Here is a 144,179-nt window from a genome sequence, read left to right as displayed (position 1 = left end):
TTTTCAATCAGGAATATTGCCAATCGAAAGAGCGTCCCAAAATATTTAGTTGGGACACATTTTTGTTAGAAATTGGTGACCTAACCAAACGTAAACTTTTTTGGTGGGGCTACCTTCGCCCCCTTAGGGGCAGTTCTATGCGTCTGCTCCTAAGGGAGGCCCAAAATCTACTCCATAGTAGGTTTTCTTGCATGCTGATTCCATTTTCAATGTTTTTACGTGACTCTGACGAAGAGAAAGTCAAATACTCACCTCTAAATGGACGGGAAAGCAAAGTGACGATTTTGGAAGGTCGCCATTTTTCATCAGAAATGTTGCCAATCGAAAAAGCGTCCAAAAAAACGTAGTTGGGACACATTTTTGTTAGAAATTGGCGACCTAACCAAAAGTGCACTTTTTTGGGGGGCCTACCCAACCCCCCTTAGGGGCAGTTCTATGCGTCTGCTCCCAAGGGAGGCACAAAACCTACTCCATAGTAGGTTTTCTTGCATGCTGATTCCATTTTCAATGTTTTCACGTGACTCTAAAGAAGGCAAAGTCAAATACTCACCCCTATATGGACGGGGAAGCAAAGTGACGATTTTCATAGGTCGTCATTTTCAATAAGGAATGTTGCCAATTGAAAGAGCGTCGAAAAAAACGTAGTTGGGACACATTTTTGTTAGAAATTGGTGACCTAACCAAAAGTACACTTTTTTGGTGGGCCTACCTTACCCCGCTTAGGGGCGGTTCTATGCGTCTGCTCCCAAGGTAGGCATACAACCTTTTCCATAGTAGGTTTTCTTGCATGCTGATTCCATTTGCAATGTTATTACGTGACTCTGACGATGGCAAAGTCAAATATTCACCCTCATATGGAGGGCGAAGAGAAGTGACGATTTTGGTAGGTCGCCATTTTCAACCAGGAATATTGCCAATCCAAAGAGCGTCCAAAAAAACGTCGTTGGCACACATTTTTGTTAGAAATTGGCAACCTTACGAACAGTGCATTTTTTTGGTGGGCCTACCCTACCCCCCTTAGGGGCAGGTCTATGCGTCTGCTCCCAAGGGAGGGACAAAACCTACTCCATAGTAGGTTTTCTTTCATGCTGGTTCCATTATTAATGTTTTCACGTGACTCTGACAAACGGCAAAGTCAAATACTTACCCCTATATGGACGGACAAGCAAAGTGACGATGTTGGTAGGTCGCCATTTTCAATCAGGAATGTTGCCAATGGAAAGAGCGTCCAAAAAAACGTAGTTTAGACACATTTTTGTTACAAAATTAGCGACCTAACCAAAAGTGCACTTTTTTGGTAGGCCTACCCTACCTCTCCTAAGGGCAGTTCTATGCGTCTGCTCCCAAGGGAGGCATTAAACCTACTCCATAAGAGGTTTTCTTGCATGCTAATTCCATTTTCAATTTTTTCACGTGACTCTGACGAAGGCAAAGTCAAATACTCACCCCTATATGGACAGGGAAGCAAATTGACGATTTTGGTCGGTCGCCATTTTCAATCAGGAATGTTGCCAATCGAAAGAGCGTCCAAAAAAACGTAGTTGGGACACATTTTTGTTAGAAATTGTTTACCTAACCAAACGTGCACTTTTTTGGTGGGCCTACCCTACCCCTCTTAGGAGCAGTTCTATACCTACCAACTTTTTCTGAGTGAAACGCGTGAGATTTTTGTCACGTCATGACCTGGATTTCCGGAAACGTCCGAGCCACTTCCGAATATTTCCGACGATTTTCCGAAGACTTCCGAACGTTGCCGAAAATGGACGTCGATATTACGACGACCTTTGTACACTTACGATTCAAACGAATTGTAGACATTTGAAAGCTTTTCTGATTGTTATAAGGAGCAAAGAAATAATACATAACAAATCTGAAATGGAATGAAGTTTTTTTAGAACAACTGGTCCGGATTTGTAAGTCAGGCGTGAGAAATTGTCCTTGATGCGTGAGATCAATGTCTCCAGTCCCCAGGCGTGAGACTCACGCATAATGCGTGAGAGTTGGCAGGTATACAGTTCAATGCGTCTGCTTCTAAGGGAGGCAAAAAACGTACTCCATAGTAGTTTTTCTTGCATACTGCTTCCATTTTCAATGTTTTCACGTGACTTTTACAAACGCAAAGTCAAATAGTCACCCTTATATGGACGTGGAAGCAAAGTGACGAGTTTGGTAGGTCGCCATTTTCAATCAGGAATGTTGCCAATCGAAAGAGCGTCTGAAAAAACGTAGTTGAGACACATTTTTGTTAGAAATTGGCGACCTAACCAAAAGTGCACTTTTTTGGTAGGCCTACCCTACCTCCCTTAGGGGCAGTTCTATACGTCTGTTCCCAAGGGAGGCACTAAACCTACTCCATAGTAGGTTTTCTTGCATGCTGATTCCATTTTCAATGTTTTGACGTGACTTTGACGAAGGCAAAGTCAAATGCTCACCCCTATATGGACGGGCAAGCAAAGTGACGATTTTGGTAGGTCGTTATTTTCAATCAGGAATGTTACCAATCGAAAGAGTGTCCAAAAAAGCGTAGTTGGGACACATTTTTGTTACAAATTGGCGACCTAACCAAAAGTGCACTTTTTTGGTGGGCCTACCCTACCCCCCTTAGGGGCAGTTCTATGCGTCTGCTCCCAAGGGAGGCGCAAAACCTACTTCATAGTAGGTTTTCTTGCATGCTGATTCCGTTTTCAATGTTTTTACGTGACTCTCACGAAGGCAAAGTCAAATACTTACTCCTATATGGACGGGGAAGAAAAGTGACGATTTTGGTAGGTCGCCATTTTCAATCAGGAATATTGCCAATCGAAAGAGCGTCCAAAATTATTTAGTTGGGACACATTTTTGTTAGAAATTGGCGACCTAACCAAACGTGCACTTTTTTGGTGGGCCTAACCTACCCCCTTTAGGGGCAGTTTTATGCGTCTGCTCCCAAGGGAGGCACAAAACCTACTCCATAGTAGGTTTTTCTGCATGATGATCCCAATTTAGATGTTTTCAGGTGACTCTGACAAAGGCAAAGTCAAATACTCACCCCTATATGGACGGGGAAGCAAAGTGACGATTTTGGTAGCTTGCCATTTTTAATTAGGAATGTTGCCAATCAAAAGAGCGTCCAAAAATACCTACTTGGGACATTTTTGTTAGAAATTGGCGACCTAACCAAAAGTGCACTTTTTTGGTGGGCTTACCCTACCCTTCTTGGAGGCAATTCTATTCGTCTGCTCCCAGGGGAGGCACAAATCTTACTCCATAGTAAGTTTTCTTACATGATGATTCCATTTTCAATGTTTTTACGTGACTCTGACGACGGCAAAGTCAAATACTCACCGCTATATGGACGGGGAAGCAAAGTGACGATTTTGGTAGGTCGCCATTTTCAATCAGGAATGTTGCCAATCGAAAGAGCGTCCAAAAAAACGTAGTTGGGACACATTTTTGTTAGAAATTGGGGACCTAACCAAAAGTGCACTTTTTTGGTGGGCCTACCCTACCCCCCTTAGGGGCAGTTCTATGCGTCTGCTCCCAAGGGAGGCGCAAAACCTACTTCATAGTAGGTTTTCTTGCATGCTGATTCCGTTTTCAATGTTATAACGTGACTCTGACGAAGGCAAAGTCAAATGCTCACCCCTATATGGACGGGCAAGCAAAGTGACGATTTTGGTAGGTCGCCATTTTCAACCAGGAATCTTGCCAATCGAAAGAGCGTCGAAAAAAACGTAGTTGGGACACATTTTTGTTAGAACTTGGCGACCTAACCAAAAGTGCTTTTTTTTGGTGGGCCCACCCTACCCCCCTTAGGGGCAGTTCTACGCGTCCGCTCCCAAGGGAGGCAGAAAACCTACTCCATAGTAGGTTTTCTTGCATGTTAATTCCATTTTCAATGTTTTCACGTGACTCTGACGAACGCAAAGTCAAATACTCACCCGTTTATGGACGGGGAAGCAGAGGGACGAATTTAGTAGGTCGCCATTATCAATCAGGAATGTTGCCAATTGAAAGAGCGTCCAAAAAAACGTAGTTAGGACACATTTTTGTTAGAAATGGGCGACCTAACCAAAAGTGCACTTTTTTGGTGGGACTACCCTACCCCTCTTAGGGGCAGTTCTATGACTCTGCTCCCAAGGGAGGCACAAAACCTACTCCATGGTAGGTTTTCTTGCATGCTGATTCCATTTTCAATGTTCTCACGTGATTCTGACGAAGGCAAAGTCAAATACTCACCCCTATATGGACCTGGAAGCAAAGTGACGAGTTTGGTAGGTCGCCATTTTCAATCAGGAATGTTGCCAATCGAAAGAGCGTCCAAAAAAACGTAGTTGGGACACATTTTTGTTAGCAATTGGCGACCTAACCAAAAGTGCACTTTTTTGGTGGATCTACCTCACCCTCCTTAGGGGCAGTTCTATGCGTCTGCTCCCAAGGGAGGCACAAAACCTACTCCATAGTAGCTTTTCTTTCATGCTTGTTCCATTATTAATGTTTTCACGTGACTCTGACGAAGGCAAAGTCAAATACTTACCACTATATGGACGGACAAGCAAAGTGACGAAATTGGTAGGTCGCCATTTTAAATCAGGGATGTTGCCAATGGACGAGCGTCCAAAAAAACGTACTTTAGACACATTTTGTTAGAAATTGGCGACCTAACCAGAAGTGCACTTTTTTGGTAGGCCTACCCTACCTCCCTTAGGAGCAGTTCTATGCGTTTTCTCCCAAGGGACAAACTAAACCTACTCCATAGTAGGTTTTCTTGCATGCTAATTCCATTTTCAATGTTTTTACGTGACTCTCACGAAGGCAAAGTCAAATACTTACTCCTATATGGACGGGGAAGAAAAGTGACGATTTTGGTAGGTCGCCATTTTCAATCAGGAATATTGCCAATCGAAAGAGCGTCCAAAATTATTTAGTTGGGACACATTTTTGTTAGAAATTGGCGACCTAACCAAACGTGCACTTTTTTGGTGGGCCTAACCTACCCCCTTTAGGGGCAGTTTTATGCGTCTGCTCCCAAGGGAGGCACAAAACCTACTCCATAGTAGGTTTTTCTGCATGATGATCCCAATTTAGATGTTTTCAGGTGACTCTGACAAAGGCAAAGTCAAATACTCACCCCTATATGGACGGGGAAGCAAAGTGACGATTTTGGTAGCTTGCCATTTTTAATTAGGAATGTTGCCAATCAAAAGAGCGTCCAAAAATACCTACTTGGGACACATTTTTGTTAGAAATTGGCGACCTAACCAAACGTGCACTTTTTTGGTGGGCCTAACCTACCCCCTTTAGGGGCAGTTTTATGCGTCTGCTCCCAAGGGAGGCACAAAACCTACTCCATAGTAGGTTTTTCTGCATGATGATTCCAATTTAGATGTTTTCAGGTGACTCTGACAAAGGCAAAGTCAAATACTCACCCCTATATGGACGGGGAAGCAAAGTGACGATTTTGGTAGCTTGCCATTTTTAATTAGGAATGTTGCCAATCAAAAGAGCGTCCAAAAATACCTACTTGGGACACATTTTTGTTAGAAATTGGCGACCTAACCAAAAGTGCACTTTTTTGGTGGGCTTACCCTACCCTTCTTGGAGGCAATTCTATTCGTCTGCTCCCAGGGGAGGCACAAATCTTACTCCATAGTAAGTTTTCTTACATGATGATTCCATTTTCAATGTTTTTACGTGACTCTGACGACGGCAAAGTCAAATACTCACCGCTATATGGACGGGGAAGCAAAGTGACGATTTTGGTAGGTCGCCATTTTCAATCAGGAATGTTGCCAATCGAAAGAGCGTCCAAAAAAACGTAGTTGGGACACATTTTTGTTAGAAATTGGGGACCTAACCAAAAGTGCACTTTTTTGGTGGGCCTACCCTACCCCCCTTAGGGGCAGTTCTATGCGTCTGCTCCCAAGGGAGGCGCAAAACCTACTTCATAGTAGGTTTTCTTGCATGCTGATTCCGTTTTCAATGTTATAACGTGACTCTGACGAAGGCAAAGTCAAATGCTCACCCCTATATGGACGGGCAAGCAAAGTGACGATTTTGGTAGGTCGCCATTTTCAACCAGGAATCTTGCCAATCGAAAGAGCGTCGAAAAAAACGTAGTTGGGACACATTTTTGTTAGAACTTGGCGACCTAACCAAAAGTGCTTTTTTTCGGTGGGCCCACCCTACCCCCCTTAGGGGCAGTTCTACGCGTCCGCTCCCAAGGGAGGCAGAAAACCTACTCCATAGTAGGTTTTCTTGCATGTTAATTCCATTTTCAATGTTTTCACGTGACTCTGACGAACGCAAAGTCAAATACTCACCCGTTTATGGACGGGGAAGCAGAGGGACGAATTTAGTAGGTCGCCATTATCAATCAGGAATGTTGCCAATTGAAAGAGCGTCCAAAAAAACGTAGTTAGGACACATTTTTGTTAGAAATGGGCGACCTAACCAAAAGTGCACTTTTTTGGTGGGACTACCCTACCCCTCTTAGGGGCAGTTCTATGACTCTGCTCCCAAGGGAGGCACAAAACCTACTCCATGGTAGGTTTTCTTGCATGCTGATTCCATTTTCAATGTTCTCACGTGATTCTGACGAAGGCAAAGTCAAATACTCAGCCCTATATGGACCTGGAAGCAAAGTGACGAGTTTGGTAGGTCGCCATTTTCAATCAGGAATGTTGCCAATCGAAAGAGCGTCCAAAAAAACGTAGTTGGGACACATTTTTGTTAGCAATTGGCGACCTAACCAAAAGTGCACTATTTTGGTGGATCTACCTCACCCTCCCTAGGGGCAGTTCTATGCGTCTGCTCCCAAGGGAGGCACAAAACCTACTCCATAGTAGCTTTTCTTTCATGCTTGTTCCATTATTAATGTTTTCACGTGACTCTGACGAAGGCAAAGTCAAATACTTACCACTATATGGACGGACAAGCAAAGTGACGAAATTGGTAGGTCGCCATTTTAAATCAGGGATGTTGCCAATGGACGAGCGTCCAAAAAAACGTACTTTAGACACATTTTGTTAGAAATTGGCGACCTAACCAGAAGTGCACTTTTTTGGTAGGCCTACCCTACCTCCCTTAGGAGCAGTTCTATGCGTTTTCTCCCAAGGGACGAACTAAACCTACTCCATAGTAGGTTTTCTTGCATGCTAATTCCATTTTCAATGTTTTTACGTGACTCTCACGAAGGCAAAGTCAAATACTTACTCCTATATGGACGGGGAAGCAAAGTGACGATTTTGGTAGGTCGCCATTTTCAATCAGGAATATTGCCAATCGAAAGAGCGTCCAAAATTATTTAGTTGGGACACATTTTTGTTAGAAATAGGCGACCTAACCAAACGTGCACTTTTTTGGTGGGCCTAACCTACCCCCTTTAGGGGCAGTTCCATGCGTCTGCTCCCAAGGGAGGCACGAAACCTACTCCATAGTAGGTTTTCTTGCATGCTAATTCCACTTTCAATGTTTTCACGTGACTCTGACGAAGGCAAAGTTAAATACTCATCCCTATCTGGACGGGGAAGCAAAGTGACAATTTTAGTAGGTCGCCATTTTTAATCAGGAATGTTGCCAATCGAAAGAGCGTCCAAAAAAACGTAGTTGGGTCACACTTTTGTTAGAAATTGGCGACTGAAGCAAAAGTGCGCTTTTTTGGTTGGCCTACCCTACCCCCCTTAAAGGCATTTCTATGCGTCTACTCCCAAGGGAGGCACAAAACCTACTCCATAGTAGGTTTTCTTGCATGCTGATTCCATTTTCAATGTTTTCACGTGACTCTGACGAACGCAAAGTCGAATACTTACCTCTATATGGACGGGGAAGCAAAGTGACGATTTTGGTAGGTCGCCATTTTTTCAATCAGGAATGTTGCCAATCGAAAGAGCGTCCAAAAAAACGTACTTGGGACACATTTTTGTTAGAAATTTGCGACTTAACCAAAAGTCCACTTTTTTTGTGGGCCTACCCTACACCCCTTAGGGGGAGTTCTATGCGTCTGCTCCCAAGGGAGGCACCAAACATACTCTATAGTAGGTTTTCTTGTATGCTGACTCAATTTTTAATGTTTTCACGTGACTCTAACTTAGGCAAAGTCAAATACTCACCCTATATGGACCAGGAAGCAAAGTGACGATGTTAGTAGGTCGTCATTTTTAATCAGGATTGTCGCCAGTCGAAAGAGCGTCCAAAAAAACGTAGTTGGGACAAATTTTTGTTAGAAATTGGCGACCTAACCAAAAGTGCACTTTTTTGGTGGGCCTAACCTACCCCCCATAGGGGTAGTTCTATGGGTCTGTTCCCAAGGGAGGCACAAAACCTACTCCATAGTAGGTTTTCTTGCATGCTGATTTCCATTTTCAATGTTTTCACGTGACTCTGACGAAGACAAAGTCAAATACTCACCCCTATATGGACGGGGAAGCAAAGTGACGATTTTGGTAGGTCGCCATTTTATATCAGAAATGTTGCCAATCGAAAGAGCGTCCAAAAAAACGAAGTTAAGACACATTTTTGTTAGAAATTGGCGACCTAACCAAAAGTGCACTTTTTTGGTGGGTCTACCCTACCCCTTTAGAGGCTGTTCTATGGGTCTGCTTTCAAGAGAGGCACAAAACCTACTCCATAGTAGGTTTTCTTGCATGCTGATTCTTTATTCAATGTTTTCACGTGACTCTGACGAAGGCAAAGTCAAATACTTACCCCTATATGGACGGGGAAGCAAAGTGACGATTTTGTTAGGTCGCCTTTTTTAATAAGGAATGTTGCCAATCGAAAGAGCGTCCAAAAAAACGTAGTGAAGACACATTTTTGTTAGAAATTGGCGACCTAACCAAAAGTGCACTTTTTTGGTGGGCCTACCCTACCCCCCTTAGGGGTAGTTCTATGCGTCCGCTCTCAAGGGAGGCACAAAACCTATTCCATAGTAGGTTTTTCTGCATGCTGCTTCCATTTTCAATGTTTTCACGTGACTCTGACAAAGGCAAAGTTAAATACTTACCCTTATATGGACGGGGAAGCAAAGTGACGATTTATGTAGGTCGCCATTTTCAATCAGGAATGTTGCCAATGGAAAGAGCGTCCAAAAATACGTAGTTGGGACACATTTTTGTTTGAAATTGGCGACCTAACCAAAAGTGCACTTTTTTGGTGGGCCTACCCTACCCCCCTTAAAAGCAATTCTATGTGTCTGCTCCCAGGGGAGGCACAAAACCTACTCCTTGATAGGTTTTTTAGCATGCTGATTCCATTTTTAATCTTTTTACGTGACTCTGACGAGAGCAAAGTCAAATACTCACCCATATATGAACGGGGAAGCAAAGTGACGATTTTCGTAGGTCGCCATTTTCAATCAGGAATGTTGCCAATCAAAAGAGCGTCCAAAAAAACGTAGTTGGGACACATTTTTGTTAGAAATTGGGGACCTAATCAAAAGTGCACTTTTTTAGGGGGGCTTACCCTACCCCCCTAAGGGGCAGTTCTATGCGTCTGCTCCCGATGGAGGCACAAAAGTTAATACATAGTAGGTTTTCTTGCATGCTGATTCCATTTTCAATGTTTTCACGTGACTCTGACAAAGGCAAAGTCAAATACTCACCGCTATATGGACGGGGAAGCAAAGTGACGATTTTGGTAGGTCGCCATTTTCAATCAGGAATGTTGCCAATCGAAAGAGCGTCCAAAAAAACGTAGTTGGGACACATTTTTGTTAGAAATTGGCGACCTAACCAAAAGTGCACGTCTTTGGTGGGCCTAACATGTCTACCATATGGGCTTACCATAGGGGCAGTTCTATGCGTCTGCTCCAAAGGGAGGCACAAAACCTACTCCATAGTAGGTTTTCTTGCATGCTGATTCTATTTTCAGTGTTTTTACGTGACTCTGACGAACGCAAAGTCAATTACTCACAACTATATAAACGGGGAAGAAAAGTGACGATTTTTGTAGGTCGCCATTTTCTATCAGGAATGTTGCCAATCGAAAGAGCGTCCAAAAAAACGTGGTTTGGTCACATGTTTGTTAGAAATTGGCGACCTAACTAAAAGTGCACTTCTTTGGTGGGCTTACCCTACCCCCTTTAGGGGCAGTTCCATGCGTCTGCTCCCAAGGGAGGCACGAAACCTACTCCATAGTAGGTTTTCTTGCATGCTAATTCCACTTTCAATGTTTTCACGTGACTCTGACGAAGGCAAAGTTAAATACTCATCCCTATCTGGACGGGGAAGCAAAGTGACAATTTTAGTAGGTCGCCATTTTTAATCAGGAATGTTGCCAATCGAAAGAGCGTCCAAAAAAACGTAGTTGGGTCACACTTTTGTTAGAAATTGGCGACTGAAGCAAAAGTGCGCTTTTTTGGTTGGCCTACCCTACCCCCCTTAAAGGCATTTCTATGCGTCTACTCCCAAGGGAGGCACAAAACCTACTCCATAGTAGGTTTTCTTGCATGCTGATTCCATTTTCAATGTTTTCACGTGACTCTGACGAACGCAAAGTCGAATACTTACCTCTATATGGACGGGGAAGCAAAGTGACGATTTTTGTAGGTCGCCATTTTCTATCAGGAATGTTGCCAATCGAAAGAGCGTCCAAAAAAACGTGGTTTGGTCACATGTTTGTTAGAAATTGGCGACCTAACTAAAAGTGCACTTCTTTGGTGGGCTTACCCTACCCCCTTTAGGGGCAGTTCCATGCGTCTGCTCCCAAGGGAGGCACGAAACCTACTCCATAGTAGGTTTTCTTGCATGCTAATTCCACTTTCAATGTTTTCACGTGACTCTGACGAAGGCAAAGTTAAATACTCATCCCTATCTGGACGGGGAAGCAAAGTGACAATTTTAGTAGGTCGCCATTTTTAATCAGGAATGTTGCCAATCGAAAGAGCGTCCAAAAAAACGTAGTTGGGTCACACTTTTGTTAGAAATTGGCGACTGAAGCAAAAGTGCGCTTTTTTGGTTGGCCTACCCTACCCCCCTTAAAGGCATTTCTATGCGTCTACTCCCAAGGGAGGCACAAAACCTACTCCATAGTAGGTTTTCTTGCATGCTGATTCCATTTTCAATGTTTTCACGTGACTCTGACGAACGCAAAGTCGAATACTTACCTCTATATGGACGGGGAAGCAAAGTGACGATTTTGGTAGGTCGCCATTTTTTCAATCAGGAATGTTGCCAATCGAAAGAGCGTCCAAAAAAACGTACTTGGGACACATTTTTGTTAGAAATTTGCGACTTAACCAAAAGTCCACTTTTTTTGTGGGCCTACCCTACACCCCTTAGGGGGAGTTCTATGCGTCTGCTCCCAAGGGAGGCACCAAACATACTCTATAGTAGGTTTTCTTGTATGCTGACTCAATTTTTAATGTTTTCACGTGACTCTAACTTAGGCAAAGTCAAATACTCACCCTATATGGACCAGGAAGCAAAGTGACGATGTTAGTAGGTCGTCATTTTTAATCAGGATTGTCGCCAGTCGAAAGAGCGTCCAAAAAAACGTAGTTGGGACAAATTTTTGTTAGAAATTGGCGACCTAACCAAAAGTGCACTTTTTTGGTGGGCCTAACCTACCCCCCATAGGGGTAGTTCTATGGGTCTGTTCCCAAGGGAGGCACAAAACCTACTCCATAGTAGGTTTTCTTGCATGCTGATTTCCATTTTCAATGTTTTCACGTGACTCTGACGAAGACAAAGTCAAATACTCACCCCTATATGGACGGGGAAGCAAAGTGACGATTTTGGTAGGTCGCCATTTTATATCAGAAATGTTGCCAATCGAAAGAGCGTCCAAAAAAACGAAGTTAAGACACATTTTTGTTAGAAATTGGCGACCTAACCAAAAGTGCACTTTTTTGGTGGGCCTACCCTACCCCTTTAGAGGCTGTTCTATGGGTCTGCTTTCAAGAGAGGCACAAAACCTACTCCATAGTAGGTTTTCTTGCATGCTGATTCTTTATTCAATGTTTTCACGTGACTCTGACGAAGGCAAAGTCAAATACTTACCCCTATATGGACGGGGAAGCAAAGTGACGATTTTGTTAGGTCGCCTTTTTTAATAAGGAATGTTGCCAATCGAAAGAGCGTCCAAAAAAACGTAGTGAAGACACATTTTTGTTAGAAATTGGCGACCTAACCAAAAGTGCACTTTTTTGGTGGGCCTACCCTACCCCCCTTAGGGGTAGTTCTATGCATCCGCTCTCAAGGGAGGCACAAAACCTATTCCATAGTAGGTTTTTCTGCATGCTGCTTCCATTTTCAATGTTTTCACGTGACTCTGACAAAGGCAAAGTTAAATACTTACCCTTATATGGACGGGGAAGCAAAGTGACGATTTATGTAGGTCGCCATTTTCAATCAGGAATGTTGCCAATCGAAAGAGCGTCCAAAAATACGTAGTTGGGACACATTTTTGTTTGAAATTGGCGACCTAACCAAAAGTGCACTTTTTTGGTGGGCCTACCCTACCCCCCTTAAAAGCAATTCTATGTGTCTGCTCCCAGGGGAGGCACAAAACCTACTCCTTGATAGGTTTTTTAGCATGCTGATTCCATTTTTAATCTTTTTACGTGACTCTGACGAGAGCAAAGTCAAATACTCACCCATATATGAACGGGGAAGCAAAGTGACGATTTTCGTAGGTCGCCATTTTCAATCAGGAATGTTGCCAATCAAAAGAGCGTCCAAAAAAACGTAGTTGGGACACATTTTTGTTAGAAATTGGGGACCTAATCAAAAGTGCACTTTTTTAGGGGGGCTTACCCTACCCCCCTAAGGGGCAGTTCTATGCGTCTGCTCCCGATGGAGGCACAAAAGTTAATACATAGTAGGTTTTCTTGCATGCTGATTCCATTTTCAATGTTTTCACGTGACTCTGACAAAGGCAAAGTCAAATACTCACCCCTATATGGACGAGAAAGCAAAGTGACGATTTTGGTAGGTCGCCATTTTCAATCAAGAATGTGGCCATTAGTAAGAGCGTCCAAACATACGTAGTTGGGACACATTTTTGTTAGAAATTGGCGACCTAATCAAAAGTGCACTTCTTTGGTGGGCCTACCATGCCTACCATATGGGCCTACCATAGGGGAAGTTCTATGCGTCTGCTCCAAAGGGAGGCACAAAAGCTACTCCATAGTAGGTTTTCTTGCATGCTGATTCCTTTTTCAATGTTTTTACGTGACTATGACGAAGGCAAAGTCAATTACTCACCCCTATAAAAACGGGGAAGAAAAGTGACGATCTTGGTAGTTCGCCTTTTTAAATCAGGAATGTTGCCAATCGAAAGAGCGTCCAAAAATACGTAGTTGGGACACATTTTTGTTAGAAACTGGCGTCCTAACCAAAAGTGCTTTTTTTTGGTTGGCCTACCCTACCCGCCATAGGGGAAGTTCTATTCGTCTGCTCTCAAGGGAGGCACAAAACCTACTCCATAGTAGGTTTTCTTGAATTCTGATTCCATTTTTAATCTTTTCACGTGACTCTGACGAAGACAAAGTGAAATACTCACCCCTATCTGGACGGGGAAGCAAAGTGACGATTTTGGTAGGTCGCCATTTTCAATCAGGAATGTTGCCAATCGAAAGAGCGTCCAAACAAACGTAGTTGGGCCACATTTTTGTTAGAAATTGGCGACCTAACCAAAAGTGCACTTTTTTGGTGGGCTTACCCTACCCCCCTTAGCGGCAGTTCTATGCGTCTGCTCCCAAGGGAGGCACAAAACCTTCTCCATACTAGGTTTTCTTGCATGCTGATTCCATTATCAATGTTTTCACGTGACTCTGACGAAGGCAAAGTCAAATACCCACCCCTATATGGACGGGGAAGCACAGTGACGATTTTGGTAGGTCGCCATTTACAATCACAAATGTTGCCAATCGAAAGAGCGTCCAAAAAAACGTAGTTGGGTCAAATTTTTGTTAGAAATTGGCGACCTAACCAAAAGTGCACTTTTTTGGTGGGCCTACCCTTCCCTCCTTAGGGGCAGTTCCATGCGTCTGCTCCCAAGGGAGGCACGAAACCTACTCCATAGTAGGTTTTCTTGCATGCTAATTCCATTTTCAATGTTTTCACGTGACTCTGACGAAGGCAAAGTTAAATACTCATCCCTATCTGGACGGGGAAGCAAAGTGACAATTTTAGTAGGTCGCCATTTTTAATCAGGAATGTTGCCAATCGAAAGAGCGTCCAAAAAAACGTAGTTTGGTCACACTTTTGTTAGAAATTGGCGACTGAAGCAAAAGTGCGCTTTTTTGGTTGGCCTACCCTACCCCCCTTAAAGGCATTTCTATGCGTCTACTCCCAAGGGAGGCACAAAACCGACTCCATAGTAGGTTTTCTTGCATGCTGATTCCATTTTCAATGTTTTTACATGACTCTGACGAAGGCAAAGTCAAATACTCACCGCTATATGGACGGGGAAGCAAAGTGACGATTTTGGTAGGTCGCCATTTTCAATCAGGAATGTTGCCAATCGAAAGAGCGTCCAAAAAAACGTAGTTGGGACACATTTTTGTTAGAAATATGCGACCTAACCAAAAGTGCACGTCTTTGGTGGGCCTAACATGTCTACCATATGGGCTTACCATAGGGGCAGTTCTATGCGTCTGCTCCAAAGGGAGGCACAAAACCTACTCCATAGTAGGTTTTCTTGCATGCTGATTCTATTTTCAGTGTTTTTACGTGACTCTGACGAACGCAAAGTCAATTACTCACAACTATATAAACGGGGAAGAAAAGTGACGATTTTTGTAGGTCGCCATTTTCTATCAGGAATGTTGCCAATCGAAAGAGCGTCCAAAAAAACGTGGTTTGGTCACATGTTTGTTAGAAATTGGCGACCTAACTAAAAGTGCACTTCTTTGGTGGGCTTACCCTACCCCCTTTAGGGGCAGTTCTATGCGTCTACTCCCAAGGGAGGCACAAAACCGACTCCATAGTAAGATTTCTCTCATGCTGATTCCATAATCAATATTTTTACGTGACTCTGACGAAGGCAAAGTCAAATACTCACCCCTATATGGACGGGGATGCAAAGTGACGATTTTGGTAGGTCGCCATTTTCAATCAGAAATGTTGCCAATTGAAAGAGCGTCCAAAAAAACGTCGTTGGGACACACTTTTGTTAGAAATTGGCGACTTAACTAAAAATGCACGTTTTTGGTGGGCCTACCCTACCCCCCTTAGGGACAGTTCTATGCGTCTGCTCTCAAGGGAGGCACAAAACCTACTCCATAGTAGGTTTTCTTGCATGCTGATTCCATTTTCAATGATTTCACGTGACTCTGATGAAAGCAAAGTCAAATACTCACCGCTATATGGACGGGAAAGCAAAGTGACAATTTTGGTAGGTCGCCATTTTCAATCAGGAATGTTGCCAATCGAAAGAGCGTCCAAAAATACGTAGTTGGGACACATTTTTGTTAGAAAGTGGCGACGTAACCAAAAATGCACTTTTTTGGTTTGCCTACCCTACCCCCCTTTGGGGCAGTTCTATGCATCTACTCCCAAGGGAGGCACAAAACCTACTTCATAGTAGGTTTTCTTGCATGCTGATTCCATTTTCAATGTTTTTACGTGACTCTGACAAATTCAAAAACAATAACTCACCCCTTTATGGACGGGGAAACAAAGTGACGATTTTGGCAGGTCACCATTTTCAATCAGGAATGTTGCCAATCGAAAGAGCGTCCAAGATAACGTAGTTGGGACACATTTTTGTTAGAAATTTTGCGACCTAACCAAAAGTGCACTTTTCTGGTGGGCCTACCCTACCTCCCTTAGGGGCAGTTCTATGCGTGTGCTTTCAAGGGAGGCACAAAACCTACTCCATAGTAGGTTTTCTTGCATGCTGATTCCATTTTTAATGTTTTTACGTGACTCTGAGGAAGGCAAAGTGAAATACTCACCTCTATATGGACGGGGAGGCAAACTGACGATTTTGATAGGTCGCCATTTTCAATCAGAAATGTTGCCAATCGAAGGAGCGTCCAAAAAAGCCTAGTTGGGACACATTTTTGTGAGAGATTGGCGACCTAACCAAAAGTGCATTTTTTTGGTGGGCTTACCCTACCCCTCTTAGGGGCAGTTGTATGCGTGTGCTTTCAAGGGAGGCAAAAAACCTACTCCATAGTAAGATTTCTTGTATGCTGATTCCATTTTCAATGTTTTCACTTGACTCTGACGAAGGCAAAGTCAAATACTCACCCCTTTATGGACGTGGAAGCAAAGTGACGATTTTGGTAGGTTGCAAGTTTTAATCAGGAATGATGCCAATTGAAAAAGCGTCGAAAAAAACGTAGTTGGGACACATTTTTGTTAGAAGTTGGTGACCTAAATAAAAGTGCACTTTTTTGGTGGGCTTAGCCTACCCCCCTTAGGGGCAGTTCTATGCGTCTGCTCCCAAGGGAGGCACAAAACCTACTCCATAGTAGGTTTTCTTGCATGCTGATTCTATTTTCAATGCTTTTACGTGACTCTGACGAAGGCAAAGTCAAATACTCACCCTTAGATGGACGGGGAAGCAAAGTGACGATTTTGGTAGGTCGCCATTTTCAATCAGGAATGTTGCCAATCGAAAGAGCGTCCAAAAAAAGCTAGGTTGGACACATTTTTATTAGAAATTGGCGACCTAACCAAAAGTGAACTTTTTTGGTGGGCCTACCCTACCCCCCTTAGGGGCAGTTCTATGCGTCTGCTCCCAAGGGAGGCACAAAACGTACTCCATAGCAGGTTTTCTTGCATGCTGACTCCATTTTCAATGTTTTTACGTGACTCTGACGAAGGCAAAGTCAAATACTCACCCCTATATGGACGGGCAAGGAAAGTGACGATTTTGGTAGGTCTCCATTTTCAATCAGGAATGTTGCCAAGCGAATGAGCGTCCAAAAAAACCTAGTTGGGACACATTTTTGTTAGAAATTGGCGACCTAACCAAAAGTGCACTTTTTTGGTGGGCCTACCCTACCCCCCTTAGGGGCAGTTCTATGCGTCTGCTCCCAAGGGAGGCACAGAACCTACTCCATAAGGTTTTCTTGCATGCTGAGTCCATTTTCAATGTTTTCACGTGACTCTGACGAAGGCAAAGTCAAATACTCACGCCTATATGCCATATAGGCGTGAGTATTAACGTCTTTTGTATTTTTATTGCAAATAAATCTCTTTTCTACAAGAAGATCAAAATGTTTAACTCAGTATATTTACAACATTAAAACTGCGTTTGAAACAAGCTGAAGCGGATGAATGCCATTAAAAACCATTATTAATTTTTCTTCTGGAGGAAATCCTTTCCTCTTTTATCTTTTGAACTTAATTAGTTTTTGTTTTATTTTATCAGGTGTACGTCAGGTCTCTGACTGCAAATTTACGAAATGTGAAAAACGAAAAACGTGGCCTTTTCCGCGTGGTTCCAGTAGCCGCCATTGTGTCACCCCAAAAGTCCTTACACGAGTAGTTATTTCGATTTGCCCCGCCCCCGACCCCCGGGCAAGACCGCTTGAGGAATTTGCCGACCCCCGGGCCAGATGGGCTGGGTTTTCCCGGGGGGGGGGGGGATGGTAACAGGTAGAATTGAACCATGCATAATGCTAATTAATACAAGTGTGCCAAGAAAGTAACATAATTGTTGCGACACCACTGCACTTTAGAACCGATGAGGTGATGGCTCATTTTTCGGTCCGCGTTTTGCCTGTTTTCTCTTATTTAGTGAAACAAACACTTTTCTGTAATTTGAAATAAATGAACCTATAGTTCTTGGAGTTTGAGGCTTGTCGCAAACGTTAATTAGCTGCGATAAAAAGTGACAAAGGTAAACATCAATTTTTATTTGTTGTTTTTTTTTAAAAAAACGAAAGTCAAGCCATATTAGTTTACAGTTTTAACTGTAAACAAAAAAGTTACAAAGTTTTCTAGTCCGGGAGACTCGTGGCTGGACTCTCCGAATAGGGCTATTTTTTTTTTTTTTTTTACGCCCACTTCAAGATGGCGAACAGTTACCGTGACAGACTGGTAACTAGCAAGTCAACTAGAGTAACACAACATTACTTCCGGTAAATTCGCAATCGCTTTCGCGTGTTTCCACGGCTGCTCAAGACGTTGGTTTTACCTGTTTTTACACTGAGACACGAGACATCATTAGCGAAATGTAACTTTAATGAGCTGAGATCAATTAAAGTGCGGATAACCTTGTGAAGAATACTTCTCAAATCGCCTCCGAACATTATTATAGTCTGTGTAGTGTATCGAGCCCCTTTCGACAGCTAACCCAACTTCTACTACCTTTAAAAAATATGTCTCGTACTTTTATAGTGTCACCATTCCTTGAGTACAGTTCAAAGCTCAGAAGACATTTTTCTGGTGGGCGTAACACGAAATCGATTTTCATTTTACGCCCACTTTTTGGGCCCGCGGAAACTAACGATGAAAGATTACCAGAAAAGGGACTGGAAATGAATTAAGACATAAATGTTGAACTATGAAGAGTACAAGTTTGTGCGGCTCGTTTCAATACGGACAGCTGTTTGTACAGAGGGTAATCAAGTGCAATCAAGGTACGCAAAAAGGAACCAATCACAAAACTTGTAAATAGAGAATTGTGCATGTGTTTACATAGACTGATGCAGACACTTGAGGGAGTTTGGGTACCCCTTTGCCTTGCATAAACTTTCAAATTCTCCCAAACTCCCTCAAATGCTGTTTGTAATACACATGATTTTAACACATCTTTATACTAGGTGAATGTGTGTTCCTTTAACCTTGTTAATCACAGTCACATCCTCTTGTGATTCTTTAAGCTCAACCGCTTGTCTAAATTGTTAACACTTTCCAGAATTTTGCTGATTTTTTGCAATGTTACTTGCAAGATCATGCTTTCTTTTCTGTACCTTTGGTCGTTTCCTGACACGAAATCTAAACCGATCAAAATCATCACTGTCATTGCCCTCATCCTCAGCCTTTCTTGCAAATGGTTTTGGAGGTCGGTCTGCTCGAGTTTTCTTCATCCTTCAGGAAATCCCCTTTCTTCTCCTGCCTGCTACTGTAGATTGCACCTTTTATTCTTTTTCCAATCCTTTTTTTTTTGGTTGTAGTCTGGAATCTGTTAAGGTGACGGCTTGCAAAAGTATGTATTGCAGACGCAATTTGAGGTATCACGCTACAGGTGCTCCCTTCTTTGAATTTTTCATACCTTGAAACAAACTAGCTGACTCCCATAATAAAATTTTCATCCCCACTCTTTAATTTTGAAACAATGTCATTGCACACTCCATAGACCTTTGTCTAAAGACCTTCTGCTATGGGATGGATTGGATGCATTTCATCAATACTGTCAACTTGACTGCTGTTTTCTGTAATGTCTGTTGGGTCTAGTAATGGTGTGGTTAAATCTAGTGAACATTGGGGTCAAGCAGATTGTCCATTGAAGCAGACTACATTTTGAGTTGCTTCCTCTTCCACATTTTTCTGGTGTACACCGTCTGCCTGCTAATAACTAACAAAGTAATTCAGTCATGCTGGCTGTTATTCTGATCTTGTTTCTAACTTGTCACCCCTGCTTGGAATCCACAATAACTATATAACTGTATAATTTGGAATTTTATTGCATCGCTTGCAAGATGAAGTGAATCCTGTGCTCTGATTGGATACTCGTGTGATCAAGATGGAGCCATCTTGCCCACTTAGGATTACCTGTTACCCATGCACCCATGCATGCAGAATCAATAGTAAAGCCATATAATAATAAATCTTTTATTGGCCAAGCTTGGGTCAAGATGGCAGGATATTGGCCTTGTTCTATTGTTGGCAAAATTATTGATTGTCCTGTCCCTAAATTGTACCGATGCCCCCCCCCCCCCCCAACCCCTCACGCCCTACACACACGCACATCTTTTTAGGCTGGGATCCCTCCTTTTAAATAAAGGCTAACCTCTTTTGTATCATGATTATTTTGAAGGACGTAAAAAAGAAGATAAGCCTCTTGCCCAAGCCAAGAGCTTCATTATCTGATACACAAGAAACCTGCAAAAAAAATGTTAAAGTACATCAAGGTTTGATACTGTACTTGTATTAACCTTGTGGAGGATTAAAGAATTCGAAACTGTATGTATTTATCTGGCTTTGACATACCGCTTCATCATTCATACAGAACCACCTCTGGTCCACCTTGCAGTAGCTATAATGGTGGCCACATTTGCACTTAGTACCACTATGTACTACAACACTTTGCAACTCGTACATATTGCTGTTCTATGTAAGCAAAAAATTATAGTATAAACAATTAGAGAAGGCATAATCTTAACTATTTCTATAGTTGTATTCCCTTTCTTAGATAAGCATTTAAATGGTAATACAGTGGAACCTCTCAAATACTGGTATGGGCAACCTCCTATTTAATGTCAGGAAAAGTGGTTGGTTAAAAGAGGTGGTCACTGTCAGGGAGCCTGCAGACTGTAATGTTGTTAATTCTAACCTGAATCAATTTCCATAAATGGGGATGGATATGGCAAGTGGAAGTTGTGGGAAACATGAGCAGAAGGCAAGTGTTTCATCAGCTAGTGGCCTGTTTCAGGTTATCCCAAAACTTTCACAAATGTTACCATGGAAACAAGGAAAGTATGACTTTATACATCTTTTCTATAGAGTTACAGTTAAACAACCAACCAAAATAAATACAAGAGAGTATTTCTTTCAAGCTAAGTGGACTATTTCATCACTTTTCCTTTTTGTTTGTAGAGATCAAAATAACTACAATCAAACTTCCCATAAGTGAACACTTCCCATAAGCAGACACCTTTGGGACCAAGCATAGGTGTCTGCTTTTGAGAGGTGTCCACTTACTGGAGCTCACTAGTGCATTGGCGGAGGTTCAACTTTAATAATACTAATATTCTAAAAATAAAGCTATATACAGGTAATAATAGTACAGACAATAATTAGGGTATGTCTCTGCTTACAACTTTTCTAGCAAAATTATATTTTACTTTCTTATTGTATCAAAAATAATTATACCTTTGATGGCTCATTCAGTAGTAAGCAGTCAAACCATGCAGGGTATATCAATTTCTTCCTCAATTTGTTATTTCCTGTTCTCTCAAATCTGCAATATATTATTGCAAATATTAGGGAAAAAAGGATCCCTTGTCTTTAGAGTTCAGGTATTAAATACAAGAAGCTAAGACAAAAATCTCCACCAAATTATGTAACTTTCAAAATCAATTCCTCGAAATAAACCTACCTTTTTAAATGGAATGTGAGGACTTTAGGCCATTTACTAACAAATTGGTCTTTCTCAGCCCTGGTCAGCTCATTACACTGTGTACAACACCAAGCACAATAGGTATTGTGGGCACATGCAAACACAATCCAATATGATCTCTGAGACATATTGCAAATTCATGACTACCTAACCTTTCGCAGAAGCATCGATTGTCCCCATCAAGAATTTCTGTCTGTGTATTATCGAGTGCTTCAACCAGTGATTGGGAGGACCCCTATTTTATAATAAGGAAAGATAATTCCATTTGACTATGTTTGGTGATGGTTAAGAGGCCATGATAGGAAACGGGGAACTGTAAATAAGAAAATTGAATAAATTGTTAATATTAAAATGTAGTAACTGTTTGCATATATATGACCAAAATTCTTGATGATTGACACAAATCCTTTATGCATAGCCCATCATTGTTGATTACTGTGCTTTGCTATAACATGCAAAATCTGAAATTGAAATCACTGCCGACAGTTGCATTTTTCGCTACCGTCAATGACCGCACTGGAAGCTCTAGAAACAAAGTAACAGGATCAAAAGGTCACGTTCGTGCACGGTGATTGGTGGATTTTGATCCACTTTGTTTGATTGATGGCAGGAAAAAACGCAACCATCTGCTCATGCGGTGTTTTGTATTTCAGATTCCACCTGTTATTGAAAATTGCAAGTTAACTGTTACATGTACCTGTATGTCAATACTGTGATTGCTCTGCTGCTGACATGTCGGCACATTGTACACTTTATTGAAGCGGAGAATAAAATAGCATATTTGTAGATATTGACTTTGTTTTTCTGTGCAAAATTACTACTGTCACATACCTCATGCAAACATGGGCACTATTATTTTTGTTTGTTATAGTAACTAGAATACTTTTCAATGGGAAGCCCACTAATCACTAGGCGTGGCCCATTAGTTAGGCCGCTAGGGGTCAAATCCTCCACCCTGCCACTCTGACTGGATTTTTCTTCCATAGTCTCAAATTCAACTACTCTACAGTTTGTAACTAGCCTTCATTGGTCAGCATCCTGCCAGTTGGTTATAACATGGTGCTGGAAAGTCATTAGGGGCAGCCATGATTCACATTTGTGACATTAATTTATTCATTTGTTATTTTTTTTTTTTATTATTTGTTATTTTTGTATTATTTTAATAATTGCATGTATGCAAACCTGTACTGGTTAGCTCTCCTCCAATTTCTTCATGGAAATGAGAGGCACCACTAAAAACAGACCACCAGCCTTTAGTGGAAGTGTATCATTACTCTATGAAGTATTGGTTTAATCATGTTTTATGTCTAGCTGTATAAGGTATAGCTTTAACTGACACTCACTTGTCAACTGAGTTGACAAGTTTTTGTTAACTGAGTTAACAAAACAGGTGTTTCCAATGTTTATGAGTCCTGATGACGCCATGTCCAATCGATCGCACAGAAAACTAGTGTAAACAGAGAAATAGACGAATTTTCCACGAGTGTGACAAATTACCGCGTATAAAAACAATTTTGCCGCCAAAACTTACATATCTCTTAGTTACCAGCTTCCCAACGAACCAGCGCACTTTTTTCATGCCCAGTTTCCTCATTAGTTTCCGTGGGCCCAAAAAGTGGGCGTAAAATGAAAATCGATTTCGTGTTACGCCCACCAGAAAAATGTCTTCTGAGCTTTGAACTGTACTCAAGGAATGGTGACACTATAAAAGTACGAGACATATTTTTTAAAGGTAGTAGAGGTTGGGTTAGCCGTCGAAAGGGGCTCGATACGCTACAGACTATAAAAATGTTTGGAGGCGATTTGAGAAGTATTCTTCACAAGGTTATCCGCACTTTAATTGATCTCAGCTCATTAAAGTTACATTTCGCTAATGATGTCTCGTGTCTCAGTGTAAAAACAGGTAAAAACAACGTCTTGAGAAGCCGTGGAAACGCGCGAAAGCGATTGCGAATTTACCGGAAGTAATGTTGTGTTACTCTAGTTGACTTGCTAGTTACCAGTCTGTCACGGTAACTGTTCGCCATCTTGAAGTGGGCGTAAAAAAAAAAATTGCCCGAATAGGGACCATAGTCATCATTTGAAGAGTCGAAATCCTGGTGGAAAGCTTTAGCAGACTCACCACACTCAACATCACTATCATCACTGTCGTCTTCCGGTTCTCTTCGTCTACGTCCCCACTTTATCTGACCGCCTCATCCATACCAAGAAAACTGCCCAGTCCTTGGCGTCGCTACCTAGTGCTGCATGGGTGGTTTTTTTTAAACAAGCAGACGGCCTATTTCCTTTCTCTCTTCCTTAACTTGGAAATGTTTTCCTGTTTGAGGTCGCTTTCGTTAGTCGGAGAGCCTTCTTTCCATTTAGCCTGAACAGTGGGGTGATTTTTCGCAGCAATTCTTCTGTTCTTTCCAGAGTGCGCTTATTTTTTCCTTTTCTGAGTTGAGGTTTGCTTCTTGCTTCTTGAGTTCCTTGTGGTAGCAGAAAACTGGTCATTTACTTGATGTTTAACCTGAACCGGCTTCTATTTTTCCTGTGGCATGGATGGTTGCCTGAAAATACTTTTTCAAATCGTTTATAACTGAAATCTGGTCTTTCCAGGTTCATTCTTATCCCGCTGGAGTCGTGTCGCCTCAGGGCACGTTGTTCTCGTAATAAGTATCCAGCTGCAGAGGGGTCTTTTTACGCTTTCAATATTTTCAATCTTTTTCTTGACCTTTCTCGTTGTCCCGTTTTGCGCAATACCCTTTGGACCACTCATTTTGCTTCTTGTATTTCTGTTTTGTTTACCCTTGTATTTGTCTAAGGTGTCCAATAAAGCTGCTAAAATAAAATAAAATAAAATAAAATAAAAATAAAAATATTGTCGACTACCATCCGAGTGGAATGCTTAAAGCGCAAAAGGGCGCGCTTAAACAGCACAAGATTGCCGTCGTTGTAGCTCACATGGTCAGATATTTAATAGGGATAAATGCTTTGGACGAAGGTGGCAAAACAGATGAGATTGACGAGGAGTATGACTGAGGATGCAGATGATGACGATGCTGTGTTAGAGGAGATTGGTGATGGTAGTGAGGAAGAAGGTTAATTATGTATCAGATAATGAAGGTGACTGCACATTATTTGTCGATGATGGAGCAAATGAAACGGGCGATGATGGCGATGATAGCGAAAATGGCTACGATGAAACGAAGGACGATAATTGTTAAGAGGACGCAGTTGATATCAGTGACCGTTGACGTCCTATGTACCACAACATCTGGTAAAACGTATAGGACTTGGAGTGCTGTGGTTTACCGGCTGTCACATTAAAAACAATGAAACCTCTAACGTTTAGCTAATTTCTCGCCGACGCCATTGAATGACAGCTAAGAAGCGAGTACTCGGTATTATAAGAGAGACAACCTTACGCGTGAAAGGGTCCTTTGTTGTACATCTCGATGCTGAATCTCTTCATTAACTTGAAGTAGGACACGGCGTGCCCAAAACGGCTTTCAAAACAACATTTGACATTATAATGCACATAAATCTGTTATTTACCAGCAATAGCTGTCTTTTTCCGATGGGGAGGGTCACATTTTTTGTGGCCCCAGTTTAGTGTGGGGCTAAAATTTGAAAGCTTAATAAACGAGATGGACCGAAATTTTTGATGCCCACTTACCCTAAACTAGGAGCACCCTCCCTCCCCCCCACAATTCTACACAATAAATAATGACCGGTAAATAAAGGTAAATTAAGGAATTATTAACATTAAGGCAGAGTCAGTTTCAAACATACCCTGAAGAAGAAAGGCCGTGCCTTTCGAAATGTTGGAAAATATACTTCCCTGACCGTGAAATCAGCCTTGCTCTTTTTTTTTTTTAGATTATTTGGGACTTTACCTGAATTTGCTGAAAAAATTGTTTTTCGTTTTTTCTCAAAATCGGCCTTTAACTATTTAAAATAACCTTGGTAAGTGTTTTTGGTCGATTTTTTTGATGCGTCGCTTTAAATTAACGGTTTGTTTACAAGAGGTATTTACCTGGGTTGTGTTACCATGGCAATGATAATAGCATGTTTTATTTTTCATGGTAGTTTACGGTCTTTTTCTGGGTCATTTCCCATGCAAACACGAATGTGATAGTTGGTGATACATATATGAATACACGAATTGCACCCTGGGATAGATTTGCCATCGAAACCGAAGGTCGAGAATTAGCCCACTTTGAAAAAGAGTGATGGTCTGGGTCGAGAGTAGATGCCCAAGCGATTGTGGGAAGGTTTGGGGGACGTTGGCTATTATTATCGTCCCCCCAAACAATCCCACAATCACTTGGGCAGTTTCTCTCGACCCAGGCCATCACTCATTTTTAAAGTGGGCTATAGCACAGGTACCCCAAGCTCTATAAGAGATATAGACCTTTGTGTGAGTGTTATAATTTGAGCGTTACGGCGAGCATTGCGTAACGGCGAAATTATAAGGATTTGTATGGGAAAAAAACTATTCCTACTTCAATTTAAAAATACCAACGAATTTTCAATAAAAATCTCCCTACCTGAACTCCCTTGTCTTTTGCCCTTTCTCCTGTGTGGTTTTTGAAGCGATTGAGCGCGATTTCAGTGAGTTTTAGTTCCATTGCTTTCTTTGGGGTATATAGAGAGAAAAACAAAAAGAGAAAAAAGCAAAGAAGCCGCTACAGGCAAAAACGGAAATGATAAAGGACTTGATAGATCTAAAAGAAAGGGAAAAGTTGTGGAAAAACCCCGTCGGAGGAACGAGAAATCGATCGAGCAAAACCAAGCACCTCCCATGAGGAAGGTTACGTGTCAGACTTTGAGGACTGTGATCAACCACTCTGTTCATCAGCGAAGGGGATAAACTGAAGCTGTGCCATTCAACAGATGAATCATCGAATAGTTCGGATAGGGAATCAACTGGGCAATGGAAACTAAATCTGGATAGTTTTCCACCCATTGATGTTATTGTTCAAGAGCATCATAATGCTTGTCTGATAAATAATGATATATGATCTGTTACAAGCTTTGAGTCTGTTTTCTTAGAACAAGCGATGTTCACCTTTGAGAAAAGATATTTCAAGAAGGATTTAAGCTATTGACCTGAAATTTTCAGGACAGTCAATGCTCATTACTTGGGCGGAGCGCCAAGTTATAAAGTAGGATTTCTTCGTACGTGCCAAAACGCAGTGATCTACTGCGCGTACGCTACATGTTGGCCGAGTCTGCGAGTCTGCATGTATTCATCATAAGCCGCCATTACGGGACAAAAAACAAGGACGTAAAATTAACCCAACGAATATCGTATTCTTAAAAGAATACAGCTAGTATGTGTGTTGTCAGTGCTATTAAACTCCTTCCATTGAACGAAACTAAGGGGCAACTTTCCTTTCAGGACGGATATTTTCCAAAATTTCGACTTCAATTAACCTCAGACGCTCTTTTAGCTCTTCTCGATAAATCCCCATTCGGTGTCAAACGTAATCGACAAGATCAGGCCGTAAACACTGAATTTTAATACATACAGCCGAGCAAAACATTTCATTTCTCTGACCGCAATATAAAAAAGAAAACGTTCAATTAACTTTAAGGATTTAAGACCATTCCGTGGGTGAAAGGCTTAGGGTAAAGTAGGAAACTAAAACTAAAGCTTCGAAAATAAATTTCATTCGGGGTCCAGTGTGAGCGATAAGATCTGTTCACCAGAACAAATGTAAACACTGAAAGTTTGCTAATGCACAGTGACAATCAACGCTTGATGAATTAATTTCTTTATTTACGTTCACTTGGATAAAACCAAAATGTGATCCTCACGGGAAAACAGGGAAAAAGGTGAACGCACGGGCACGCCATATTGACAAGCTAAACGAAGAATCTGAAAAAAAATCTTTCCCTCGGAGTCGAGTGTTAGCGATAAGATCGATTCATTGGTACAAACGTAAACGCCGAAAAGTTGCATATTCATACCAACAACAACTGAGTACCGCAACGCTAAACGCATTTTTACTTTTACGTTGGATAAAGCCAAAATAGCAACTTTAGCACCCGGGCTTTAGCAAAACTGAAAGCCCCTTCCGATGTTACAAAAAGTTGAAAGAAGCCGTCGTTTGGATGTAGAAAGGAATTGCCACGCTGAAAACACCGGGAAGAAATCGATCACGTGTTAGGCAACCAAAATCGTTCACGTGTATCAAGTTTCATCCGGCGACGCGGCATTCAGAAAGAAAATATTTTCGGCGGTTCTTGGAAGGAAAACTGGACGGTTTCTGCTTGTTATTCAATCGCCACGGGAGCTGCAGTATCTTTCCACTTTATAAACCCAGCTTCTTTCATTTAAAGCCCTTTTAAATCCTGGAAACACTCTCTTTTGTGTCATGATATTTTGTCCATTGGCAATCACGCAAAACCACTAAAAGAATGAACGTACACTTCGACCTCCAGTGCGAGTGAAGTTTATTTTCTTTTTTGCGTGTTTAATAAACAAATAACTGTAGACATAATTTGAAATAGTTCATTCTTTGGTCACTCAAAGAGCGCTTTGATTTTGTCATTAAAGTTCTGTCCTATTCCAGTGATCATGAAATAGGTTCGTTGAGTTAACTTTCTGTAAATCGGATGTTCTGTGAGGTTTGTCTTATCCGCACGCGTCCCATATAGAACGCATGTCTTTTCGCACGCGTGTCACTTTGCACGTTCTGCGTGACATTTTGCGATCGTGCGCTGTTACCAGTGAAAAAGCTGGAACGTCTCTCATAGAAAGCCCAGAAAAAAAGGGTATCAGGGTGGAAAGGTATTCGCACAAATACCCCTCTGTCGCCAAAGTTCATCATTACCACTGGAACCGCAAATACTCCTTTGTCGCCAAAATCCATCACTATCTTAGATGCACCTCATGGTTACAAAATCCGACGTGTTTAGTATTAAAGAGAGTAATGTTTTATTTTGTTTGCGTGACATTTTCGGTCGAACTACATCACGTTTATCGCAAATATGATGCCTTAGACTCTCAGCGAATCTTTTATCGTTCACCTGTCACCAAAGACTGAACTAACGTGCATGCTCAGATACTCCTAATACAACGGCGCCCAAGTAAACGCTCCCACAGCGTCTTGTTTAGTTATTATAAATAATATGAATGAAGGAATTTGCCAAAGGCTTGCTGGGGAAAAAATGACCAATAAATATTCACCTAGGTTTTCAACGCGTAACTTGAGATGGTTCCTTTGACAAGTGATTTTACAATTTTGCAAAATCCTTCATTCATATCAACAATTACGTCTTATTCTTTGAAATAACGTAAAAAGTTCATTTTTTCTGTTAAGCCGGTTTGCAAAGAGAAACCTTTTCTCAAGTAGCCATGGGTTTTGCACTGTGGGTTGTATCTTTGACAGCCTGGTGTCAAGTTACTCTTGCTGACACTGCACAAAAACAGTCGTTGTTAGAATCTTTGGCTTATAAGCTTTCCGTTGATATATAGTTTGCTATGGTTTAGATTAAAACTGTCACTGCTATAGGTGATACAAAAAGTGTGCTTTTTTCAGGTAAAGCCCCGCCTTAACTTGAACAGCCCTGCATATATAGAAATGTGTATCTTTGACCTTTCTAAGACCTTAATGTATGATTTTTCTATAGCAAGAGGCTATGTATAGCCTATACTTGTGGCTAACAAATATTGGTGATTAGTTATAATTATAAACTCTGCACAGTTCCGAAAATTTAAATCAACGCATTGACTCCCGCGTGCATTTCAGTGATTCACATCCCCATGTACAGTAAAATGCATAACTTACGGGGTACAAAAAAAAAAAACAACAACAACAACAACAGAAAACACTCCTATGGTCTAAAATACAGTCCAACCTCCATGTGCGACCACCTCTCATAAGTGACCGCGACTGCTTTTTGAGGTGACGGCATTATAATATTCATTGTTTTTAACCTCTTGTAAGCGACCACTTGACACATAAGTGATCTGATCTCCATGTTGGATACAGTACTACGCTGTAGAACGTACGAGGAACATTTTAATGACAACCTAGCACTGCTCGTATTGTAACTAGGAAAATGTATGCAATAAATTCTCCTTGAATAAGATGTGCCAGACCTGTTCCTATAAGAGAACCCCTCTGCTCCGAGGCAAGATGACAAAGTTACTGCGCTTCATCTTTGATAATATAAGGAAAAATAGACAATAAGCTTTCCTAAATGAATTTTTTTTCCTTTGTTAACGCCTATGAAGCGAACACGTAAAATTTTTGCTTCGAGACGAGCAACACGCTTGCGAGCGATTCAATGGAATTACGAGTCAAATTTTGAAGGGAAATTATCGGCCCAAGTGGAGCGAAATCTCAGTCAGGAATACGAGGAATTGGTCAATTAGAACATTATTTCAGTGCAAATAGTTATTTTTTATACCAATCAAATCATCATCTTTATTCAAACATGGTATCACAATCATTTACATGTACAAGAAAAAAATATACATCAAAAGTAATTCAAATGTCACCTTGTGAACGGAGCTTTCTTAATCGTTCAACGTAAATGTATGAAAAACCTATCTAAAGAAATATTTAGTTTCTTACTACCAAATCTTCTCAAAGCCATGGTTGAATTAATTCACAGGTGTAACTGCACCCTTGAACATGTCTACTGTGTTATATTTTTTCAACAATTATCACCAACGTTAACAGGACGCCCTTTTTTTCTCTCTGGTAGATAGTCCAAAACTTCATTTCACTCTCCCACAAGTACAGCCACTCCCATGTCGCAACGACTCGTTGCCATGGAGCTGATCAAAGTCCACTCTTGTAACAATGGATCGTATTTCTCAAATGAGTTCAACAGCGATAAACCATCATAACCACCCACTGCAAACAGTTTGCCGCACATCACTGCGGTGCCCACATAACACCGGTTTGACTGCATTGCTGCAATGCTCATCCATTGGTTGTTACATACACTGTAGCATTCCACAGATGACAAGTGTTGGGTACCGTCATAACCTCCAACAGCAAAGACTTGGCCATCTAGAACCACTATACCAGCTCCTAAGTGGAAACAATAACACCACATACATGAAACATGCGGTACATCTAGGGCACTAACTCAGGCCACACTTGCATTTTTTTTTTTTTTTTTACAAAACAGTTAACTTTACCACAGGATAATGTAAATGAGACTGTGGCTGGAAGTTCGACTCTTGAGCGACTTGGGAGCTCTAAATTTTAAATCTTGTGTCAGGATGAAAACAACAGGTAAAACAGATTTATGCCAAAGCAATTCCCTCCAAATGAACCACAAAGCCTAATGTATTGAAAGCCAAAAGAGGAGATTGGCGAGGATCAACGATAGTCTTGTCTGGCCTTTATTTCACGGTTAAAACTTCAGGCATGACTTTCACACTCTGGGGATTTGAGCCAATCACAAACACCGTAAAAAAATGAGTATTTACGCATTTGCTTCCGCACATGAGAGAAGCGGTGCATGAATCAGGTGCCGCTCCAGTGTCGCATACTCAATAAAAGAAATTTGACTGGAGTAAAGCAACCAACAAAAGAACAGAAAAACACGTCACAAATGCATATTGAAGAAAATATTGAAAGGTATTTTTGACGACAGTAACAGTATTATTTTCAATAGCTATTTCTTTTTGAAAGTCCAGTTTTTCGCGCAGAAGTGTGGGAAAACTGCCAAAAGAGGGTTTTATGTGGTGTTAAAGCACCTGCAGTATACTGAGAATTTTGTGATTAGAAATGCATAGTTTAATGAATATCTGTGTTCCATATTGTCAAAAACCCCATATAGATTCATGCTATTTGATAATGTAAGGGATTGTTCCATTTTGTTGGCCCACTGACCAGCATTGGAAAGTCTCCCAAAAGGCTATAGCAGAGGAGCAGCGTAAGAACATGTGATCTAAGGAGTTTATATCAGTTAAGCATTGAAGGCATACATTGCTGTCACAAATTTTGGTTCTAAACAGATTTACTTTGATTGCAAGAGTGCTGTGTATAATCTTATATTATTTTGAACATTGTTATTACAACGTCGTTTTTGATCTGAAGAGGTAATTCGTACAGTTAATGAATGGTTTCGTGAAAAAACCCATATCTTAAGATCTTATCTTGGTACCAAAATTTCCTTCAACAGAACACTGTGCACATTTTTTTGTGGAAATATTTTCTTTTGTTTTCTCACTTTCTGAAAATTGCCAAGGAGACTTTTTAATTGCAAATTTCCAAGAGATTGGTACAGTGTTTATGAAACCGGAGAAGAAAGTGAAAGGGATTTTTGGCTTCAATGTTATAAAAGTTTTTAAACGATAGGAATTTTGCCTGCCTGATCTTTTTGAAGGAGGTCATCAACTTGTATGATGTTTTGTACAATCTCAAGTGTAACCCGGTCGTTTCTTCGCCCAGGTCAGATGCCATTCCAATCATGAAACAAGTATAAAAGATATTTGAAGTTCACCTCTGAAAAAAGTAGCAACTCAGGAGCAATGGCTAGTTAAATTCACTAAATCATGTCAAAACAGTACAAAGCAACTCTCAATGTCCAAATACAATAACCCCGCACAAATGGAGAGAATCCACATTTTGTTATTTTTCTCCTCATTTTTCTTTGCTTTTTATCTTTTCTCAAACAGATCAGAATATAAAAACACGAAGGAGATGTTCAGAGCTTTGCAAGGATTTAAAAGAGCTGGTTACATAGAGAAAATGCAAGAAAATTAAAAAACAAGGGTTCCCGTTGAAAGATTAGTTATATAAATTAGGAAAACTGCCCAATTCTCCATGCCTGACACATGAAGCCATGCACTGAACACTCGACTACTGGATTGAATTTCAGCTTAAAGTTTGCATTCAACATAATCAAAAATAAGTCAAATTTTACTCTTGGTAGGAATGCTTGATCAACCTTCACTATAACAATAAAATATTATTATTTTAAATACCGTCGTTTGATATGGTATAGATGGTAATGCATTTATATACTGCATTTTCTATTCATATATAAATATATGTTCAAATGCGGTTTACATCAGCGTATGTCGATTAGTGACCTCATCCTACCCAGCCAACCCATGAAATCATGAAACAGCACAAAGACCAGACCAGCACACCAGGAACTCCATGCCCTACTCTTTGCGATTAGTGTCTGGGTTCTTTAACGTCCCACAGGGTATAGCTTAACTTGTAACAACAATTTGTCCTTTGATGCTAGTAGAAACCTTTGATGTATACATTTTCATGAACGATTTTGTCTGTTGATAGTTATAGAACGTACCTGATCTCCTGCTGATCATGGGAGCCAAGCCAGTCCACTGTCCAATCCTGGGGTCATACCGTTCAATGCTATTTAGAACATGGTTTCCATCATAACCACCAACACAGTAAAGTATACCATCAAGGTTAGTAAGCCCTGCACCTTCTCTTGGTGCTTGCATTTCACCGACAAGCGTCCATCTGTCAATTGTTGGGTCATAGCACTCAACACTGGTGTGCCTTGTTGTACCATCAAATCCACCAGCTACATAAATTTTCCCTGCAATTTAAATGCAGCAGTCTACTGAGTGTTTGTGTTGGCTCAGTTTATTTTACACCCTCTGAGAAAAACATGCACCCTAATTTCCTAATTAATAACAAATAGAACTATGCTTCCATACGTTTTTGTGTAGAGGCTTATTTACTTTGCAATTCAGATCTTATTTGTTTATTGGGTTGTTTGCATCTCTAGTGAGTGTAGTTACTTTTGCTTTGGCTTCAGGATACTCAGGTAAAAACTGTTCTAAAGCATGTTAAATAGCCATAGAAATCTTCGTGTTGAGCTACATTTGGTGTATGATGCAAGATATGATTTAGTGAGTTGCAGTGCGGATAAAAGTTTTATCATTTATTTGGTTACCAAAAAATGTGTTGCGTCATCATCATTAGGTCCAGCTGACAGTATCAGAGGTCCACTTTATTCTTGAACATTAATAAAGGAGAAAAACTCTAACCGTAATTCTACAATGCCCTTCCACAATACTTAAAGAACAAGCTGCTACTCCTTGAGAAAAGGGCCTTGTCTATAATCAGTATAATAACTTCAGGGGGGCGCAAAGTTACACAGCAGTTGGGCATGCATAAGACCTATGTTAGATCATTACGAGTTTTTGTGCCAAAAGCTTTTCAACAAGGACGAGACGACCTAAGCCACAAGCTTAGGGGAATCCTTCCACCATTGCATGATGATTCAAGTTATAACCTTAGAAAACAGCACCATTTTAATATGCCATGGCTTCGTACTAATAGAACTAAGAATACGTTTATATTTGCTATGTTGAGGAAATTTAACTAGAAATTTAGCTAAACTTTACCTGTGCTGTGGTCTCTTTGATACGACATATTTATTTTGATCCTTTGTATCATATTGCTGTAATTAGGTTTAATTTTTAATATTTGCGTTTGTAAATAATTATGTAATTCAGCCTTTAGGCTGCGAGGTAATTTTTTTAAAAAATTTAAATTAAATTAAAATTAATTTCAGCGGTTTTCCTACAAAGCCACTGTTTTAAGTCTCATAAAGCTAGACAAATGGGTTTTATCATTTTGACTTTCTCTTTACAAGGCCATTAATGTCCACTACATGTCTGGGAACGCTTTACAACATACACGTAACACTACACATTTCACTCCTAATCACTTGTTAAACATCAACAATAAAAGCTTCTCACCAAACTGCCCCAACTTATGGTCTTGTTTAGAGTCATTAATCAGGTTCGTCAGAAAGTTACATGTGAACACTGACATTCATTTGACATAGAAGACGGAATTCAGCTTAACGGTAAATTAAATCAAAATAAATAAAAGAATGTTGATTTGTTGTTTGTAAATTTGACATGCAACTGTGTGTGTGCTGTTAATTAAATAGGCTCTATTTATCACAAAGTGCCAGAAATAATGTTTACTTATAAACTTCTGTTTGGAGGTAAGGGAAGTTCCATTGACTGTTTATTAGCTCAGATCACACTGTTGTAATAAAGGCAATTTTCACCTGCTAAGGTAGTTGCCCCAGCCAAGCCACGCCTTTGTAACATAGGAGTCATGACTGTCCACTGCGATGTTGAGGAATCAAAACACTCTACAGTATTAAGACGACTGGAAGCATCATAGCCTCCAATGGCATACAGTCTGTTGTTTACAGCTACTGCACTAAGGTATCGCCGCTTTCTCTTCATTGGCTGTAAAAAAGACAACCTTGCTTAAGACACTGTTTATGATCACACAAAGAATGTCTGAAGCTTACTGCGGTGGAACAAATAAATAATTATCAATTAAGTAACTACTAGACATTATGGTTTCCAAAATTTTAGACAGTGTTGAAAGCAATGTCACATTTTCTCAAAGAGCTTGTGTATCATTGCTCCAGAAAGCTCTTGCACAAGCTTTCCTTGAAGTAACACAGATCTTGTTTAAGAAATATTACATGATGAAGTGTAATACTTAGAGACAGTTTTGACTCCCAAAATTTGACCACGAAAAAGGATAATGTCCAACCAATCCCATCTCCTCTCCCCATTATCAATATATCTTTGCATCATAAGGCATACAAGAAGAAGTTATAGGAACCCTTGTTTAAAAAGGAGAGGTCTGAGATTATTTTTAAAAATTTAAGACATGAAAGGGGCTGTTTGTAATTTCTAGTGGTAGTTTGTGGGCAGTCACAGACAAAGATCTTGTGCTACACATTTTTAAATTAAAAGGTGGAATAAAGAGAAGATTTTTTAAGGATGAGCATGACCTCCAACATGGAGTGTATGAAACGAGTTTCTGTTATTGATTAAAATCTTGAAACCATATGTGGTGAGGGCAGTCTACTAAAGGTGTTAGTGTGATAAATGAATGACAGAAAAGTTACACATGTCAGTCGTCTTGTTGATGGCAACGCTAGGTGTTTTTGTACGAGCCCTGAATCAGCCTTGAATCATGAAATAATGTAACCACATATAATTGTTGAGTCTATGGAATAAATCCCACTGAGAAATTCAAATCATGCATTGAGCAGTTTAATAACTTTCCAACAGCATTAACAAAATTTTATTTTGACAATTTTTTGGCTGTTTTTAGTTTACCTGTACAACACACCACTGATTTGTTGCTGGATCATATTTCTCCACAACATCAACAGGAGACTGCAAATTTCCAAAACCTCCCAATACATACATCACCTCTGATAGGCCAATACGAGACTTGGTTCTACAGTTCTGCATTAAACAACGACATTCAGGCCTCAAGTGATACTTTTTTGCCTCATCAACAAGGTCTCTACAGTCAAGGCTTTGTCTGATTAATTGCTACAAGATAAGAAATAAACATTGGATATTTAAGTGTCATAGCGTCAGTCAGCTGGTTGTTGACAAACCATGTTATTTGAGTGTTTGGTTTATCAACTGAAGAGAGTTGATATGGAACATCGTGGCGACACCTTTAAATAAAAAATCTAATCAAAGGCTCCTGTGAGCCAACTCATGAATGCAGATGACACATCAGTAATTGAAATTTAGACGGCTACGGAAACTTCCTTGAAAGTGAAAAGAAATTATATCTTTGCCCGATTATGTAACGAAAAATAACCATTCTTGTACCATAAAAATGAGTGTCAAACTATTCTCTACAGATTGAATAAGATTATTCTGATGCGCCGATGAAAAAAAAATCACGTGTTTTTTTTATTCAAAGTTCATAGAAGCACGCCATGTGCAGCTACGTCATGTAAATTCGTGTCCGATAGTCCGGGGCTACTGGATTTTGCGATCGGGCTAGTGGATTCTAACCATCACTTTAAAATTACAAAATTTATAATACTGTAGGGCATACTTTTTTTAACTTCCAGGTAGATTTGCCTTTTTCAAGTCGATCTCACAAAGGGAAATCTGTTCAACAAAGTATCGCATTACATTTCATGCCCGACATAAATGCGTGAAATTTTTTCTTTGGAGTTCAGTCCACGCAATCCTCAAGTAAAAATAATGAACTATGACAAGCTCTTGCTAAATAAGAATTATTTATCGACCGCGTCCTTTTGCTTTCCCATAAATTACCAGTTGTAAATTTCGAAAATGAAACATTTTTTCTCTTTGAAACCTCTATGAAAGCTGACAAGATCTTTAAGTGTTCATTTCACCAGAAATTGGCATAATTTTGTTTACGACGTCAATGATGCATGACTTGGCACGTTCCGCTTTCGCGTGAAAACGGACAAATTAAATTATTTTTTAATTAAATTATTTCTAAATTAAATTCTTTTTAATTCTTAAAAGAAACCCCACATTGTAGAAAAAACGAAAAAAACCTATAACTTTGCTCACATTCAATGAAAAATCTCCATTCTTACACTAAAATGATTGTCAAATTATTCTCTACAGAATGAATGAGAGAATTCTGACGCGTCGTGAAAAAAAATGTTCACGTTTTTTTTTTCACTAATTGAGTTTACGACCCCAGGACTTTCTCAAAAACTGAAAAAACTTGTAACTTTGCTCAGATTGAACGAAAAATCTCCATTCTTGCACTAAATGATCGTCAAATTATTCTCTACATATTGAATAAGAATTTCCTGATGCGCCGTGAACAATAAATGTTCGCGTTTTTTCCACTAATTGAATTTAAAACTCATTCACTGCGCACGCCCGAAAGTTAACGACAAAACCAACCAACCAACCAACCAACCAAGTCAACAGTCAGCTATTGCTATAACTCGTTCATTGCGCTACGCGTATTCACGAGTTAAAAAATTAATGTGAATTGACCTTCCTGGGGAGTCCATTTGGATTGGCGAATCTTGAGTGCTTCAAAAACACACTCTCTGCCGGTTTATTAGAAGTCTTTGCCACAGAAAAAGCTTTAAGATGAATGCAAAAAAGGAATTTTTCGCTGTCATGTTTGACTGAAAATTTGTCTGTTTGTTTGGCTATTGGAAAAAAAAATTAAAAGCTTTGCTAAGAACAATTTTCTGAGTCAGAAAGTGGAAGATTTTCTGGAATGGTAACTACAGCATTGTGGTTCTCAAATGATGACACATTTGTAATGTTTGTAACTATTAACAGTTCTTGGGTTTTGAATTGCCGCTAAAGTTTAGAACAAAAATGAATCTTCCAAATCAGCACTCTTAAACCCCACGGAATAAATGAATGCTTTCCATTCGACTTATTTATTCTGGTTTTTCACGGCTCCTTTCTCCCTCCAATAGTGTTCTCCACAATTCCTTGATTTGCTCTGACAAAGGGCTAACACTTGAAAATGTCAGCACTCGAATCTCAGTCTCTTTATGGTGGCCATATTACCTTATCAACTGTTTTGATAAAATAAAACATTAGTGTCCACTCCCCAACAGATGCAGCACCACTGACAGTTTCTCTAAAAACTAAGCCCCTTGTCCATGTTTATTGTTACTTGAGATACTATTGGGTCTAGAAAAAGTGCCTGCTTGAACAGGGTGTCTGTATTAAGCAAGTTAGCCTAGAAAAGTGAATGGGCAACATTTTAATAATGAATCGTCTGCCAAATTTAATTGCACTAAAAATATCATGAATTTAAATTGTTTGTCGAGGTGCACTTTGTAAATTATACAATGCATAGTTCTGGAGCAACATAGATAAATTCATCTATGGCATAAGAGCATTTCCAGGCCCAATAAAAAATAACTGGAAAACATGATAAAAAAGGCAAGTTAAGGTTCATGTGCTTAATGTGTTAGCTGTCTATAGATTGTACCAACTGATTGATCAATCATAGAACAGTTTTCGATTTAATGATGTACAAACAAAACCAGGCTAAGGATAATCCCAATTCTAGTCAATCACAACAAAAGCAAACACATTCAAGAAAGTGATAATCGATGTATGTTTGACTATTAACTGGTTAGAAGTTGGGTGTAAGTTTCAAGCATGGGTTGTATAGTAATGCAAACCAAAGCTAATGCAAACTCAGCACTCAATTGCAAACTCCAGCTCTAAATATCTTTTCACCATGTACCTACCTCATTGTCAACTGTGTCTGTTAAATATCGTGGTGTTAGCAGTGGTAGGCGAACATATTGAAGCATTTTGGGTAAAGAATCCTTCCTCTTCTTTTCATCTAGCTTTATCCAAGAAATAACAGCCTCAAAAACTGCTTCTTCGGATGGCACCTGTGATTCATAATCCAAAACTACTTAATAAACAGTAAAGGTGTTTGAAATGCAAAGTATATGGCATCACATTTAATTACCTGATATAAGATAAAGATTTTCTTTCAATGCCCTGCTATCCTCTAATGCGTGTCACTCCGTTTGAAAGAAAATTGTTGCAAATATTTTTACCCCTGTGAAAGCTGAGAGATTGTAACCAAAAATGTCCTGAGGACATAAGGGGCGCTTACCATTTTACGCCAACCACCCGGATGGAATTTTTCGGCATAAATACAAAATGATTTAGCTTGTCTTAACATAAGATGGATAGCATGCAAAATGTAAGTACTCCAAATGGAAAATTGATCCATACCATCTGATTTTTCAACTGGTTTTCCATGTAAATGGTAAGCACCCAAGGTCATTTAGGTTACTTCTCTCAACAATCTACATATTTATTAAATAAATTGTGAAGGGGTGACATGTTGGCAAAAATTTAACCATGTAATGAAACAAAGACTTGTAGCAGCTAGGGTATTAGATGTATTGTAATGATGGAGATGGAGGGTCATGTATGGAAATGAGAACTATAGCAAAAACTGTTCTAAGGCACAACAAGATGATGGATATTGAATGGCAGGTAAAATATATCCATGATCAGCAGACAGATGCTTGGACTCTTACTTCACGCTGGGCTAGTTCAGAAATATCTTTTGTTGAGAGGGGGTGGGGTGGGTGCTCATTCAAGGGTGGGCACTAGTATAATAACTTTTTGGGTTTTCAGGGTAGGCACTTACTTGAGGTGGGTGGTTAATGGAATAAATACCCTATTACTGAATAAAAAGTAAAAAAGTAGCATGCATTATTTAACAATAATATTATTATTCACCTATTAGTCAATATTCAACAATATTTACCAAGCTTGAGGCAAATAATTGCTTTAGTACATTACTCAGCTGATTATCACAAAAAACCAAACAACTGACCGAAAAATGTCAATTCTCAAATAGTCATGCATTAATGAACAGAGATGCATAGTCTGGGTCGAATGAACTGCACATGTGTCAAGCAGAAAATCATTCTTGTTTAATTCAAAGAATTCTTCTCCATCATTCCACTGTTTCAATGAGACAAAGCATTGACTTCTTCAGTAAATGTTGGTTTTCTCTGCACTGCTTACCAAAATACATGTAGGTGGAGATAAATTAACCCCATGAACATGAGCATCAGCTTTCTTGTCTTTCTCATACAATTTCTTGATAGTTTCACTAGTTAACAGATTTTTAGAAACTGTGCCAGCTATTTTTTCCTCAGAGACAAGTTGCTTCAGATGGGAATTCAGTGCTTTATTGACTTCATTGAACAAGTCCAAGGTTGACCAAGACGGAAAATTTTTTGTTATCCGCAGTGACTTCAGATGGTAATTGAGGGCTGTTAAATAAAGAAAATTTTGTGCGAGCTTTTTTGTAATAATTTTTGGTTGTTTTCATTTTTAATAACATTTCCACAAAAATGAACAACATTATTTTATCTATTACAACCTAAAAAAATTTTATACATGGGTCTTGCCCTCGAAAATGTTACCCCAAACGTAGAAGCATCTTTAGTGCCTTTCATCCTGTAAATTTTTTCCCCAGAAACATCAACAAATTGAAAACTGAAATTTAATGTGCCCTCACTGTGATCACCTTCTGATCACCTTTTATCCGCTGGATAGTTCGCTATCCGGCCGATAAAATGTGTGCAAGATTTTCACGATAGTCCTATAATTTGTGAATAGAATAGAAGCATATGTCAAATTTAAGAAATATGGGATTGTGTGGAAAACTTGCCAAAAGCATTGCTTGGAGTACATTTGCTCTGTTGGATAGCTACTTATCCACTGGATAAAGTTATCCGCTCTTTGAACATTTGGGGCCTGAGTAATAATACTTAAGTGTAGATGTTACCATAACACAGCAATCTGCAGACTGTGTGGGCTTCTTAGTAATTCTGAAAATGACTCATTAAGGAGTCTTCATATTTTAGGCAACTTCAAGCAAAAATTTCTGAAATGCTTTAATACTGCAGGTTTTATCATAACATTGACTTAATTAATGTAAAGTGTTATTTATAATGTCATGCAAGTTGAAAGCAATGTACAAATTAATAAGAAAAAGGTGTTCTAGAAATCCCAGAAATTACATTGTGTGCAGTGGCTTTTTGTCAAAGAAAATACTTTTACAAGGACTGGATCAGGGCTTAAAATATGCGTAAAGTTTGAACATTTTAAATTCACTCAGGGCCCCAACCTCCTTCTACTCTGTGTCCCCACCACAAATAAAGTCCTGGAACCACTATTGGTAAAACATTTATAAGTCAATGATATAGTTTAGAACCAAAATAATGTATGTGTTCCCACTTACAGTTAAATTGTCACACTTTATCAGAGACTCAACATCCTCACTGGTCAGTTGCAGGAATTCTTCACTATCCACCAGGTCAACAAAGTGTTTCAGGATATATTTTTCAGCAGCATTTCTTAACTCTTCACATCCATGGGTCTCAGCAAATGATCTGATCCCTAAACAATTCGATGGATCTAGCTGCTGTTCCAAAAACTCACAACATGCATTTTGAACACCTAAAGATGAAAAAATGATTTCAAAAGTTCTCAAAATGAAATTGAGAATGAAATTGATTTGAAAACAACTACTCATAAGAAATTGCTTTTTCCAGGCCAATTCCCAGTTTCCTCAATTGAAAATGCCTGCCAAGAATCATGGAAGTTAATTATGCCGCACTAAAACCCAAAAGTTAATGAAGTGTCTTGTTACTCAGTATTAACAAAGTCAAAGTGTGGGTTTTTTTTGTGTTCCTCACAATAGGTCATCAACGGATTATTATCAAATGATATTAAGTTTCATAGATTATCTACCTTATTAATGTAGGAAATTAATGATGTACGTTGACAATGCGAAAATTACATTACAATTAATTAACGCAAATTTTTCAAAAGCTACGTTTATATGCATTAAATTAACGCAAATTTTTCGATAAGCATCTTGCTTTAGTTACTGCGATTTTCATAATTCTGCAAACTTGCACTTTACATTTCTGAACGCCAAACTGCATTTTGGCTTCCGTCAATAAACCTTCCAAGACAAGTGCACGGGTGTTTCTAAGTTTTTTTTAAAGCCGAAAATTTGGTAATCAGGTAGTCGTTGTTCCTTCACAGTTCTACTTGTACTTTGAACAAGATGTCTTCGGTTTCTTTTATAACACGGGCTCTTCAATGTAATGTTTGGATATAATTTGTGTGACAGTAGAAAAGGGGCAGCACTAAAAGCCGGAATACGGAATCTGGAATCGAAAACTACAATACCTTATACGGAGAGAGAAATATTCAATGGTGAAATATGTGACTTGGGGTAAAAAAGATGGAATAAAGATGGAATAAGAAAACAATGCTATTTATAAAGGAAGCAATGTCTTATGGGACAGAGAGAGACAAGGTACAGGTGAGAGACAATGTGAATAGCTTCAGACTGCACAGATGGAAGACTCTCCAATTTAGAAGCACCTGAGTGTATACTTTCTTCCTCTTTTGTTTCATCCATAATTTTTCCGGATACCCAGTTTTAACTTGTTTTAAAAAAAGGCTGTTAAATTTTTCGGAAGGTAGCAGAGTAAAACTACAGGTAGAGTGAGGGAAAGTTTCAGGTAAGTCAGCAAATAGGAACCGAAGTGCACTAGGGGAGCGAAGTCTGATGAAAATCATTTGGTGGATTTACTGATTTTATTCCAGGTCTAAATTTATTTATTTATTCTATCATTATGATTTACCCACAAATACTGAATAATTGTCAAACTGCTGAGTTTGTCATGTTGCCGTAAGATGTTTGTCATTGCGGCTGTTTTGCTGCATTATTAATCAAGCTGCAAACAGAAAACAGAGAATTTGCTGGCCATGCAAAATGAAACCATGTGAACAAAATTTACTGTAGGTGATATTTGTGGTCTCCAGAAATCTTAATACAGTTTCAAAGCAAAACAAAGAGACCAATAATTTATAGACTATCAAATTAATTTTCTATACTTCGTGGGTGACCATTTTTATATTTTTAAACCGTGGGAACACTCATTTTTCATTGGCGGGAAAAAATGACTTAACAACATTTTTTCTCTGGTGTTAGGTATCACAAAATCTAGAATTTGCATTTAACAAGTACATTACTTGCTTCATTCCAACTAAATTTCAACTTTTTCGCAAGCAGTAAATGTTTAGTTTGCCGTTTGTAGTTTCCAATTCCGGATTCCGTGATTTAGTACTGCCCATAGAAAAGGGTTGTGCTTTGATAGTCCTGCAATGCGTCAATGTACACTGTTTGGCCTTATCTGAAGGTTCATTAACATCAGTTTATCAGTTCTCCAATTAACTTTAACTCTAGATTGATCAAATTTCAATGCAATTTGACCAAAATGTTCATCACACAATAATGCACCAAACTATAGATCAGGCTTTCTCATGGTATCCCAGTGCGTTAGACTCATTGAATAGACTCATACTTTGCAATGGTCTTTCTTAGGAACCAATGGGAATATTGGAAAAGTCTGACACACTTTGCTAGCCCTTTATCTCCTGGATGATACAGTCCAGGCCCCAGTTGTTAAAGGAGTGGTTAACTTTATCCAGCGGATAAGCCACTATCCAGCAGATAAAATGTATTAGTTGGAGCACACTTTATTACCTGGATAACAATTTATCTACTGGATAATGTTATCTGCCCTTTGAAAAACAGCAGGGTCCAGTTTGTTGGAATGTCTACATTAATATGAGGGCTAGAAATTCAGTCAAAGAACACACTGTCAGTTTTGTTTCAGGGCTTGTGCTTGCCTACCAAAACAAAAACATTTAAAAGTTACAACTGTTTTCTTCAGATTCTACATTTGCTAGCTTATACAGAAATTTATAATTTACTAGGGTTTCTACAAAAACAGCGCACAGACAAGTTTTTTCTAAGGAATACTAGCACAGGTTTGGAATATTGTCAAAAATGTTTACTGTAATATAAAAGACCATACATACCCGCCAACTGCAACAAACAAGCAGCTGGGAGAAGAGCTTGTACATTTTCCACACTGACTTGAATTGACTCAGTGTACACAAAGTCTAAAAGAAATTCCATTGTATCAGAGTCTAAACCTTGAAGTTCAACCACAGACTGATGACTCTCGTCTAAATCTCCAGTAAACATGGCACAAAAATAATCACTACAGGCAGACAGCACCACACGGTGTGCACAAAATTCCTTTTCTCCTACTTTTAGAGTAACATCACATAGCTTTTCTTCCTTCCTCAGCTTGTTTATGGACTTGAGGATGTGATCTGAATGTCCACATGTTAGTGTTTGGTTTTCACGGCCCATTATACTACTCGACTGTAGATGACTGTACAGAAAAAACAAACAATTTACGCTGGAAGCCTGGGTCGACCGCGTTGCGGCTGTACACTTTACCACAATACCTTGCGAGCCTAACACAACATGGAAAGCCTCCTGGGTAAATGTACCAAAAAAAAAAAAAAATCAAAGGGCACCAGAATCTGGAATCCGGAATCCCGAATCGGAAATAAGTTTCTTTAAACGGAGATCGAGAGAAATATTTAATGGTGAAATGTATGGGCCAGTTATTCAAGATAGATATGGCTGTTGGCAAAATTAAAAATATCTTAGAACGTGGTTTTGTTAAACACCGTCTAAACTGTCTTTTAATAACTGATCCTATGACTTGGGGTAAAAAGATACTGAATGAAAAACGTAATCACTCGTTGGCATAAAAGAAAACGCTATATATCTTATGGGATAGGCCGCGAGGGGGTGGGGGGACGGACAACGTAAGAGGCAACGTGTATTGCTTCAGGCTGTATAGATGGCGGACTCCGGACACTGAACAAAAAATATTGTTTTCCACCTAGGAAAATATATTGGAAAAAATATTTATCTTCCAGTGAAAAAATGGGGGGATCATCAATGAAATATTAAATTAAGAGGGGAGGGGGGCTACTTGCCATTCTTAGACCTGAGGAGGGAGAGCCTGGCAAAAAGTTTCATCTATGAAAATATTCCCCCTCCCCCCTTACATAAATAATGACCGGTCCCTAAACATCTCGACATCTAAACATCCCAACAACTTAACATCTCGACAACCAATCTTAACATCTCGACAACTTGAAATCTTGACAACTTGACATCTCGACAACAAAGCTCAATGACTTGACATATCTCGACATCTCAATAAGTTGCATGTCCCCTAGAGGTCGCCGTAGAAGAAATAAACAATAAAAGTTAGACATTACATGTGAAAAGTAAAAAAAAAAACACTATTGAAAAACGTCGTCCTGTACAAAGACTAAACGATGCTACCTGACGGACTTATGGGGTGATATTTTTCTCTACGGGCTTCTCACGTGCGATAACAAGCAACTGGACAACCTTCAGAAAAGTATAACAGGCCCGTAGCAAGGCTAAAACAACCGAGGGGGCTCAGCAAAATGGTTAAACAAAACTAACCCCCCCCCCCCCCCCGTCACCCCCCAAAATACAGACTGATTAGGGAGTTTAAGATGCAACGAGAACATTAAAAAAGGAAAACAGAAAAAAAAGTAGATTTAGTAAGTAAAACAATAACTTTGCATCTGCATCACACTTTTTGGTACATCTTTTTTGCCGTTTTTTTTTTACGTGGACTACCATGTGAAGTTTCCTAATTTCACGTTTGAAAGAGGACGTAAACAAACGACGGCAAATGTTTTTTTCTCTTTTAAAATTTGGCTTTAACCGGGCAGTAAGAATCCGACTGTGGGAGAATTTTTTCTCTGGTTCTTGAGAGGACATATTTGTGTGTCTTTCGACAACGCGCGAACACTAAATTGTTATACACTAAGGAGGTCTAAGGACGTTTGTATGCTATAAATGAGCGGATGTCTTAGAAAACAAGTAGTTTATCTCAACAGCAAGATTGGTTGATTTCGATTCATTTTGGTTCTTATCTCCGATTCACAAAGTAGGAGTACCTTTGTTGTTGTTGTTGTTGTATGTAAAAACAAACTGTTAGCGAAGGAAACTGAAAGGTAGTAAACACATTTTTAAAGGGCTGGGAAAAGGCATTTGCAGCGTCAGAGTTTAAGACTGATTGCTGCACATTAATTTGGTTTAATTGTTTATTTTTTGGCAAACTGTTTTGTAACTTCCAAAAATTCTGGGGGTGCTCAATCCCCCCCTGCCCCTCCCCCTGCTATGGGCCTGTATAAAGTACAAAATTTTCTTCAGATTATTTCTCCCCCCCCCCCCCCCCAAAAAAAAAAAAAAAAGCTTTAAGAAAATGCCTGTTTCGGGCTTTTCCGTCACGAACATCTTTTCATGTACAGTCAATTCTCTCATAGCGACCAATTCTCGTAAGCGACCACCTCCCGTAAGCGACCACTTTCTCAGTATACAACCGTTTTGCTTCTCAGTTAAATACTGTTTCAAGAGCTCTCTCGTAAGCGACCACCACTCAAATTTCTTAAAGGGGAAGTATCATGGGGCTTTTGACCTCTTTTGTTAAAAATTGGGAAATAAGACCTTCACTTTGCTACAAAATAATTCTAGAACAACGAGAGGAGAGAAATTAACTCAATTCTTGACAGGAACAACTCGTACTCTGTTCTAACGCATTTTGGAAACAAAAATGCGAAAACTTGAAAAACATTTGCCTAACATTTTTCAAGTTTCAATCCATTCCGACCTACTCTGTCTCTGACCAGGGGCACTCAGTAATCGACAGTTGTATTGTACTGGGGCGATAATTTATAACATAACTAGACACTTATATTTTGTTTCTGTTGTCAGACAAACATTTTGGGGGTTTTGAAATGACATCAAATTTTCGTTAATCCTCCCCTTTTAAGGGACCACGACCACTCTTTAGACCAGAAATTTGACATATTCTTTTGTTTTCTGTTTCCGGCAAGCGACCGCCTGACATAATCACGTATGATTGTTAGTAAATCATTACTCAGAAGTGAAAAAAGTTTAATTTTTAATGACGCTTCCCCGGACTGCTTACAGATAATAACGGTTTACAGACAGAGAAGATGGCTATAATTAGATATGTAGGTAAGTTACGGGAATTGTTACAGTGATCTGTTCCAAAGTTTCATCAGAAGAATGAATAGATTGTCCACGCGCTATTCAACGTGAAATATTCCAGTGCTTTCAATCTTTTCCTTAATGGGATAGAAATGTCATTGCCTCTGAAGAAAATATAACTGATGAGGTAACATTTTTATGTACTTAATTGATCAATCCAGTATTAGGCTTATATTTTTTATCTTTCCCATAAGCGACCACCTCCCGTAAGCGACCACTTTGTTGTGCCCCAAGCGTGGTCCCTTTCGAGAGATTTGACTGTACTTCAATCTCAGTTATTTTGCTTTAAAAAAATTAACGGTTTTCCGCTAAATTCTTCGTTGAAAAATACTTGCCATTCTATCCGTCACTTCCCCGGGACTACATTCGGGTTTTTTGTCAACGTATTGCACAGCAGCAAGTTAATAAGCTTCTTTTTTGTTGTGTCTGTTTTTCGGTTTTGAAATTTCTCTCATGCATGTTGTTTTCATATGCCACCGTGACGGAAAATTTGGTAACTGTTCACACGAGCAAAACGTCAAATAAAAAAACTCCAACGAGAAATTGGTAATCTAAGGACGCAAGAAGAATCATTTTTCTGAAAGAAACTCTTACGGTAATGAAAGAAAAACTTGCTGATGCGCAAGTCGCTTCAGTCTGTCACATTTGATTAGCCTGCGATTCAGCCCGTAGACAAATGAGGAGACATGGGCTAACGCGGGCTGTTCGTACCATGTTTTATTAAGAAGACCGTTTTTTTGTTCTCTGAAGGTGAAGAGAAGCCGCTGTGTCTTGTTCTGTCATGATTGATGGAGTCAGCAAACGCCACATATACTCGGCCGATCGGTTCTACTCTCGCTCCTCGGTTTGACGTTGCTTGTGAAAACTTCACTTCGATTGGTGACTGGTGCACGAATCGTGTCATAATATTCCGGCGTGGTAAATGTTTTGATGGATCGATGTAGAGAGTAATTTGCGTTTAGAGGTGTGTGACTGTCTGGTCTAGAACAAGGAACCTTATGAAGGACGCCAGCAAGATCCAAGCAAGGCCGGAATACCGCCATTATGCAAGGTACATCAGTAACGTACTCAATATGAAAACCTCCAAAACTGGATACCAAAAGAATACTTGTAAATGGTTTGAACCCAGGAGTCATGTCATAAGTACGTAAATTATGATCATCCGGGTGAGTGTAGTCCTGAGAAGGACTGTTTGTGGTGACTTTGACTGACGTTTCGACAACCTGAGCGAAAGTCAGTTTCAGAGTCAAGTGAATTGTGGACGACACCTTGTCATCTATGTACCGTAACCAGAGTGGTTACGGTACGTAGACGACACCTTTACAGCAGTACACAAAGACGAAATCGACGATTTTCTCGAACACCTTAACAGACAGAACGCTGACATACAGTTTACTAGGGAGATCGAAGAAAATGGTAAAATACCTTTTCTAGACTGCTTAGTTACCCGTAACAACAACGACAGCAAACTAAGTACTACGGTTTACAGGAAACCAACACATACTGACAGACTACTGGACCAGTCGTCCTACAACCCTACTTCTCACAAAGCAACCGCGACTATACAGACCTTAACAATGTGAGCACAACTGGTTTGTGACTCACCTGACAGACTCGCAGACGAAAACAACTACTTAGACAACGTTTTCAACAAGAACAACTATAACAAGGACTTTGTTAGACGTAACACTTACAAGAACACTAAACCTAACGTCACAAACAACGACGCGACTCCCGTAACTACTGTAACTATACCTTACGTAAGGGGCACTTCTGAGACTATCGCACGGATTCTACAACCCTACAATATCGGTGTAGCTCACAAACCTATGACCACTTTGCGACAACTACTGACGAAAGTAAGGGACAAAGACGAACCGAACCGCAGACAGGGAGCAGTTTACAAGATCAAATGCTGCGACTGCCAGGCCACTTATATTGGTGAGACCGGCAATTTAAACGTACGACTGACTGAACACAAACGAGCAACTAGAAATGGTGATATCAACAATCACATTGCTGAGCACCATTTACAAACGAACCACAGAATCGACTGGGACTCTGCCAAGTGCATTACCTACAGTGCAAATTACTATCAACGACTCACTCTGGAAAGCTGGTTTACTAGAAATAAAACGATCTCTTTCTATACATGTTTTCAAAAAGAAAATGAAGCAATTCCTTCTCTTTCAATGATTATGATATAGGCGTTAACTTACATAATTTTACTTGCACCTTTTATTATTACTGTTATTTGTACACCAAACCTGATATCCTGATTAATTTAGCTTAAAAATGTAATTTGAATCAAAGGGGGACTACTTTGTAAAAGCCCGAAAGGGTTTCTTTAGTCTTCCTCCCGACTTCAATGTAAATTGCACTATGTACTTCTTATGTTACTTATAATTATGGGAAATAAACATTCATTCATTCATTCATTCATTCATTCATTCATTCATTCATTCATTCATTCATTCATTCATTCATTCATTCATTCATTCATTCATTCATTCATTCATTCATTCATTCATTCATTCAATCATTCATTCATTCATTCATTCATTCATTCATTCATTCATTCATTCATTCATTCATTCACTAACTTAGAACAAACGCCACTCAACCGTTGCCTACAACTACCTGCACCGTACAAACAGACAAACAATAGACATTTTACTAACAATAGACCCACTGACTTTTTGACTAACAAAAGACGGATCGAAACGCACCAATCACTTTTTACAGTTTTCACAGCCAATAACATCACGGCTTACTGACAAACGACCAATAACATCTGGACTTCGTTGACCAATCAGGTTAACAACCAGAGACGTATATACCCCGTATATACCACCTACTGACGTTCCACAATAGACCATTTCCGAGTTGCTTTGAACCTCATTATGAAAGCGAGGCTAAGTGCAAAGATTTTGTTATGAAAATTAGTTTTCATTCATATGCAAACAAAACTTATTTTGAAAGAAATGTGATGGTGTATTTCCAGCCTGGTGAATGAATGAGAATGATGATTATTCTAGAAAGTGACGCAGGCATACTCGGAAAAAAGAAATCCGAGTGCTCCTATCAGGAGTCGAACCTAAGACCTTCCGATTACTAGTTCGGATGCTCTACCACTGAGCTACAGGAGACTCGTTTTTTTCCGAGTATGCCTGCGTCACTTTCTAGAATAATCATCATTCTCATTCATTCACCAGGCTGGAAATATACCATCACATTTCTTTCATATACCACACGTTCGACATTCAAATCCTAGCAGTATGCAGGATGTTTGTCCCATGAACCTAGTTTAATGGCCTTAGCTCCCTCGAGTCTCCTGTAGCTCAGTGGTAGAGCATCCGAACTAGTAATCGGAAGGTCATAGGTTCGACTCCTGATAGGAGCACTCGGATTTCTTTTTTCCGAGTAAGCCTGCGTCACTTTCTAGAAAAATCATCATTCTCAAAACTAATTTTCATATGAAAAGCTTTTGCACTTGGCCTCGCTTTCATAGTGAGGTTCACAGCAACTCGGAAATGGCCTATTCACTTGACTCTGAAGATGACTTCCGCTCAGGTTGTCGAAACGTCAGTCAAAGTCACCACAGGGGGACGAGTATCCATAGAGCGCCACTTCAAAAACGGGTATTCTTTTCGTTGTCAATGGAGTCGTTTCCTTTGTGTTCACTTGTCGCCTTTTGTTTGTATTCGTTTCTTTCAATCAACCCTAATCATACCTGTCATTTCCTAAAGCCTGGTTTACACGTACGACGCAAGCATAAGCACAAGCATAAGCACAAGGATGTTTACACTTGCGATAAGCATAAGGTGACATACGCAAGCGCAGAAGCATAAAAATTTGCTGCCGCCATTTTGCAAATGGCAACGCATGAGTGACTAGAATGTACGCTGACAACTTGTCATTGTTTTTCAGTTTTATTTCCTTATGCTTGTGCTTATGCTTGCGTCGTCCCGGTTTACACGGAATGGAAATCGTTCCATTCTCTTGTGCTTGGGCTTATGCTTGCGTCGTAGGTGTGAACCGGGACGACGCTAACATAAGTAAAGCGCAAGCACAAGGCGCTTATGCTTGCGTCGCACCGGTTTACACGTAGGTTTCTTGTGCTTATGCTTGTGTTTATGCTTATGCTTGCGTCGTACGTGTAAACCAGGCTTAAGTTTCCTTTGTTAAGGTTACCGAATTATCAACAATGATTTGACAAACTTTGTTCACACTAATTGTTCCGACGTAACAATATAAATAAAAAGGCAAATGAGCCTGCATGGCGTGTCGGAATGCACAAAACATGAAGTTTGTAGCATATTACAAATTCAAATTTAGCAGTATTCGAGTTTGAAAAGCTATTCATCTACATTGACGGTTACTAGTAACTCAGATCTTGGTTTATGAACGAAAGTGAGTGTTGGTCGATTCGCAAAGTTGAAAGTCACCAGTGAATCCATCGCATCACCGGCCTTCCGTGATTCAATATATCAAAGAACGATAAGTATTTGTTGTTGTTGTTGTTATACAGCTTCATAGGTTTAATCTTGAGTATGTTACAATGTACATTGCAGGCTAACGGCCGTCCTTATTTTTGTCTAGGCAGGCACACCGATAGACGTAAATGACACTCTACGTCAAAAGATTAAGCCGCGGCCGGAATCTGTGGTGGAAGTGCATGATTCTCGTCCTACCATCCCAGTGAAGCGTTAACAGCCAACTCTGCTGGAGCAGTTGTGATGTACTTTTTGCTGCGGACTCGATTAACCGCAGCACATGACGAGGTTTTCGGCTGGATCCTCAGTTGCAAAGAGAACAGAACGACGGTTCTCTAAATAATAAAACGTATTGGAAACGTGCAGCCCTTGGGCTGCCTCAGGTCTCGTCGTTTGTCTACAGAAATCGCCAGCACATCTCGGTGATGCACAACAGCAGGTTTCCCTTCAAGAGTTTCTATAAAAAAGTGTGTTTTTGTTCGATCTTGTGCTGATTCAGTTGCATGGCCAAATTCTTGTTGATAGTTTTCATGGGATGTTCTTTGCTCGTGTAAAAAGTGACTAAGTTTTCCTTGTGGCATACAAAAACGACCACAAAACAGACAGAACAATAAAACAGATATAAAACATGCTGTTGTGCATCACAGTTGAAAAGAACCGAATATGCCATGGAGTACGTACAGGAAAGAATGGCAAACTAGCGTGTGCTTTCCATTTGTCCGAACTGGCTGGCTAAAGACCCGTTATTCCGCTGAATAAAAAGACAATTTTCAAGAACTGGCTTCGGTGCTAGACCTTGAAGCCCCTTCAAAATGGGGAAAATCATTTCCAAATTCTGCATTATGAAGAATCTTTAGAGCTAACTCTTCAAAATTTCTCGTTCTCTTTCCAAAATGATTAGCCAAGCTGGTCAGTTCTGAAAATTGGAAAGCACTCTTGTATACCGGGACAAATCAGCACCTCAATAACAATAAAAAAGATTGGAAAGAAAGAGTACTCAGAGATATTAGTGAAGGGTTCATAATTTCCTGCATAAAGCCCTAGATAGAAGTCACTACCAAAATGTTTTGTCCAAAAGATAGTCTGCCAAAATAGTTCCTTATCGCCAATTTCAAACTCCCACGAAGATCTTCGGGGCTCCCCGTCACTAATATCGCCGAGTACTCTTTCTTCCCAATCTTTTTTTATTGTTATGAAAGCGCTGATTTTTCCTAGTATACTAGAGTGTTCCCATTTGCCAGAACTGACCAGCTTGGCCAACTAGTTTGAAAATAAAACGAGAAATTTTGAAGAGTTAGCTCTAAAGATTCTTTATAATGCAGAATTTGGAAATGTTTTGCCCCATTTAAATTTGAAGGAGCTTGAAGGTCTAGCACCGGAGCCAGCTCTTGAAAATTGTGTTTTTATTCAGCGGAATAACGGGTCTTTAGCCAGCCAGCTCCGACAAATGGAAAGCACACGCTAGTTTGCCATTCTTTCCTGTACGTACTCCATAGTATATTCGGTTCTTTTCAACGTGATGCACAAAAGCCAGAAAAGCGTTTTAGATCTGTTTTATTGTTCTGTCTGTACTGTGGCCGTATTTGTATGCCACAAGGAAAACCTAGTCACTTTTCACACGAGCAAAGAACATCCAATTAAAACTATCAACAAGAATTTGGCCATGCAATTGAAACAGCACAAGATCGAACAAAAACACATTTTTTTTATTTTATAGAAACTCTTAAAGGGAAACCTGCTGTTGTGCATCACGCTCGAGGCTGTCACATGAGATGTGCTGGTGATTCCTGTAGACAAACGATGAGACCTGAGGCAGCCCAAGGGCTGCACGTTTCCAGTACGTTTTATTACTTGGGCGAAGCGCCAAGTTATAAAATAGGATTTCTTCGTATACGCCAAAACGCAATGATCTACTGCACGTGCGCTACATGTTGGCCGAGTCTGCGAGTCTGCATGTATTCATCATAAGCCGCCATTACGGGACAAAAAACAAGGACGTAAAATTAACACAATGAATATCATATTCTTAAAAGAAAACAGTTAGTATGTTTGTTGTCTGCTAACTCCTTCCATTGAGCGAAACTAAGGGGCAACTTTCCGTTCAGGACGGACGGGGGGGGGGGGTACTCCCTTGTATGGGCTATATAGGTATGTGAGGCGCCAAAGGGTATGGTTTTTCGGATGTTTTGGTCATAAATAGGGTATCGCTTTTAGCCATTTTGCCGCCATTTTGGTAATAAATAGGGTATAGATTTTTGCACTCTAGTCCTGAGTTCGACTTTTTTTTAGAAGAAGCTACTTCAGGTCATAAATAGGGTAGGGAAAGTCGCAGATTTTGGTCATAAATAGGGTAAGGGTTTTGGGAAGCGGGCCGCACACCCCTACCCAATTTATTTTGGAGTACCCCCCCCCCCCCGGGTCTTAGATGCACCTCATGGTTACAAAATCCGACGTGTTTAGTATTAAAGAGAGTAATGTTTTATTTTGTTTGCGTGACATTTTCGGTCGAATTACATCACGTTTATCGCAAATATGATGCCTTAGACTCTCAGCGAATCTTTTATCGTTCACCTGTCACCAAAGACTGAACTAACGTGCATGCTCAGATACTCCTAATACAACGGCGCCCAAGTAAACCCTCCCACAGCGTCTTGTTATTTAGAGAACCGTCGCTCTGTTCTCTTTGCAACTGAGGATCCAGCCGAAAACTTCGTCATGTGCTGCGCTTAATCGAGTCCGCAGCAAATATCACAACTGCTCCCGCGTGGCTGTTAACGCTTCACTGGGACGGTAGGACGCGAATTATGTAATTCCACCACAGATTCTGCGGCTTAAATCTTTTGACGCAGAGTGTCATTTACGTCTATCGGTGTGCCTGCCTGGTCAAGAATAAGGACGGCCGTTAGCCTGCAATGTATATTGTAACATTTTCAAGATTAAACTTATGAAGCTGGATACACTCTGTCTTTTTTTTTATAAGAACGTCTAATTTTGGAGCTGAGGCTGAACGTTCTTATATTTTTTGGCGATTTTGAGGCTGAAAACGTTCTTAAGATGTTCTTAAATTACATAGTATACATTACATGTATTTTAGTAAATCACCGGACGCTACCAGGAAACCTACAATAGTGCATTACCTGCTGAGATAAGGTATCAAGAACCGCTGATTATGACAAACCGAGATGTGTGTCACCATTAATAATGTTATACAAAACATGCCCTTAAGTATTTTGGTTAATTTACATCAGTGTTATCTTGATTTTTTATACAGATTAGCAAAATAAAAACGTTGTTAATCGACTCTCAGCCTGAGGAATGTTCTTAATACGTTCTAAAAAATTTGGTTAATCTCAGCCTCGACGTTGTTATAAAAAAGGTTCTTATAAAAAAAAAAAAACAGAGTGTAACAACAAAAACAACAAATACTTATCTTTCTTTGATATATTGAATCACGGAAGGCCGGTGAACGCGTAGCCTCCAACGCAGACGTCCTTAGGGGTTCGTCACGCGTTTCTTCCCCCACGTGGGGGAGGAAACACGTAACGAACCCCTAAGGACGTCTGCGTTGGAGGCTAGTGAACGCGATGGATTCGCTGGTGACTTTCAACTTTGCGACTCAACTTTTGACGCAGAGTGTTATTTACCTCTATCGGTGTGCCTGCCTGGTCAAGAATAAGGACGGCTTGCAAGTGACGCCAAACGAAATTCAAGAAAACCAAGACCGTTAGCCGGCAATGTACATAGTAACATCCTCAAGATTAATCCTATGAAACTGGATAACAACAACAACAACAACAACAACAACAACAAATACTTATCTTTCTTTGATATATTGAATCACGGAAGGCCGGTGAACGCGATGGATTCACTGGTGACTTTCAACTTTGCGAATCGAACAGCACTCACTTTCGTTCATAAACCAAGATCTGAGTTAACCGTCAATCTGAATGAATAACTTTTCAAACTCGAATACCGCTAAATTTGAATTTGTAATATGCTACAAACTTCATGTTTTGTGCATTCCGACACGTTATGCAGGCTAATTTGCCTTTTTATTTATACTTTTACGTCGAACAATTAGTGTGAACAAAGTTTGTCCAATCATTAGTAATTCGGTAACCTTTACAAAGGAAACTTATAGAATGACAGGTATGATTAGGGTTGATTAAAAGAAACGAATAAAAACAAAAGGTGACAAGTGAACACAATACGAACGACTCCATTGATAAATAAAAGGATGGTTTATACGAATGTTTTTTATACGGGCATTTTTCCCACTAACCTGTTTAATTAAAGTGGCGCCCAATGGATACTCATCCCCAGAGCTCTTTCCTAACTGACTCAGTGTTGGGGCGATTTTGTGTGATCACAGGCAGCCCAAGGTCGCGTCACAAGCGGTATTGGGTTACAGACAGCCGTTGAGAATTTAAACGCGTTACAAGACTTTGCATGGAAAATAAAATACTGTCCAGTCGATCATGAAGCTTAGAAAACGCTAAATTTAACTTTCATTCAATAAAATGAACAAAACTGACTCACCTCTGGTGTATTGTTGGTTCAATAGCCAATGAAGTAATAAAACATGAAAAATATAACCAAAAAAAAAATGTTTTCCACCTTGGAAAATATGTTGGAAAAAATATTTATCTTCCAGGGTTTAATATTTGGTGTCCAACATCTGAAAAGTGGCACCTTGATTGCAAATTTTGTGATGGCAACTTTAGAAGATATATAGCTTTTCCAATGTTGGGAAGGAATATTTTTCCTATACTGCATGTACTGCAACAAAACACTGCTTTATAAAACCAGCACTTTTCTAATAACCATGCTACTTAACCATCACTTTTCAAGCTTGTCCATAATTTGTCCTATTGCTGGAAGTAAGAAGTGGAGGGAAACCTGGACACTGGTCTGCGCGATACGCTGATTTTGTGACTTTTTAGGCTATCTGATAGGTAGTCTGAAATGTCAGCCGTCTCCTCCCCCTAACCCGCAGGGAGCGCTCACTCTCCCGCGCCCCCTGCGGGTTAGGGGGAGGAGACGGCTGACATTTCAGACTAAGAATTCAGACGTCTCTCTCTCCCGTGCCCCCTGCGGGTTAGGGGGAGGAGACGGCTGACATTTCAGACTATCTGATAGGACAAGCAATGATATTTCAATGATTCACAAGGTAATTTCGTCTTTGCTCATACCAGACATTTGCCAGGTGTATTTCTTGGCATTGGCTAGTCATATCTATATGACGCAAATACGTAAAAATACGGAAATAAAATCATAGGTGAAAAAATGGGGGGGGGGGAGGTCATCAATGAAATATTGAATTCAGAGGGAGGCTAATAGCCATTTTCAGACCTGAGGGAAAAAAAAAACAAGATGCCCTTAATCGGCATTACACAGAATGTTTAATGTAGCCCCATTTATTCCCCATGATATGTTTCGCAGATATTTAAAAACTATCGTCCCTTCTAATAAGAATAAATTTAGAGATACAGTTTTTTCGCTTATTTTTATAGTCAACTGTATCCTCCCTTCGCAATTGAAATAATTGAATGTTTTTTTTCAGAGAGACTGCGTGATTTTTATCGTTGTGTTACTGGGAATCATACCGGGAATAACTCTGCAATAACGTCATGACCCCGCTGAACTGGTCTAGCTTCCTTGGCTTTGAATTTTTCGATCTGTTGGTAAAAGCGTAGTTTCTTCGCTGTGAACTCTCCCAATTTCCACCGTTTCAACTTTCGAGTACTACCTAGAACTGTTATTATTTCGATTTACCGCTCGAAAAACGTTGTTTTCTTTCTGAAAACGGCAGATCCGGAGTCGTAAATTCAGACATGTGGCCGCCATTGAACGAAAACAACTTTTCCAAATGATGATTTGCTTTGACGTCACACAAGTAGAGATGAGTGGGTCCCCTCCCTCGTGATATACGCGCGGATAATGGAGTTTGATTGGGCCGCTTTTGTTCAAGACAATCAAAACAATAATAATAATAATGTTTGTTTCTTATATTGCGCAGTCTAACATGCTAGATATGATCGAGTGCGCATTACAAAATCTTAATATAAAGTAATGAATGGCCAATAGATCCCTTCTGGGAGAGGGAAGAATTTAATCTAGTTTAATGAATAAATCAAATGATGATTTGACGTCACACAGGAAGTGATGAGTGGGTCCCCTCTCTCGTGATATGTGCCTGAAGACAATCAGAACAATATATATTCTTACTAGGGGAGGACAGAGTTTAATGTATAAATTAATGTGCACATTTGTGACTACGATGAAGAAAACAAGATGCCTGCTACACTGGCATTAATACGCGTGATGCTGGGGCTGATTCATTTATTCCAACTGTATGCTTCACCGATTGATAAATCTATCCTTGCTAATGGAATAGTTTGAGTCACGACGATCGCGTTACGTTGTTTTCCTTGTATTACGTGACCCAGACTTTCACTGGAAATTTTTAAAATTCCATTATGGTAACATAAGCTTCTCAATGACCTCTTTTCAGTCTCGCGTCGTGGTCTAAGACTGTCAAACAAAGCACAATTCCTTCGCCAGGAACTCACCAATTTCCACCGTTTTAAATGTCGGGTGCTTCTTAGAAGTTATTCTTTCGATTCACCGCTTCAAAATGGTGAAATTTCCGTTTGAAAACGGCACACTAGAGTCCAGAACATGTTATAAACAATATGGCGCCACAATTTAATGCAATTTTAATGAAGAAATCAAATGATGCGTTGACGTCACACAGGTAAGGGTGAGTGGGTCCCCTACCTCGCGATATAAGCGACAAAAAAGGATTTTGATTGGCCTTCTTTTGTTGAAGACAATCAGGACAATACATCCTGAGTAGGAGAGGGGATAGTTTAATGAATAAATTAATGTACACATTTGTAGCTACCAGGAAGAAAAAAAAAAAGCGGAAAAAAAAAAAAAGAAATCGACCCGTTTTTAGACACGGTATGCCCCTTCAGGGCATCCCGCGTAAAAAAGATACCCGACCGAAACCTAGACACGTCATGCCCTGCGGGCATTCCGGGTAAATATGCAGAGCCCATTTTTAGACACGGTCTGCCCTCAGGGCTACCCTCGTAAAAATGTGTAGAAGTACCCTCCCTCTCGCATTTTGATGTCGCCTGGTTGCAAAGCAGTTCTTATGCAATTAAGCTGTGCTTGCAACTTTGGTGAAAGGTATAAATCCGGTAACTTCCATTCGTGTTATCTGCGATAATTCGTCAGAATAGCGTCTAAAGGTCATAAGTTAGTGTTTTGGAGTGTTCTTTTGTCATGTCAACAGCTACCGTGGCGGAGAAGCCCTTGGTAGGGACAATCGATATCGTTTTGTTTGCTTCTTTCGTCGGTGTCGCACTGTACTGGTTTTGTGGACGACGGAAAAAAACAGAGACTGCTCTTTCGCAGAAGCTTGTTCTAGCGTAAGTGTGTTTTTGTTTGCTTACTACAGTATGCATTCTTACCATGAATCACTGATTTCCTCTGGAAACTTAGCAAGAGCTATAAATTTGTTAAGCTTAAGCTAAAATCAATAAAGCTAAGGTTGCGTTCGATTGACCGTATTCCTGAATAAGAATAACCGGAACAACTGGTAGATTTCTCTTTTTAAGTAAATTTGGGAAGAAATTTCTGCAAAATTCCACTGAAACACCATAATTTAAGATCCATTATACTCAAGCAGCTCCAAACACCTCTTATGAGGGATTTTTTGTCATCATTGTATGCATTCCTATTCCGGAATAGGTTCAATCGAACGCAACTTACATATAAGTTTGTCTTAAGCTTACCATAAAATTATAAATTACTTGTTCATCTTTTTTACTGGAATAGAAAAGTGTAAAATGAAACAGTCCAACCAAAAGACAAACAAACTAGCAACTCATATCAAAGTGGAAAATGAAATAGTTAAACAATTCAGTCAAAGGGTGAATAGCTTACCCTTCATTAATCATATGCAATGTAGAACAGCCAAACAAGAATGGACTAGTTCTGATGTTCAAACAACACACTGTAGTCGCGAATGGGTACAGCGTAACAAGAAACAGTTGGCAATGACATGTAATGGCTGAGCGTGACATGAACCAGTATAGCATGACATTAGCTAAAGGTTGCCTAAACTACCAGAAAATATAAGAAAAGCAAATGGGAAAGCCAAACGTGAAATGGAACAGCAAACTGCTAGGGGCATGTTGTCACACAAAGATAAATTGACAGCTGCCAACAAAGAGTTGACTCCAATCCTGGTTGTTGACCTGTGCCATGTGGAAATGAAGGGACTTCTTTTGCCTGCCTTAAATCTACCAGACCGAATTCTTGAATGGAATCAAAACTAGAAACTTGAAGTTTTAATATGGTACATAGTTGGAAAAGTTCTATTCCAGGATAATTCTTAGTTTACAGACAGATTTCCATACCGTGAGTCTGTTGTGAGAGATTACTTTATTTATTCCCATCACAAAATTTGTGATGGGAGTAAATAAAGTAATATAGTAATATAAAACATAATCAAAGATTAGGGAGTGGGTTTGATGATCTCGATTCCATGCTCTCTCCTTTGCCAAGTTAGTGATGATGTCATCCACCCTTGCAAAATCTGTGAGGGATTCCAGATATGCATCCCAAGATCCATTCATTTGTTGATTGATTGACTGTCCCATACAATCTTGATTCCGCTCTGTATCAGGAGTGCATTCGTTCTACAGTAGTGCCCTCGGCATACCTGAAAAGCTCACCCAATTTCATCAACGGTGGTAGGTTGTTTGTTAAAAGTGGTGGGAACAAAGTTGGTCCTAAAATGGAGCCATGGGGGATGCCAAAGGACACTGGTAAGTTTCCCTGACTTGGCTCCATTGACGACCATAAATTGGCATCTGTCACAGATGCATGTAGCTCCTTAGCCAGCTTAGGAGTGTATTGCAAATACCAAAGTCCTGTTGTACTTTCCTGTCGAGAACTTTGTGGCTAATTATAAAGGCTGTCAAAAGCCTTATTAAAATTAATAAAGGCTAAGTACTGCACCCGGGGGGGGGGGGGATACTCCCTTATATGGGCCTTATAGGTATGTGCGGCGCCAAAGGGTATGGTTTTTCGGCAGTTTTGGTCATAAATAGGGTATCAATTTTAGCCATTTTGCCGCCATTTTGGTAATAAATAGGGTATAGATTTTTACACTCTAGTCCTGGGTTCGTTTTTTTTTAGAAGAAGCTACTTCAGGTCATAAATAGGGTAGGGAAAATTGCAGATTTTGGTCATAAATAGGGTAAGGGAAGCGGGCCGCACACCCCTGCCCAATTTTTTTTGGAGTACCCCCCCCCCCCCCCCCGGGTACTGCATCAACCTCTCCAGCTTCTGCTGCTTTCCTCCAAACCCCTGTGAGATGTATTAAGACTAATTTTGTTGAAAAGCTTGGATGATATGCCCACTGGCTGTTGGAGACTAAATCATTTTGCTTAAGCATGTAGTTTACTACAATATCATTAGGTCCGAATTGAGGATCTTACTAGGGATAGTAAGAAGAGAAGCCAATTGGTAGTGAGCTATTTCTGTTTCATCATCCGTCTTGTAAATCACTGTGAATATAGCTGTTTTCCATGCAGAGAACACTGATTCATTATCAACGCTGTATTGATAGAGGTCTACCACAGCCGGTACTCAAAAGCTTTGGATGGATACTATTGGGCGCTTTTGACTTTTTAACCTGAAGTGCTTTGACTTTTTGACTTACTGCATTTGCAGAAAGGTGGGCTCGGAAAGCTGTGGTACATCTGCAACTACGGAGCCATTTGGGACGTGCTGGGAGTGGCGGAAAACTGTTCAGCTTCTCCCCGATGAGCTAATGAATTGTCGTCCTGTCATATTGAACCAATGGTCTTCTGTGTTATCGAGTTGATAGCCTTGTTATCTAAGTTCCAGTAAGAGGTGGAGTTCTTTACTTCACCAAACATCTTGCAGAAATACGAGGCCTTTGTGTCCTTTAATACCGTTGTCACCTCGTTGCAAGCCAATTAGTATTTTAACCACCTTTCTGGGCCAATGCTGCTTTAAACAGCTTAAATCTTCAGTTTATTGTATACTGGATGTCATTAGTTGAGCAACGAGGAGCACAACTTTTTATTATCACTTCCTGCCATGGAGCATGCATAAATTGCAGATGTCATCAAACAAACCCTGCCAGGCTCGTAGGTAGTCGTCAGGATCACCAAAGGTTGAAGCTATTTGGAAAGGCATGGTTTTTAGATTGGTTTGAAAGGTGTTAATATCCAATCTTTTTTTAGTAGCTTCAGGTTCTTATACATGTAACCTTTGGCGGACGTCTTTTAATTTTTAGGCCAAGGGTCACATAAATAAATTTTTATTAAAAATTTAATGATTGGATTTTCCCAAGGAGAACCCCGTGGAGGTGACAAGTGTCTTATGTGTGTGGTAACAATGAGATCAAACAGTGAAGAAGAGGTGATTGTTTATCTCATCAGCTCTGTGATCATGTTTTGCATGAGTACTTGCATGAAGCTTGTTTTTTATATACAGGTATTTGTTATGAGCTGAGGAACTTTCTGCATGGAAATTGCAATTTAGGTCCCCTAATTTAAAGATGTTGGATGACTTAACCAGGCCGTTTTAATAGGATTGCGAACAAGTTGCGAACATGTTATCAGTTGGTGACCTATACAACACTGCAAATAAAGCCAGCATTCTCTGAAATCTTAGTTGCAGCCAAATTGCCTCAAGCCCCAGAATGTTCAGTCCTTTCGGTGGATTGCTTTCAAGTCATCTGTATCATACAGCATACAACCACCTCCCTTATGGCCTCTCCTTCAAGTTGGATAAATTTCATACCCTCAATGTCTAACACAGAATCTGTGACAGCTTTATCCAAATGGGTTTCTCTGATGGCTAATATTTTGAATTTACCTAGTTGCTGCAAGCACCATATTTGGTCCATGCAGTTTATTTCTGAGACTACAGAGATTCAGGTGTGTGACCTTGAGATCCTTAACAGAGGAGTGCTACATCCTCCTAGTAATTAAGCTCAATAAGTGGCTTTCGGGGGTCTTCTACATGTTCTAGTAGTTTGAAGTACCATCACCCTAGACTGTAGACAGGAAAGACTTGTCCAACAAAGAAGCAAATGGCGAAGGCCATTGAAGAGTAGCATAGGGATCGCTAAACCTCAGCCTGCAATGTACACTGTTGGCAGATCCTAATTGAAGTATTTTCTTTAATGCGAATAAACTTTCTGAGTTTAACATTTCTACAAAAGATGCCATTGCAGTTGGCGCACGCCAGTGACCGTTGATAACTGCCATCTTTCTGGAACATTGCTGGCAACTCTGCTTTGCCCAGGGACCTGGAGTAGCACAAATGTCCCCACTAACAATCAAATGACTTATAAGGATAACGACTGACTCTCTGTCTGAAGTATCCCCACACCGACAATACTAAAATGGCCTCCCCGCACAGATGAAAAATACTCAGCAGTAGGTTAAAATACACCAGGCCAAGCACTCCAAAGCTAAATTTGACCGGTTTGTGAGCACTGAATTCATTGACCCTCCCCAGGGAAGCAAACATCGCCAGACAGGTTGGAAATACTTGAGATATGCGACAGCAAAAGTAAAACTACAATGGAGCATAGAAAGACATTGCCTCTCATCATGTTTACTTGAGATTTTGTGTTTATGTTACATATACCCTTCGTTAAATGTGCGAAAACTTGACCATGATAGCTGGTAGAGTGATTCCTCCCCACGTGAGTGGAGAGGTTTTGACACTCTACCCCTGGGGAGGGAGTGAAGGTTGTCTGCACCCACAATGTTATCCTTTCCTGGATTGTGGTTGCATGTCAAATCAAGCTCAACACAAAAAGTTGAAAAATTTCATCATCTGACTCAAGACAACAAGATCTGAAAAGTTGAAGATTTTGAATGAGTAATGCTCATTGTTCAAAATGTAAATTTGAGCATAAAATGCATGTGGTTTTGCCAAATGTGCAATGTTGGATGTCGAAAATGAAAAGTAAAATGTTACAATATTATTGTAAAGTTGAATATGGAACTGTACAATGTAGTACAATGTAGGCTGAAATGCAAGAAGTAGAATGAAAATATAAACATCAAATTTTGGCAGGGATCACAAACTCTCTATGAGTGATTAACAAAATGGGATGACCGCACATACTTCACAATTACCAAACTTTAAACGCACATAGCAGAAAAACGGTAGGAGGCGCAATGGGGTGTGATCCATAAAACAGATGGTGTAATTTCTTTACTTGGAACCCAGACGACATAGCGTCAAAAAGAAAAGTGTTCATTGATCATTGCACGTGGAGAAAAGCCGCCATATTGGACAGGCTTGCAAGGAAGTTGAATATTGACGAGAATAACCAAGGAAATTATGAGAAAATACAATCACTGGTCCCCTACATACCTCATCACTTGTTGAAAGAAAAGCCCTCTATATGGTGAATAAAACAATAAATAAGACAAAGTAATTATTCGCGTGAAGATCCTTCCTAAAAATGCTGGTGAAAGAATATGGTGATGTGATTGGCCCATTACTGCTACCATGATGCTCTTCGGACTGTGTCCAACCACCACAGACTGCTTTGTGCCTTAATGTTATCTTGATGTGTGCTCGTCACAACATACAGGATATTACATGACTGCGTGGAGTTATGAAATTTTTTCAACACTCGAAGAGAAATTTCGTATCTCCAAGTGGCCATGTAATGTTCTGTTTATTATATATTAAACACCAATGAAATACCAAATCATTGCAAAAGGCGCGATTTATTATACAACCATAGCAACGGTGATCTTTTCACATGTGAAGATAACATGTTATTTTCACGTGCGAAGATATCATGTTTCTGCACGAAAGTTCACCTGGTATTTCATTGGTGTTTATATAATAAAGTGCTATACCACCATTTATTTGAATATTATTTGACCAATCATATGCATGTAGAAAGAACGGTTAATTTATACAAGTCATGTAGTTGTTGTCATTGATTATTCAACAGGCCAACAACAAGGGTTTCTCAAGAGGATACAAGTTTTATTGGAAAAATGAAGAAATCTGTGAGTAGAACAGGCATAGTTTAATATGTTCTACTTGTAGGTATGATCTTCACATTTAAAAGAGCTAAGTCATGGTAAAATCCAGTCTCAGGTGCATGAACCAGCATTCAACCTACATGTAGGTTAATGTGTATCTGGTGCTCAGCCTCCCAACATCTCAGTTTGACCTAGAACCAGATTCTACCTGCAACATACATGCCATGTACTAAACAAATAACCTTTAAAAGGAAGTCTGGCCACTGTTTTTCTCTTACATGTAGGTTCTCCCCTGCCACCATTGTAAGAATCATGTCATTATTTTCTAACTCTTTTCTTAATTTGTTTCTTTATTTTGCTTGTAATTTTTTTTGAACCACTAAATTTGTCCTAGTAGAATTAGAGTTTACCTCTGCAATATGTTCTCACCAAGTGGTAGCAATAGGCCAATTTAATGATGGCGTCGTTTGACTACAGCTACCAGAATTCATTTAGTTTTCCTTTTCAAAGTTCATTTTTTTTTTTAAATCCGAGTGGAGGGCAAAGAACAATTTATAGCTCTTATTAGCATGGAAAAACAAAAACTGAAGGATTCTGGTAGTTGTAGTCAAATGATGCCATAGTGAAAGTGTCCTATTCATGCCATTAAACTTGTGTGGTGTATAACAGTTTTGGTGGATATCTGGAATCATACTATTATGTTTGTATCTTTGTTGGCAATAGCCACATGTTCAATCTTTATAACTTTGTTACTGGTAAAGAAAACACCTCATACATGTTAGTTGGATAATTTTCTGCTTGAGAAAGAAAGAAAACCCGTAAAATTTTGTGGACTGCAGTTTTCAAAATTGTGTGGTTCCAAAAAATATCCATACCCCACCCACGGAAGAGATTTTTCATATGGCCCCTCCTCCCCCCTGGATTTTCCAAAATCAGCCCACAAAATACGCACCCCCTCCCCTCAGAAAATTCCAATTTTTGCGAACATCCCCTGGAAATGTTTCTATTTCTAGTAAAAGCAAGAAATAAGCTTATTTATTGTTCAAGAGGCCGAATTTTGATGCTTACGTGTGTTTTCTAGTAAATAAGCGTATACTGTGACCAACATATGAGCAGAAGTCGCGTGGTAACGTACTCATCAAAAATGCATATCTTCATTACAACCAATTCCGCTTCATTATCCGGACAAAACAGCAACACTTCAATGTAAACGAACAGATATCAAAATGCAAGTTCACATTCAAGGGCGCTGGGGAGAGAAGCGCTTTCCACGGCACCAGTAAAAACTAAACAATCAAAACAGTAGCAAATTTCCGCGCCAAATATTTATGTATATGGTGTCTCAGATTACATGGAAAATCTAATCTTTCTTAGCCTTTAACAAAGATTCCGCTGTTTTTTAAAGTTTTCCAGTGAGATAAGGTTCTCCAAGCCGTTCTTGTATAGTAACTGTTATTTTTGTGTCACGAAATGAAACTTTCGATCTTTGATCTTGTCGGAGTTGCGTACAGTTTAATTCAATCTTTTCCTGCGACAATATTTAGCATCGTCTGACTTTCAAAATTTGACATGTTGCCGATTTCGGAACTTGCACAAGTTTTCTTTTATTTACATTTATGACTGTTTGGCTATGGTAAACTGCCTACTCTGGAGACCTGGCAGAGCTAGAAAATCTTTATACTAGATTTTTTTCATTCAAAGTTTAGCCGAAAATAACCTTGCAAGCAGCACACCTGCGTTCGAAAGCATTTCAGCGCACACGCTGGAATGTTCTGTAAACCAAAATTAGATTTTACGGACAGTTCAGTAAAATATTGTTAATGGAACGTGACTCGCGTGCGTTACTCATTCTCAGTGAGCCATTCATGGCGGGTTGTTTTCAATGGAGCTACTGTGTAGTCATGCTTCCAAGGTCAGCAAAATCAATAGTTTCGTTGTAGCTTAGCTCACAACATTATGGCTTTGTTGTCCTTAGCTTATTGTAACATTTATTTGCATTGGCCGAAAGTATTAAGGCCTCATTCATAACTTGTTAAGTACACGTGTAAAGCCAAGCTGCTGTATAGTACAGCTTAAACTACTGGCTAAGTAAGCAGACACTGTCTAGCTATAAAAGCCCAAGCAAACTGTTGAAGGTTCAATTTGCAGTTCTGTTGTGCAGTGTACTCACTATTTGCTGTCAATTTGTCAAACGTTTTTTCCCTCCCACCCTCCCATTTGCGGATGGGTTTTTGCGTTCCTTGCTTTAATAAACTAGGGTCACTCCCGCGTGGTGCGGTTAAGTCTGCGCAGCGACATCCCCCAAGCTTGTTCGCGTCTTTGCTTTTGTTTATCGCCTGCTAACCAATACTCTTGTCCGATCCAGCACGTGCTGTCTACCATTCAGCTCGTAGTGCTGGGGAGATAAGTGAGGTTGTTTTTGTCACGCAAACCGGAAGTCGCATTGACTAACCTACCGCAAGGCAGTGTTCCCCTCAATAACGCCATCTTGAGTCGTTATCTTTGTTTGTTAAGTATTTCGTGCATACCTTTAGTGCATATCGCTGTTGTGCTACGTTCCTCGGGAACAGTGACATTAATTGTGTGAATAATGTTCGTGCTACGCAGTTGCCTGTAAATTACTTGGGATGCCTTTTGTAATATGCAAATGTAATGATTTAATCATTAACACAACGTGATTTGCCATGGGTATCGAAGAAATTTTTCCCCTTCAGTTATGCGAAAATATGTTTAATGTTTTGAGTTAAAATTTGTGAAGCAAGAAGACATCGTTTATTCACCTGATTTATATCGCACGCGGCTTGTTAATTTTGACAAATAATATTTGCCTCCTGAACTATAATTATTAATTGTCTTACCGTGTTTTTACTTAGTTCTCGAAGAATTATTTTTATCGGAATTAGAGAACTGTTTTCTGTCGATTCCAAATTACTACAGTCACTGTAGTTCAATGTTGATCATGATCATGCAATAATTCAGTTCAAACAACATTTTTCACGCTGGCAAATGGCAACGAAAAAATGCGATGTAAATGTCTGCCAGCAAGGACGATATAGTTCGAAGTGACAGAAGTACCTAGTTAAATATGTGTGGCAGATCAAGCGAGTGTAATTTACAGGATTTATTCGTCTTATTTTCACAACATGGGCTTCGCGTACCAGCCGCTGTTCGGGAAAATGACCAGACTCGAGCGGCGACAGAAATCAAGCCAAACCACAGCAAAAATATTTATTTTGTGCTGTGCAAGATTTATTTTTGCATCCGTGGCTCGAGAGCAAAATGCAAACAAACGAAAATTGAACATACCAGTCGGTCTGGAAAAAACAAATATATTATTGATACACCCCCCCCTCCCCTCAAGAATTTCGTAGACCCTTGACCCCCCCCCCCCCAGACATTACCAGACAGAGTACCATTATTCATGTCCCTTGTGTCACCCCATATAAGCTTTTATACATGCCGCACCAAGGACTAGAGCGCTTTGTTCTACACCAATTACAATGAAGAGCAATCTTTTTTTTTTGTTGCATTTTGTCAGATTTTACTGCACACAATGCATAGTGTCACAGACCTAGCCTAAACAAGTTCACCTGACTGCTGTGAAAAACTTCACAGTCTGGATTTATTCTCATTCAGGCCAAATTATTTGGCCTGAATTAGATCAAAATGACCTTGGTTGAAAATGAAATAAACATGCAATGACATAAATGACATGTTCAGATTATGAGTTTGGCCACAATGATTTACTATGGAGCAAATTTTCATTCATTTCAAAGCACAGAGCACCCAACACCTCCTCCACATATCTACATCACCATTCACATCATGTAACTGCCTGACAGTGCTGTGACCAGCACAATCCCCAGTGGTCCACTTCTCTTGCAAACCACATTTCTTCAAACTGAGTCAGTAAGACACCTGCACATCAAGACATTTAGTATGTGTGATGCAACAGAGTGGTTACAACAATGTTATCAGACTATTGCCTGATCACATCTAAACATACATGTACAGTAAGTCAATAATTTATAACATGTAACTCAATGTTTGGAAGTAATGGCTCCGCTTTGCTGTCTAGTGGCTTGAAGTATTTCATAAATTTAAGCTGTAAAGGACAAATTTTCTATAGCATTAAACTCATTTTGAAAATATTTCCCTTAAAAGTAGCTGGTAATTGAACCTAGTACTAAATGAATTGGACTTCTTGACTGTGAAATTAAGGTTCTTAGTATTCGATGAATTAGTTTGCCACAGAAATTACAAATGTTGCACAATTCGCCTTTTTGGCATTATATTTCATGTGTATTGTCACGTATGCGACTTCTGATGTAAAAAAAACGGTAAAGTTCTGTACAGTCCCGCAAATGATCCCCGGACCGGACCAACTTAAGTACTTGAATGGGAAAGCCTCCTCAGAGAGTACCACACTTTTGCACTGGTGTAGTAAGCTTTCCCTGAAGTAACCCAGCCACTCCCATCCCGAACGCATTCACTTTAGAGAATTCATGAATCATGGTGGGTGGGAGACGTGCCTTCAACGGATGTCCATTACCCGTACTGTACTCTCTGAGGAGGCTTTCCTCATTCGAGTAAGTTGGTCTGTTCCAGTTGACTATTTTTTAGTTGCACTGTCAAAATTTGTTTTGTATTGTTTGCCCTGTTTGAAAAATGACGAATTTAGTACAATTTGTGCACAGTTTTTAGGCGTTGTAATAGTATAAGTAAATTATATACACAGGCATGTATGTTCCAGTTTATAAGTTAGTTGTTCCTTTGCACTGAGCTGCTATATTATAATTTTTAAAGTTGTGAAATTTGCATGCAGATAGTTTAAATATAACGACTGGTATTATTAAGAAAACAAATAAAATGTTTAAAGTTAAAATACACTGTCCAAATTTGAGTTGAGTCCATTCCATTCTATATTTATGGCGATGTAATCGGGGATCATTTGCGGTCCAATCTAGGGATCATTTCCGGTGCAAGCTGGGATCATTTGAGGGCCTGTACAGTTCAGATGTCATTCTCACACATTCTCACTACAAACTACAAGTCACTAGTACAAGTTCCCATAATATATATTTTTTCCATTAATTTCCACAAATGTGGCAGAACTTTAGCATTTTGCAGGAACATGGAGTTTCAGTAAGTGAATACATGCATTTAAAAACTTCGCTAGTGGAAGTCGCCCCTGTAGTTGAAAGAATGGTTTTGGCAGTGGATCCAATCTTAAAAAAAGATCAAACCAATGATGCGCCAGACAATTAATTTATGATATGCTAATTCCCAATCCATAATTTTATTCCCTGAAGACTGTGAACAACTTCAACTAGTTGCCACTGTTTGGGTTGTACAATGTAATTTTAAACCATTTAATTTACCACTTCACTGATTAAGACAAGCAGGGACTGGTCACTTACAATACACATTTTAAAAAAAATGTGACAGGCCAAACATGACTCTGGCTGGTCGATAAATGTACCTTTTACATCAGGATAGTGCTCTCCTGAGTACGTTTCTGAGAGATTTTTCCCTTTTTGATCAAAATATGGTCAGAGTGCTCTGCTTAATAGTGTTGACCTTTTGATCTTTTGATCTACTCAAATTTGAATAGGGGTATCGAATGGTCCCTAAAAAATTTTTTAGTGCTCACAAAATTTGGCCTTTGCTTGATTTGCTTGCAATAATTAAACGAGTGCTCACTTGCTCATGCTTGCAAAATTTTTGCAACTGCTCGCATGCTTGAAATTTTGTAAATTGTGCTTTGTAGGTTTTTTGGTACAGAAATAAATTATTATCTCTGCACTGTAGTGAACTCCAATGAATCTGTCTGTTAAGTTCAGTTGAAAACACATGACAACAACATAACATAATGCAATCCATTAAACATGCCATAACCAGGATCGCAATCTAAGATGTAAAAGAGTTGCGTATTGTGGAGGTGTCACTCAGACTACTGGGCGCATTCTAATAAATTAAAATAATTTCTAAGCTTTGCTGCTGGCTGAAAATTTATGAAGTGCTTGCTTAGACTCGGGTCTTGACAATCTGTGAGCGAGCGAGCCATGCGAGGCAGACATGCGAGGCACTCAGGTTAGCCTAAAAAAACACTCCGGTTAGCCTAAAAAGCACTCCGGTTAGCCTAAATAGCTCTCAGGTTAGCTTAAATAGCTCCCCGGTTAGCTCAACGGTTAGCATTTATGTTGGGGGTTGTTCATGCCTTGCATGCCTCACATGATTTGTTCATGCCTCGCACCTCTGCCTCGCACATTGGCCACACGCTTGCTTCTCACCGGTTGTATTTTCTAAAGTTCTTGCTGCTCCCAAGACAAATTGGATCACTACTGGTGCTCACAAAAGAATACCGCAATGCTTGCATGCTCACGAATACTTGCAAAGGCCATTCGATACCCCTCTCAATGGGGGTTTTGATATCATTTGGAGCCGTTTGGATAAGTTTCTTTATGCCATTGTGTATGCTAGTTTTGTGGCATTTGTTTGTTTAGGTGTATCTGCTCAGATTAACTGCAAGATTTCTTGTTATCTTTAAAGACGTACGTGTATGTAGGATCCGTAGATGGATCTTCACTTGTGATTTTATGTTTATGCTATCTATCTGCAGTAAGATTGCAAGATGTTTGTTTACATGTACATGTAATATATACATATATATATACAGTACATGAAGATCCACGTCTTTACAAAGATGCTCATTGTTGTCTCTTAGTTTCAAGAGCTTTCATGGCTTCTTGCAGTTGTTTTGAGCTCCCTTTCTTTGTTTCCTCAAAGGTATTGCATTCTTAGAGTGCTGACATTTACCTGCACTGTTTTGTGGCTCAGCTTGCATCCAGCAGCTATTAAGAGCTACATGTAAGACAGTCAACAACTGTCTTATGAGGCTGAATTCTTTATATAACTGTTCTTCGTACACACAAACAAGCCCTTCACAATGACATGCTTTTATCCACTTTTACCTTCTCTCATTTTGGCTAACTACGGCAGGAAAATGGAAGAACTCTTACTACTGGATTGCTTGGGTTTCTTTCCCAGGATTTAGGGTATCGATGTGGAAGGATTTTTCCATGTAACATAAGCACACCTTTTAGTTGTGACCATTCTGTTCATACATGTTTGAATCGAATGTCTTGACTTTCAAACTTTGTTGACAAACTTTCAAACTTTCAAACTTTGTTGAAATCTGGTGTCGAAAAGGTGAATTAAAAGGTTGATCTGTAGTCACTGTGGTGTGGAGACAGTTTTGACCACTCTAAAGGAAAGCTTTTGAACAATGTATTTGGACTAAACAATGATTTTTTAAGCTGTGTTTGTTTACGTTATAAAATTACATGCATTAGAGCTTTGCTTAAAATTATTCAAATGATATGCTCAGTTAAGATACTGCAAGTGCTACTGCCTGAAAGTAAAACATTTTTATGGAATTAACTTTAAGTCACATTCCAGCATGCCAATGGATTTTTTTAAGGTAAAAAAAAAATTCACATTATTGGACAAGAGTAAGTAATCAGGTTGAAGTACAGTGTAACGAACCACCAGCAAGAACAGCAAATGTGAAGATATGAATACTCGAAGGATGCAGTTGTTATGTAGTTCCCAGTATTTCTTAGTTTTTTTTTTAAGGCTCTTCAAATTGATTGCAGATTTTGGATTTTTGTTGTAGGGGAAATCAATAGCAATATTTTATGGATCTCAGACTGGTACAGCAGAAGAGTTTGCTGGTCGCTTGGCAAAGGATGCTCAGCGTTATGGATTAAAATCTCTGGTGTTGGATCCAGAAGAGTGTGATATGGTAAGTACCTCAATACAGCAGTAGCATGGGGCAAAATCCGATGGACATTTGTGAAATGAAAACCGGTGGACATACACAATTTAAATTACCATTATTTGCAGCTCAGAAGCCTTCAATTATTAATAGCAATTTAATTGTCACATGAAAATAGTAAGTTTTTGATAAAATATAAAATTAAATATTTTTTATTCTAGGTGTCGCAACTTGGGATACGTTCAGCCATATGTTTGGTAACTAAAATAACCATGAGTCCCAGTATAATACTTTGGGCTAAGAATTACAGTCACTGTGTTCTTTTCTTTTTTTAAAATTTCCATGATAATGGCATTGAAAAATACCTTCAAAGCTTAAAATTGCATGTTAGAAAAACTAAATAAATATTACCGACTTGATTACTATATAAATGAATGGAGATATAGCTACTGTAGTTACTTAACTTGGGACAGTCTTAGGGCCCTAGGAATAAAAGATTGTCTTTGATGTTCAGATCTTAATATATCCGAATATTAAGCCTAATGCTACTCTCAGTGAAAGGGCCTTTGTGTTCGCCGCACCTGAGTTATAGAATGCTCTGTCAAGACTTATCAGGGAATCCACTTCTATTGATACTTTTGAGAGAAAGCTGAAGACTCACCTTTTTGAAAGGGCATTTTTAGCTTACTATAGACTTATTCTTAATTTTAGCCACAAGTTTCTTTTTTTTTAAATTTTTATTTTTTTTTTATTGTTGTTATTATTAGGATGGTGCATTTGAATATATTTATATAGATATTTGTGCCTTATTTGTCCCCCCCCCCCCCCCCGCAAAATTCGCACAGCACTAGAGCTTTTTCTGTCCTGCTCTTTAATTGGTTGAACGTTTGTCCCATCAGAAAGTCGTTTATATTGCAATGATGACAAAAGCGTATTTTCTTTGGTTGGCAGATTGGGTAAAGCAGGTATGCAAATGCAGCCATGACACAATATTTCTCAAATTTATGGAACGTTTGAGTTTTTTTTTTTTTTCACATTGTTTTATTATTTATTTGCACTGTTTATAACACTATATATTATACATACATTTGAGCATACACTGTATTGTATTTACTTCTTACACGATGCTTACTCTACATTAACGTACACTACTTACAATACATATATTACAATACAATATTATTACACTAGTCAAATTAAATTACAGTTGATTTGTTTACAATGACATTATTGTTTGTTTGTTAATTACTCTAGTCACTTATAAGAATTTTGTTTGTTACTATATGGGGTGTTAATTTTCTAGAATTTAATAGAATATTAAATAAATAGGTAGCGAAAGCAAACAAATCAAAATACAAAAGCTTAAAAGAAAGAAAAAAAAAACAATACAATTTTACAAAGACAGAAAAAATTTCCTTTTGTTTCTGAATTCTTTCTCCTTTGAGTTGAAATACTAGCCTATTATACAAATAAGGCGCCAAGTCGCAGTCGCTTTTTTTCCGGGAGATTTAGTCACCCGTACGGGAGACCGGGGGATTTGTTCCTTATCCGGGAGAGTTGGCATGAGTGCATTCTTGGTCACGAATAGAGTCCCTTCTTTGAGCTAGTGGTTCAAGCTAGGGTATCCGTTGGTAGACCAATAATTCTCAGGTAGCAGTGCTGCACTCTCTGCAGCTCAGCAGTGAGATAATTATGTATTGTGTTATTTACAATAATTATTTGACTGTATACTTACTTATAAAGTATTAATTTTTTTGTAGTTTGTTTTATTATTTCACATTACCTTTATTTATAAAGTGATTCACCCAGGCATGCATTTTAAAGTTTATTACACTGTGTAATGCTGACTACATCTGCAGAACTAGAATATCATCATCTCACAATTTGCTTGGATCAGAAATTAAATAATTTTTGTAAATAATTTATTGCTGTCACCTGGAGGATGAGCATATTGACATGAGATATCACTTTGTCGCTCAGTGATTTTGAATAGGCTGGAAGAAAACCGTTGTCGATATAAATTATGCCTTGTAATAATTGTCAAACCACTGCGTCATTCCACAAAGGATCTCGTAGCCTTTCATGTAATGTCTAAAAGAAGCAACCAAAAAGCAAAATCCTCAAATTCATCTTTGCAGTCTCAACCTTCACGCAAACGAAATCCTCTGCATAGCAACAAAATGGGAAACAGTGAGCAGCAGGAAACACCTGAGCCTACCTCTCTTGAACAAATACTTTTATTGACAAACTCACCTACAGTATATGGACTACTGGATGGAGGAACACTTTGGGTCTTTGCAATCCAAAATTTCTCGTTTAAGATGCAAATTCAGTAAGAAATTGGAGTTGGTTTTCACCTTGAAAGATTGAAAAGAAAGATTTTCATACTGGTGGCAAAGTACAGTATGCTACCTCAGATGAGTCACAGGAATCAGGGAAGTTGTTAAATGAACAATCATCGCATAATCAAGACATCACTACCCTTGTCCCAAAGAAATGCAAGACTTGAACGTTATAACATTCATTCTTCAGTCACTCATGCAGGGTTTGGAACTTACTACTATCTACCATCAGAGGCAGTTCCCTTCCACTGTAAACCTTCAGAAACAAACTCTTTGAAAGTTACTACACTGTATGTGATTATCCTTTACAACCTATACAAGCCTGATAATCCTCTCCCATGGAGGGTTCGAAATTTACTTTTATGTCCAGTTGCCCCTGGGGCAACCAAAAGACTTGGTTTGGTTGCCCATAGAATATTTTGGTTGTCCAAGCTCTTGCCAAAGTTCAAGCCATGAATTTAATAGTTATACAGGTATAGCTAAACAGTATTTTTTTATTTATTAATTTTAATAAAATAAAATAAATTTACAGTGAACTGTATTCAAGTAAAGAGTGTCAGTCCATCAGTCATGCAAGGCTTAGTATTATAAAATTCAACACGCACTACATTATAGTAACAGGAAAAAACTTAGAAGTTGGAACCTCACAAATGAACACTTTTTACAAAAGCTTGCCAGGAAACTTAATTCAAATGCCTTTAAAGTCTTGCAGTTTACTGTTTTTCCTCAGAGCTGTCACCAGTATCCAGATCATCTTCACATCTTGCCTGTCTTGGGGTCTTCTAGCTCTTCTTCCACCTTTCCACCACAGTGTTATAGCTTCCATTGGTTCAAATTCATTGCATGTAGGACCCAACAGAGAAATGTGCAGCAGTTCATTTAAGGTGGGGTTCGTTAGCCTTGCTCGCCAATCTTGTTTTACCCTGTTCATAAGAGAAAAGCCTCTCTCAACTTCACTAGTGTGGATTGGAATCAGCAACACAACCATAAGCACCTGTGTCACGTTAGGATGTTATGCGTGACGCGTGACATGCATGCTCATTAGAACTTTATACATTGAACTTTGGAATAGTTCGCTCGCTCGTGGCTTTTCGACTCGAGTCTTATGACATGGTGTCAGAAGTGGGAAACATGGATAGTTTTCACAAGCCTAGCGCTTTGAGTTTCGACGGAAACACATCAGAAAATTGGCGGAGATTTAAACAACAGTTTGATATCTACATAACTGCTTCGGCAAGCGAAAAGAAAGGCGATGAGGTCAAGATTGCTATATTGTTAAACTTTGCAGGAGAAGACGCCATTGAGGTCTTCAACACATTTCAGTTTGCCGAAGGCGACGCGAACAAGCTGGACTTGTGGTTCTTCTCACCTGTGGGGATGTTGCCCTGCTTTCGGCAAAATATGTGATTACTGCAAGAAGAAGGATCATTTTGCGAATGTTTGCCGAAAGAGACTGTGGGATTTTGGCGGGAAAACAGTGCACGCCGTCGCTGAATCGGAGGGCAGTGATAACGAAGCCGATTTACTGACCTTCACAGTGGAGTCCAATGATGAATGCCCTTCTCAAGATGAGTGGCACGTCTCACTCAAGATCGCTGATACAAATGTGAGTTTCAAAATAGATTCGGGGGCTGATTGTAATGTCATTTCCAAGTCGCTGCTCGATCGACTTCCAGTGGATCCCAAACAGTCCCACCATTGCAAAGCCAAGCTGAAAGTGTATGACGGACGTCGAATCACACCCAGCGGCAAGGTTAGCCTAACTTGCGAGTACAGAGGAAAATTCACAGTGATGGACTTCATACTTGTTGAGCAAGATCTACCATCCATTCTTGGACTGAAGTCCTGTCTTGATTTAGGCCTGATAAAGAGAATTTACTGCCTTGAAGAAGAGAACCTAGAATCCGAGTATGCAGACGTGTTTGAGGGCCTGGGTGAGATTACAGGCGTCAAGCACAAAATTCAAATTGATCCCAACGCCACCCCTGTTGTGCACCCTCCCCGTCGGGTTCCTGTGGCCCTTCGTGAGCCTCTTAAAGAGGAGCTTCTGAGAATGGAGAAGCTGGGAGTCATTAAGAAATGTACAGAGCCTACCGCCTGGGTACACAGTCTTGTGGTTGCCAAGAAGAAGAATAACAAGCTCAGAGTGTGCATGGATCCTAGCGACCTCAATCGTGCCGTCAGGCGGGAACACTTTCCCATGCAGACCGTGGAAGATGTGATTAGCAGGATGCCCAGTGCAAAAGTGTTCAGTGTCCTTGATGCTAACCATGGCTTTTGGCAGGTTAAACTAGCCAAGGACAGTAGCAAGCTAGCTACCTTTAACACCCCATTTGGCCGGTATAGTTAAACACGTTTGCCCTTTGGGATAGCATCGGCCCCAGAGGTGTTCCAGAATGTTTTGTCCCATTTGTTTCAGGACATTGACGGTGTTGAGGTAATTGTGGATGATTTTGTTGTGTGGGGGGAAGATGTGGAGCAGCATGATGAGAGGCTTAGACAGGTGTTGGACCGCTGTCGTGAGCGTAACCTCAAGCTTAACAGGGAGAAATGCCATTTTCGAGTATCCGAAGTTCATTATGTGGGCCATGTGTTGAGTGCAGATGGTGTCAAACCAGATCCTAAGAAAGTTGAAGCAATCCTTGCTATGCCAACCCCAGCCAATCGAGAAGGCTTACAGAGGTTCCCTGGTGTGGTCACCTATTTATCTAAGTTCATCCCAAACATGTCTCAGAAGAGCGCTCCACTCCGCCAGCTACTCCAGAAAGATGTTGAATGGTCCTGGGGACAAGTAGAAGATGACGCATTTACAAGCCTGAAAACTGCAATCTGGTCAGCCCCAGTCCTCAAGTTCTTTGACCCGAAAGAACCAGTGACCCTGTCTGTTGATGCAAGCTCAAAAGGTGTTGGTGCAGTCCTTCTGCAAAATGACCGCCCAGTTGCTTACGCATCCAAAGCCCTGACTCCAAGCCAGGAAAATTATGCGCGGATGGAAAAAGAAATGCTGGCCATTGTCTTTGGCTGTGAACGCTTTCATGATTATTTGTATGGGCAACGAGAGATTACAGTTGAAAGTGATCACAAACCGTTGGAAGCAATCCTGAAGAAGCCCATTCATCAAGCACCCCTCCGTCTTCAAAGGATGATTCTCAGGATCAAGCCTTATGCAGTTAATGTTAAGTACCTACCTGGCGGCCAACTGATTTTAGCTGACACGCCCTCCAGAGCATACTTACCCAGCAAAGCTACAGACCAACCTGATGAGTTTGAAATTCATGTCCTGGACTCTGGACAGATGTCTGAGATGATGTTTTACAAGTTGAGGGACGAGACTAAGAGTGACCCTGAACTTCAACAGTTGCAGAAAGTTGTCATGAGTGGCTGGCCACAGACCAAGGTAGAGACACCAGTTGAGACAAGACCTTACTGGAACTACAGAAATGAAATAAGCTGCTATGAGGGTTTAATGTTCAAGGGTGATCGCATAATTGTTCCCCACAGCCTGCGACCCGAAATCCTACAACGCATACATGCCACTCACTTGGGAATAGAGAAGTGCAAAGCATGAGCCAGAGGAGCAGTGTTTTGGCCAGGTATCAATAGTACAATTATTGACGAGTTGGTATCCAAGTGCAGTACCTGTCAGCAACACCAGCGAAGCAACCAGAGAGAGCCTATGATTCCTCAAGAGGTCCCTGAGAGACCCTGGGCGACAGTTGCAGCAGACATTTTCTACTATAACGGGAGAGACTACCTGCTTGTAGTTGACTATTTCTCAAAGTATCCTGAAGTAGCTCGCCTTTCCAGTAAGAATAGTGAAGCAGTTATCCTGGCAATGAAAGATATGTTTTTGCGCGTCATGGAATCCCTGAGAGGCTAATCGCAGACAACATGCCTTTCAACAGTGCGAATTTTAAGGACTTTGCCAGCAAGTGGGAGAATTGGTAACCTCAAGTCCACACTACCCAAAGTCTAATGGTCTCATGGAAAGAAACGTGCAGGCTGTTAAGCAGTTACTAAGGAAAGCTGATGAGTCCAAACAGGATGCATTCCTTGCGTTATTAGAGTTCCGTAATTCCCCTATCAGCGGAATGGATGAATCCCCAGCAGAACTACTTATGAGTAGAAAGCTTAGAACACGACTGCCAACTTCTAAGAGCCTCCTTGAACCGCAGCCTAGGTCTACTTCTCAGATTCATCACAATCTGCTGACACGTCAACAACGTCAGAAAGCGTTCTATGACCGTGGCACTCGGCCACTTTCCAAACTACACGAAGGCGAACCTGTGCGAATGAAGCGGGGACGGGATTGGACACCTGCGGTGGTCGTCCAACAACACCAGACTCCTCGTTCGTACATTGTGGTGACCCCAGATGGAACGCAGATGCATCGAAACTGCTTCCATCTTCAGCCGAGCAAGGAAGAGGCATCGCCAGCCCCAAGCCCAGCATGGGAAGCAGTAGCCAGTGATGAGTCAAATCCTTGTATGCAACCAAACACTGATGCTGGTATTGAAACGCCAGAGATGGAATCACAGCCTGATATCCCGCAAACGAATCAACCCGTCCGAAGACCACCACAGCGTCTTATTGAAACTGTATAGTGATACCGTCAAACTGACTACAAGTTTAAACTAAAAGAACCTTTGGGTGATTTTGTAGTTACACACCCAAAACCTTTGGACTGTTTGAACCTTGTTTAATTGTTAGAACCTTGTTTATTTTTGAACTGTCTTAGAAGAGGAGATGTCACGTTAGGATGTTATGGGTGACGCGTGACACGCATGCTCATTAGAACTTTATACGTTGAACTTTGGAATAGCTCGCTCGCTCGTGGCTTTTCGACTCGAGTCTTATGACAACCTGGATTATATTCTTGAATCTATCCTCATTTTGTCTGATAACCCTTTGCCATAGGTCTAGGTAAGAAGTTGCTGGTTCAACTGCAACCAAACCGCAAACATATATTTTCAATTCAACCCACTCCAAAGGAACAGAATCTATGTCACAATCATTCCTTATCAACAGTTCTTCAAAATGATCCACTACTGATGAGAGCTGTTCATTGCCATAGACCTGTACCGTGTAGTTCCTCTAATCCTGAAGGGCCAGTTTTTGAAATTAAAAATGGACACATTCTTGAATATGTCCTCATTTTCAAATGAAGAAAACCTGCGCTCAAGATGAGCAACAACTGCATCGAGTACGGCCTGCTTGTTATGGCTGACATTGTGTATTGCACCGTCTCTGTCACCTCAAAGTTCTTGTCCCTTATAAACATTTCCATCTCCAACTTTCCTCTGAAATGCAGCTTCATCACTACCTGGTGTTGTACCTAGTGCGCAAACACCATACAAAGTTGTTGCAACACACCAACACACGTGGTCACATTCTCCACTGAAGTGTCATTAGCCTGGAACTTGAGAGACATTCTTGCTAGATTCTGGCAAAGGTCCAGAGAGAAATGAAAAAAGTAAACAAATTCAAATGACCTGAGGAGCGTCCCAAAGCCTGTAGCTTTTGCTTTGGCATCAGCTGATTGTCCATTAACTGAGACAGAGCCTAGATGAGCAAGAAGACAAGGTCAATCCTGCTAGATTGCTTTTGCTGCTTGCTCATGACCACCGCGCTCCCTTAACATTGGCTGGTTTCAGGACTTTGATATTCAAAGTAGTTCCAATTTCCTTTAAGTTGTGCCAGTTGAGGGGTGAATTACTATTAATAAAACTTGTAAATAGATAACAGGAAGTCTTCCACCTTAGCCAGGTAGGCAACTTGCTTGATACTGTCCTTTATACCAAGTTCTAATCGATGTGCAACGCAATGTACAGAAATCAAGTATGGTACACACATCAGCGTTAATTCTTGTAACTACACCATTTCTTTTCCCAATCACGACAGAAGCACCATCTGTGCTCATCCCAACAGTCTTGTTACGCCATTCATTTGGTTGCATGTCTGTCTCATCTAAAAAAGCCTTATCAATAGCTGCAATAATGCCTACTGCATCTGCATCTGAATAGACAAGAACATTGTTACAGATCTACCATGTTCAAGATATCTTTCATAAACCAGTTCCTAGTCAGTAACAGAGACATCAGTTGATGAATCATTCAGAACAAAGAACATTTTGGCCTGCTGAAGCTTATTAGCAAATCTTTCTTCACAGTTTCAGGAATATAATGTGTAAATGTTGCTGCCTGTTTATCATTCCTGTAACATTTACTCTTACCAGTTGTGACACCATTTCTTTTCTGGAGGCTGCATAGTGCAACGAAATCCCTAAAAGGTTGTTCTTTTGCAGAAGAGAAAAGCCTTCTAACGGTAGCGTACATGATACTCAAGAATTTCTTCTGGATTTTTTAATTTCCGCTAACTTTTAAGTATCGTTAACTCTTTAAAGACAACAAGGTGTTATATTTATTCAACTTTATCAAGTGTTTATTAGGTTCTAGTGCCAGGGCAGATTGGGGTGCCCAAGGGGGCAACCACTCAGCACAATTTGGTTGCCCTATCATAATTTTGGTTGTCCAGGACAACTGGACAACCGTTAATTTCGAACCCTGAAGATACGGTAAGTGTAACATGGCTCATACCGTCGATTGTCAACTGAGTTGTTGTTTTTAACTGTTCTGCATGTTGTTTCTTTTTCTTTTTTTTTTAATGTAAATGTTTTAAGGACGGTGCCTACTATTGTTACTGCGCATACGTTCTGCGCATCGCAAGATACTCGGGTTTCCTATGGGTGGTGCCTACTAATACAGGAATATTTTTGCGCGGTTTAAATCCATACGGAGAAAGCAGAACTTACCAAATGCTTTTGGTATCTCAAAAGAAAATTGGGGGTAACCATGCATTTTTCAGAGATAATTAAGCTTCAATTTAGGAAAAAATCCCATACATTGCTTTATATTTTGGCGTTTTTTAGAGATATTATTGTTTAATTATCTCTGAAAAATGCGTGGTTACCCCCAATTTTCTTTTTGGATTCCAATAGACCTTGCTGAGATCTACTTTTCCCGCATAGTCATAAACCGCACAAAAATACTTCGGTATTAGTAGGCACCGTCCTTAAATAATTTAGTTTTTCTGTCTGATCATATGGGTCCACTATGTTATTGGCTCAGCTGTTGTAATTTATTTTTTCCTGTACCTGTAGGCAAAGCAAAATAAAATAAAATAAAACTGACGGGAACTTTAATATTTGTTTATTTTACTGAGACTTTGCTCCTTTTATGTTTCAAATCCTAATTGGATGCACTGATTTTATGACTGAAATAGATCGGATGCACTGATTTTATGACTGAAATAGACCGGATGCACTGATTTTATGACGACAAATAAAAATGTAGAAATAGGAGAATTAGTGCTTAAGGTAACAGGTTTTTTAACAGGCCATATTACACAATTTGCAAAGATCACTGTGCGGCTACTCATGGTACTTAAGCATAATTTGGGACAACAGGACATGGTTTAGCTTGTTTACATACACTGAATATATCTTATAACTTGTACTTAATACATGATCCCCGATCCTTGATCCCGATCCCCAATCCATGATTGTTTTCCAGGAAACCCCAAGTAAGCCATACAAGAGCAGGGCATTCAAGAGACAAATGCTAACAAAACCAGTCAGTTAATTGCCAAAGTTTAAAGAATCAACTTTAAGTCCAGTCTTTTTGTGAAAATGTTGGAATGGAAAGGTGAAAATGTTACAATTCCCTGGAAGCCAGTTAGTGGTTTTTGAAATGAAATCTTTTGTTTAAGACAAGACCACAAGTAACTGACGTACAACAGAAGGTGCTTCCTCCTCTTTTATATGAATCTTTATGTGCAAATATTACACGCACTAGTGTGTAATTTTTTTAACACACATAAATTGCATGCTATATGGTGAGTTTACACGGTGATGTATGTGTCAGTACTTAGTATCATTTAGATCTATCCAATCTGTGATTGACTTTAAGAGAAGAATGAAAACATTACTCTTTAGGCAGGCTTGTTATTAGTTTAATGCGACCTAATCTCAGATTGGGCAATTCCAGAAAATATCCATACCCAACAACGGACGGCTTCCATGTTTTAACCCCCCCCCCCCCCCTTGCCTTCGGAAATTCCAAAATGCGTTACCCCCCCATGCCCTCAGAATTCCATAATCGTGAACCCTCCCTCCCCTTCAGAATTTCCGGTTTTTCTGGGAAGTACATTTTCGACTTAGCAACGCCTATATGAAAAAACGAACATGAATTTATGCCTCCTCAGGGCTGTGATCTGGCGGCGCTAGGCGACAAGCTTTACTCTTCAGCGACAAGAAAAACCTACCGCTAGTGGCCAGGCTGTGAAAACTTCTCTTTAAGTCCGAATTTGGCTATAATAATAAACACCATTTACGGCAGTTTTACTCCTCTTTGTTTTCGTGTGCTGTTTTGACGTTTACAAAGCAGAATAGCTCAAATTCAGACAGTTAAAATCTTTCAACGGTCAAATATACCGTAGCCTGCGTCACAGACGGACTATAACCCCCAGTAATAACCGGTGGTCCGTCTGTGACGCAGGCTAATATACTGTCGAGTCTTGTTGCGTCCTTTTATATGTCATGTAGTGTGCACGAAAAGTGTTCTCAACGCATATGCCTCATGTAGTGTACATGAAGCGTATCATGATCTATCGATGCTTGTCTTCTGCTTCCGCAGTCATACGTTCGAGGATAATTTTATTTGCGAACTACAAAAGTCCACTACAATAGCGCTTTCAAGGAACTCACTCTACACTTTCTACTCCAGAAATCCCACCTGTGGAATTCACCAGTGCCTTCGGATATCCAATCGAAAATACCCCCCATGCCCTCAGAATTCCAAAATTGTGAACCCCCCCTCCCCTTTGGAAATCCTAAAAGCCGTCCGTGGTATGGTATGGATATTTTCTGGAATCGCCCAATTTTTTAAATTAAAAGTCAGAGTAATATAATTTTAGAATTTTAGATTTTTTACATTTTATATTAGTTGTTATTAACTAAATAAATTTGTTTTATAATTATTACTAACGCTTCACTTGGCTCAAGGGTTGAAAACACAGTAAGCCATTTATATTCTTTCAGTTTGTAAGCTAAGTTTGTAATAGAGCTATATGAGTATTTATTATTTAATTATTGAAATAATTTAGTCCAGGAAGCTATCTGTTAGCATTAGTGGCTTCTGTGTTGGGCAGTCTTTGGTTAAATTGTTTACAATTTTTGTATGTAATTTGGTGATATGCCACACATCAGTAACAATTAACATACATGATTGAGGTAACTTGACCCATTACTGTTGACATATATTAACAAAGGTGCTTGAGTTGAGGGTGATGCCTCCTAATTCAGAGGTATATTTGTGAAGCCTTTGACCATGCAGGAGATCAGCAGATCTTAGTTAGGGCTGTGGGAATCCAAAGAAAAAATAATCAATCAATAATTATAAAGAGCTATATAATATAGAACAATGCATGAGATTATCTGTCCAAATTGACGCTCACTTACCTCTGAAAAAAGTGTGGTTACCCCCAATTTTCTTTTTGGATTCCAACTTTCCTTTATACTAAGATCTGCTTTTTCCATGTAGTCGTGAACTGCACAAAAATACTTTTGTAGTAGCAGACACCATAAAACCTGAGTTTCTCGGACCATGTTATGTCAACTTAAAACTTTTTTTCTATAAGTAAGAAAGAACAGATTACAGTCTAGTTGGCTTTCATTGACATCCCAACATAGTGCACAAGATGTTGGGTCTTGAAGGGGCTAAATTGTGTAAACTCATCATTATTATAATTATTGCTGATTTATTTCAAAGGAAGAACTCACTCGTATGGGTGAAGTTGAAAACTCCATGGCAATCTTTGTAGTTGCTACATATGGTGAAGGAGACCCTACTGATAATGCACAAGAGTTCTATGAATGGCTACAGAATGACAGGGATGACTTGGACTGCCTCAGTTACTCAGTAAGCATTTCATTCACTTATCCCAAACATGATTTAAATAATTTAATGTTAACGTGCCAAATGTGCATCAAGCCCTGTCTTTTTTTTTCTGTATTTGCTTATTATATTTCCTGTAAGTTCAGGTTTTTCAAAAAGTGACTTCACGAAGCATTCTTAAAACAATGAATGTAAATCAACAATGAGAAAAATAATTTTTTTCTTAGAATGCTTGATTAAATAGTTTTGTATAGTGCAGCACTGGAAACCAACTACTTGAAAACTAAAGCTGTAAGTAAGAAGCATTCAAACTCTACAACAAAATGTCTAAACCTCAAAAACTATGTTTACAGTAAATAAGTTGGGTTGCCTCCAGCCACAGTCATACTGTTGACATTAATTAATAGCACTTTTAGGCTGTCATTATTGTCACAAATGACTGGCATGTTGACTTATTACTGTATATAAGTGTTTTTTAATCTGTTCCCATAGGTCTTCAGCCTTGGAAATAAAACATATGAACACTACAATGCAATGGGTAGATTTGTGGACAAGCGACTTGAAGAGATGGCAGCTAAAAGGGTGTTTGAGAAGGGAGAGGGAGATGACGATGGAAAGTAAGTCTAGCTAGTGCAGAGATGCACAATAATATATTATTGGGATGGGGAGTTTAAGAAAAAATACAGGATAAGGGAATGGTTTCATATACATATTAAACTCTCCATGCTAGATAGCGCCCATCATACGTGTATAAGTCAACACTTGAAAGGTTCAAACATCATGTTGGTTCAAAATAAAGTAAAAAGGAAAAAGGCAAATGTAAAGTACAAATTGCAACTAATTCCAAGAACATAGCACTTCTCAATCTTCTAATAATCATACACAACAGAAATAAAATGGAAAATTGTTTTCATGTGAAATCAGCATAGAAGCCATATAGTTTCACATAGTGGATGAGCTACCAATTCAGCCGTAAAAACTGATTGTTCTTGAGCTGTTTCTTTTGAAGGAGCAAAACTCTAATGTCCTTAATATTATAACCACAAAATTTTCATTGTGTTTGTGGCTAATATCTCCAGATAGGCAAGTAGCTCATTAATTGTTTCAAGTTGTAATGTACATGTAACAATAGAAACTGTGGATATTATTCGGAGTCAATCAGGTCATAATTATTGAAAATTCAGTAATGAGCTTTATGATCATACAAACACTCAACTGACTTAAGTGACTTAGATGGTCAACTAATGATGCATTCTTTAATAGATCAAGAACAGCTTAGTTTCACAGTGCACATTCACCATGCTCTCAAGAATGCACTGTAGGTAACGGTCCCAGTGAAGTTTCAGTGTGCCTGCTAGTGGTCAGTCCCAGCAGCTTAGGATACTACAATCCCCTCTTGCATTAGAAAAACAGGGTACACCAAGCTGGCTACTGACATGTAAAGTTATGACTTCAAGTTGGCTTATAACACAACTACAGTTCAGTCACAACTGTTTATTCATAAGATCTTCAGGTAACACATAATCAAAATACCAGTACACTGTACTTGTTTCTGAGATAATTTTGTATTCACCCATACTCCTCTAAGGCCAACTACTATATCCACTGTTTTTCTGTGAAGGAGGAGGCCACGATGGTTCAACTGAACCATCTGCCAAAGGACCCGTCCTGTCAGGAGGAATCAAGTTTGCAGCCTCTGGTGACTGTAAATTGGTAGCGATACTCCTCCATCTGTGTTGAGTCAGTTGCATCAACAATGGGCTCAATTGGTTAGAACTGGATGATATGTTTTCTGGCCCTGACTTATCTGCCAGGCGTCTCATGAGTTTGGTAGTGCACCTTCTTAAAATGTGCAGTTGCCCTTGTTATGGTGCTGCCATCCTCCCTTTTGGCTACTATTTGTGCTTTTTTCCAGTACTGCACCTCTTGCAGCTCACCCTCAAACAGAGGTGTGTCCTTACTGCCAGCTAAGTGTCTAAGCAGTACCGCATCTCCTTGCTGTCAGCATGTGTCTTCATTTCAACCAATTCTTCAGGTCATGGTGCTCAAAACCTCAAAATTGGAAACTGGCCAACTGGCAACCTTGTACAGAACTTACAGCCAGGAAACATCAATTCAGCTGGGACAAGTTTAGTGTGGTAGCACTTGATAGCAGCATAGGAATTCTGTATACTTCTTGGGTAAAGTTCTGCCTTGTCGGGCTGTGTATCTGATAGAGCTTCTCAAGCACCTTTGTTAACTGCTCTGCTTCTGCATTTTCCTGGGTTTCTAGGTATCTTATGTTCATGCTTTAAGCCCAGGTACTTACTGAACTCCCATCCACTGATTGAAGACATTTGTGTCAGTGACTGCCCACAACCATTCGCAACCACATAATCCACGGCTCACTTAAGTTTTTTTCTTTGTTCAATTAATGTTCATGTTTTTGGAGTTCAAAATTAAAAGAAATTGCCTAAAGAAGACTCATCCTCTGAAAAAAGAGGATATTGGGGATTTTGAGAATCTCAATTCTATATGTTAAACTGCACCAGCTCTCGAACAATATATTAAACTTTTGAAAGATTTTTTTAAATACTGGAGTGGAGAACGCCACTGTATGGTAAGTGTGGTAAACTATTACTGAAAAAGAGGATATTAGGGATTTTGAGAATCTCAATTCTATGTAAACTGCACCAGCTCTCCAACAATTAAACTTCAGATAAATTTTTTTAAAAATACTGTAATGGAGATTGCCACAGTATGGTAAGTGTGGTAAAATATTACTTCTCAGTCTGAAAAAAGAAAGGAAAAGAAAAGCAGAGAACATAGAGCAACATAGAATATGCCCCTCTAGGAGTCGATCCTGGGACAGACAGTTTATACCTGAGGACTTGCTTGCCATGATACCAACCCAGTCACACTGTCCAAAGATTGAACAAAATAATCCTACATTTATTGAACCACTGATTTGGATGGTCACAGAGGTGTTTCTTTGCTACTCATACTCTGGGTATGAAAATCAAAGAAGTATCGTATCATTTCATTCACCATTTCAATTCATGAGTTCACTCACGGAGCACTTTGATTGTTTTTTTTTTTCTTCTTTTTTTTCAGCTTGGAAGAGGATTTTGTAAGGTGGAGAGAGGCTTTCTGGCCAGCAGTTTTGAGCAAATATGGCATTGATGTACGCGAAATTAGGAGGTAAGTCTTTTAATCACTGGTTTTTATGCAATGGTCTCTTAAAAATGATTGTAAACTTGTGCAAAATTTTCCACACCGAAAATAGTATAAGTAGCCAATTTTAAATACCACAAGTAACTGTATTGCAAGTACTGTACATGTATACGTAAAAACAAAACAAATTGTAATGACTTTTACAATAATTTGTTGTTAAGTATCTAGTATAGTGCAAAAATAAATGAATAAAAAGTGCACATTGCATTGAGTTACATCTCCTGGCTATCTCACATTGATAACTCTCTCCGAGTCTTGGCTAAAGCCTGATAGAAGCGATAATGAATTCGAAATCTCGGGTTATCAACTTTCAGAAAGGACAGTAAGGGTAACAACGGTGGGGTTGCGGTCTGTGCACGGAATGACCTTGTAGTGACAAGAAGGGATGACCTTGAAGTTGATAATGTTGAAGGGCTGTAGTTGGAAATTGTGATGCCGAAATCACACAGTTTTCTTGTTGGTAACTTTTACAGACCCGACCGTTCATCTAAATACTATGATGAGGATTTTATGGTTAAGCTAAACAGTATCTTAGAAACCGCTACTGCCAATTGCAAAGAGATTTTCCCATTCGGTGACTTCAACTGTTGTTTAATATCCGCTCATCGTAATAACTCTGAGTGTAAACAACTCAAATCGCTCTTCAAAAGTCTGAATTTGAAGCAGCTTATCAACAGCCCGACTAGAATCGAGAAAGACTCAAAGTCACTCATTGACTTTATTGCCGTGAACTATCCTCAGAATATCTGTGATTCGGGAGTAGTCTCAACCAATCTTAGTGATCATGAGCTTGTTTATTGTGTCCGAAACCTCAATTGGAGGAAACCCCCTGCTCAATTTAAGGCTTTTAGGAACTATGCTAATTATAATCCGAGTGATTTCCGCAGGGACCTTGAAGGTGTTACCTGGAACTCTGTTTCTACTTTTATGTGCCGCCTGTTGGTGTAAATGATCTTTGGGCTGACTTCAAGCCAGCATTTGTCCAACCCCGTTCCCAGGGTCTCTCTTCTTCACGTCGCTCCCTGGGACTTGAAGAGGAAAGACCCTGGGAATAAGGTTCGCATTTGTTACATTGCCTACCGACACGTGCCTGAGGTCCTGTGATACAGAGGCTTGTGCGTGGCGTGGACAATTGTCCTTGGCCAAATCAAAGTTTCGAGTTTATTCAAAAATGTTAATATGTAATTAATATTCAGGACAACACTAACCCGCAAGTAGCTAGAGCTAATCTAGGCGGGTAGTGAGAAGACTCATTTATGAGAATTAATTACAGTTTACAGAAATCTATATACAATTTGTCAGTGAGCCATACAAACATGTGCTTGGGTAACTTTCGAAATTCGGAGGGAATACTGTTCCATATTTTAGCCCCAAGTCGAGAGAAAGATTTAGATTGTTGGTTTAGTCTCGAATATTTAATGTGGTGGTTACCAATTGAGGAGAATCTCGTATTATAATTATGTGTCTCTCTTGAAAAGTAAAAAAGATTAGAAATACTAGAGCGACAAATAGGGGCATTGAAGTAAATATGCACCGGCGCGATTATTATTTTCAAGAAAGCCAGAAAAACAACTCACTCAGAGGACTGGACGATATATCAATGTTTTAGAAATCGCGTTACGAGCGACATCAAGAAGGTGAAAGCGGCTTACAATAGACGTTTTATTGATGAGAGTGTTGGCGATCCTAGAACATCTTGGAAAACCATGAAAAAGATTCTGCCTGGAGAGAAAAAAGCGACTTCCCCTAATATTAGCGTCAATGGATCTGTGACGTCTGACAAGCTGTGTATAGCAAATGCTTTTAACAATTTGTTCACTAGTGCGGCAACTCGTTTGATGAGCCTCCTTAAGTTTCCGGTGTCCCCACCCTACGACAACCCTCGGGTATTACTCATCAGTACCCGCCGTTTAAGTTTGAAGTAGTTTCCGTGGCTTTCGTGCGAGCTCAACTGCGTGGTCTCAAAGCAGGGAAGGCCGTAGGTTTAGATAACATCCCTGCCTTTTTTTTTTTTTTTTTGAAAGACTAGGCATTTAACTATCATCAGAAACACCTCGCTAGAGTCTGGTTGAGTTCCTGATCTCTGGAAAGGATATGGATAACTACCGTCCGATTTCTATACTGTCTGTGCTTTCGAAAATCCTGGAAAGGGTCGTGCATTGGCAGCTATATCACTATCTGCAGCAACATATTATTTTGGGCCCGTATTAATTTGGTTTTCGTAAATGACATTCGACTTCGTTTGTAGCTCTCAGCTTGGCTGAGGCATTCGCAGAAGCCGGCATAGATCAAGGTCAGCTGACAGGAGCCTTGTTTATTGATTTGGGTAAAGCTTTTGATACTGTAGACCATGGCGTGTTGCTGGACAAGTTATCTACAGTGGGAGTTATTGGCCCTGAGCATGAGTGGTTTACCGACTACTTGAGGAACGGAATACAAGTCGTGGAGTTTCATGGTGTCAAACCCCTAGGGTGTGCCCATAGGGGTACCTCAAGGGTCAATTCTTGATCCGTAGTTGTTCATATTGCATGTGAACGATATACTGGAGGCGGTGTTTGAGTGTGGTATTCTTATGTACGCTGACGATACAGTTTTGTTCTGTTCGTAGTCTTTTTATTAATGTCGCAAAGATTGAAGTCATGCGTTTTGGGACCGCTGCTAGGCTTGCCAGTGCAGACTCTTTTAATATACACATTGATGGCAAAAAATTGAGAGGGTTTATGAGTTTACCTACCTAGGCGTGGTTTTGATGAACGCCTTATCTGGGGCAGTCATAGGTGCAATTTCAGAATCCCCGTCCACTCGCAAGGTGCATTACTCTGAAACCCGTGGTCCGTGCTACCGCGCTCAACAGATGAATAAGTAATTGATCTAAGTTTTAAACTGGATTGCTACCGTGGTCAGCAGTCCCGTAGTGGATGCAAATTAGATGACTGCGGGACTGCGGTAGCAGGTTTTTAAGTTCTAGATTTTAGTGGCCGGGTATTCCAGAATCTATCCCAGTCATATAAAAAAAATGATTTCTAAGGCAGGCAAGCATGTAGGTATGTTAGGCCGTCTTTGCAATAATCTGATGACTCATAGTGCCGATGTTGCAAACTTCTCGTTAATTAGACCAATTCTCAAGTACTGTGATATTCTGTGGGGATGTTGCGGCGAGGGAAATAGTCAGGCCTTAGAGGCATTACAGAAGAGAGCACGTAGAATTGTTGCCAGAACTTATCGCAGTAGCCCTGCAATGGACATTCTCAAGTGGCCGGCGCTTGCAGAAAGATGTCGTGAACATGCTTTTCAGCTTGTAAAGAAGTGCATTGAAAGGCGTCGCCCTCAATATTTTGACCGCTGTTTTACTTTTAACAACAAGATTCACACACGCGCAACTAGACAACGTGATCTGCTTCATCTACCTGCCGTAAGAACGGAAGTCACCAAGAGATCCTTTCACTGTCATGGATGCATAGTTTTTAATAATTTTTCTAGATAGCTTTTTTGAATTGACTTCTATTGTTCATTACTTTTATTAACAGATTTTGTATAGTTTTTATAGTTTATCTATATTGTAAATAGTTTTTCGTGGTATATTCACATTGTTTTTCCCTTTTGTAGTATATCTGCATTGTAATTAGTGTATTTACTGCTCAGGGCCGAGCTGTTCGAAAGCCGATTAACGCTAATCCATGATTAAAAATTAACCAAAGTTTTCATCTCGCTCATCAAAAATTATTTTTAAAGGCTCATTTTAAGCTAATGGCAAAGAAAAGTCTAAGGCAAAACTGAGGGACAAAATCTTTTGGAAGAATCCTTATAGATTACTAAATATAATCGAATCAAAGTTCTTGTTAACCCAGGATTAGCTTTATCGGGCTTTGAACATCTGAGCCCAGGGCTCCTATTGATAGCAGGGTGCTTTTAAGCTCCTGAAGGGACTACCCTGAGCTCTATAACTAAATAAAGGTGTCTGTGTCTGTCACAAGACTCTGAATCTTGAATTAGGCAGTTAATGCAGAGTTGGGTGATAAATATTTCTTGTTCTTTGCAGGAGACTGTCATCTTGTACAGAGCGCCAATTCAAACTTGTGATCCATAATGACTTACCTCAAGACAAGATCTATCGTGGGGAGATGAATAAACTGAAGTCATATGTTACTCAGCGACCGTAAGTTTACTTTTGAATTTTGTCACTAACACACCTTATTACAAAAGGGTTGCTTATTATTCTTTGTGCAAATCGCGTAAAGTTATTGTCCAGTGGAAGGGGGTGGATTGATTCAAATGGAGAGATACAAAGGCAAACTATGCAAGATCCATGTAAGGTGACAACAGTTCTTTGGCAAAAGGTCACCTCATATAATTATTTGGCCTTGTGTCTTCTGATGCCAAAATGTAGATTGAAAAAAGGTACACCAAGGAAAACATGGAAACACACCATCCGTAGGAGCTGGGTAGGATGAAAGAAACTGTGCCAATACATGTATGCATATGCAGGCAGGCCCATATTAAACCTCCATTTTGAGTTTATTAAATTTTGCACAACTGCCCACATGGTTAAGCTAGCCATTACAGATGCATGTCTCAAGAGTTTAACAAAAAAGTCCCATGTTTGACTTGGCTCTTTTATGAGGAAAAACAGGGGATAACAAATCAACATCTCAACCTACAGGCACAAAAAGTATGTGATCTGCATCCTGAGTGCTTCAACATAACCTTTGTTGGAACCTTGAAAGCAAAAATTCAGTATCAAGTATAAAAATCTATGTTTGACAGCAAATTTAATCTAAAAGTTGTTTCTAACCACTATACGATGTTTGCAAATCACATTACGAATCACAAATCTGTGCAATCAACATAGTCATTGTTCGAACAAACAAAACTCGTAAAGCTTGTAAGTTCAAGTCCGTGGCGTAGCAGCCGCCACAATGTCCCGCTGGGTTTCCACAGAAAAAGTGTATGCGTATTTATTTTGTACAAAATATTTGTTTAAAATCTTAATGGAAATCTACCTGCAAGAAGACAAAGAACAAGTATAGACTTCAAGTCTAATGACTTTGAAAGTGTAGAGGATGCACTGGACAGTTTTCCTACAGTGTCTTAAATGAGACTGTCTTTTCTTTACTTTGCAGGCCTTTTGATGCTAAGAATCCGTTCCTAGCTCCTGTTCTAGTGAATCGTGAACTACACAGAGCTGGAAATCGATCTTGTATGCATGTAGAACTTGACATCACTGGCTCTAAAATTAAGTATGTTACTGAATGAAATTATGTAGCTGTGTCAATATCTATGGGCTGACTTTAATCTTTTATGGGGATAGTTTTTACTTCGTTTATAAGAGAAAAAAAACTTGGCAAACGAAGACCTAAAGTTTGCGGTAAGCTATACACAGCTTGAATTCAGCAGTGAAACCTCCTTCTTTTAGTGAGGGGTGGGGGGGGGGGGGGGGGGGTATTTTGTTTGTATGAGTTCAAAACGTTCTCTGGTGCCAATATGTATTGCTAAGAAAACGTGTATTGGCTTTTAAGATATTTCCTTGTTAATAGAAGCCAAACAGATACCCCAAAAATTGTGGTTCCAGAGAATATCCATTCCTCCCAAGACCATCGATTGCTTCATTCCCTTGTTCCCTCCCCCCCCCCCCCCCCCCACCCCCAATAGCAGGATTTTTTTCAATCGAAACCCGGGGAAAATTGTTGAAGGCCTGATAATCTGATAATGTTATCTCATCACGATAACAAGATTTACTGAACTGAGAAAATAATAGTGACATAGTTCAAGTTGTTCAAAAAAAACCAACATATCTTACAAGTATAATGTTACATTTTGAGGTACGAAGCGGGAGACCATGTTGCTGTGTACCCTACTAATGACCCTGAACTTGTGGAGAAGCTTGGAAGCATGTTAAATGTTGACCTCGATGCTGTCATCTCACTTAAGAATACTGATGGTGAGCAGAACTTTTACAAATTGAGATTTTAAGTTTTTTTAATCGGCACCTCTGTCACGTCTATTTAAAAGTAATTGTCTTAGTTTATAGTTGTCCGGCACTGTTTTGTTGTTTAATTGAACTTTTTCCGTTGACGATTCCAACTATAGTTTTAACAGGCTTATTTAAGGCTTATTTAGGCTCCTTGTATTTATCATATCCCGAACGTTGGACAACGACACAATCAGAGACTGAGTGCCTTTGGGGAGGGAACCCATGACCCTCCATACACTGGTCGGATGCTCTAATCACTGAGCCTCTGGGAGACTTGGGGCTAGCCTGTGTAGCAAACTTTTCACGCGAGCGAAAAGCTATTTTCCGGTTTCTGGCCGGGCGAGAAATAGGGCGTTTTTTTTTTTCTTTGCGCTCGCCCTATTTCTCGCGGCCAGAAACCGGAAAATATCTTTTCGCTCGCTGGAAACGCTTGCTACGCAGGCTAACTTAGGGCGAGCCTGTTCATTTACTTGGTTCAGCGATTTCGAAAGCATCTGCTGTACTCAGCTAACTACTCAGCTAAAAATTAACCATATATCTTTGAATACCTTGAATATGTTTTAAACACGCTTACCTCACCTCTAAATAAATGCGAAATGTTAGGCCCACGTGGGTAGTCAGAAGCACGTACTGTAGTAAAAGTTTTTGAGTTCTGTTGCGGTATAAATTAACCGACAGAAAAGATACACGGCAAAACACTCCTATAAACCCAAGTAATTAATTTAACGATACTTAGTAAAGTTATAGTTACAAAGAAGCGTCTTCTTAACAATTCAATCTACTATCAAACTATCTTTAGGCCACAACTGAGTAAAACGTAAGTTACCACCGTCGATGTCTGCAATGAAATTTCTCAAACCACTTGACTTTAAATGAACTTTCACGATTAGCTAGAGCTCTCCATTTTTCTTAGTACAGCTTCTCCAAACAGTCGCTCTCTGCTGAAAACAACAATCACACTGCTAGCTAGCTAAGTCCTTATAGACAATTATTTTAATAGTTGTATATAGCTTGGTAGCTAGCACTTAAAAGTATTCTGGAACATTCTGGGAGTTTAAAACACAACTCTTAGTGTAGCGTTACATCATCTAGTAGAATGTTCTTAACAGTTCCATAGCATGGTACTTACATTGCGTGACTAAGTATTCTACAAGTTTCCAGAAACTTACTTTTTAAAATTACTTTCCATAAGGGTTCTTTTAAATTGTAATTTGTAAACTTTCTGGGTGACGCTTGGAAGAAGCCAACTTAGAGATCTTTGAAGATTTTGAATACTCGTTGGGTAAAAGTGGACGTTTCAGTGTGTACTTGTAATGCGGCATAATGTCGCCAAAGACAGCGATTTCCTACTCGTGTCGAGTCTTACGCTTGTTCTACACCGTATGCATTTTTTCCGCCCCAACCAAACTCCTGTATCAATAATTGATCCTTTTCATCCACGAACTGGCTCATAGGAGCCTTTGGTTACAGATTCTGAAAATTCATTGAAATGTTATCGTACAAATTAAATATGTTTGTGAGCAACAAATTTAGTTCATCCAATCCACAAAAGTGGGTTGTACTGGAAGCCGAGTAAAACTGAGCAGTAGATAGAGTGATTTACTCGCCCTACTGGTGTCTCGAAACAGAAAGCTACCTTAAATTCTGATTGGTTATTTATGTAGGAAAGTTAATTAGTTGCGGTCATACCACGCTGTTAATGCTGTTAAACTTGCTACCTGGAATATTTGGTTGCTCTTTCAGAGGATTCAGCTAAGAAAAACCCTTTCCCTTGTCCTACAACATATCGCACTGCCCTCCTGCACTATGTGGACATTGCCAGCACAGTGAAGACTCATGTTTTGAGAGAATTAGCAGAATATGCAAAGGATTTTGAGCACAAAGAATTCCTCATGAACATTACGGATACCACTGAGGAGGCAAAAGTAAGTTTCTGTGAGTGTCAGTAAGTGAAAGGAGTGGCTGAGATTGGCTTATTTGTTACTTCAGGAAGCCCAAGCCGTAGTAGGTTCATATTAGGGACCTTCAGATTTGACTACGAGTACGAGATTGAGTACGAGTACGACTTGATTGTGAGAATGACAATGGTTTTTTTTAGTAGCGAATTAATTGTTGCAACACAAAGAACACTTATTACAATTACTTACCTCACTTACGTTACGGTAATTACACAACTAACAATACTATACTTGGACTACTTACAATTCAGTTCTGTCACTGCTTACCATACGATACTTACATACGCAGCTTACAGTACAACACTGTAATTTATCTACTGTTATTAGTTATTACGATACAAAAGTATAAGCAGAATGGGTATCTACAGATTAGAAATACAATAACAAATACCATTCAAAACTAATACTATACAAGCAAGTGTTTTAATTAACAACTGAGTGTACTAAACCAACTTATTGACTAAAGTAATCATTCTTTTGGTCTGTCTGGCTTAAAAGCTGTGACAGTCAGTACATACACGTGCATGTATAGTGTATTATAAGGAGAAATTCAATGTTAAACAATAAAATAAACTGATACAGCTATCATTCAGCTATCTTTAACAGCAACAAAATGGGAACATCAAAATTTGCGTCAGTTCGTTTCTTGTATGGCATGCATTATTGGTACTAAGTTTGAGCAGCGTCACTCCAATATTTCTCGAGATATTCTTGATTTTGTGATTTCTCTTTGTACTGAGACGACTTGTGACCTCATTAGTTTTTAAACAAAAACTTGATAATCTCTGGAAGGAGAGAAGATATTGAAAAGAAAAAGAAGACGCCATTCTTATTCTCTTTGAAAGGCCTTTCAAATAGGCATAGATTATTTTTTAGTCTAATAGGGTATTTAATTTAACTTAGTTTACGACTTGGAGCAAGTTTGCTCCCTGGTGGCGTGGCGTAGCGTGGCGTTAGCGTTTATTGGCGCATAGTTTGGACACTGGTGGCACGTTAGCGTTTCGGCGTTTGTTCAGGTTTCGGGCCTGGTTCAGGTCCGCGGGCAGTTGCGTGGCCAGCGGTATTCTCTTGCGGTGTAGACGTGCTCCTTTGCACGTGCGCGGATATTTACTCTACTCAGCGTTTTTCGTGGCGTGGTTGGTTTATCGCGTTTTGTAGGGCTTTTCTCTCCCCCTCTTCCCTCCCGGTAGTGTTAGTTTGTTATTGTTTGGGATTGGTGTTAGGGTTGGGGGTTGGTTAAGGGTTAGGGTTAGTTCTGTCTTACCTATTATTTTTCCACTGAGCTTCTAGTCTCAGTGTGACGGGTGCTAGGGTTAGCGCTGGGTTGCGGACGGGGCTCGTGGCTGGGTTGTGGGTAGGCGCAGGCTTGTGGGGTGTTCTACCTGTTGGCGGTACGGCTTCTGGTCACCCAACTTCCATTTGCGACATATGCATTTAAAGGTTTTTTCGTGATATAATAAAACACCTCTCCTTCAGCCGGAAAGTGGAAAAATTACGCGATCAAGGTTTGACCGTTCTATCAATCTTGCACCATTTTATCGGCTTTCCGCGACTCCCTAAGGGCTTTCATTGATCCCTTTTCCAGGGAAGACGGTTAAGGCAGTACCCGCGCATACAAACGCAGCTTATAACAGAGCGTGTAACTATCGAATCAAGGAAACTGCGTGAATGATGGAATTCCTTTACTTGATCACCAACTCTTGCTGTATTTATGGTGATACGATTAAAAAGTTAGTATTCCACGTGAATAAACTTGTGGATGCCTGTCGAGTAGTGTGATTTCCCCTTACTTTGAACTCAACTGAACTTAAGATGCACTGAAATTCATTGTATTGTCAACTTTCAGAAACAATACCAGGACTGGGTTTTGTTGCCTCATCGCCATATTGTTGCAGTGTTGGAAGATCTTTCATCATTGCGACCGCCTTTGGATCATCTTTTAGAGCTTCTTCCCCGCCTGCAGTGTCGTTACTACTCCATCTCATCGTCACCAAAGGTAGAACTGCTTTGCAGTTGCGCTGGTTGATGCGAATACTGCGTTACGGTGACCATTATTCACTTCTTTTATTCTGCATTCACGAGTTGGCTCACCGGAGCCTTTGATGTTGACAGTAGTAGCATCTTCGTTGCGGAATATATAACTCGGAAACCAGTTGATGCATTATTTTTTCTTGATCTTTGTACCCAAGTTCAACTTATTCCTTAACCGTGTCCCTAAATTTCAAGGGCATGCAAACACTTGGCTGGACGAATAATAAAAAACAAAGGCGAATTTCAACCTCTTTTAAGAAAAATATTGCAGCCTAATCTTGTTCAAAACGCGCTCATGTAGTCTTGTACCATTTAGATGTGGCCTACCGCGTGCATGACATCCTTTTGAAAAGTAAGGTCTGGTTGTCGAGAAAATTAGAAATTAGCGCACTGTGGAATATATGACGTCATTACACACCATTACAGACCGATGTCTATCAAATCTGCTATTTCGAAAATTCTGAAACTAAATTGAGACAATGTCTTGCATACCTACCTCCGATACTGGATTGTGCGTCTTTGAGAATTCATGGTGAGCGACCTCATTGAAACGATTAGTTTCTGAAGTAGCCTTGAAGTTCCGGATATCGTAGTGACAACAAAGCCCGAACACGAATGTCTTGGCAGTAAGCAAACGTAAAATCACCACACACCACACACTATTCAAGTTGGAAGCTGGTATGTGCAATGGGATGCCCATTAGATGATTCCTATCGTGAGCTTATTTATAAAGGCTATATCTATAAAGGCTTATTTATAAAGTTTAATTTTCCTGTATTGTAGATGTATCCGACCTCCATTCACATTACCGCTGTTCTTGTAAGGTGGACTACATCCACTGGCAGGGTGCAAAAGGGTGTGGCTACTAACTGGCTGGAAACCAAGAAACCCAAAGGTATGAGCATCAACATCATTGATAAACCCAAAGAGCATGTGGTATCTCTCAATCCCATTTTTTACTCTATCGTCTGTTACTGACATCATTTTACTCTAATAAAATTGGCGCGAAAACAGTATGCGCTCTTCAGTTAATTTAATTGTTTAAATTCTGCACGTCATTACATGCCACATGCCATTCCACAAACTCATTCATCATTTTACTCTCACCGACAAAATTTAGGTTCTTTGCCAGAAAATGTAATCTAACACAATATACGGTGAGGGTAAAGTGCGGAATTAGATGTGGCGTGTTTATATGTATTTTATCTACACAATGCTGTCTTGTAATTTGAGAGATTGTCAGAACATGTTTTTGTTTAGAAGCGATAATTTAATCAGGAAAATGTGATCTTTGCTCCTCGTACATTTGTTGGCATTGATTTTGGCGCTCAGCCTAGCCTGCGTAGCAGTCGTTTCCGTTTCCTTCAAGCCAAGCGGGTCAAGCGCGCGAGGGCATTTGGCAAAAAGGAGCAAAAAAGTTTTTGCTCCTTTTTGCCCAATGCCCTCACGCGCTTACCCCGTTTGGCTTGAAGGAAACGGAAACGACTGCTACGCAGGCTACGCTCAGCCACGTCGGCGTGATGGTGTACGTACCAAAGTCTGGGCTTTGAGAAAAATTACTTCGAAATATTGTGCCGCGACATTCTTTAATTTGGTCACGAAAACAAATGTCCTCCTGAAACATTGTTGATCGTTGTATCTGGAGACATTCTTAGGTGATAAACGTGTCGCTTTTTTTCAGCGCGATTTAGTGGGTTTTAGGTTTGCTGATTTCCTCTCTAAGGGGAGATTATATCAGATTATATATAGAGAGGAAATCAGCAAACCTAAAACCCACTAAATCGCGCTGAAATGGCCAAAATACGGCACAAAAACACTGGCAAGATACCGAGGAGACAAGGTAAGCCATTTTTTTCCAATTCATGCCATTTATTTTCGATTCCAAAACACGTTCGTAAATTCCCATACAAACCCTTATAATTTACGCCATTGCGTAACACTCATCGTGACACTCAAATTACAAAGGTCAAAACAAAGGTATTTATTTTAACGCTCATACAGCTTGGGATACCTGTGAAACAACCCTTTTGTTTCTTAGTCAAATACTGTTTCATGAGCTCTTTCATAAGCGACCACCACACAAAGTTCTTAAGGGACCGCGACCACTCTTTAGGCCAGAAATTACACATATTCATTTGTTTTCTGTTTCTAGTAAGCGACCACCCAACATAATCACGTATGATCGTTAGTAAATCATTACTCAGAAGTAACAATAGTTCAATTTTTAATGACGTTACCCCGGACTGCTGACAGATAATTACAGTTTACAGACAGAGAGGATGGCTATAATTAGATCTGCAGGTAAACGAGAATTGTTACAGTGATCTGTTCCAAAAGTGTTATACAAAGTTTCATCAGAAGAATGAATAGATGTGAAAAAAAATCAAGTAAATTAGTTTCAATTTGCCTTATTTTAACTGCTAAGGTAATATTTTTATGTAATTATCTAATCAATCCAGTATTAGGCTTATTTTTGTTGATCTTTCCCGTAAGCGACCACCTTCCGTCGTGCCCCAGGGGTGGTCGCTTACGAGAGAGTTGACTGTAGTCTAAACATCAACTGTTTGTCTGTTAGCCTTACCTTTGCTTCCTCTTTCCTCGACTAGTGAACAAGTCTAAGTATATTTCACGGCGATTGCTCATAACCAACCTAGGATAAAAATTGTGCTTCCAATTGTGAACCCTGTAACCTCAAAAACTTCCAACATAGATCATGCACACTTTGCGTGCCTAATTTGCATCATGAGTTGTCAAGTTGTTCATAAGTTGTTCCATTTTGTGTCGGCGGTGACTGTCCACTTGAACATATCAGTTGAAGGATAAATGATATTAAATGTCAAAACGTACTCTAGCTTACTCTTTTAAGTGAGGCTTGCGGTGTGCTCGGAGGTGTTTCGGGAGGGGCTATTTGCAAAGTGAGTGGACAAGTCTCGTTAATTCCATTAGTACCGTTAGTAGTAGTTTCGTTAGTAGCAGTCCGCGGTGCATTTTGCTAAATGAAAAGTCGAGGGAATCAACACCTTCGTCCTGTCAAACCCCAGCTGTTTACCCTCCCCGCCATTTCTAAATGAAATCTGCCAGTCGTTACTGTAGATTTTTATTATTGTTGTCTTCATTTGTAAACACATTGTATTAAATTTATTTTTTATGCGATAATGTGTGAATTTAGATAAACACCTAAACTTAACTTACTGAGTTTTCCTGTTTCCCTTCCAGTGTCATGTAAATAACAACCGGGTAACTTACGAGGCTGCCACTCTCTGTACCATACTTGAGTGAGAAACAATGCGTTACTGTGCGAATTTTTCTAGTCAGTTTTTAAACGAATTTTATTTCACATTTTTGTTGTGTTGCAGAAGGAGACATTCCCCGCATTCCAATCTTTGTTCGCAAAACCCAGTTCCGCCTGCCTTTCAAGTCAGTGACCCCTGTTGTTATGGTTGGACCAGGGACTGGTTTTGCACCCTTCAGAGGGTTCATTCAGGACAGACACGTTCAGAAACAGAATGGTCAGTAATTTGATGATAATTTGTGTATCGGATATGATCTGGCGAATGAATAAAAAAAAAAAGCCGGAAAAGTAATAGGGCCTATCAATTTTTCACGGGTTTGGTCCCTTTGTACTCGTAGGTAAACAAATCGGTGACACAGTGTTGTTTTTTGGCTGTCGTAAAAAGAGTGAAGACTACATTTACGAGGATGAGCTCACATCGTACTCGAACGACGGTACTCTTTCCAAGCTACACGTGGCATTTTCAAGAGATCAGGTAAGAGCTGTGCGCTCTTGTATCTTGTGACCATAAATGGGCTTATAGATTGCTGGTAGTTTGGTTGATTGTATAAGCACGTCTCCTTTTAATTGGTGTACGCGAACATATTGATGGAAAGCACATGTGTCCTTTTAATTGGTATAAGCAAACATATTGATGGAAAGCAGATGTCTCCTTTTAATTGGTGTAAGCAAACATATTGATGGAAAGCACGTGTCCTTTTAATTGGTATAAGCAAACATATAGTTTAGTCTTGTGAATTCAATTCAGGAATGATACCAGTAACTTGTTCGTCACTTTATTACCCGATATTTGGCTATCTTTCTTGCCCTTCCTTTAAAACAGTTCAATTTCTCAAAAAAGATTCTTCCAAGAATATTGTAACTAATGTAGTCGAAGTCGATTGATTTAGCCTGTCTCAAACATTCGCATTGTGAGAAAACAAGCGCTTTCTTTTCTTTGTTTGCTTTCTTTTTTAAGGAAAATAAGATTTATGTCACAACCCTTATGGCGGAGAATAAGGAATCCATCTGGAAGATTCTGGACAGTGGAGGCCACATTTATGTTTGTGGGTAGGTAGCTTTTCTTGTGGTATTGATGAGTTATAAAGTTAAAAAGTCTAAAGAAACTTCACATCTAAGTACTTTTCATAATTATTTTATTTGTATAGTGTAATAATTCAGCTGTTACAAAATAGACACGTGTCCAGGAAAAGAAAGGAAAATTGCACGGCTCTGGTAACACGTGACCGAATCGATGTTTTCTTTCAGTGATGCTCGCAATATGGCACGTGATGTGCACAACTTGCTAGTGACGATCGTCAAGGAGAATTCTGGTATCTCTGAGAATGAAGCCACTGACTATGTGAAGCGGTTGAGCGCAAAGGGGAGATATTCTGTGGATGTCTGGAGCTGAAGATCTGGGAATTACCAAATAAATGTACTTTTTAGCTTAAGTCCGTTTGTAAAGTACACTACTACTACGTTGTATTTTAAATCAGCATGGAGCTTTGGAGTAGCGTGAGCATTGAGCAGTACTGAGTTGTTTTATTTTCGATTTTTGAGCTTTTCCTTTCAGTGGACGTGCGCTGTTTGCTAACGGATTTCACATGTCACTTAGGTGACAAAATGATGCATATAGTATTCTCTAGTTAGAGTTAAAAGTATTTTGAATCTGATCTAAAACAATAAAATTGATCGTACAAAAACGTTTTAAAACTAAATTTTTAGCAACCTTCTGTTGCCTTCGTCAAATTTACCGTTCTTTAGTATTTGGCGCCTGTCCCACACCTGTGGTAAATAAACCAGTGGGATTGTATGTCAGGTAACGGAGTTGTGTTCTTGGGGTAAATGTAAATCTTCCAAAAAAGCCCTTCTTGCCTATGGTTGACGTTTCTTTCTAGAATTTCAACGTAGTCCGGATCAATTTTGTGAGCGTTGTTTCGGCGTGGTGCCTAATTGCGCTTTCATTGTTCGATGTGATCTGCGCCTCGCGAATTCCAGGATCTCATACTTTCTCCGACGTAGGTGAAATCACATGTCTTGCAGTTAACTTTGTAAACGATTACCTTGAGCTGATTTACTGCGGGGTGGTATTTCGGTTTCTTGAAAATGCTGCCTAGTGTTTGAACGGTTTGTATTTTGGTTGCTGAGGACACGTCAGCGAACTCTCAGGCTTCTTTCTCAGGGTTCGACGTGTCCTCAGTAAAGAGAGGTGTAGAACACAAGTCTGGTGTAAGGTCAAGCAATGAAAGCTCAAATGGGCACCACGCCGAAACAACGGATCACGACATTCATCCAGACTACGTTGAAATTCTAGAGAGAAACGTGAACAACTCTGACGAAGGCAACAGAAGGTTGTCGAAAATTTAGGTTTTAAAAAAGTTCTTAAAATCAATTTCGTTGTTTGAGACCAGATTCCAAAAAAGTTTAAATTGAAACATGTTCAACACTGTTCGCCCAAATAACATCAGTATTCTCTTTAGTTAGATAAAGTTTTGAACAACTGCGACAGAGAGTACTTGGTAATGCTCAAGAGCATGAGGATTTGCTAAAGGTTTTTTTTTTTTTATTAGGATAATTAGCCCATGGGAATCAACTAAGAGAATGAGCAATTCAATTTGTGATGTGGTAGTGTTTATGTAGTGGTGACATCAGAAGGTGGTACCTATTGTAAGCTCTATGTATTGTTCAGTGCAACTTATCACCAGAAAACCACTACAACAAAAAGCTTTTGGCATGACTATAAATAATGCAAATAGGTTTTCCTATAGCTATTTCTTCAGAGAAAAGGAGTAAACAATTTGTCTTCCATGCGTCTTGTTTCCAAGGTGTTTTTAATCCTCCACCGTGTCATTTACATGCTCCAGCAATGGCCAGTTGAAATGGCCCAACCACACACACCAAACCACCAGCTTCTTAACAGTGTTGTTGCACGTACGTAGATTAGCCATTCCCAGTTTTCCAAGGGGGCTTTACCTCCAAGTTAAAAATACAAAAACAAAAAAAACAAAAACAAAAAAAAAAAAACGTGAAACTGTTCTGCTCGGACAGAAATTCTTCACAGCCGGCTGTGGATAATTTCTTTCCTTAGGCAAATGTTGAGAGTTTTCCGAACATTTTAGGGATCGTTTTCCCCCCAGAACAACTTGGAAAATTTGAAGAAAAGATTCCACTGTTCGTGGTTTCGAGCGAACGGACAACGGGTAAGATAGCTCCATCCGCCCGCTCTCGGAGCCAGTCGATAAATGTAGCTATTTCGCACTCCAACAAGTTTAGGGCTTTCTTGTAAAATAAGATGGAAATAGAAAAAGACAATAATACTTGAATAATTTATTGTGAGTGGGACTTGGTATGACACTCCATGGTATGAATTATTGGATTTGCTACGATATAAACGAAAACTCAGAAAAAGTGTTGATATCAGTGCTGTACTGATATGCACATTTGGTAAAAGATAAGTTCCCCACTGTTCGTTTAAAAATTAAGTAATTTAATTTATAGGCAGTGATCATCTATCACTTTTCCGGTATTTTAGACCGCATGAATACTCGTAATCACTTAGCCAGAAATTATGTAAGTGTTATAGCTTGTAAAAAGTAACGAGATTAAAACATGACGTTATAATTTACATTTGATGATGGTAATATGTCGCCGAAACGTCATATTTTAATCTCGCTACTTTTTTTTTTTTTTTTACACATATAAGGGTCTAATAAAGTAGTACATACATCACTAAGTAAGATAAGGTGGTCCGAGCCTATTTATTGGCGAGTAAGTAACATTTTTGAGTCGCAGTTTTTCACACTTTTGCACTTTCAAAGAAACAAATAGCATTATCGTAAGATTCATACAGTTTCCGTTTAGGATGCTAAAAAAATTTAAAGAAATCGGTTAAATCTTTCTTACGTAAAATGTTGCCAACGGGCCAATAAATACTGTATCGGCGTATTAGGGGTCCTCTCTTACAAGGTGATATATAAGTATGCTTTGGACGTCTAACAAATAAACTCAGTATTTTTTATGCCGTCATTTCCGTCTTGTTTGTTTACGTTCTTTTTTTTTAATCGATGACAGTACTTTGTATGACCTCAGTCTCACTTCCTCTCAGGTGGTCTTTCACAATAATGGGACAAGCCAGGGCCGGTATCAGGCCTTCCAGGGGAGGGGAGAGGGAGGGGGGGGGTGGGGGCGTTATCGAACGCTTGACTTACTTCGTGAAACGGAATTTATTATTTAACACATTGTAACACTGCTCAAATATGTTCGTTGAATATTTTTCCGTAGTCAACAGATATCCTGCGATATAGGTAATTTCGTGTATCGGGGAGAAAAATGGCAAAATAAAGATCGTCACCAGCTTTTCTGAATAAAGCTCTGGTTACGGAACGGGTTAGAGAACTAATATAGACGAATTTACAGCAATATATGGCGCTTTAATTGCGCCGGTCTTTGACTACTGTGATGTGTGGGATACTGACCTTGAACAGTGATATCCGGAAAATCACAAAACAGGGTAATCTGTACAATCAAGGCTACGATGTAAGATCAAAAAGACCCCCTTAATTATTTTGTTTCTGGGATAATACATCCCGGTAAAGGGAAAGTAGGGCGTTCTTGTCGGAGAACCTGGGCGGATTTGTTGTAAGGCCTGGGCCTTGTTTTTTTTTTTTTGCGGAAAATTAAATAAAATGTTATTTCTTAGCCTAGGGTGGCGCGTAATGGGAAAAACTGTCTTATGTACGGCCTAACATTCGTGGAGCTGACGGTCTAGCCTTCCGCTAAAATCCGCGTTGTTCGACTTAAAAACGCTTAAAATGTAATTAATTTCACTTGCTGAATTTTTTTAAAATTATTGTTGAAAATGCCGGTATTTTCGAGCATAGTAGCTGTTTCTAATTTATTTATTTCTATGGCCCAGGCCCCTTTATTTGCGCGCACCTTTAAAACTCGATTGCTGGCCCTCTGTGCGTAGACTACAAAATGGTTTAATGTTACTCTGTTACCTTGCTACTCTGTTACCTTGTTACTCTGTTACCTTGTTACTTTGTTACTCTGTTACCTTGTTACTTTGTTACTCTGTTACCTTGCTACTCTGTTACTCTGTTACCTTGCTACTCTGTTACTCTGTTACCTTGTTACTTTGTTACTCTGTTACCTTGCTACTCTGTTACTCTGTTCCTTTCTTTGTTTTATTGTCACTCTATTCCTCTGTTTCCTTATAGAAAACACTAGACTACTTTAACAAAGGTTAGGTTTGCTTGCTACCTTTGAATCCCGAAAACTTCGACCTAGGACCAATATCTAACCTCATATCTAAGACCCTGTTATTTCATCGACATGGTCAATCAGGGTCTTACTTTCTGTTTTTGCCTCCGGGGACCATAGTTAGCACATGCTAAAAAAACATGTTAAAGATGCTTTAATACCCTTGTAAAAAATGAAATAAGGGGGTCTTAGATGACTGGTCTTCGTTCTTAGTTTACGGGTGCCTAAGATTTTGCCAAAGCCACAATGATCACGCTGCTGATTTTATATACCAGAGTTTTAACTAATAATAATGAAAACGATGATAGCCGGGTTTAGAAGTTAAAGTTGTGCTCACATTCATACGGCTAAAAAAAAATGGCTACAGGATTTAGTCGTTATTGGAACTGCCAACATCTAAAATTTATATTGAGGTTTTGAAGTTTAACAGGACTAGAAGCCCTCTTCCGGAAAAGGACGTACAAGATGTTAAATAATAATAATAACAATAATAATAATAATAATAATAATAATAATAATAATAATAATAATAATAATAATAACAATAATAATAATAATAATAATAATAATAATAAATAATAATCTCTTTATTAAAATATTCCAAGTAAAATGTTATTTACAGGTTAAAAGTAGCTATTAAAACTTATTTACAATTCTTTTCGATAATAATAATAATAATAATAATAATAATAATAATAATAATAACAATCTTTATTTATATGGCGTTATTTCTATTAAGAAATAACTAGCTATAATATACTAGCTCTTAATACTCTTTTTATAGAAAAAGTACTGAGAAGCTGGGAATTTTTTTAATTTAACTGAGGGCACAAAAATACTAAAAAGTCAGATTGTTAAAAGTTTTTCATATATTAAGAATGCGTGTGAAGTCTCGTTGCACGTGGACGTTTCGATGACTCGCTCAAAAGTCAGATTGTTAAAAGTTCTTCCAAGAGACTATGAGGTAAGAGAGCGAATCCCCCATACATACATCTTCCTATGAAAATTTTTTTCAATCTATTTTTGTTTGCGTTGCTATTTTAATGTCGACATCTTATTGGTCAATTAGAGTGAGGTCATTTTATTTTAAACTCAATGACGGATTATAATTTCCCAAAATAGCATGGCGCGAACTAAAAAAAGATTGAAAATAATTATCATGGGGCACAGGGATTCGCTCTCTTACCAATAACAATAATAATAATAATAATAATAATAATAATAATAATAATAATGAACTGAGCTGTCCATCGATCACGAACCGGACGAAGAAGACGGCGGAGAAAGCAGCAGTATCAAGGGAGTATAATATGATCATGGATGTCCTCGGAGGGTGCTCAAGGGATCTAGATGTTACGATGCACGATGCGGGAGCTAGTGGGAAGCAGAAGCAAGAAAGTCTTAAAAAACATGCATGTTTTCGGGATCCCTGAATATTTCTTGGACTTTTAAAGCAGCAAAATAAGTGAGAACTGTAGCAATCAATGGGCAATATGAAGGCAGAAATAGTCGACACAGCCAGAGTATTTTATTTATGTTGAAGGAACCTTTTACGGGGAATTAGCCGGGTTCACTTCAACAAAGATCCAACAGCTTTTTCAGTTGCTCTTCTTTATTACTCTGACAAGAGTTCAGCTTACTCTGCTCAACAATCACTTCTCTGCTAAAACTAGATGGCACCCATTTTTATACTGACTCGACAACCATCTGCTTAACGCAAACTAAATCTTACGCAAGCCTTCTGTGATTGGCTGCAAGAAACTTATTTGCATCCGTGCCTTCGATCTATTAGTCAAGTCAAAGACATCTTTCTAGAGAAATATCACCACGAAGGTTGGGTTGTCCAGTCAATACAAAACAAGGAGACCAATATAAAAATTACAAGGTTCAGACTTATACAATCAGGTTTCACAAAGACAATCTGAAAAACACTAAAGGTTGTTGTTTAAAAATTGAACAAGAAGTCGATTCGTAGAAGGTGTTAGCCTTCTTCATCGAAGATGATTGGATAAAAGTTTCCATAAATTAAATGAGTACGTGTTCAACAAAATCTAAAGCTCGAATTATACATTCAGTACGTGGCTAATAGCAGAATTACAACAATAGATATTTATCTTCACAATCACCCTAAGACCATACTATTTACTTTCAAAAACACCCTAAAATAACAGCTATTATTATTTAGATATATTTATCTTTAAAATGAACATCAACTACCATGAATTCGGTAAAAGAACCCAAGAAAATCTACCAAAATTGACTAAAAATAAGAACAGTAACAATTTCCTGGAATTAACCGTCGAAAGGTCAAGTTGAGGAAAAACTTATAAAAAGTAAGGTAAACAAGGTGTTATCTTTTGTAGGAAACTTAATTGAAAATATTTTTACGAACACAAGTGCTTCCGTGGAAACATACAGCTGCTCATACCGAATTCATGACAGGAGAATTTATACATTAATCACACATTAAGAACATCTAAGTCGAACTACAATGTATTATTTCTAGAGAGCTGCATAACGAGTCAACTGGTCTTTTTCTGATATTCCCCAAACCAAAATATAATCTGTAATAAGTCCAAACACCAAATAAAATTCCGTTAACTATTTTAACCCCAAATAATTGCGTTGTAAATATTTTTCATAATTGTCAATTTTTATCATCTAACATTTATTAACTGTATTATAGATTTTATTATTTATTTATTTTTCCACTAAATAGTCAACGGGCTACGAAAAGGCGCCTCCTCTTACTTTTTTACATTACTCCCCAAATTACTCCCCAGAAGTGTCTTATACACAAATTATCGGGATCTTCAATTCAAGACATTCCAGCCCAGCCATGAGTACACTAGGATATTATAGGCATCTTACAATATCTCCTCAATAGCGGAGAACTAACCCTTTAAAATGCTATTCTTCACAAATACCTCGGTTTGATAGATAACAAACTTACAAAGAGTGCAAAACTGACAGAGTGGAAAGTTAACAAGACAGCAAAGAAATAACGTAAAAAAAAAAAAGAAACAATGGATTAAAAAAGCAGATAAACTAATAAGGTAACAAAGTAACAAGGTAACAGAGAGCAACAAGGTAACAGTGTAACAGGGTAACAGAGTTACAAGGTAGCAAGGTAACTGCGTAACAACGTAACAGTGTAACAGGGTAACAGAGTAACAAGGTATCAGAGTTAAAAGGTAGCAAGGTAACTGCGTAACAACGTACCAAAGTTGTAAGTTGTAAACGGTAAGAAAGAACCAAAGGATAAATAGTCCTTCCAAGCAACACAACGGCTTGCAACAAAAACTAATAGCCGGTCCCAGAATTCAATTCTGCAGTGAACCAAGCTATTCCATTCCAAAAATTACTTGAGATCAGTTTGGGGTCAGCGCAGCGTGCGAAAAATTGGGAATCATTTTGGGGTCAATTTCAGGATCAGTTCGGGGGCTGTGGAGACCGCACGAGAACCAACCTCACCGAATGTCTTTCACATTTTTTTTAAATTATTTTTATTAATAATCATTCTTCAGTACAACACATTACATGACAGTCATGAAAAAAAAAAATTGCACGTATTTCTTATTCGATTAGCCTATTTACGCCAAAGGAGAGGTTACCGTGATGAAACAGTTGTTAAATTCGGTGAGCTTTGGAACGTACACGCGCGCCGCGAGCTGGAGCGAAAGAGATTTCTTCAAGCTTGGTTTTAATTCTTGCGTATTCGTTAATGCAATCGAACTTGGTTGGTGGTCAACTAGTTATTGGAGTCTTTTAGCTTGCTCTGTGAGAGTTTTCTCAGTCTTTCCGCTTTTTGGCTTTTCATGTTACCATGGAAACGGCACCGCGCTCTACAAAAATTATGTCTTCAGTTTTAGCTTATATTTTGACAATTTTGAGCCCTCGGAACTGTACGGGATGAAAGTAATAACAAATGAGTTATTGGTACTTATAAATCGGTCTTTCTTCATCGAAAGCCTAATTAGACTGGAATTAGACTGTATATACACTATACTGTTACGTTCTATTTTTTATTATTCATTTACAGCTCATTGTAAAACTAAAACTCAACTTATCTCAGCCTGAATGTTCTTATAAGAAGAAAGACGGTTTGCGTAAAGGAGACTTAAAGATTGTATTACAAGTGAAAAGAGGTTCCTTGGCTGGAGGGAGGGTGAAGTTTGAGGGAAAAATGGAGAAAACAAGAAAGATGGCGGCTATACTGATCGATGTGTCAAGTGTGTTTCCCAATTGCACCAAAACACCCAGAAATTTTGGTTGAAAATGAAATGCAGCACAAATTTCGAAACTTCCATCCGGAATTTTCGGGGTACCTCCAGAGGCACTCCTCATTTCCCGTTCGGGACGCAACGTCGTAAAATTTGGTACGAATTCTCCCGTTTCCGACTTCAAGAAGAGTCGCGCGGCATTGAAAAACCTTACCATTATTCAACAGTGCGATTGTCCCAATCGGGTTTTTCGTGCAAAAAGGTAGACATGCAAATTGACTCTCGCTCAATTAGGATTCACTTCCGCTGATCGATTTACGCTAAAGAATGTTCCAATCGCCCTCCCAACTTGAACTTGCTTCGTTTCGATTTTAAAGGCATCATCAGTGTTCTGGAAATTGTTTTTGTAAGCCACTGCTATGAAGCGATTTGAGTCATTCACCAAAGAACTTGCAATGTATTCATCCAACTAAAAAAGGAAAACAAAAATAACGCGAGATTAAGCACCAGAAAAAAGACCATATTACATATTCTACTGTAAAAAACAAAAACAAAAACAAAAACAAAAAAACAAAAACAAAAAAAACAATCAACCATAATGGAAAAATGGCAATTTTTTAAAAATTTTCTTTTTTAATATCCAAGCGCCTCAGTACCTTCGCTTCTTTCTTTTTCAATATTACCATGTTGTTTTCTCCAGAATTTCAGTTTCTTGAGATTTTGCCTTGCTTCTTGTTAGACATTGCTGTCTGTTTTTGTCTGTTTTGCAACATATACAATGTGACTTTATGGGAATATGTAACTTGTTTGTGTGTGAACTGTAAGAATGGCTATTCATTAGAAAAGCTTCTTCAAAACAGGTCAGTGATATGTTCTTACATCCATCCACTGGGCATCAGCTAATTCCCTTGGGTCCATCTTGATTTGCTGGGTTAATGGCTTCAGCTGGCATATAAAGTACATATCAGAACAGCCAAAACGGAAGTTTAACAAATGACGGAAACAAACAAGGGACACAAATTCCGTTTCAATTCCAGTTTCTTCTAAAACCTCTCTTTTTACAGCATCGACAATGTTCTCATCTGTAAAACAGGAAAACACATCTTCAGCGAAAGTTCACACCAATGCTGGTCTTTCAAATTCCAAAGATGATGTCATACTACAAGACTTGCAGAGACTTGAACGGAATTTAAATAAGAACAAACCCACATTCACACACACTAAGAAAATTGAGAACAATTCAAGGGGAGGGGGGATAAAAGACCTATGTCTATTTTCCTCTTTGGATTTGCCTAATTTTCGGCATGTGGCCTAAAACACTTATGCACCCAAGCATTCAGTTCATTACCGATTTCCTCTGACTGGTTGCTACAGCTGTAATTTAAGTAGCAAGTAAAGCTAGAATGATTCTGGGAATTTCTATATTCTAGTAAAAAATGAAGTAAATTTCGAAGTACAGTATATGTGGACGAATATTATGGGAACTCATAGCTATTTCTATTTCACACATATATAATTACTCAACGAGTCTGGGATGCAACAACTTTTACTTGCTTTCACATTTTAAACCTGTTGCCGGCTTCTCGTTGAGGAGCAACACATGGTAAAATTTTGCCACATTTAATGGCTTAGTTCTGAACAACAGTAATTCCTGTATGTTTGCAAACCTAACTATGGCATCCCCTTCAACTTCAAGTAAGCACAAATCCTATGTCCCGTAATTGTATTATGTATTTTGGCTCATTCCAGGCCTCACTTGCAGCACTCCTACCTAACATTAATAACGGAGCATTCTGAGGGACAGGACAGCACAAAGCACTTATGATCAGGCTACACAGCTCGATTACGAACCTCTATCCACCATGCCCCCGGGAAGTTTCCAATGTTTTTTCCTCCTGAATTTCTCACAAACTGCTAGAACTTGGTTCTTTTCATTGACAACCAGCCCACCAGCACCTAAACAAAAAAACAGTAATATATCAATTACAGTGCTGTTGAGAAATACAGTATAAATGATCACTGATCCAAGCCACTTTCAACATCTGTTAATTCTCACCAAACAGTTCCAGCAACGAAAGAAAGATGCCTTACAGTTCATTTTATATTTTTGCACAAGTTTGCTCCATTAGATAGCTTGGATTACAAAGTGATTTACAAGCAAATACAACTCTTTCTATATAACTTTTGTTTGAGACATTAAAAGTAACTTTTAATTATCCATAACTTGAATAAACTTTACAGCCAGGAGAGAAACCTACCAAGGTAACTGGTAGCAAAAGGTGGAAGTGTGTTTGGTTCAGCTTCCGGTAACCAGCAAGTTAAAACAATATGACGAGGATAAGTATGGTGGAACAGAAAACCATGCTGAAATGAATAACGACAGAAACATCAAATACAGGATAACACTTACTTGATATATGAGCTTTAATTTCTACCAAGCAAAATGGGACCTAAGACAGTCATGATGTAACTTCACAATGTTGAGCTCGGGACAGTTGAATACTGGTTGATTTATATTAAAGTAACAACAGTTTTGAGAAATTGCTAACACTGGTATCGAGTACTACAAATTGCCTATAGGTACTTAATATAAATTGGTGGGATTTGTTTGTGCTGTTTTTTTTTATAACACCTACATTATTTGTCATAAGATCCTTTTTGGCTTCGTCTGGCAATTATTTAACTGTCAGGTTCTGTAATTCATGTCTTATGTTGATATTTATACACAAATCATGTTGGGATCTGTTTGCTATGGCCAGTAACCAGCTAAAGTGGCGGCACTATGAACTGAAGCCAAAAGCCAGCCAAGTGCAAACCTAGCTATAAGAGGACCTACAGGTATAAGGGCTCACTTATATCCAACCCTATCAAGACTGAATAAATAAGGAAATGATCATCACAGTTATATACGTAACTTAAGCTGTTACAAAAACAAAGCCTGAAAAAAAATTCAGGCTTGAAAGGGATTCGAACCCTTGACCTCTGCAATAATAGTGGGAGCTGGTCATTTTGTGAATTCGTAATATACCCGTGGAGGTGATGAGATTAAAGTGAATAATTCACTTTCATCTGTAAAGAATGTTGGCCAACAAATTATGATAATCAAAAACACAGAGAAAATTGATCTAGTAAGACTTGCTTGGGGATCACTGAACAGTCTTAACCCAACACTATACTGTTGAGAAGTAGCCCCAAGTTTATTGAGAAATACTTTTAAGTATCTCCAACAGGAGGGGGGAGGGAAGAAGAGAAAGGCATAGGTCACACTTAGCAAAGTTTTGCGAGAATTTGCTTACTTTGAGGTCAAAATCTGTCAATGAGAAACTTTTCCTAGTGTGACCCTAACTCTTATGGTTTGGAAAATTTTTGGAAATCGGCAAAAACATCAAAGCCGCCGTAGTGCTTGGGTGAGGCAGGCAGAATTTGGAAAACTCGGGCTTACAATAGGAATCACAGCGAAAACTGACATCACTTGTCACTGAACAGCAAACAGAAAATATGCAATAAAATTAAACAGCGCGCGAGATCTGCTTCAGTTCGCCCTCTTTCTTTGCCATGGACAGACGTGGATTTCATAATTATCACAATAAATATTCATCACAGTTCCCCATTTTTTTCAGTGGCAGTGCGCAGAGTATTAGCAATATATGTATTTTCAAGGCCAAAGTTATAGTCCTGGAGAGGCAACTATTGAGAGCCCTACGCAGAATTTCTCTGCATGGTCATCTCTGCAGCTCATCAAACCCAGCGGACCAAGTTCGTTTTCTTCTTTTGCCGAGGAAAGATGGGTGTACACTCCCTGAAATGTTGCTAAACTCGTTTTTCTCTGTCTTCACTCATTACTTCCTAGCTATTTTTCATTGTTTTTTACTAGATTTTCGAACATTCACAATTATTCCACAAGGCAAAATATGAGGCTAAACAAAATTTAGGGAAACAGAAAGCTGAAATGATCAAGAAAGAAGCAGAGGAACTTCAAATCCCTGAAGACAATGTAACGGAAACGGTGACAGAAGCAAACGATAAGCTGACAGGGTACAAGGAGGACGCCGAAGAAGAAAGGGAAAACATCGCAAAGGCGCTTAACAAGACCAAGACAGTTGGTGCCGCGGCAAAGAGAGCTTGGCATCGAGCTTGATTCTGTCAACCAGCTAACCCGTTTGCCAAATGATAAACTGACTTCCCTTCTCAACCTTCTGCACCGTTGGTCTACGTATCGCTGGTGTACCAAACGACAACTTCAGTCACTTATTGGCCATTTACACCATGCTGCCAAGGTGGTTTGGCCTGGCCGTGCATTCATCCGTCGCATGATAAACTTGCTTTCCAATTTCCGAAGAGATGATCACCCTACTCGGCTCAGTGCAGAATTTAAGAAAGATCTCCGTCGGTGGCTTCAGTACTTGGGTTCTTGGAAGGGCGTTTACTTTTGGGTTTACCCTGGCCTGTCTCCTATTGATTTGGAGATGTCCAGCAATGCCTCTGGGTCCTTAGGGTTTGGCGCTGTATTTCGCACACATTGGTTAAATGTAAAGTGGCCATCAGCACTTCAGTCTGCTTCATTTCGAGTACAAAGAGCTCTTCCCCATAGTTGTTTCTGCCCACACTGGGGCTCGTCCTGGTTCAGACAAGTGGTTCTTTTCATTGTGATAATGAATCAATGGTGTTCATTCTAAATTCGCATACCTCTAGGGCCCCTGATGACATGCATCTCCTACGCTTACTTTTGATGACAGCTGCGAACTATAATTTCACATTTTCAGCCCAGCACATTGCCGGTTCTACTAACAAAATCCCTGATGCTTTATCTCGTTTTCATTGGCAGGCCTTTCATCAACTGGCGCCACAAGCCGACCGTCATCCTACAGTAATCCCTCCTCATCTTTGGGAAACATTAACCTTTCAACCTTAGAGAAGGATTTTGTTGCACTCATGTCACAAGGATTAGCTCCATCCACTCACCGAACATACAAATCTGCTCAATTTCGTTTTCTCAACTTTTGCACTCAGGACGGCTTCATCCCAATGGCTCTCCATGCCCAGCGAGTGAGTAGACCCTTTGCTTGTTTGCAACTCACTTCTCTTGTTCACTTAGTTCAGCCTCTATCAAGATTTACTTATCAGCAGTCCGTTCCATGCACATAGACCTTGGGTTCCCAGACCCACTGGTTGACTGCCTACAGTTGCAACGTCTTTTACGTGGTATAAAGAGGACTCAAGGATCCCCTGGTCCCTCTCGCTTACCCATCACCGACCACCATATGATGATAATCCACAACTCGCTTTCCTTTGCAAATCAAGATCATGAGATGTTCTGGGCTGCTTCCACCCTTTGCTTATTTTGGGTTTCTGCGTTCCGCTCTGTTCCATCCTTGTCAGCTTTCAGCCGTGACTTTCATTTGACTGTCAATGATATTGCAGTTGATTCTCACAGCTCTCCATCGTGTTTGCAACTCACAATTAAGGCTTCCAAGACTGACCCTTTTCGGAAGGGCTGCTGCCTCTACATTGGCTTGGGTCGTCCTCCGCTTTGTGCCTTATCTGCTGTTATGAACTACCTACCTATGCGTGGCCAGTCCCCTGGCTCCTTGTTTTTGCTTTCCAATGGTCAGCCGCTTTCTCGTACTCTTTTAACACATTGGCTAAAGGATCTTTTTGCAGCTGCTAGCATCCAAGGATCATTCTCTAGTCACAGCTTTAGGATTGGTGTGGCAACTGTTGCGGCTCGGATGGGTGTTCCGGATCACCTTATTCAAGCTGTAGGTCGTTGGTATAGTGATGCCTACAAGCCCTATATTAGGACTCCTGCAGAGGCCCTTACGCAAGTAAGGTCTCTCTTGTCGCACTGACTCTGGTAGTCGGTTGATAAGTGTTCTGTAATCATTGTTTGCCTGAGACCCCATGCCCCTTTGTTTTTGGATTGCTTGGGTTGCCGGGTACTGGTGCTTGGGGTATTTCTTGGAAGGGTAGGTCCAATGGCCCCCTTGGCCACAGTCCCTCCTTTCTCCAAGCATCTACTACCTTGGAGGATACCTTGGGAGGTGGGCTGTGGCTCGGTTGCCATGGTGAGCTCCCTACTGCTGAGGAGATTGCTGCCCTCCTCTGTTGCTACCTTTATGGCACCTACGCGGCTAAATGAAATTTAGGCAAAGTTAAAATCAAGCCAATGCTGCCATTCCTCCAGGATCAGGTTGGGGAGCTCCAGGGAGGTCTGCAGGGGCATTGCTATTTGCTTTTGCTGGAGTTGCTTTGCTAGCTTGCTTGCTTGCTTTTCCCTTCCTCCCTCCCACACTTTTGGGGTAAGTATCATTTCAACACACTGGTAGTTCCCTTTCAGTGTTGTGTTGACAGGTGCCTGGAGGTGGGCTGTGGCTCAGTTGCCATGGTGACCTCCTCACTGCTGAGGAGATTGCTGCCCTCCTCTGTTGCTACCTTTATGGCACCTACGCGGCTAAATGAAATTTAGGCAAAGTTAAAATCAAGCCAATGCTGCCATTCCTCCAGGATCAGGTTGGGGGGCTCCAGGGAGGTCTGCAGGGGCATTGCCATTTGCTTTTGCTGGAGTTGCTTTGCTAGTTTGCTTGCTTGCTTTTCCCTTCCTCCCTCCCACACTTTTGGGGTAAGTATCATTTCAACACACTGGTAGTTCCCTTTCAGTGTTGTGTTGACAGGTGCCTGGAGGTGGGCTGTGGTTCAGTTGCCATGGTGACCTCCTCACTGCTGAGGAGATTGCTGCCCTCCTCTGTTGCTACCTTTACGGCACCCACCCTCCAATAATTCAATTGGCTTAAAGTTTAATTAGGCATTTTAAATTTAATAGTTCATGAACATTCTTGATGTAAATTATTTTTAATGATACAGGGGCGCTATGAAGACCATCCTTAGAGCTGAATGCTTAGAGCTGAAACCTTGTTAAGGTCATTCCCCTAAAATAGAACCTACCCTCAGATTTTTTCCAAACTTTGCCCATGTGTGGTTCACTATATGTAAACTGCAAAAATGAAATAATAAGAGGGGGTCACCATGCTTGTTCTTCAGCAATGAAGCACTGAAGTATGGTAATTTCTGCATGTTTGGACAAAAAGGACTATAATAGAGCATTTGCCAAAAACAGGAATTTTTTTCTGAAGAGAACAGTTAACGGCTCATTTCATAGAATTTTTTCCATGTTGATAAATCATTTTCAATGTGAAATCTGTTTGAAAACTATTCCTAACCAGTACTACTGAAATATTCAACAAAATAATTTAATTCGTTACCTCTGAAGGTAGGTCAAAATGTCCATTGGCTAGATATTAGGCGCAAAATTTGATATTTCTAACACTAGGATTTTCCTTAAATTTTCACGGTATTTGGCAAACGATATTGTGGTTAGAAATCTGAAAAGAGAAAATAGGTTCAGCGGGTTGGTTTTGCAGATATTTCAGAAAGCAGTGGTAAATCGAGCTTCAAAACTGGTTTCTCCGCGAAGGGACTGGGGCAAGTCTTATGAAAACACCCTAATTTTCGCGCAAAATGCAAATTAAGAATTTTTTTGTTAGATGCAAGTCAGATTGAGTGATACTCAGTAGTTAGCTAGAAATGAGCGTAAATTTTTTGTTTTTCCATTGTGTGCAGTAGAGTTGCGCACTGCAAAACAGGGGAATGACCTTAATAAAGTGTTACTACTTTTTTTTTTACTACTAAGATTAAGGGCCGAAAATTTTGCCTGAAGTTTTTTTAAGTTACGTAAAGTGTCATCACTGACATATTTTTTTCACCTAGTGTGACCCTGATAGTTGAAAGGAAAAGTTTGCCTAAGCCAGTAGACAAGGTTCTACTCACAAACCTACCGCAAAAGATATGTGCCAAGACATGAATGGAGGCACTTAAGCCACTGAGAAAAAAATGAAAGTATTGTTGTGGCTACATAGACAGTCGCAGAAGGCTACTAATGGAACCATGCATGTCCAATAAAGGAATAAGATACATGTACAGTCGAACCTCGATTATCTGGACCTCAATTATCCGGACTATTCGATTATCCGGACTTTTTTCTCTAGTCCCAATTCTTTCATGAATATTAATTAGTTGTGATCTTGAAAAATCAAAGTCGCAAAAAGCCCAATAATCCTTTCAAAAGACTGTTGAAACAGCGTATTATCCTTTGCGCTTTTCAAAATTCGCAAGTGCGACAGAACAAAGAAATATCCTGATGCGTTCAGCTGATATCCGATTGGCTCATTTGTTACAGGCTGTGTAGATTTCACAATTAAAATGATGTTTTCTTTGCTGTAACCTTTTGTTTACATTTCTTTCTCATTAATATTCATATTTTTGATTATCCGGACTCTCAATTATCCGCACTATTTACCGAGGTCCCGACGAGTCCAATTTCTATGTGACTGTTCATATGAGAAGACAGTCTGGCCCAGTTACCGAGATCTCAGTTTTTGCAACCAAGATCTCGGAAACCGAGCTGAAACTTTTTTCCATATGAACAATCCAGCCGGATACTGGGACTGTCCCTGATGAAACATTTTCAACTGCGCATGGCTTATAAAGTTCCCGACAAGTTGGAACACGGTTCCATGGGTATTTTTTAAGGCCTTTTGGAGATTTTTCATCTTGGTAACCAGGATTAAATTTCCCATATGAACAAAAGACAAAATTCACCCCGCCTACTGGGTAAGCCCGGTTACCAGGTTCATATAAGAGGCCCTTAGTGTAGTAGTAGTAAAATTGGTAAGTTATTGTAAGGTACATGTTTATTTGGTTAAGGACATTTAATTAACATTATAAGGATATTAGGGATACCTTGACAGCAATAGGAATGAATGAAGAATCATTAATTGATATTCTCAGCCAGACTCCTCGAATAGCACATTGTTTGAATTTTGCCAATGATGCTGAAATTACAACAAAGAAAAGAAAAATGAGTCTTCTATGAGAATGTTACCTTGATGTAATGTCAACTGTATACTTTTCTTACCACAAAATTTTATTATCATCATCATCAACACAATAAACATAATATTATAACAATTCAATAACAATAGTTATCATACGCCCAACAGCAATAACAATAATAATTGTCAGGGGTTAAATAATTTTGGCAAAGATTAACTTGAGACTATTTCCAGACAGTGGTATTCCCCAAACAGCAGGGCTAACTTGGCCCTTCAATTGTTTCACTCAGAGTATGCTTGCTAATTCTAATTCCAATTGTTGTGGTTAATAATTATTATTGTTTGACTGGCTGCTCTGTCAATTATTGCAGTTTGTTAGTCCCTACCCCTCCTTCCTGGCTCATGGGACTTTTTTGGATTTACTTTCTAGGACACTGGACTTTATTTGGTCAGGGTGTAACCTAATTAGTTTACATGTAGTTTCATGCATTTGCCACAACAATACAACTTTTTAAATAGAAGAAAGATCCTCGCAGTTAGTATGTAACTTAAGTAGTTGTGAAAAGAATGCCTGAAGAAAATTCAGGCTTGAAGGGGATTCGAACCCATGACCTCTTGCATGGCTGTGGAGTGCTCTACCAACTGAGCTATCAAGCCAACTGGGAGCTGGTCAAATTGTGAGTTTGTAATATACATGTATCTGTGAATGATGAATTAATAAATGTAAATATACATGTACGAAACATATATTTTGAACTGCGGATGAAAGATCAAATAGAAGAATGATCCTCGCAGTTAGTAAGCAACATAAGCAGTTGTAAAAAGAAAGCCTGAAAAAATTCAAGCTTGAATGGGATTCGAACCCATGACCTCTGCAATGCCTGTGCAGTGCTCTACCAACTGAGCTATCAAGCCAACTGGGAGCTGGTCATATTGTGAGTTAATGTTTTACCTTTTGCCTTGCAAATCAATATAAAATGGCACTAGTAAAATACACTGATTGGCAATATAGTGCAAAAAAACAAAATGCTCTTGTGAACTGTAAACTGTATTTAACTACAACTATAACTATTGTAAACTGTATTTAACTAAAAAGATTGAAATGCTTTACTATTCTGTTTTGCACATCCATAACAGACATTAACTTTCAGCCCAACTGTGCTAAGAAATATTTTTTAACTGATCTCTATTTCAACTGAGCTCATTATACATGTAATGGCCTCAGCTCAATGAAGCATGCCCATTTCAGACTTTAACTGACAGGTTGAACACATCAGCTTTGCTGTAACAAAGATCACTTAATGATAGCTGTATTAAATTATTTTTATTATATGGCTGGATGCAGCTATCTTGCCCGTTCGGGATTACCCGTTGCCCGTCTGCTTGGCATTGTAAAACTTATTGTCTCAAGTCGAGTGCTAAATTGATAAGTTCTCTTGGTTTGCAATGACTGTATTTAAATCATAGCGTGGAGGAAGTTGCGTTTAGTGTTTAGAGCAGTTCGGAAAAGTATTTTTCTCAAGTTCGCCGATGAAGCTCATGTTTTTAATTTAGCTGCATCTTGCTTGTTGTAAACAACAAAATCTTACCAAAGTTTTTGCCCATTTTTTTTATTTACCCGCTCTTTTTTTCGGGTTATGTTTGCATATAATCTCCAAATCTATTGTACAATGACTTCGTCTCGGTCCATAAAAATGCAAAAAAAGAACTTGCCAATATCCAGCCATCTTGACCTCACGCTTGGTCAATAACGCATTTATAATTTTTAACATTGAACTCCTCCTTACAATACATTCTGTACCTTCAAAAGAATCATGAAAAAGGCCCTTTGCAGGACACAGTCCAATGGTGCAAAGGGCCTGTTTATCATGTAGGAAAAGTTGTTACGTACAGTAAAATTCATCAGGTTTACATTATAAATTCTAACTAAATGTAAAAACGTTTGGTTTAAGCTATAATCTCTCTGACAACCTCTAGATTGATTCTTCACATAATTTAATATAATTTGCTTTTATAAACATAAACAAAAGTTACATGAACAGGAACGACTTACAAACCAGTTTTCTTTCAAATTCTTCTTCATCTTTACATGTTTCCTTATCCGTATTTACTGTAATACCACCAAATCTGAAAAAGATGAAAAAAATGAGACTAGAATTACAATAATGTAATAAGGCATATTTGCAAATTTGTGATGCAGATTTAAGTAGATGTCTGCAAATTTAAGGCTGGTTTACGTCGCATTTCAATTTGTTGCCCAATTTAATGGCCCACTTAATAGTATTGGAGAGCAAATTGTACAAATTTATTTATTTTCACGTGGGGGGGGGAGGAACTTGTATGAAAGGGGCGGGGATGCTTAGGGGTGTAAATTTCGAGTTTTGGTCTCATTTAGGGTGTTCTGGGCAAAACACCATTATATTTAGCTGTGAAGGTCTCATTTAGGGTTGCATGCGAGGAAATATAAAAATATCTATTTGTCTGTGTTTTAAAATGGTCTCTTTTAAGGGTCAACAAAAGCTTGAGTCATGCCCAGGTTGGTCTCCTTTGGGGGTTTAATTCAAAATTTCCGACCAGCATCCTTGCCCCTTTCGTGTGAGAGTTCCCCCCCTGTGATTTTGACACTAGCTTTTGATTTTGGATTGTCATGGCAGTTTTTAAATTGAGAGTGATATCCCGAATTACTGAAACTCTGTTGCAACCCTGTTGGCCAACTTTGTTTTCACAATTTTGGCAGTAATATGGGTGTCAAAATACTTGTATGATTTGCAATTTTGTTGGGCCGAAAAATAATTGTAGCAGTAGATACCATTATTTTAAGTACCATACAATTTCATTGAAAGTACAGAATTACAGCAGGGTGGATGATTAATCATCACATTTTTCTGTGCTGTGCATTTAATTAAATTGATGTGTGACATTATCAATATTACAGCAGTTTTGAGGTGATTTTTCTATTTTCTATCATGCTGTGATTGGTTTAAAAAAAATTCACACTACATTCTAAAACCTGGAGGATTATAATATGATATTAAAACACATGCACTAAATCTATCTTCAAAATATTCAAAAGAAAGAAAATGGCAATATGAGGGATGTGTGAAGAAAAGTGGAAATGGTTATTTTATTGAAAAATTATTAGTTTGCTTTGTCTCAGGTCAGAAAGTGATGCTTCTCCCCAGGACAACTTTTCCTAATGTGAACAGGCTCCCAGACAAGTGGATTTCTGAATGCTTTTTATCTCATAGGACAAGTAACATTTACACGTACCATTAACAAACAATCTTGCTTTGAAAGTTACTTAGTTTTCAGCACTCTTTACTGGAAATTAATGGTTGCATGCCAATGATCATGAAAAGGAAGCCATCACAAAACTGAGCCATAAAATTAGAGCCACAGATCTCACTCTTTCTGAATAATTGTACGTGCTCAATATTTGTAGCAAACATACTTTGCTCACAAAGTTTTTCAAGATCACTCTGTCTATATAAATGGTGATATTATATTTCACCTGCCATATACAAAAAAGAAAGTCAATAATTTCAAGTTTCCGAGAAAAGTAGCCACCACTAAGTTTTGTTGGCAATAGTGTCTAAAGTGCATGCACTGCATTACGCATACAAGTTAGTTGAAATAATAGATCAAAATTAAATCATTTGTCTCAGGATTGTGTAGCATATGTATTGCCTTCAGCCAATGGTGTTAACTGGCTGTGTACTAGTATATATGCAAGACATGCAGCACTTTGGATGGTGTTTACTGGTTGCATGTCCAACCACTCTTTCATTGTTAGTGATTTGAGGATTTCATTCCTTGTTGTTTAGACTACATGTTGTTCTGTCAGGGGTCTGCTGAGACACAGACACTGTGACTGTTGTGCTGTTTGATTGTGGGCATCCACGCTTCAGGAGTTTCATTTCCATTATCCCTCTTGATGTTGTTACTGTGATGTCTTGTGTCAATAGCCTCTTAAACACTACAGGTATATTATAGTGTGGGTCACAGTCAATAAACTTAATCTTGTCCCAGAGTGGATTATGATTTATCCCTATTGATGTTGTTACTGTGATGTCTTGCGTCAATAGCCTCTTGAATACTACAGGTATATAATAGTGTGGGTCACAGTCAATAAACTTAATCTTGTCCCAGAGTGGATTATCCCTATTGATGTTGTTACTGTGATGTCTTGTGTCAATAGCCTCTTGAATACTACAGGTATATAATAGTGTGGGTCACAGTCAATAAACTTAATCTTGTCCCAGAGTGGATTATCCCTATTGATGTTGTTACTGTGATGTCTTGTGTCAATAGCCTCTTGAATACTACAGGTATATAATAGTGTGGGTCACAGTCAATAAACTTAATCTTGTCCCAGAGTGGATTATCCCTATTGATGTTGTTATGGTGATGTCTTGTGTGAATAGCCTCTTAAACACTACAGGTATTCTAGTGTGGGTTGCAGTCAATAAACTTAATCTTGTCCTAAAGTGGATTATCCCTAACGATGTTGTTACGGTGATGTCTTGTGTCAATAACCTCTTAAACACTACAGGTATATTCTGGTGTGGGTCGCAGTCAATAAACTTAATCTTGTCCCGGAGTGGATTGTGTGCAGTCTTAAAAACATGTTCTGAAACTTCTGAGGTCCCAGTACAAGCAAGTTTTATGTCTCTATCATGTTCCTTTATTAACTCGTGAATGCACGCATGCGCAATGAACAAGTTATAGCGATAGTGGACTTTTCCGGTTGGTTGGTTCTGTCATTAACTTTCGGGCATGCGCAGTGAATGAGTTTTAAATTCAATTAGTGGAAGAAAATACGCGAAAATTTTCTGTTCATGGCGCGTCAGGATATTCACATTCAATCTGTAGAGAATAATTTGACAATCATTTTAGTGTAAGAATGGAGATTTTTCGTTGAATCTGAGCAAAGTTATAGGTTTTTTCGTTTTTTTTTCCACAAAGTGCGGTGTCTTTTAAGAATTTAAAAAAATTGAACTGAAAAATTCAATTAGTGGAAAAAACACGCAAAAATTTTCTGTTCAAGACACGTCAGGATATTCTTATTCAATCTGTAGAGAATAATTTGACAATCATTTTCGTGAAAGAATGGAGATTTTTCATTGAATCTGAGCAAAGTTATAGGTCTTTTCGTTTTTTTTTCCACAAATTGCGGTGTCTTTTCAGAATGTAAAAATAATTGAATTTAACAATAATTGAATTAAAAATAATTCAATTTAAAAATTCAATTAGTGGACCGTCGGCAAGCTCTTTGAATAAACCAGAGCATTTACGTGACATGAAAGTTTGCTGCCAAAAAATATTTCCCACCAGAAAAGTCTGGCTGAAAGAAGCACTCTTAACTGATAAGTTCACTGCTAATCATAACTTTTTGCATACATGAAAACTCGACACCTTTCATCATATTTTTGCTTCACATACAAAAGTATTATATCAAGTAGATTAGTTTGTTGAAAAACATTAGTTTGGCTGTCAGTTTTCACGCGAAAGCGGAAAGTGCCATGTCACGCATCAGAGACGTCGTAAACAAAATTATGCAAATTTCTGGTGAAATGAACAATTTTTGATCTCTTCAGCTTTCATAGAGGTTTGAAAGGGAAAAAATGTTTCATTTTCGCAATTTCCATTGGGAAAGCAAAAGGACGCGGTCGATGAATTTTGATCAACTGTTTAATACATACCGTGGAGAATTTATTGAAATGCATGTGTACAGGATCAAAACCTTTTCAGTACGTTCATTGAATATAAATGAAGCAAAATACAGACGACAACTAGCTCTCATTGAAATAATTCTTATTTAGCAAAAGTTAGTCATATTTCAAATTATTTTTACTTCAAGATTGCGTGGACTGAACTCCAAAGGAAAAATTTCATGCATTTAGGCTGGGCATGAAATGTAGTGCGACACTTTGTTCAACAGATTTCCCTTCGTGAGATCAGCTCGAGCAAAGTAGCCTGCATAGCTGGTGGTTTTTATGGGTGGGCTCACCACAAAGCCGGGCACGAGGGCCAAAACGATTTGTATAGTACAAGAACGGTTTTTTCTCGTTACATAATCGGGCAAAGATATAATTTCTTTTAGCTTTCAAGGAAGTGTCCGCAGCCGTCTTAATTTCAATTACTGATGTGTCATCTGCATTCACAAGTTGGCCCACAGGAGCCTTTGATTAGTTCATGCACTGTTCTCCCAGTTTTGCCAATATAGACTTTGCCACATTTGCAATGGAAGTCTACATTGGAGACACTTTAATAGGAAAAGGTTTTTCCTCCACACAAATATTTACACACAATCCCATAACCTGTTTATTAATGAAATGGAAGAATAATTAGCATGATTAGGAGGTATCTTTGTGGATGAGTACTATCCACCCGGCATAATTTTGTTGAATTGACACTATTCTCTGATAGTGCTTTTCTGCAGATGACTACCATTACTTCATTATCATATGATAAATATAAAACTATCATATTTGAGAAAATGTAGTGGTAAACTATGATTAATGATACTTTGAAGGAAAATTGAACATAATATGATTGGCCAGGTAAAAGAAGAAAACAGCTTCCCAATAAACCTGTCAGCCGACAGTTGGTTGACAGACAGCCAAGAGTTAAACAACAGTTAAACCTTATCCTAAAATAAAGTGTCAGCCAACAGTTGCCCGACAGTTGGTAATTATTGTGGGTAACTTGTTGGTTACCTGTCAGTGACTTGTCAGCAATCTGTTGGCATGGTGGGCCTTCATCTATTGACCAGGTTTGAACAGGGCTTTGTAAACAAAACCGTTGTTTCCAAAAAAAAAAACTAAAATTTAACATTTTGTCCACAATATAATGATAATAACAATTTATCAACTTACTATGGCGCCTTTTAACATAAAAATGATCAAAGAATGCTGCAAGGTAGTTATGTATGTTGACGATATATGTACAGCTCTTTTCTTTGTAGACAGGGATGCAAAAATCGAATGGGTACTACAAGATGAACTCAATGTTCTCAGGAACAACTTTTTGGATCCAAACAGCGCCTTGTGGGATCTGAGATAAACCTGCGCTATAACTATCTGGAGCCTTTCTTGAACTTACTCAGTCTGTAAAGTACTTAGGGTAATTGTTTGACAGTGTTACGACATGTCATGACCATATTGATGCTATTGCATCAAAACATCTAAAAGGTTAGGCCTCCTTGGCAGAATTAGGAAATATCTTAGCGTAGATACTTGTAAACATGTCTACATGACACTCTTGTGCAACCACTCTTTGAATATTGTGATATTGTATGGTCAAACTCAGTTAAGACATGCCTTGATAGACTACTGAGATTGCAGAAGAGGAGAGCTAGGAAAGTACTCAGAAAAGAATGCTCAGAACAATTGTTTAGAGAACTAGGCTGGATCTCTCTCTAATTCACCAATGGAATTTTTGAACATGCCCCCCTTATTTAACGAATTTATCTTCTTTCAATACAGATGTACACAATTATAGCACCCGTAGTAGATATAATATCCATAAGCCTAAAATATCACCTAAATCTGGTTTTAGGTCATTCTCCTATTCAGCTGCCAAACCTTTTAATAATCTTCATCCAGCAATCAAGACCTCAAATAACATTCCTGCCTTCACCACTAATTATTGGTTGAAGTCAAGATATAATTAATGTAATTGAATTTGAAACCTTTTTTTTTTCACTATGAATTTATGTTTTAGTTGATTCATTGTAACTGAATGTATAACATAGTAGTTTCTAATATTATAAGGTAGTAGTTTCTGATGTTATCCAGTTTATTGTAGAATATCTACACAGCTTCAATGTAAATAAGTGTTAGCTTTGAATATCATTATAATTATTAATTATAATTGTTATTATTATTACTATTATTATTAGTAGTAGTAGTAGTAGTAGTAGTAGTAGTAGTAGTAGCAGTAGCAGTAGCAGTAGCAGTAGCAGCAGCAGCAGCAGCAGCAACAGCAGTAGCAGTAGCAGTAGCAGTAGCAGTAGTAGTAGTAGTAGTAGTAGTAGTAGTAGTAGTAGTAGTAGTAGTAGTAGTAGTAGCAGTCGTAGTAAAGAAAAAAAGGTGAGTACAATATTATGACTGTTTAAGAGTACCCTTCGCTACTATAAAGCAAAAAATCTATCTGTTAAAGGACCCTAGTCAGCCTCCGCCATTTTCGATGCCATCAAAATTATTGATATTGCATGGTGAAGCGAAATCCAATTGCTTTACTGTAAGTTACGTTCCTGAAAGTATGTTTCATTATCTTTAGTAGTTTTACAGTGATTTCGTTCATTTCGACATGCTCCGAATTAAATATAATAGCCAAACACACGCATATAAACAAATTAAAAACAAAGGCGTGGCTGACTAGGGCCCTTTAAGGACGGTGCCTACCTTGCTACTGCACATACGTTCTGCACATCTCGAGATACCTGGGTTTCCTATGTGTGGTGCCTACTAATACAGGGATATATTTTTGCGTGGTTTAAAACTATGCGGGGAAAGCAGAACTTAGGAAGTGCTCCTGGTATCCATAAAGAAAATTGGGGGCAACCATGCATTTTTCACTACTCGATGGAATATTATATATAGGGAAAGGAAAAAACCGCTTCTCTCACATGTCTTTGATTCCACTGAAAGAATTTCTGTCTTCATCCAAAGTGACAGAGGACTCTATGGACTCTATGTAACCCTCCGCGTTCAAGTTAACGCTGGCAGCCATCTTGAATTGCAATGCATTGTGGGGTCCAAGGCTGTTGGTGTTTGATGTAAAACCACTGATAATGTCCTGAACTAAGTTTATTTAGTTGGTTTATTTTACACTCTTGGACAGCTTTTCTTGCTTCAGTTCACCTACTTTATTTACTTGGCCAACTTTGCTTGGCGTACTTTACTTCCTTGGTTTACTTTACTTGGTCAGTGACATGGCCTACTAAAATTACTTGCTTGGCGTAAAACTTGTTTGGTTTTATACCTTCTTTTAGTACTTTACTTGCCTCGTTTACCTTACTCGGTGTACTATTTATCAAATACATGTGCCCGAATCAACTATCACGCATAGAAATCAAGAACGAGTAATTTAATTGTTTTAGTAAGAAACCTCCAGCTCGCCGTCTAATTGTTAAATAGATAGCGGGTAGCGTAGCCAATGAGAGAACGGCATACGTAATAGGACGCTACTAGATTTATACTAGTGTGGAAACCTCGATTTAACGAACCTCCGGAAGTCCTCCGGATATAACGAACGATATTATATGTCCCGGCCAAAGTTACAGTAAAATTTATGGAATAAAACCTCGATATAACGAATTCTTCGATATAACGAACATAATCCGGAATCCCAAACGTAAAATAAAATCTATATAACGAATTACAATGTCAACAAGCGGCAGAAGATAAACGCGCGCTGAACAGATCAAAAGTCAACAAATCCTTTAATCGTGGCACAGGCGTCCCAAGCTCACGTTTAGAGAAAGCGAAAAATTAATTATCTATTTATTCATATATGCGTCACGGCTGTGTGAGTTGGAACGTGACCTTTCATCTTACGCGGTGTTAGGTTACATGAGAACCGTTGAGAATTTGAGCGCTTTATAAGACGTTGTAAGGGGAATAAAATATCGTTCATTTAGAACGCTAAATGCATTAAAATATCCTCATTTTTTACGTAAGATGATTAAAACAAACTCACCTCTTGTGTGTCCGTTGCGCGTTTTCGTTATTTTCGCTGTTTTGGGCTTTTTATGCCACCACTGTTCTCTCCTTCATTTAATGAAGGATAGGGTAAACGCGCGCGCTCGTGCATCTTTTAAAATTCTGTAAGCATTCGTTTTAACGGTCAAATGTCACGCGTTCATATTGCTGATGTAGCCTTTAACGATACTTCAGTGTGTATGGAGATTAACTGAGGAGTGGATCAACCTTGCGTTGATCTACGAAACAAATTTGTATTATGATCCATATGTGCTCAAATTGAGTAGTCCAGCTACTTCTTTAACCGCTCCTTTCTTGTAGAGCACTCTATTGGCTTCACCGGTGATCAACGCCTAAATTATATATATATATATATATTTTTTTTTTTTTTTTTTTTTTTTTTTTTTTTTATCATGAAACATTTTCTTTGCCAGCTATAGTGCTTCACATGGAGCTATGAAAATAAAAAGTTCTTCAGGGAGTGAAACTGCCTAACAAGAAGGACAAAGTAGACATGCAGCTTTATCGTTCTTATGTCTAGAGTAACTTTTCCAGTGAACCTACTAGTACATAATTTGAAGTTACAAAACCCAAACCTTATAATATTTTGTCAGAAGGATTTTCAAGGCAGTAAAAGACGTTTTATCAACAAACAAGCAAACAAAGCAAAACAAACAAACTGATTTGACACGGGCAAGTTTCTTTAATCTTGGGAGGATGAAGTTGGTTACACCTCAAGCAGTATAAAACCTAATATGTCAAGAATGTTATACAATCAGATAATGTAATTCACAAAAGGATAATACAAAGAAAACAAATTTCACTTTATGTACATACAAGGGTTTCCAAAAAAATAATATCACTCTAAAGCTCTTCATGTTTTGGCCCACTAAATTCCTCAAAAGAAATAACTCCATCCTTATCCTTATCTTCATGTTCAAATATTTCAGTTAGAATAGTTTCATGATTAGATTCGTCATCATTGGGGAATCCTTGCTGCTCTTTCAGGTACTCTTTTACTTCCCCAATACTAAGTTCATTGTTGTTGTCCTTGTCAATCATCTTAAACACATTTGGTGCTGACTGTCCTTGCGTACTTTCCTCACTTCCATCACCACCATCTTTTATTTCCATGAGTTCAACATCAAACAAAAGATTGGCTCCCGGAGGGATAACATTACCAGCTCCTTGATCACCATAGCCTGACAAAAGAAAAACATAAACATTAGCAAAATCGGTGGAGCTTGAAACAGATAATGGAAGGGAATTCTAAATTTTGGGACCCAAGTATAAAATAGTGAACTGTCTAATATTTTAAAATATAAAAATTCTGTACTTAGAGTGCAATTAAAACTTAGTGGGACATTTCGTTTGGATCCAGTTCCACTGAACTTTGTCAGCCACAATGCAAATATGTATGTTAAAGAGGGTTATATAATGGTCCCGAGGGAGCTAGATGGTGTCTACTTTGAAGCCATTGTCTCTGTTCAAGGAGGGCTTACGTAATTTTATCTCAATTGCCTCCATTATATATGTTGCATTTGAATGTGTTACTTTCCGTGGCAAGAATTTTTCTGAATGACCCGTGAGCTGGCAATGTTCATGAACAGCTGATGAATTCCTAGAAAGATGTTCCTTTACTCGAGTTTCTAATAACCGAGAAGTTTCGCCCACATAATCTTTATCACATTGTTCACAATGGATGTGATGGCCTGTTCCACAGGAATTGAAAGGCTTGTGGACAAGTGTTACCTCGTGTAATTTGAATGCTCTTTGGAGGTGTTCTGAAGTGCCCTTGATGTATGGCACTGAAGCAACTATTCTCTTCACGTTAACAGATTCTTTGGAATCTCTCAAAAGGGGGTCCAGTGTTCAGTATTGTTAGCATCCAATCAGGATAGTTATTGGCCATGATAGTTATTGATCATGAAGGAAACTACTCAAATTTAACAAATGGAGGTTTTCTTGTCATTCTGAGCCATTTGAATTAGTTCCTTTATGCTGCTGTGTATGCTAGCTCTGTGACATTTGTTTAGGCTTATCGGCTCAAGTAAACTGCAAGGTCTCAGAGAGCACTGAAGAAATTTTATCTGTAAAGACATAGGACCCGTAAATTTCTTTTCTCATTCAGGATGGTGACAACTAGATTTTCATTGTACATTTTGGACACCGGACTTCCCGAATCTCATTTCTTTACAGTAACATTTCCTGCATCCCGCTTTGTAAAATCATCAAATCCTACGTCCTGTCCCTAATTCTAATACCAACCTCTAAAAAAAATACAAATCCCACATCTCTAAAAACCTATTGGGGACCCTCACTGTCACATGTGTGTGTACCTGGCCACCAGTTATAAATGGGTCTGCGAAATCTGCGAGCCAGTGAGCCATGCGAGCCAGCGAGCCATGCGAGCCACAGTGCAAATGTTAAGAATTTTTATTTGTTTTATTTACATTCGCGTGAGAAAATTTTGGACGAATTTTTTCTTTGGTTTTTTTTTTTTCGTTTTTGTTATAATTTTGGAGAGAATTTTGCCTATTCAAAATTGCCCAAGATGGGCGAAAAAATAAAAACAATACGCAAAAATTTATTAAGGTTCGAGACTTCAGAAAAAAAAAATCCGAGAAAAACATACGGCTGCACCGCTACTTAAATAGGTATCTATTGACACATGTCATTCATTGATATCCATGTGGAACTTCATTCAAGAAAAACAAAAAGAAAAGAACAGCACTTCGATCTCGGTCTGTTGGCGTCAAGAATGGTGAGTAAATCGCGCCATTTTAACAGGTTTGGTCTTTAGTGAATCAGAGTTATCAGAACTCTGTCAGTTGGCTGACTGCTGCATGTGGTTGCCCTTTCCCTTAGACAAGTCTTTCTTCAAAACTCGCCACTAGAGTGGCAGAGGCTGGTTTCGAGATAGCATTCGACCCACCAGCTGACGGCAAATGCTTCTGTTACGCTGCTTCTCTTCAAATTGGATTTAGTGCGACAATATTGACTTCGCTCATCTTTGAGTACTGTACAGGCCAGCAAATGATCCCCGGACCGGAAATGATCCCCAAATTGAACCGCAAATGATCCCCGGACGGGAAATGATCCCCAGATTGGACCACAAATGATCCCCGATCGCCTCATAATAAATATAGAATGGAATGGACTCAAATTTGGACAGTAGATTTCAACTTTATACACAACAATTTTTTTTTCTTAATAACACCAGTCGTTATATTTAAAAATTTTGAACTATCTTATATTATATTAAATTAAATATTATATTAAACTATCTGCATGCAAATTTCACAACTTTAAAAATTATAATCTAACAGCTCAGTGCAACAAAACAATTTAGTTTTAAACTGGAACATACATGCCTGTGTACATAATTTACGTACACCATTACAAGGCCTAAAATGTACGAAATTTTTCATCAGTTTTCAAATAGGGTGAACAATATGAAACAAATTTTGACAGTGCAACTCAAAAATACTTATCTGGAACAGGCCAACTTATAATTACTCGAATGGGAAAGCCTCTTCAGAGAGTACCACAATTCCGCACACACTGATGTAGTGAGCTTTCCCCGAAGAAACCCAGCCACTCCCATCCGGAACGCATTCACTTTAGAGAATTTGTGAATCATAGTGGGTGGAAGACGCACCCTCGACAGATGTCCCTGGATTACTCGCGAGTGAGGTGATTATGTTGCCTTATCAGGTCTGGTGAACATTTTCGATATTCCGGTTGCTGCGGTGTCTGGCTAAGGAGTAGGCTTATCTATAATCTACCCAAGTAACCATAGACAAGAAGAAGCCGATTTCGACAGCATTCCTTTGGTGAGCCATGAAGCCCATCAAAGCAACTTCCATAGCCTTCAGCAAATGGACAAAAAAATAACAGATCTACTCGAAGAATTAAAATTGAAGTATGGAGAAGGGCAAATTACTGAAGATCAAATTTGCCTGAAATGCGGAAAAAATTGACAGCTATTCCCTAGGCGTCTATGAGGGGGACAATGGTCTTCTTCAGATCTAAGAGACTGGGAGTCCAATCAGTGGCAAAATGAAAACGAAAGACAAAATCAACATATTACACGATAACGTATTGGACGACCGAGGCTAAAAAATTATGCTTAAGACTAAGATCCGATTAAGAACAAAGGCGACGATAGTGGGCGAGATTTGACCGACATCTGAGGCGCATTGACTGATTCTCCTTCCTTTTTCGAAAAACAAAAAACAAAACAAAAAAAATCTAGTGAAAGTCTTAACTGACCCGCTCTTTTTTGTAAGTGACAAATTCCATTCCGGTGAGTATTGTATGTAGATGACCAGACTATATTACAATAGCTTAGGTAAAGATATATAAGGGTATAACAAATGGATAATCTGGTGCTGATAGATAAACGATAGCGTGAATTGTAAATTAATCTGACAGATTTTGCCATTTTACCACAGATAAGATTTATGTGTGATTTCCAGCAAAGATTTTCATGAATATATACACCAAGAAATGTAGTTTCCTGTTTGTGGTCAAGTTGCTCATTATCGAAAAAAAGAGATACGTTACTCTTATACAGTTTCTTTTATCAAGGTTTAAATATGATGTAATTGGTCTTATTAATATTGAGTGATAATTAATTTGCCTTAATCCATGTAGCAATGCTTTGGAGCACTTTATTCCTAACTATCCATACCTGGTTTATATCTGAATGCAAACCACCTTTGGGTGCCCCTGATACTGTTGTTCTTTAATAGCTGTACTCGATTTAATATGTGTCGCCATTGGATTTGTTGTTGTTCTCTGTAGCGAAAAGCTCACCGCCTTTTTTAGGCTGTTGATGTGGCTTTTTGAAAACTTCAAACGTTCAGATTAGATGCTCAAACTTCACTTTAATCGTAGGAGGATTTCGCCACGAACTTAAACGGTTAATTTTAGCAGTTTCGAAAGCACTTTTTTAACGGATGTTTTGGTTTCAAAAAGAAGAGAAAAAAAAAAAAAAAAAACGACTGTCCTCGTGTCGAACCGGTGCACGAAAAATGTAATCGACTCCGGACCTGGGTTCAGTCAGTCAATCGCTTGCGCCAATGAAACAGCAACAATAAAAGCGCTTCAATTGTACCAACACATTACGTGTATCGGCTCGAACAGCGAGCGGCTTATCCGACGCTTCGCTGACTTCATTGTTCAGCGAAACAAAAGGTTTCTTTTGTTTCTCATTCAACAAAAGATCTCCAAAAGATGCCGCTACGAAAACTGAGTTTTTTTGCATACGTTTTTTCTCGAAAACGAAGAGCAAACCAACGAAAAAAAATACAGGGCAGTGTTTGTTGACTAAAACGAAGCCCACATGCAAAAATTGAGACTTATCCGAGAAAAAAAAAAAAACAGCCCAACATTCGCCATAAGGCGGTTATGCCCCCAGCCCTTCAATTGATGGGTAGTCATCAATTAGTCATTTATGAAATTGATTACTCATCAATATAATCTTGAGGCTACACAAACCATACCAAATCAAAAACAAAGAAATAGAAACAATTTCATATTAACAAGTGTCATCTTTTGACCGTGGCTACAGATGCAAGAAAGAAGAAGACTATGGGTCTGTTAGTTTTGTAAGAAAGAAACCAAGAAATGTGTTTAGTAGTGCTTGTTCCCTGAGAGTACAATGTTCATGAAAAGACTATTGGTAATAAAAAAATGTCTTTAGTTGGGACTAGGTTTACGATACATAAATAAAAGTTACAAAGATTCATTCAGGGCATAAACTGTTAGAACTTCAGTGCTCTAATAATAGCTTCTGTAATGAACTTCTCCATTGAAGTTCAGTATTGAAATCTGTGTTATTAAATGACTTGCTTCAGGAAACCAATAACAGTTTTCCATGACATCTATGCATAGATCTGAAAAGAGTTTTCCATGCAATTTGAAATTCTATGACTTGAAAACTGTTAGTCAGGAAAACAATGAAACCAGTTAGATCAAAGTCTATTACTGTAGTCCAAATATTCACCATAGATTGATGTCCAACCAAATTGGTCTTAGTTTGAAGGGCAAATTGGATGGACCTGGCACTTAGGATATACTTCATACATGTATATTGCTGGATGACAGCACCATGCAATGACACTTTTAGGTAAAACACATTCTGACAAACCCATAGACGTTTGATGCAAGATGTGCATAGTGCCTTGTTACATACTTGACCCAAATGCAAACATCCATGTAAGCATAAGCAATGTTCACAACACCTACACATGTAACTGAAATTCAAGGTCAAGCTCAAATAATGTGTAATGTGCAAACTAAATGAATGTGTATCTGGAATTGTCCAAGACAGCAGGTCACTTCCTTGCACCTGGATTGGTGATATTCATATTTGAGACAAATTTACACAAAGTGCACGCCAAGCAAAGGGGAATAGAATTTAATTTGCTGTTTTAGCGTCTGCACTTGGACTATGTTATGGTTGTTCACATGTTTCTGTTTACGCATGCCTCTCCTTGAATTCTATTTGCATCACACTCTTAAGAACCAGCCTTTGCTAAAGGGGCCATTGTAACTAAGATTTTGTTGTTCTGGACAAAACTGTAAACATTTTTGACAAAACAGCATTATTGCTTCTCTGGCATTAGGAGAAAATATCAAGTGATTTCTCGAAGGAAAAGCCAACAATTGTCTGCAGGTTCAGAAGTTTATTGCCCCACACCTTTGGGGAGGGTCCCCAATAGGTTTTTCGGGATCTGGGATTTGGCTTTTTTAAAGGTCTGGATTCAGGATTTTAGCAGAAAAGAACAACGATATTCGGGATTAGTATTAACCTACTAGTGTTCTATCACAAATGCCGTTCTCTGATTGGCTACGCTACTCGCTATCTATTCTGTGATAGATAGTGAGTAGCGGTTTTCAACAAAATTGCGGCCACCTCGTTGCGTTTTCGCAGTGTCTGCGATCAGGAAATAGATCATTAACTTGTTTAATTTTGAACGACTAGTAGATATTTATACTAAATCAATTAGATTATCGCTCTCGACTTCTATGCATGATAGTTGATTTGGGCTTCACCCTCATCAACTATCATGCGATAGAAATCTCCAGCTCATAATTTAATTGTTAATTAGAATAAGGGAGGAGATGCGGGAATTGACAATTTTACGAAGCGGGATGTGGGAAATGTTACTCTAAACAAATGAGATCCGGGAAGTCCGGCATCGAAAATGTACAATGAAAATCTATTTGTCGCCGTCCCGGACAAGAAAAAAAATTTACGGGTCCTATGTCTTTACAGATAGAATTTCTTCAGTGCTCCCTGAGTCCTTGAGCCGATCATGAAAACCAAACAAATTCCACAGAACAGCATAAAGGAACTAATTCAAAAGCTCCAAATGATAAGAAAACCTCCATTCGGTAAATTTGAGTAGTTTCCTTCATGATCAAAATCAAAAGGTCAACAGAGAGATCTCACCACATTTTGATTGAAAAGGAAAATCTCCCAGAAATGCACTCAGGAAGTCTAAGGTACATTAAGCAACCAACGGGAGTCATGTTTGGCCTGCCACCTTTTCAAATATCTGTTGCAGCCCCACGTTGTGGTACGTGAGTAGCAATGCTCTTCAGACTTTGATGGCCATTATTCCTGATTAAAAAGTTTTCCGAGGATCAACGTGATAAGAAAAGCAGCCCTCGCCATTTAATTGAGAGAAATAAGAAAGGAAAAAAGATAAAAAAAAGGAAAAGGAACAAGCTCTAAAAAGAAATTGGTAACTGACTTATTGACTGACATGATTCGTGGGTATCTTTAAAAACATCTTAAAGGTGGGGGTAAACATGAATTTGAATGGAATTTTAAGATGATTAAAGAAGGGATAAAAGAAAGAAAATGATTTTTGGAACACAAACAGACAGTTGATACAAACACAAGAGCACCTTAGGTTGCTAGTGGACTAACTTGGTTTCCATCCATTAATAATTAACTACAAATTCTAATTTTAAAACTTCACTAAATCTTCAATATTTCTTATTTCTCTTAATTTTACCAATCCTTCTAGAAAAACTATCTCCTCCCAAATATACCCAAAAACTACCCAGAAATTCACAAAATACCCCACAACATAGATTCACGGAATGAGCAGAGAGTTTTTGGATTGCTTGAAACGTAAACGAGATATTTTCATAGAACCGATTTTAACCGGCGTGAAACTGAACGGCATTTAGGTTTACCCCTGCCTTAACTGAACAATGTCGTCATTATGGTTGAAACAAATAGAAGAAATAATCTTACAGTTAATTTCTCTGTGACCAAAGACCAGTGCAAAGATCGGTGGGAATTTACATCCAACTGAAAATGCCTTTTTTCGTCGAGGTAAGTGGCTTGAAAAAAATTATGACCTGACCGGGATCGGGATTGGGCTACAACAGCGGTCGGGATTACGGGATTGAGGGAAAATTCTGTCCGGGATAGCGGGATTGGGAGTAAGTTAAACAAAACTGGACCTTTGTTTTATCGTTTTCATTGACACAGATTGAATAGTTTTTCACCATTCAAACTGACACTAAAGACTAAAAATGCGTGACACTACCCGCTTAGTTTTTTCAGGCTTTTTGATCATTGATCATGGAGAGTTAAGCTAGTTAATTGCTGATCATGAGCATATCCAAAAGTCAACTCACCTAAATGTGCTGGAACCCTGAGTTTTCGTTTCTCTCCAACACACATGTCCTTAAGTCCTTGTTCCCACCCTTGGATCACCATACCTCTACCAAGAGTAAAGTCAAATGTTTGGCCACGATTATGACTAGAGTCGAAAATTGAGCCATCTTTTTCCAGACGACCAGTATAATGCATAGACAGGAGGTCTCCTTCCTTGGATTTTCGCTGGCACTTTTCCTCTGATGGCTTTTCTACAACTTCTATCGTTACTTGCTCCTCTTCACCTTTGCTAATGCTAAAAATGATAACCAGAAGAACTATAACATTGACGAACTCCATAGCGCACGAGGTCTTTGATTGCCGCGTCGACGTGTCTAGTCTATCAATAATTTACTCTTTTTATGACCCAAGAGCTGGTGGGAAATGAAACCAACCTCCTCCCCGGGTTCCCTGGCAATCAGTTCGGATACCCTCGACCGAGGCCCTCGACAATCTAACCTCTGATCTGAATGGTTGAGCTCGTTCGTCACGAAATCTTTAAGACGAACATTTCAAGAAAATCCTCGATGTAATCGACATCAACCTAAAAGATACCAAGAAATCTTCTACCAGAGTTGTGAATAAAAACAGAAATTTTATGACGTTATAGAGTGAATACAAGCTTCTCACCAAAACGAGGCTGCCCCTCGTGCACATCTAAAAAATTAAAGGATCATGTGTCTTATAGGGGGCCTCGGTCGATGGTAACGGTCGATATGTCGGTCGACTCACGGTCGACTGACGGTCGATATCTCGGTCGAGCCTCGGTCGCTACTCGGTCGACACTCGGTCGATAATTGGGGATGACTCGGTCGATGTTGTACCGCTATGGCAGTCGTCGTATCGACCGAGGTGGCTGTCGGCCGATATAGATAGAAATACACCGACACTTCACCGACACATCACCGATACTTCATCGATATTTCACCGCTTACCGGCCGATAGTATCGGCCGATATATCGGTCGATATTCCATCGATATGTTTTTTCGACACTTCTTCCTTATCTCGATCGACATTCATGTACATCGCGCACCGCAATATCGGTCGTCATATCAATAACGACCGATAGTCGGTCGATAGTCTGTCGTTATCTCATTTGATTCTTCCACCATTGCATCATTTTACCACATTAGGTCAAGAGAAAGCGCAAAAATATGCCAGCGTATTACACTGTAGTGTCCCGGTTTAACCGGTTTAAAACAAAGCAAAATCCTCGTTCCTTTTTCGTGTCGACCGAGTATCGGCCGATGCATCGACCGATACTTTACCGATACTTGACCGACGGTTCACCGATAAATTGCCGACACTCTGGCGATGCTATCGCGACCGACTTTCTCGACCGAAGGTGATCCAATGATCGGTCGATACGTCGCCTGTATAGCGGCCGATGCTCGACCGACACTCGCCCGATACTCGACCGACAATCGACCGATACTCGGTGGATACATCGACCGAGATATCGACCGTGAGTCGACCGTGTGTCGACCGACATATCGACCCTTACCATCGATCGAGGCCCCCTATAAGACACAAGATCCAAATTAAAATGGAAGGAAAAGACGCTGTCGCGTCTTATATATATATGTTTTCAGCATCATCAGGTTTTTAAGAGCTCCGTCATGCTGGTGGAACGGTGAGGGTGGGACTCTCCAGAGACTCTGCGCCCAGTAACTCTACCCCAATAAGGGGGGTAGGGGTATAGTTTGATAGCCAGCTCTATAAGCTTTAATTTGGTATAGGGGTTTAGGTATCTACAGTTTAAACTGGAGGCGCTACATCGCTTGGAGGCGAGACACCTCTGAAGGTATAGGGTAGAGGAAAGAAAATGATTTTTGGAACACTAACAGACAGTTGATACCCAGGCAAGAGCACCCCAGGTTGCTAGTGGACTAATTAGTGGATTAATTATTAACTACAAGTTCTAATTTTAAAACTTCACTAAATCTTCAATATTTTTTATTTCTCTTAATTTTACCAATCCTTCTAGAAAAGCTATCTCCTCCCAAATATACCCAAAAATCACCCAAGAACATAATATATGAAAATTATACAACCTTTCCTCTACTCTAAGGTATTACGGTTTATCCAAACACACTCTGTTTTTTTTTTTTATATAAGAACCTTTTTTATAAGAACGTCGAGGCTGACATTTAAGAACATTCCTCGGGCTGAGAGTCGATTAAGAACGTTTTTATTTTGCTAATCTGTATATAAAATCAAGATAACAAATGTAAATTAAGCAAAATACTTAAGGGCATGTTTTGTATAACAATGGTGACACACATCTCGGTTTGTCATAATCAGCCGTTCTTGATACCATATCTCAGCGGGCAGTGCACAATGATAAGTTTCCTGGTCACGTCTGCATTGATCTGAAATACATGTAGTGTATACCATGTAATTTAAGAACATCTTAAGAACGTTTTCAGCCTCAAATCGAAAAAATATATAAGAACGTTCAGCCTCAGCTCCAAAATTAGACGTTCTTATAAAAAAACAGAGTGTATCACTGTATCTATAGCTCGGTTCTGAAAGACAAATATTTATTAGCATACCTCAGTGACCGACTGTTACGTAAACGCGCAATCTGTATTTGGCCCATCCGGCGTCATGATTACCACGTGTATTTGGTAGACAACTGACCTCGCGTTGGTTGCTCTACTTTTTCAACGTGTTACCATTGTAACCTGATGAGTTTTAAAAATATCAGCAAGGTGAATTTCTTTATAAATTAGCACGAGCTACATTGGTAACCCGTGAAATATAGAATTTCAAGTTTGGGGCGTGAAGCAAACTTGAAATTCTATATTCCACGGGTTACCAATGTAACTCGTGCTATTTAAAAATGGTGAATATATCAAGATGACGAAACAGTGTCCTGGATAACAACAGAAGCAGTGTAATTTTAAAATGTCATGGTAATTTTGACAAGTAAATTTGGCGTTGATTACAATTGTTGAACCCTTGAACAGACAACCCTATCTGTCAAGCAAGACATTTCAAAGCCTCTCAAACGCTCCTCCATTGAACTATGAAGAAAGAAATTATCCTACGTCATTGCAGTCTTTAGCATCTATCCTGGCAACAAAGGGTCGGGCTGGTTACCCGATGATACCCCTATTTAACAGGCTTACACCTTTGACTAAATGAAAGTCAAATGGGGGACCAGGAAACCAATCCCATCTCCTCCTAAGTCCACCAAACAACTCTCCTTTTGGCGGCAATCTTGGAATATTTTGAAGGGGTTAGCCAAAGAATAAATGTAGTCACTTCACTTCTTTACTAATTTTTCCCACTCTCTTGCACTTTTTGTTTGTTCTAGACAATAACAATATACAATAGGTATTTCCTTTCTATAAATACCTTCTTTTTATCTCTCCCTCGCATATCTTTGAAGTTCTTAAAAAAGGACGAAAAAAGTCAAGCCATCAACAAAAATGAGTTTTATATAATAACAGCCAGTGCTGCCACTTATCACCATACTTAACCCTGCTGTCACCCTCATAATATACAAATAGGTCCTTGTAATGTCATCTTCAAATAAGACCTTAAAATCTTTTTGATTGATATGTATTTGACCAAACCCAACGTACTTTTTTTTTAAAAAGTACAGTTGTAGTTAGAAGCCAAAAACTCAGGAAAAATACAAGAAATTTTAATTCTGTGACAATGCAGTATGAAGGCCAGGGATAAAACATCGCACACACAAATTCCATGGAAATCCTTATGAAAAGTAAAGAAATACAAGAAAAAATTGATGAATAAAAAAATGCAATATGGCCACCAAAAAGAAACAATTCTAAAATGTGAAATAACTTTTTCTGAGCTTGCACACCGATATAAATATGATTTCTATAAAGAAATAAATGTAACAGAACACAAAAGAACCCTCTTAAAATTACGAAAGTATTCAACTTTCCAGAAAAAAAGAGTCGGGGCATCAACAAATAGGCCCCAAGCAAAAAGTCGGGCCATCAACAAAAATCGGGCCGTCGACACAAAAGGTCGGGCCATCAACATTCTTGTAACCCTAACCCTAACCCACAGTAAAAACCTCGCAATGCAAGCTTCCCATCCATCAGACCTTGGAGTCTGAACAACGCCCTTTTCAGTGCCCATAACCAAACTTGTCCACCAAAAAATCTGGTACGAATCAAGCTCATCCCAGGCTTTTACATCACAGCCCTAATAATAATAGGCTTCATAGGCTTGTGAAACAATGTTCTTGACTAGTGGCGCTGTGGTCTTCATTGACGCTTGGTACTGTAGATCTTAATAATAATAATAATAATAATAATAATAATAATAATAATAATAATAATAATAATAATAATAATAATAATAATAATAATAATAATAATAATAATGTTTCTGAAACTGAAATATCCTGAGAAACTTATTGACTCTATTTAAAAGAGTTTCCACGCTTCCCAAGACCAGAACCAAAACCAAATTGAGCCAGTCGACAACCCCGTACGAATCATCTTGCCTTTTAAAGATCAGAAATCCGCCGACTCCGTACGCAGACAACTAAGCGATCTTGGAAAGAAAATCGATCGTGTTCTACAACCAGTGTTTACAAGTAGGAAAATCTCGGAAGACCTGAAAGTCACGGAAACAAAGCCCTCATTAGTAAATCAACAAGGCGTTGTGTACGAGTTTAAATGCAATTCGTGTGATGCGAATTATATAGGCTACACAAGCCGTCACCTCCACCTCCGCATTGAGGAGCACAAGTATTCCGTCATCGGCAAACATCTTAAGGACCAACACGATCAAAGACCGAACAATCTTCACGAGCAGTTTACGATCCTAAAGAAATGCCGCGGGAAATTCGAGTGCCTTATTTACGAGATGCTTTTAATAAGGAAAAAGAGACCGACTCTTAACACTCAAAAAGACTCCATACCAGCAAAACTGTTCATTTAATTTTGCACATTCTTTCGTTTTACTCCATCTCGTTTTATTCTAATGTAATTTCACACCTTTCTTTCTTTATATAACGTTACCAATCTTATTATAATTTACATTTGATAATGGTGACATGTCGTCGCCGAAACGTCATGTTTTAATATCGCTACTTTTTATTCTGAAATGTTTTTCCAAATCCTTAGTTATCAGAATAATAATAATAATAATAATAATAATAATAATAATAATAATAATAATAATAATAATTTTGATTTAAATTAATAATAATAATAATCTCTTTATTAAAATATTCCAAGTAAATTGTTATTTACAGGTTAAAAGTAGAGAAAAGAGCTACAAAACCTATTTACAATTCTTTTCGATTAAAAAAAAAAAGACTATTTTCAAGCACAATTTTTTTGAAGAAAAAGGAAAATCCAAAAAGTTACAATAATATTCTTATTTGTTTATTGATTTTCACCTAATAAAAAATCCCATCAAACTATATTACATAAAAAGAACCAAGAAAAAATATGTATAAAAGTTATAGGACCTAGATTTTTGCGAGGCATCTATCTAATTCAAAGTCCGCTTCTCGAACATTGCTTCTAATTGCTTTTCTAACTGTTCTTGACCCTCTAAGACAGAGTAAAGTCGACCCAAGGATGGCAAAGGAGACTTTAGAACGTATCCAAGAGACAGTGGGGGCATAGTTCTCTCCTTTCTTCGCTGCGACTAGCTCTGCCAGCCTGTCATGGTATCTCTTGCACTCTTCTCCCCTGCCGCCTGTTGTTGTAAAGACTAATGGTGTAAATGTTCCCTGTTCCACGTCCATCACTCTTTGCGTATACAATCTCTTCTTGTCGTTCTCGTGCTGCTTGTAAATCTGCTTGAGGTCCAGGTCTCTAAAAGAATCAGCGTTGGGGTAACATATCCGTACATCGAAGAACGCTGACCTTTGTCTTTCCCAAAAACCTCTGGCATGGATGTCTAGGCGAGCGTCGGGAGCTCAGTTAGCTCCGCTTGGAAGCGACTCTTCCGTGAGCTCCTGGAGGACGGGCTCAATCTCAACATCATTGCAGGCCATGCTGAGCATGTCTGCCTCAAGATCTATTAGCTCATTATGGCGCTGTTTTATGAAGTCGCCACGCCTGCAGACCATGGCATGATCAACATTAAAGACATCGCCACACACGCAAATAGATGGCTTGTCAGTCATATCTGAGCTTTAGAACGTCTCGAAACTCGCCCTTGTTCAGAGTGAAGCCCATTTCATCGATCGGTATGACTGTCAGCCAAAAGCAAGTTCAACAGCGCGTTGTGTCTTCAGACTAAGAGAGTTCTCGATGTCATTCAGTCTTGTTCGAAACATTTCGTTTTTCTCTCCTCGCACACTCTACTGTAGTGAACTAACAATGGCATCATCTGGTGTTTCATAGGCTTGTGAAACAATGTTCTTGACTAGTGGCGCTGTGGTCTTCATTGACGCTTGGTACTGTAGATCTTAATAATAATAATAATAATAATAATAATAACAATAATAATAATAATAATAATAATAATAATAATAACAATAACAATAACAATAATAACTTTACATCACCCTAAATGCCCCTTTTATGCAAAATTGTCCATATATCTTGGATTAGGGGCGAATTCACGACCTTCGTGGGGCGTGTTTGACTTATTACTCACCCCAGTTTATATCACCGTAAATGACCGTTTATCAAAATTGTCCATATTATCTTGGATGAGGGGTGAATTCACGACCCTCGCGGGGTGTGTTTGACTTATTACTTTCCACACTTTACATCACCCTATATGCCCGTCGTCTACAAAATCGTCCATATATCTTGGATGAGGGGTAAATTC

General features: G+C 39.2%; 5 protein-coding genes and 5 long non-coding RNA genes across 12 annotated transcripts; 4 read left to right on the top strand and 6 right to left on the bottom strand.

The window, feature by feature from the left end:
• The first annotated feature begins 18,391 nt into the window (after nucleotides 1–18,391).
• LOC146472925 (uncharacterized) lies at nucleotides 18,392–20,796 on the top strand. Of its 2 annotated transcripts, XR_014866528.1 has the most exons (3): nucleotides 18,435–18,520; nucleotides 19,058–19,128; nucleotides 19,921–20,796. It is a non-coding gene; the product is annotated as an uncharacterized LOC146472925 (long non-coding RNA). The 2 variants fall into 2 exon arrangements; XR_014866529.1 differs by lacking the exon at nucleotides 19,058–19,128 and having other exon boundaries at nucleotides 18,392–18,520.
• Nucleotides 18,520–21,337, bottom strand: LOC146472924 (uncharacterized). The gene is made up of 3 exons (XR_014866530.1): nucleotides 20,976–21,337; nucleotides 19,894–19,985; nucleotides 18,520–19,458 (listed from the first exon to the last, which is right to left on the bottom strand). It is a non-coding gene; the product is annotated as an uncharacterized LOC146472924 (long non-coding RNA).
• Nucleotides 21,338–23,561: 2,224 nt separating this feature from the next.
• On the bottom strand, nucleotides 23,562–25,815 carry LOC146472923 (uncharacterized). The gene is made up of 2 exons (XR_014866516.1): nucleotides 25,755–25,815; nucleotides 23,562–24,042 (listed from the first exon to the last, which is right to left on the bottom strand). It is a non-coding gene; the product is annotated as an uncharacterized LOC146472923 (long non-coding RNA).
• A 3,800-nt stretch (nucleotides 25,816–29,615) lies between these two features.
• Nucleotides 29,616–43,805, bottom strand: LOC146472922 (kelch-like protein 12). Of its 2 annotated transcripts, XM_085119136.1 has the most exons (7): nucleotides 43,430–43,805; nucleotides 40,767–40,984; nucleotides 38,233–38,382; nucleotides 35,327–35,548; nucleotides 34,249–34,435; nucleotides 32,500–32,757; nucleotides 29,616–30,260 (listed from the first exon to the last, which is right to left on the bottom strand). In XM_085119136.1, the coding sequence occupies exons 1-7, from the start codon at nucleotides 43,767–43,769 to the stop codon at nucleotides 29,947–29,949; spliced, it is 1,689 nt and encodes a 562-aa protein (XP_084975262.1). In that variant the 5' UTR covers nucleotides 43,770–43,805; the 3' UTR covers nucleotides 29,616–29,946. The 2 variants fall into 2 exon arrangements, with proteins under 2 accessions (XP_084975262.1, XP_084975263.1); XM_085119137.1 differs by lacking the exon at nucleotides 35,327–35,548.
• A 14,383-nt stretch (nucleotides 43,806–58,188) lies between these two features.
• On the top strand, nucleotides 58,189–104,652 carry LOC146472919 (NADPH--cytochrome P450 reductase-like). The gene is made up of 16 exons (XM_085119135.1): nucleotides 58,189–58,467; nucleotides 64,071–64,128; nucleotides 71,783–71,911; nucleotides 84,054–84,203; nucleotides 84,672–84,796; nucleotides 87,273–87,359; nucleotides 91,432–91,548; nucleotides 92,513–92,629; nucleotides 93,212–93,330; nucleotides 95,107–95,288; nucleotides 97,168–97,317; nucleotides 98,136–98,247; nucleotides 100,709–100,861; nucleotides 100,983–101,119; nucleotides 101,603–101,694; nucleotides 101,893–104,652. Exons 1-16 carry the CDS (start codon nucleotides 58,322–58,324, stop codon nucleotides 102,035–102,037), a joined length of 2,019 nt encoding a protein of 672 aa, XP_084975261.1. The 5' UTR covers nucleotides 58,189–58,321; the 3' UTR covers nucleotides 102,038–104,652.
• LOC146472920 (uncharacterized) lies at nucleotides 71,920–81,415 on the top strand. The gene is made up of 2 exons (XR_014866507.1): nucleotides 71,920–75,091; nucleotides 80,128–81,415. It is a non-coding gene; the product is annotated as an uncharacterized LOC146472920 (long non-coding RNA).
• Nucleotides 72,701–80,133, bottom strand: LOC146472921 (uncharacterized). The gene is made up of 2 exons (XR_014866509.1): nucleotides 79,090–80,133; nucleotides 72,701–75,220 (listed from the first exon to the last, which is right to left on the bottom strand). It is a non-coding gene; the product is annotated as an uncharacterized LOC146472921 (long non-coding RNA).
• A 2,830-nt stretch (nucleotides 104,653–107,482) lies between the features above and the next one.
• Nucleotides 107,483–127,742, bottom strand: LOC146472917 (uncharacterized). Its single transcript, XM_085119152.1, has 7 exons — nucleotides 127,632–127,742; nucleotides 121,053–121,126; nucleotides 118,908–118,999; nucleotides 112,370–112,475; nucleotides 111,963–112,067; nucleotides 110,991–111,193; nucleotides 107,483–110,580 (listed from the first exon to the last, which is right to left on the bottom strand). Exons 1-7 carry the CDS (start codon nucleotides 127,733–127,735, stop codon nucleotides 110,398–110,400), a joined length of 867 nt encoding a protein of 288 aa, XP_084975278.1. The 5' UTR covers nucleotides 127,736–127,742; the 3' UTR covers nucleotides 107,483–110,397.
• Nucleotides 112,490–118,900, top strand: LOC146472918 (uncharacterized). The gene has a single exon (XM_085119156.1). The coding sequence runs from the start codon at nucleotides 115,247–115,249 to the stop codon at nucleotides 115,958–115,960; it is 714 nt and encodes a 237-aa protein (XP_084975282.1). The 5' UTR covers nucleotides 112,490–115,246; the 3' UTR covers nucleotides 115,961–118,900.
• Nucleotides 127,743–129,386: 1,644 nt separating the features above from the next.
• On the bottom strand, nucleotides 129,387–137,783 carry LOC146472916 (uncharacterized). The gene is made up of 2 exons (XM_085119157.1): nucleotides 137,377–137,783; nucleotides 129,387–129,908 (listed from the first exon to the last, which is right to left on the bottom strand). The coding sequence occupies exons 1-2, from the start codon at nucleotides 137,693–137,695 to the stop codon at nucleotides 129,571–129,573; spliced, it is 657 nt and encodes a 218-aa protein (XP_084975283.1). The 5' UTR covers nucleotides 137,696–137,783; the 3' UTR covers nucleotides 129,387–129,570.
• Nucleotides 137,784–144,179: the final 6,396 nt, after the last annotated feature.

This window comes from Pavona decussata, unplaced genomic scaffold (assembly GCF_977016875.1).
Source record: "Pavona decussata unplaced genomic scaffold, jaPavDecu1.1 SCAFFOLD_96, whole genome shotgun sequence".
In the NCBI taxonomy this organism is placed as follows: domain Eukaryota; kingdom Metazoa; phylum Cnidaria; class Anthozoa; order Scleractinia; family Agariciidae; genus Pavona; species Pavona decussata.
The sequence above is the reverse complement of the archived record's forward strand: the minus strand, read 5'-3'. Positions and strand labels throughout refer to the sequence as shown.

Excerpts from the sequence above, each read along its gene's own strand:
- LOC146472922 (XM_085119136.1), bottom strand. The coding sequence starts at position 43,769 with ATGGGCCGTGAAAACCAAACACTAACATGTGGACATTCAGATCACATC. Across the intron at positions 34,436-35,326 it reads ATCAGTGGTGTGTTGTACAG|CCAATGAAGAGAAAGCGGCG; the intron begins GTAAACTAAAAA and ends TCTTTTTTACAG. Across the intron at positions 32,758-34,248 it reads TGGGGCAACTACCTTAGCAG|GGAAAATTTATGTAGCTGGT; the intron begins GTGAAAATTGCC and ends TTTAAATTGCAG.
- LOC146472919 (XM_085119135.1), top strand. The coding sequence starts at position 58,322 with ATGTCAACAGCTACCGTGGCGGAGAAGCCCTTGGTAGGGACAATCGAT. Across the intron at positions 64,129-71,782 it reads TTGGAAAAATGAAGAAATCT|GGGAAATCAATAGCAATATT; the intron begins GTGAGTAGAACA and ends TTTTTGTTGTAG. Across the intron at positions 84,204-84,671 it reads TGGACTGCCTCAGTTACTCA|GTCTTCAGCCTTGGAAATAA; the intron begins GTAAGCATTTCA and ends CTGTTCCCATAG.
- LOC146472918 (XM_085119156.1), top strand. The coding sequence starts at position 115,247 with ATGCACATAGACCTTGGGTTCCCAGACCCACTGGTTGACTGCCTACAG.
- LOC146472917 (XM_085119152.1), bottom strand. The coding sequence starts at position 127,735 with ATGGCTGCCAGCGTTAACTTGAACGCGGAGGGTTACATAGAGTCCATA. Across the intron at positions 121,127-127,631 it reads TTCAGTGGAATCAAAGACAT|ATTTGGTGGTATTACAGTAA; the intron begins GTGAGAGAAGCG and ends CATCTTTTTCAG. Across the intron at positions 110,581-110,990 it reads CTGATGCCCAGTGGATGGAT|TTGGATGAATACATTGCAAG; the intron begins GTAAGAACATAT and ends TTCCTTTTTTAG.
- LOC146472916 (XM_085119157.1), bottom strand. The coding sequence starts at position 137,695 with ATGGAGTTCGTCAATGTTATAGTTCTTCTGGTTATCATTTTTAGCATT. Across the intron at positions 129,909-137,376 it reads CAGGGTTCCAGCACATTTAG|GCTATGGTGATCAAGGAGCT; the intron begins GTGAGTTGACTT and ends TTCTTTTGTCAG.